This window comes from Anolis sagrei, chromosome 1 (genome assembly GCF_037176765.1).
Source record: "Anolis sagrei isolate rAnoSag1 chromosome 1, rAnoSag1.mat, whole genome shotgun sequence".
In the NCBI taxonomy this organism is placed as follows: domain Eukaryota; kingdom Metazoa; phylum Chordata; class Lepidosauria; order Squamata; family Dactyloidae; genus Anolis; species Anolis sagrei.
Window position 1 is genome coordinate 99,424,639 of NC_090021.1, and position 144,179 is coordinate 99,568,817.

Below are 144,179 nucleotides of genomic sequence, written 5' to 3' on the forward strand. Positions count from 1 at the left end.
CTACTCTTTCCACTCTAGTGGACTTACTACCGGTTACAGTTTGGAAAACACTTTTTTTCCAAGTCCGGAGCGACTTGAGAAACTGCAAGTCGCTTCTGGTGTGAGAGAATTGGCCGTCTGCAAGGACGTTGCCCAAGGGACTCCCGGATGTTTTTGATGTTTCACCATCCTTGTGGGAGGCTTCTCTCATGTCTCCGCATGAGGAGCTGGAGCTGACAGAGGGAGCTCATCCGCGCTCTCCCGGGGTTCGAACCTCCGACCTGTCAGTCTTCAGTCCTGCTGGCTCTTGAATGCGAATGCAGTTTTAAAAAGCCATAGGAATCCTGGGAGTTGCAGTTTATTGAGGCAGAGAACACCTTGTAAAACTACAACTCCCAGTAATATCCAGCATTGCCCACATTCCACGATGCATTGGCACCGCGAGTTAAGTCTCCTTTAAGGCGAGGCACAACAGTGACGTCGACGTAACGGGGGCGTGGCTTGTGACCGCAGCCAGGAGTGAGTCCTATTGGCAAGAGGAGCCGGAGCTGGTGGAGCCAAGCCCGCCTTCCCCCATCCTGGGTCCTAGCGCCTGGTGGCTTGAAAAATGGCGGGGAAGTGGCGCGCTCTGAACAGCCCGTGGGCCTCGCTGCTCCGTGAGTCCCTGGCGTGGGTCTGGGTCGGACAGCCTTAATGCAGCTTGGCCCCACTGAAAACTACCATGGCTCCTGGGAGATGTAGTTTAACAAGTCTCACCTGCCCAAGAGGCCTCTGCTTTATCAAACTACACAGCCCAGGATTCTAGGGCATTGGGCCAGGGCAGTTAAAGCTGTGTCCAACTGTGTTAGGTCTGTAGTGTAGAAATGCGCCCTTCAGCCCTTGTCCAAAATGTTTGGACTTTTTTCCTGGTACTTTTTTGTATGTTTACATATACTTCATCATTATCATATATTCCTGATATTAATAATATTATTGATATATCTTCGTGATGAGACCTGTTCATTTGGTGTTAATTTGCTATGTGGATATATGGAATAATTGTAATATATAAGGAGATACCTTCATTAGAGATGGTAGGTAAAAAAAAAGGATACAATGGAACATAGTAGCATCATGACACTCTTGAAAAAGTATGGTATTAAAGGTAAAGGTTTCCCCTGACATTAATCCAGTCGTGTCCGACTGGGGGTTGGTGCTCATCTCCATTTTTAAGCCGAAGAGCCGGCGTTGCCCATAGACACCTCCAAGGTCATGTGGCCAGCATGACTGCATGGAGCGTTGTTAGCTTCCTGCCAGAGTGGTACCTATTGATCTACTCACATTTGCATGTTTTCTAACTGCTAGGTTGGCAGAAGCTGGGGCTAAACAGTGGGAGCTCACCCTGTTTGCCGGATTCGAACCTGCGACCTTTCGATCGACAAGTTCAGTAGCTCAGCGGTTTTACGCACCGTGCCATCAGGGGCACCAACAAGGTCCAAACACAACATTAATTGAATACATAGATTTTGGAAAACTTGTCATGAGATGCCTTGAAGATGTAACTCAAGTCTAAATATAAAATCCATTTATGTTTGATAGATGAATTCTTTGGAATACAGTACTTGCACACATCGATATGGGAATATATTGGAGGTGGCGCACATCCAAGATAAAAAAATTGTTGATTTGGATAATCTGGATATTAGACTACTTGTATAGACATCATGAGATGTCTTGGAGAGGAGATCCACACCTGAGCACAAAGTCTGTTTATGTTTGATTTGTGGATTTTGGAATACAGGCAGTCTGTTTTCCCTAAACTCCACTACTGTTCACATTTGGGCATATTTAGTATTTGTGCCAATTTTAGTCCAGATCCATCATTGTTTGATTCCACAGTGCTCTCTGGATGTAGGTGAACTACAACTCTAAAACTCAAGGTCAATGCCCACCAAACCTTTCCACTATTTTATGTTGGTCATGGGAGTTCTGTGTGCCAAGTTGGGTTCAATTCCATCCTTGGTGGAGCTCAGAATACTCTGATTGTAGGTGAACTGTAAATTCCAGCAACTACAACTCCCAAATGTCAAAATACCAGCCCCCACCCCACCAGTATTCAAATTTGGCCATATTGGATATTTGTGCCAAATTTGGTCCAGTGAATGAAAATATATCCCGCATCTCAGATATTTACACTACAGAATGCTCCTTGATTGTAGGTGAACTATAAATTCCAGCAACTACAACTCCCAAATGAGAAAATCTGTCCTCCCCACAACTCTATCAATATTCAAATTTGAGCATATTTGGTGTTTTTTCATTTGTCTAGTGAATGAAAATACATCCTACATATCTGATATTTACATTACGATTCATAACTGTAGCAAAATTAAAGTTATGAAGTAGCAATAAAAATAATTTTATGGTTGTGGAGGTCACCACAACATGAGGAACTGTCACGGCATTAGGAAGGTTGAGAACCACTGGTCTGTTGATTTCTCATGTATTGGTTTAGTTATTTTCCTTTATTTAAAGTATTTTTATGCCACCTGTTTTCTTACAATATCAAGTCAACATGCAAATTGTGTTGCTTTAAAATCTTGGTTTCTTGAGAGCAGGGACCTGTATTATCTGTGCAGTCCTGTATAATTCTATTTTCACTAATGAAAATTTTAAATGACATTTAAAAATAATCTCTTCAACCTGGAAGTTGTTCCAGTTGTTCCAGTTGTTAACATTTGTGATGTTCAAGTAGTGCTTTTTTTTCTTTAGGTAACTGTTATGGTCAATTTTCTCAAACAGCCCGTGGGCAATTGCTTACAAAATGTGACACTAAATTAAAATGCAGAACATTAGCTGGTTTGCCTGAAGTTAGGAACAAATTGTAAGTACAACACTTCTGACTGTAAATATATATATTCTTTTTTTAAAAAAAATATGCTTCATGTTGAAAAAGAATGACAATTTGAGGATCACAGTAGATTCCTTTCTGTACAAGATGTGGCAGAAGAGACTTGTATCAAAGAAGTGGTATTAACAAAACGTAAGTAAAGGAAAAGGTTTCCCCTGACATTAAGTGTAGCCGAGTCTGACTCTGAGGGGTGGAGCTCATCTCCATTTCTAACCTGAAGAGCTGGCGTTGTCTTTAAACACCTCCAAGATCATGTGGCCAGCATGACAGCATGGAGCGCCATTATATTCCTGCAGAAGTGGTAACTATTGATTTACTCACATTTGCATGTTTTCGAACTGCCATGTTGGCAGAAGCTGAACCTAACAGTGGGAGCTCACCCTGTTCCCCAGAGTTGAACTGCCAACCTTTCAGTCAGCATGTTCAGCAGGTCAGTAGTTTAACCCACTGCACCATCAGGGGGCTGTAACAAAATGTAGCACATCGCAAAGAAATATAAGCATCCCTATATTAAATTCATGTAAGGCTATAAGCATCACTACATCTTGGGGCAGACATTCCTATTGATTTATTCCGCATTGTCTGAAGTTGATCAATTCCAATGTGATCTGAGATCTAATTTTAAGAAATAAACCTCATTATAGGCTATAAAGCTTTTCCTTGTTAGGCCCCATTAGTTGTTATCGCTCTTTTTCTTAAAATAAAGTATAAATGCCGAATACTGGAATATTTCCTCATTACACATTTAGACTATATTTCTTAGGCTAGTATTTCTTGCCCAAGAAAACTCCATGAAATTTATATGCTGTAGACTCTCAGTTAACTGGAACTCAAGCAACTGACAAATAATCGAATGATTAATATTGCATCACAAAGCTGTTTTTATCATAGAATAAAATTGTGTTACATCAAGTCAAGTTTGTCTTTACTTGCTTTTAATTACTGTATTTTCATATGAATATCAAGTCAATGTAAAGTTTATGGTATGGTATAGTATTCGTTAGGAGCCCTGGTAGCACAGCGGGTTAAACCTAGCAGTTCGAAAACATGCAAATGTGAGTAAATCAATAGGTACCGCTTCAGCGGGTCATGCTGGCCACATCTTGGAGGCTTCTATGGACAACACTGGCTCTTCGGCTTAGAAATGGAGATGACCCCCCCCCCCCCCCCCCCCAGAGTCAGACACAACCAGACTTAATGTCAAGGGGAAACCTTAATCTTTATCTATAGTATTAGTTAGGCCTATTTTTAATAGTAACTCTCAAACAACTAGAAATGACATATATTCGGTATCCACCAATTCCTATGATTGCCAGTTAACTGAGAGTCTGCTGTAGTTCCTGTAAGTCAACAATTAATGTGAAAGTAAACACACATCCTATTAAGACTTAAACACACCTATTGTGTGAATAGTGTGAAAGAAGCTAAGTACTGAAAATTGTTTAAAGTTTTGCCAAATACCATTTTAAAAAATAATTTTTGGTTGCACATCTACATTATTCTTTACTTGTTGATCTTAGTTGTGTTGTCGACCGCTTGATTTAATAAAACGTTTGGTGTTTAGGTCATTTGCCAAACAACGATTCAGCACTGGGCAGTCAACAGTGGATCCAAAGGAGATGAAGAAATTCCAGGTCTTGGCCCATAAATGGTGGGACGAAGAAGGACAATATGCAGCCCTTCATTCTATGAATGACATTAGAGTGCCTTTTATTCGGTAAGGTTTTAAAATATGCCTGTCTTTAAAAACCTCTGCCAGGAATCTGAAATATTAGGGACTGTCAACTTTGGGATGTTGTTGTTAAGCTTAAATTTTTATTGAGCTCAACATTATGATAATTGAAACTGTATGTTTTGCTGATGGACTAAATAATGCAACAATACAGTCCTTTTTACATGTTGATTTGGAAGCCAGTGCTACTGAATTGACTGATCTATTCTTATGTACAGTCAGTCCTCTTTATCCACAGATTTTGAATCATGGATTCAACCATCAACGTCTTGAAAATATTCCAGAAAAGAAAATCCAAAAAGCAAACCTTGGTTTCTCATTTTATATAAGAGGCAGAATTAGTGTGCTATAGCATATGATGGGACTAGAGTATCGTGGATTTGGGTATTAACCGAGGGGCGGGGATTTTGAGATTTTGATGCTCCACAAGTGTATTTAAATGTATTTGATTCACCATACATCCCTTATTTTGAAACTCTTTTAATTAAAATTATTTGCTTTGCATTTTGTGTCAGAGATTCTGCTTTGAATTTGAGGAATGACCCTCACCTGGGAAGCCCTCTCTCTGGCATGAAGATCCTGGATGTTGGTTGTGGTGGTGGATTGCTTACTGAAGTGAGTGGGGTGATTTGGATTAATAACCTTTATTTATAGGAAGCATGAAAGCTTTGAATTGTATGTGCTTCAAACCCCTGGTTCCTCTTCCTTCTGCTGGACTAGTATGTTTGTGTCTGTTTAGCTTTGTGCACTTCGATAAATATACTTTGGCCAGGGAAGTGGGTGGCTCAATCCAATTTCAGTGCTAAGTTCTAAATACTTTACAGCCACATCACATTCTGCAAGCCATGAGCTGAATGCTCAGCTTTTAGTATCCTGTTTGTTTTTGGATGCTCTGCTATATTATGTTTTTTTTTTCATGTCAGAAATGAATTGAGAAACTTCAAGTCGCTTCTGGGTATTTTGGGTAGTTTTCCCTAACAGTAGGTGTGGCATGAACGGGATGAACTTGGGGCACAATACAGGCAGTCCCAGAGTTACAAACATCAGACTTACAACTGACTCATAGTTAAGAACAGGCATGAGACAACAGCAAGAGAGAAATCTACCCCTAAGAAAGGAAATTCACTTCTGAAAGAGTTATAATGTAGAAAAAGTGTCTCAACAGAAGTTTTCGCTCCAATCCTTGTTTCCACAACAAGCCAATTTTTTCAAAATCCAATTATCATAGAGACAGAAAGTGAGGTGAAATAATCTGAACAGGGGTGAACACAGACAGCAAAATCTGAACACAGACAGTAACATGAACTCCACTGGGGTGTTACCCCTTGCCTATGCTATCCAAAGCTGAACAAATAGATATTTTTGGGTGGAGTTACACTTAAAAAATTACCTGTTCCCACTTACATACAAGTTCAACTTAAGCACAAACCTACATGACACATCTTGTTTGTAACTTGGGGAACTGCCTGGACTCTGAATTGCAGCTGGATTATTTTGCCGAAGTAGACAACCCCTATGCTGCTAATAAGGAGTAAGATTTAGACCAACTTGAGAGCAGAGGCCTGTTTACACACCATTATTATGCCTCTAGGTTCCATTTCAATTGCATGGCAATGTCCCGTGAATTTGCAATTGAAGGTACAACCTTTGGACTTTTTTGTTGGCAATTCTAATGCCTCATCAAACTTCAAATGTCATTGTTCTATGAGACATAGCAGTGACAGTTGAAGTCGAATATAATGCTACATTTGTGTAGTGTGAAAAGGCCCCTGGTCTGAATGTTTCCCCCCTGTTATATGCAATGAGACAGAGTAATATTCTGCAGGGGAGAAAACAAGTAGATAGAAATAGTGACAAACCCTATTCTTTTCTTCCTAGTGCTCTATCAGCAGGATTTAAGTATTATTGGTGTGCTGTGACACAACAATATCATTCCCCTGTCTTACTTACGTAACTTTTCAGCTGATTAAGAAACATTTTCTATAGCAGAGAATAACATATGTGTTTATTATAGCCTCTAGGCAGACTTGGAGCTTCAGTTACTGGAATTGATCCCTTGGAAGACAACATTAGAACAGCAGAAGTACATACAGCGTTTGATCCAGACCTGGCAAAGAGAATACAGTACAAATCCTGTGCGCTGGAGGATATTGTGGAAGAGGCATCAGAACAATTTGACATTGTCGTTGCCTCCGAAGTAGTGGAACATGTGGCTGATGTGGAAACGTTCATCAAGTGTTGTGGTGAAGTGTTAAAAGTGGGTTCAGCAATTTTAAGGAAAAAGCACCATTTCTTCATGTGCATCTCCTTCTTGTCCTCCTCATTCTCTTCATTCTTGGATTTTAAGTGTTCCTAAACATAGAGCACACGTGTACTCTTATGAAAATGTTTCTCAGAGGTCATTTTGGTTCGACCCATGCAGATATTTTGAATTATGTCTATAATGTTCAGTTGCTAAGTTTGCTTTGTCAGTAGCACAATCTTATCCATACATATATTCCATATATATTCAGAAGTACACTATTATTAGGCTCAGTAATGTTTCCTCCTAGAGACTAGGAGGCAGTTTAATGATCTTTTTTCCCAGTTGGGAAGATGGCTCTCATTGTAATTGGCCTGAAGCCTTTTAAAAATAGTTCATTAGTTTAATTTAAAAAAACTTGTGAATTATGGGTGCAGTTGTGTTTGGGGAAGGCATTTTGTCCCATCCTTTTTTAAGTTGGTGTGTTATGTAACATCTGAAAAAAATATTTGTATGCAAATTTAGTCAATTTAAATGTGTACTAGTACTATTAAGACTGTTTAATATTCAGTAACTACAATTATAATTTTAACATTTTCTCTTAAAGCAGCAGCGGGTAACTTGGGTGGATCTAATAGCCCTTCTTGTTCCCCATAGACCCAATGGAAGCTGTATGCCCTCAACATTTTCTTCCATTTTTTTCACTGCTGTAACTGGCATAATAACTGCTGCTCAGTGTATTATGGATAAACAACTAACTCACGATCCAACTTTTCACATTTCTTTCCCCAAAATTAGCCTGAAGGCTCTCTATTTATTACTACAATCAACAAAACCCAGTTGTCCTATATTTTTGCCATTGTGGTTGCTGAGAGGGTTCTGGGCATAGTTCCAGTAGGCACCCATGAATGGGAGAAATTTATCGCACCTGAAGAACTAGAGCGGCTTCTGGAATCAAGTAAGTAGCACTTTCCAATGGGTGACTTAACAAAATAAATGGTTGCCAATTGACCCTGGTGTTTTGTAGTACAGATTGTGGCATAGAGAAAGCACAGCAGAATCAGAGAGCTTTACAAAATGATAAATTGGGACTGTATGTCAACTTTCTCCAACTCAATGCTTTCTAGATTTATTCCCTTCCTGGTTTGGGATGGCAGAAAGTGGAATCCAACACAGAAAATTAGGGCAGGCTGGCATATACAGATTACTCCCCTTGTTCCGTAATGTTGATTATCTTGAGAAGGAGAAACCAAACAGTAATCTTTTGTAAGGAAATAATAATAATGAGGCAGAAAACCAAATGTCTGTGAACTGACTTCAGTTGAAATGTTCTGATTATGTTCTATTAGTGTCAACTCTTGTTTAGGATCAAATTAATTCTGTTTTTGTAATTATTTTGAAAGTTGTGTTTATATCATAGATACCTTTTTTGTTAAATCGTGCATTTTTATACCACTCCGCATGAACCTGCAGGAGAGAAGTTTTTCATTTTGTCCCCTAAATAGACAACACAGAGTTTTCTGCAATCTCGTCTCATTGCAAGGCTGGGTATGGTCTAGGGGTCAGAGGAGTATTTTCACCTCTCTTCAACAGAAGTGAAAATACTCCTCTGGCCAGAAGTGATGTTTTCACTCTACACAATGATAGCACTATGATTCCATTTTATTTGGTGCAGTTGCATTCTATGGGATTTGGTATTTGTATTTTGTTGTGGGCTCCCTGGCTGAGAATTCTAAATATTTCCCTCTTAACAATTAACCCCGGGATTTACTGAATAATGGAGTTGGAACAGACTACAAGGATCGTTTAATTAATCCAACCCCTTGCTATTTTGAAAACCACGCCTTATAAGATACATTTAAACATTTGGATCCTCCTTCTCTAGACATGTTCTAGCTTGTCAATATCCTTCTTGAATTGTGATGGTCAGAACTGGACACAGCATTCCTAGTGAGGTCTGACCAAAGCCGAATAGGGTGGTTCTATTACTTTCCTTGATCTAGATCAACATTTCTCAACCTGGTGATCGGAACGTCTGGGAGGTCACGAGGGGGTTTCAGAGGGGTCGCCAAAGACCACCAGAAAACATATATTTCTGATAGTCTTAGGAACCCCTTTGGCCGAGAAGGCTGAAGAGCTCTCCGTCTGTCCTTCTCTTCCTTTTTGGAAACAGATGGCAAATCATCCCACAAAAAGCCCTCCTCCTCCTATGATTGGTCGGCCTCTCAGCCAAGGGGAGGGCTGTTTCTGAGATTCCAAGTGGGGAGGAGAAAGCAGGTGTGCTTGGCGCATGGCAGCATGGTGCACATGTGCAGATGAGGGAGAACATACGAGGCTGGAGGGAGGCTCATACTAGCAAGTCCCTTCAAGGCATGTGTGTTCTATGTGGGAAGTTGGCCCAATTCTATCATTGGTGGGGTTCCGAATGCTCTTTGATTGTAGGTGAACTATAAATCCCTGCAACTACAACTCTCAAATGTCAAGGTCCATTTTCCCCAAACTCTTCATGTTTGGGCATATTGAGTATTTGGGCCAAGTTTACTCCAGATCCATCATTGTTTGAGTCCACAGTGCTCTCTGGATGTAGGTTAACTACAACTCCAAAACTCAAGGTCAATGCCCACCAAACCCTTCCAGTATTTTCTGTTGGCCGTAGGAGTTCTGTGTGCCAAGTTTGGTCCAATTCCATTGTTGATGGAGTTCAGAATGCTCTTTGTTGTAGGTGAACTATAAATCCCAGCAACTACAGCTCCCAAATGAGAAAATCAATCATCCCCACAACCCTATCGGTATTCAAATTTGGGCATATTGGGTGTTTTGCCAAATTTGGTCCAGTAAAAATACATCCTGCATATCAGATATTTACATTACGATTCATAACAGTAGAAAAATTACAGTTATGAAGTAGCAACAAAAATAATGTTGTGGTTCAGGGTTACTATAACATGAGGAACTGTATTAAGGGGTTGTGGCATTAGGAAGTTTGAGAACCACTGATCTAGATGCTATACTCCTTTGATACAACCTAGAACTGCATTGGCTTTTTTTAGCTGCCATATCACATTGTTGACTCATGTTCAGCTTGTGATCTACTAAGAGTCCTAGATCCTTTTCACATGTATTGTTTTCAAGCCAGCTGTCACATATCCTATATTTGGGCATTTTTGCCTAAGTGTAGTACGTTGCATTTCTCCCTGTTGAACTTCATATTCAAGGTTTTTCAGCTTTCTATCCAGGGCCTCATGATCCTTTGTGTTGTTCTGAATATGCATTTATGTGTCCTTTTTATACCCTCCACATGATTTCCTTTTTCATAAATGGTGATCTGTCATCTCTCTTCTCTTATAGATGGCTTTTCGGTCAAGACAGTGAGAGGCATGTTATACAACCCCCTCTTTGGGTCTTGGAGCTGGATTGAAAACACTAGCATCAACTATGCACTTCATGCTGTGAAATCAAGTATGCAAGAACACTTGGATCCACATGAAGCATCTCAGGATGTGGAGAAAGAAGAGCCCCAAACAGAAGCTACTATCAGAACAGCTGCTTAAAACATGAAGCCAGGCTTGCAGAATGAGTCTGGAAGGTGTTTGGCATAATGAACCAGTAAGGGGGAAGCAGACCGGTGTTTAATGTGTCTGCTAAGCTCAGTCTTGTGGTAGAAGAATTCTTCATTCTTCGCAGTCTTAGAGGCACAAAGCTCTGAAAGATGACACATCTTGAACAAGAAGTCAGGTGGATGTCTAAAGATTGGGTGTTGTGTGCATGTTATTGGGAAAAGTTTGGATTTTCATGTATTTCTAAAATCACTGAATTCCTTTTCTTGTTCAGATTCGGCAGCTTGCCTGCTTTAAACACACAAGTTATTTTAATACTTAATTAAACTTGAGTTTGAATTCTGATATTCTAAAATAATAACAAGGCTCAGTTGTCTGTAAAGGCTATTTCTGAAAGACTGGTTGACAAATCCTTCCTTTATGGAAAGACAGAACAAGAAACAGAAATGCTATCATGTGAATCGCATTTCTGACAACATTGAAAAGAGGACTCTCATGACACCCTAATGGTAAAGGTAAAGATTTCCCCTGACATTAAGTCTAGTCGTGTCCAACTCTGAGGGGTAGTGCTCCTCTCCATTTCTAAGCCTAAGAGCTGGCATTGTCTGTAGATGCCTCCAAGGACATGTGGCTGGAATGACTGCATGGAGCACCATTTCCTTCCCACAGAAGTGGTACCTATTCATCTACTCACATTTGCATGTTTTCAAACTGCTAGGTTGGCAGAAGCTGGGGCTAACAGTGGGAGCTCACCCTGCTCCCCGGATTCGAACTGCCAACCTTTCAGTCAACAAGTTCAGCAGCTCAGCGGATTAACCTGCTGCACTGCCCTACCAACTAATTTATTCTGGTGTGAGTTTTGGGGGGCTATAGCCCACTTCTTCAGCTGTACAAGTATATGAAGAAGTGGGGTATGAAAGCTTATGTTGAAACCATTTAGTTAGTCTTAGAAGTGCCATAAGACTACTTTTTCCTTCTCTCTTTTTATTTAAGCAGACTTACACATTTTCCTCATTGAAAATCAGGTCACAGGCAGGTATTTTTCATATCTGCTATTTAAATCAAAATAATATATAGAAAGAGAAAAGTACAGTACCCTCCTGGCACCTTCCTTTGCAATCTATTTGGTGCCAAAATCTGTATACTAAGAGAGCAGACTAACATAGCTTCCACATAGTTACCACGGTCCCATTCACACTACGGAATTATATTACTATCATTCCACTTTCATGACTAAGATTTCATTCTGTGGGATCCTGGGTTTTGTAGTTTGGCAAGACTCTGCTTAAGTGTTCTGGATAATTTCGCCTCAACTTCAAAGCCCATGATTTCATGAGATGGAGCCAAGGTTGTTAAAGTGAAGTAATAGTGTAATTCAGGCATGGACAAACTTTAGCCCTCCAGGTGTTTTAAACTCCCACAATTCATAACAGCCTGGGATTTCTGGGAATTGAAGTCCAAAACACCTGGAGCGTCGACGTTTATCCCTGCCTTAAAAAGAGTTATCTCATATGCCCTCACTTGTGTTTCTTAATTGCATTTTGGGACTGAGAAGACGACCTGCCCTGGAGGTCTTAAACTTAGGCAAACTTATGAAGGTGGAGATATTGTCCTGGGTTATGTAGGCCTTGGTAAGTTGCAACAAACACTTAATTATGTCTGGAAACAGACTGGTAGCCAGTGTAGTTATCGTGACAAGGGAAACTTTGTTCTCTCTTTCACTGACTCTATTCAACATCTGGTGACTGCATTTTGGATCTGCTGATGTTTGTAAACACTTCAAAGACAGTCCCATCCAAGGCATGTTATAGTAATACACAAGGGCACAGGTACCACTATAGACAGATCAGACAAGTCCAAGAATGGGTGCAGACAGTACACTATTTTTGAGCATATAAACACCCCGCCTCCTACTGAAATCTATATATTCTGAGGCCTGAATCTGAGATTATATCCAAATTGAGAACTTTTGTCTTTGGGGGAAGTGCATCCTCGGTTGCCACAAGCAAAATCCATGTTCTGCCATTTGGCAGTCCAAGAGAATTTCTGTCTTCTTGTGGGTTTTTTCGGGCTATATGGCCATGTTCTAGAGGCATGCCATATAGCCCGAAAAAACCCACAAGAACTTAGTGATTCCAGCCATGAAAGCCTTCGACAATACAATTTCTGTCTTGTCTAATTTTTATCTCTTTTTCCTCATCTGTCTGATGAGAAGCATTACCTTAGAACCAAAGACACCTTACTTGTATTTAGATAGAAGGGAGAAATAGCGTTCTGCATAGGCAGTATACAGCTGGCACCAAATACCGAAATTCCACTCCCCTGGTAGTTTCATATATACACTACATAACAGAAGATACTAAACGGAGCATTGATGTTCCTGTACACTAATGGCCAGACTTTAGCTGGAGCACTTCAGCCCCTGAACCTGCTTTTCTAGGAAGTACCGGGACCACCATAAAATAGTATTACCCCAAGTACCAGCTTGCTGATGTAGCTCAAAAGCTTAACATGATTGATAGTACCAAAATCAGCTAAAAGGTCCACCAAGGTGACCAAAGCAATGTCTGACTTATAACCTGGCTTGAAACCAGAATAAAAATAACCTAGATCAGGCATGGATCTGCACAAGATGCAACCCAGGGGATGGATGCAACCTGCACAAGGAGCTGGTGCAGCCTGCAAAGGGATGAAGCAGCAAAAGCACAGTGCTGCTGCCACCCTCAGATCCATGGTTTACTCTCATCTCCAGGTGGTTATTCTATGGATCAATCATTGTTAGACTCCAGAAACTCTGTTTTTGTGGCTGCCATTGAAAAACTGTAGTAAAATGTGCTGCAGGATGTCCTGCAAGAACCAAGTTTTTAATGCTTAATACACTTTTCCCATGTTTTCATGATATAACTAATTAGGAAATGACTTTGATGACCCAGGAACAAAACTGTGTCACATAGTGTAACCCTGCAGCATGGATGGTCTCCTAAAGAGAGTAGCCACACACTACAACTCCCAGAAATCCTTAATATGGAGCCATGGCAGTTTAAGAGGGGGTCAAATTGCATTCATTCTACAGTATAGGGGCCTTCCACACACACAGCCCTATATCCCAGAATATCAGGGCAGAAAATCCCACATTATGAGAGTGTGGACTCAGATAACCCAGTTCAACGCAGATATTGTGGGATTTTCTGCCTTTATATTCTGGGATACAGGGCTGTGTGGAATGGCCCCCAGCCATATAACCCAGAATAAGGCAGAAAATCCCACAATATCTGCTTTGATCTAGTTTATCTGAGTCCACAGTGCCATATATTCCAGTCCAAAGCAGATAATGTGGGGTTTTATTCAGCTGTTTTATTCACCATAAACAACAACAAAAAGCCACCTTGATCACAAAGCATTGCTCTGCGGACCAGAGGAAGAGGCTACCTGACTCCTTCCCCACGTGACGTGGACGGGGCTATTGCCACGAAGGCTGCAGGGGGGAGAAGGCGAGTCCGCACGAGCCAATGGCGCCCATAGAGCGCTCCTTGGCGAATGACCTTCCCGGGTGTCCCCCCCCCCTTCCCCCCTCCGTAGGCCTGGCGTGTGCGTGGGAGCGTGGCCACGCGTGTCGGCGTGGCGGGTGTTTCCGAGGCGAGCCATGACATCACCGGCGGAGACACAAAGCCAAGGACCGCCGGCGATGGGGAGAAAGAGGATGCTGCCGAGGATGCAGAAGGGGATGCTGCTGCTGGGGCTGGGGCTGGGGCTGGTGCTGCAGAGCCCTCTCCGGGCTCCTTCCGGGCCCCGCCCCTGCTGAGGCGCTGCCCCAGGCCCAGGGGGAGCCCCTCTCTTCCGCCCCGCCGCCGCAGCAGCAGCATGCCCTGGGGAGTGGGCATCGCCTCCTCGCGCTCCTGCGTGGTGGACCTCAGCCGCAACCAGAGCCTCTGGCGGGGCGGCGGAGGGGCCGGCGGGGCCGGTGGCGGCGGCTCGGAGGAGCACTTCTCCTTCTATGGGGAGCTGGTGGCCTTCCCTCTGCAGGACTACGGCGGGATCATGGCGGGATTGGGGCCCGACTCCTGGTGGAAGAGGACCCTCTACCTCACCGGGGGAGCCCTCCTCGCCGCCGCCGCCTACCTGCTCCACGAGCTCCTGGCCATCAGGTGAGAGAGAAAGGCACACCGGGACTGGCCGCGCTCTCTCTCTCTCAACCCCCCCCCCCCCCCCCATATAGATAGATAGGTAGGGATTGAGAGAGAGAGAGAAAAGGAGAAAGAGAGAGATACTGATATCTACACCCACAGACCGGTATCTCTCTCTCTCTCTCTCTCCCTTCCTCCCCCTCTCTCAATCCCCCCATATAGATAGATAAATAAATAAATAGGGATTGAGACAGAGAAGTGAGAGAGAGATAGAAGGAGAAAGAAAGAGATACTGATGTCTACACACAGAGACTGGTATCTCTCTCTCCCCCTCTCTATCCTTTCTTCTCTCTCTCTCTCTCAATCTCCCCATAGATAAAGATAGATAGATATGGATCTAGAGATAGAAAGAGAGGGATACTGATATTTACCTATCTATGCCTTCCTCTCTCCCTTTCTCTCTCTCTCTCAATCCCCCAATACATGTGTGTGTGTATAGATAAATAGATACTGATATTTGCCTATATATCCCTTACTCTCTCTCTCGATCCCCCAATACATACATATATGTGTGTGTGTGTGTGCGCGTATGTGTGTGTAGAGAGAGAGAGAGAGAAAGAGAGATACTGATATTTGCCTATATATCTACCTGTCCCTTCCTCTCTCCTTTTCTCTCTCTCTCTCTCAATCCTCCCAATATATATATGTGCGTGTAAAGAGAGAGAGAGAGAGACTGATATTTGCCTATATGTCTATCTATCCCTTCCTCTCTCCCTTCCTTTCTCTCTCTCAATCCCCCCAATATATGTGTGTGTGTGTGTGTGTGTGGAGAGAGAGAGAGAGAGGAAGGAAGGGAGAAAGAAAAAGAAAGATACTGATATTTACCTATATGTCTGTCTATCCCTTCCTCTCTCCCTTCCTCTCTCTCTCAACCTCCCATATAGTTAGATAGATAATAGGGATTGAGAGAGAGAAGGAAGGGAGAGAGAGGAGAAAGAGAGACTGATATCTGTTTATCTATATCTCCCTCTCTCCCTTCCTCTCTCCCCCTCTCCCTCCCCAAATATATAGATTGAGAGAGAGAGAGGAAGGGTAAAGGACAGAGAAAGACCAAAGGCATAGGAGGGTAAATATTAGCCCAGCAGTAGGAAAAGGGATTAAAGGGAGGGAGGGAAGGAAGGAAGGAGGGAATAAGAAAGGGAAGGTGTGTAGTCGCCATTGGCCATTTTGCATTGGCCTACCAGCCAGCAAATGCAAAAGGGAACCCTCACTCCCCCAACTCCATAGGCAATTTTATCCAACTATTATTATGTTATTATTATGTTTATTTGTTTCCTGCTTTTTCACAAGGAGACTCAAAGTGGCTAGGAAGGATCCCCAAAGGTCCGACTCCCTGCCACTGCGAAAGATGTAGGCACCCAACCTTGATGTAATAGGGAACCCTTGAATGTCCCCATCAGACAATTAGGTTTAATTTCATAGAGCTGGATGGGAGCTCTCCCCTCCTCCATCTAGCCCAACCCCCCTGCCACTGTTAAGATGTAGGTAGGCACCCAACCTTGATATGATAACCTCCAACCAATTTTAGGCCGCTGTCTGCTACATTCTTAGCAGGTTCATCTTTCAGAGGCCTTTCTCTGAAAGGTCATCAGACAACGCCTGGACCTGAGATGCATCTACGCTGTAGAATTAATGCAGTTTGTTGCCACTTTCACTGTAATAGCACACTGCTATCAATGGTAGTTCAAGTGGTGTTGAACCTCATTACTTATCCAGTGTAGATGCACCTTTGGCCTCCCTATAGTTAATTGGCTTTAGTTTGAGAAGGCCCTAAATGGTTCCAGCCCAGCTTACTTGTCCAAATGTATCTCCATCTATGAACCATCTCAGAGGTTAAGATCGTCCAGGGAGGTCCTGCTCTCAGTTCCACCTCTTTTGTAAGTGTGACTGGTGGGGATGAGAGACAAGGCCTTCTCAGTGGTGGCCCCTCGTTTATGGAATTCCCTCCCCAATGAAATCAGATCAGCCCCTTCTCTCCTGACCTTCAGGAAAAAAATTTAAGATGTGGCTTTGGGACCAAGTTTTTGACAAGTAATTGGAACTGTGCAATAAGTGACCACAAATCAATGTGATTGACAAATGGAATGGCCCTGGATTATGATTTGGATATTGATGTTTTAATAACTGATGTTTTAATTGTTTGGTTTTAATTGTTTGTTTTTTGTGTATATGTGTATATTTAATAGAACTGGAAGGGATCCCCAAAGGCCATCTAGTCTAGCCTCCTTGCCACTGCTAAGACATTAGCCCTCAACCTTAGTTTAATAACCTCCAAACAATTTTAAGTCTCTGCATCAGAAAATGGGGCCTTTCTCTGAAAAGCAGTTGGATAACACCGGGACCTGGAATTCTAAAGGATCCCTGAGCATATGTAGAGTGTGTTTCTTGCTCTACATTGTAGGATTAATGCAGTTTGACACCACTTTATTTGCCTATGTCTTAATGTTATGAAATCATGAGAGCTGTAGTTTTGGCCTTCTTGCTCCAAAAGTCCTGGTGCCTGTCCAAACTACAACTCCCAGGAATCCATAACAATGGGCCATGTCAGTTAAAGTGGGGTCAGACTGGATTTGTTCTACAGTGTAGATACGCCCTTGGACAATGGAAGTAGTGCTTCAAAAGCTGCTTGGTCGACAGTCTTGAATCTTGGCCATCTCTTAAGACAAGGCCTACACAAATAAAACTGGATTGTACAACTCTGGAAAGGAACGAAACCCATTGTTTCTGTCAGTTATGTTTTTAACATATTAGAAGTAATATCACATTAATAGATGAATAGTTCTTTTAAGATAGCACATACCTTTGCAGGGAGATTCTGTGGTTGCAAATAATATTAATTTGAGATTATGTAGGCAGTCAAATAATAATATTGGCTAGGCAAAAAGGATCTCTGTTCACTGGGATTTTTCCCCCCAATCCCATGGGAATGTATGGGAGCTAATCATGAACAGTATCTTGTGGGCTGGGTATGTCAACTATATGCACCCAGATTCTTTGATCTATTTAAATTGTGCTTATTGCATTAAGTGTGATGAGGAATGTGTGTCAATATTACATTCAGAATGGAAATAAATGTGCATGTGTGCCAGGAGTGTGGGTGAGATCAAGACAGGAAGTTTTCCTTCAGATTTTTCATGAGATTGGTAACACTTCCATCAATCAACACTGTTTGGATATGACTTTTACCCTGAATGTGTGGCCTTCCAGGTATTCCTGGACTGCAATTCCCACCCACCCTAGCCAGTATAGTTAAGATCTGGACAATGGGATTTTTAGTACAGTAACATCTGTACTAAATACCAGTCTGCTTCCGAGCACAATTCAAAGTGCTGGCTTTAGCCTATAAAGCCCTAAACGGTTCCAACCTAGCTTACCTGTCCGAACGTATCTCCCTCTATGACTCACCTCAAAGGTCAAGATTGTTGGGGGAGGCCCTGCTCCAAGTCCCACCCCCACTTGCAAGTGGTGGGAATGAGTGACAGAGCCTTCTCAGTGGTGGCCCCTTGCCTGTGGAACTCGCACACCAGTGAAATTAGATCTACTCCATCCTTTCTGACCTTCAGGAAAAAACTGAAAACATAGCTCTGGGATCAGGCTTATGGCCAGTAATGGAAGTAGTGCAATATGAGACTACAAATTAATAGAGTGATGACTTGGACCGGCCTTGGAATATGATTTGAAACATATGATTTCAATTAATGTTTTAATACTATGTTTCTAATGGGTTTGATTTTAACATTTTTTGTTTATTTACCGATGTATTAATATATTGAATTGAATTGTTGCCTATGTAAGGCTGCCCTGTGTCCCCTTCGGGGATGAGAAGGGCAGGATATAAATGTGGTATCTGAAGGTCATTTGTTTGTTCCTCATCCCTTCTCTTTCATTGTAGGATTACATTGTAGTCTCAATATAAAATTCTTATTAGCTGTAGACCATTGGAATTTCTTATCATACCCAGATTTTTCTGCTTTTCTTCCTTTTTCAAATCCAAGTAGATTTTTATGGAAACATTAAAGTTTTCTCAATGCTTTGATAATTTGCATGGTTTTATAAAGAAGGCATTAGGTGGTTTTGTTGTTGTTTGTTCTTCCTCCTCTTTAACCCTTCGATGTGCTAAGATAACAGTCTTCAAGTGTTGGAAGTATGTAACTAGTGCTATCCCCAAGTCTTGTTAGCGTTTAGTTTAGTTTATTCAACACAAACGTTGAAAATATGACCCAAACCAGCACATCTGGCTCCTTATTAGTTTAGTTAGGACCAAGTAATTCACAAAAAAAAAAGAAAAAAAAGAATTGTATTTTTTGCTGAAATATTCCCTGGTTATTGCTGATCAGTTGAATTTGGTTCCATCTTTAAAACTGTAGATCAGTGCTTCTCAACCTTGGGTCCCCAGATGTTTTTGGCCTACAACTCCCAGAAATCCCAGCCAGTTTACCAGCTGTTGGGATTTCTGGGAATTGTAGGCCAAAAACATCTGGGGACCCCAAGTTGAGAACCACTGCTGTAGATTATGGACAGTGGAGAGACTGGAAAAGTTGCTTTAGGACTACAGCTCTTACGACTTTTCCACACAGCCCTATATCCCAGAATATAAAGGCAGGAAATTCCACATTATTTGAGTGTGGACTCGGATAACCCAGTTCAAAGCAGATATTGTGGGATTTTATGCCTTGATATTCTGGGATATAGGGCTGTTTGGAAGGGCCCTGAGTCCACACTGACATATAATCCAGTTCAATGTGGATTTTATACAGTTGTGTGGAAAGGGCCCTAGAATCCCATCCTTTGGTCTTTCTCTCTAGTGGAACAATGGATTCAAACTATAGGAAAGGAGATTCCACTTGAACATTAGGAAGATCTTCTTGACTGTGAGAGCTATTCAGCAGTTGAACTTTCTGCTCCAGAGTGTGGTGGAAGCTCCTTCTTTGTAGGCCTTTAAACAGAGACTGGATGGCCATCTGTCGGGAGTATTTTCCTGCTTCTTGGCAGGGGGTTGAACTGGATGGCCACGAGGTCTCTTCCAACTCTATGATTCTATGAGTCTATGAAATGTCACAAGCAATTCAAAAGGAATATGGGAGGCGGAGATTTGACTTTGGAAAGTTACAGGGATGTGTCCCATGCAAACTAGATCTGAACTTAGTAATGCCATACAGTCCTGCCTTTTTATTATTAATAAAACACATGCTAGTTAATAGTGACTTCCAAGTTCTGTTTAGCTGACCAAAACATTTCTACTGTATGTTTTGATATTGAACATAGATGGAACATACCCAAAGATTATTTTGATGAATGTATCCTAATAGTCAAAACAATTCCTTGGGCCTGGCAGGAGCTGACAGATGGGTATCTTAGATAGCTGAGGACTTTGTGTACAAAATTATGTTCCCATAGAATATTATGTAATCTTAAAATCAAACACAAGGTAGGATGCAAAAAAATATTTATTGGCCTAATGATGAGAACTAATTCCTATCAAGTACTGTGAGGAAAACAAGAATAATAAAAGAAAAGGGGGAACATGTCTTTATGCCCCATTTTTGGCAATCTTGTAGGCTAAATAAGGCCGATTGATCTCTTGGCAGGAGCCAAATAAGGAGTAGAATCTTTTAAAACAATAGTTAGTCTGTATTATACAATGCCATTAGCCTCTGAGTGATTTTTCTGTGGTTCGGTGTAGGAAATGGAACATTGCAGCCATTTGTGTGCTCAGTTAATGCTTGGACACCAGTCAAAAGCTTTATTACCTATCAGGGGGAGAACAGATGAAATCAGAAGCTTTTTTGTTTATACTTCAAGCACTTAATGATGGACTGTTCCCTTCAGGCCTTTGGAATCTTGTTCACTATGTAGAGCAAATATTTTGGGCCTGAAAACCCAGGATCCCCGAGGAAGGTCACAGACCATTAGCCTATATATGTATCAGTTGGAAGAGACCAATCCATCCCCCTTTGGATGTTTCAGGAACACACAGCCATATCAGTTCCTAGGGAAATGTGAATGGAAAGGTGAGGTGTCCACACAAACCTGCTTAGGGTTTCCCATCAGCATCTGGTTAGAGTTGTCACATAACAAAGAGAACAGAACTCCTGTACATCTAACAGCTGTGTGGAAGAAGTATTTTTCAGCAGGTGTATATACATGGTTATAGTACTTTGATACCACTTTAACTCCCATGACTTCATTTTAGGCATTCTTTCAATCTGTAATTTCATGAGTTGTTTATAATTCTCTTCCCAGCTAATTCTCACTAAAGCTCACCAAACTACAAAGCCCAAGATTCTGTAGGATAGAGCTATGGCCGTTTAAGTGGCATCAAAGTGATATAAATGTAATGTGAACGTGACCTAGCATTAACCTAATGTTCTCTCTTCCACATAACTGGTAAAAGTACAGAAACCTTCTTCTGCTTGTTATGTGGTCAGCCTAAGGTGGTGCAGTGGGTTAAACACAGCAGGACTGAAGACTGACAGGTTGCAGGTTTGAATCTGGGAAGAGCGTGGATGAGCTCCCTCTGTCAGCTCCGGCTCCCAATGCGGGGACATGAGAGAATCCTCCCACAAGGATGCTAAAGCATGAAAACATCCAGGTGTCTCCTGGGCAATGTCCTTGCAGATGGCCAATTCTCTCACACCAGGAGGGACTTGCAGTTTCTCAACTTACTCCTGACACAACAAAAAAATTGCTTGGCTACTGGGGAAACAGAAAGCTGGACTAGATAGGCTGTTGGTCTGATCTCTATGTTCATTACCTTGGTGATTTTAAACACATAGGAAACAGTTATGCTATTCAAGGGAAGAGAGGGAAAGGACCAGAGGCTGTTCTTGTTTCACTCTAACAAGTTTTGCAGTCTTGTTTAATGCATTTACTTTAATGACTTTTGCAAGCTAGAGGCCAATGTCCTATCTCTGTTCCTTGGCATCAATACAAATGTTTACGTTATAGAACTGGACCTATGTCATGATGCAGGATCCTGGAAGTAGTCTGGAGTATATCCATGACAAATATTATCATCAGGACAATGCATTATGATCTCAGCTTATAAGGAAGTCATTTTCTGTAAGGACTTGGTTGTAGTGGATGCTTAAGTGGGACCAGAGCTGGACTTCTTTCTGTGCACTTTCAAGTTGTTACTGTGACTTATAGAGATCCTAAAGTGAATCTATCATGGGGCTTGATTGGTAAGCTTTGTCCAGAGGGGCTTGCCTTTGCCTTCCCCTGGGTTGAGGGAGTATGGCTTGCCCAGGCTTATCCAGTGGCTGAAAGGTGATTCAGACTTTGATCTCCAGAATTGTAGTTCCATGCTCAAACCACTACACTATGGTAGTACCACTGCCGAAATATCTCAGCTAGCATGGCAAGTGAAAAATAGGATTCTCTGAAGTACATAAGATATTCATAGTTTTAAGTATATTTGATGCTCAACTTTTGATGATAAACACTCATGGCCCAAGTGACAGTCACTCGATATGAACAAATAATACCTTCCAGTAAGCACTCTGTGTTGTTTGTGTGTGCCTTCAAGTTGTTTCTGATTTATGGTGATCTTCATGTGACCCTATCACAGGGTGTTTTTTTGGGGGGAGGGGGGGGGTGCTGAGAGTATAAGACTTACCCAAAGTCATCCAGTGGCTTTCCATGGTTGAGTGAAGAATCAGACCCTGGTCTTCAGAGGCCTAGTCCAGTGCTTGAACCACTACATCATGCAATGTATGGGTCTCCACTGTTAACTGCACTACAGCTATCATCACTATTGGCTTGGGTGGCAAGGGCAACTAGGACCCTTCAGTCCAATAACAACTGGAGGCCTACACAATTTCTACCTCTGAAGTAGGGGATAGGCTGCAAAGATGCCTGAAATTCTTTTGCAGATAATGATAGTGTCTTCTTTGAGCAACGCAAGGCAACAAAATGACTGTTCTAATGTCTATTACATTATGCCACTACTGAAGCTGTTTATGCTGAGATCTTGTTTTTATTCTAACACTAGCTGAGTTATCCAGCGATGCCCGGGTTAGGTATTTTCTGATGCTATTTATTATAAATTATCATTGTTTATATTTAGATTTTATGAATGGTCCCATTAGAAAATATATAAGGATGTGGGTAAACTACAACTCCCATCAGCATGTGTAATTGCCCCCAAACTGTACCGTTGTTAAAATTGGTCATGATGGGTATGTGTGCCAAGTTTGGTCCAGATCCATCACCGGAGGAGTTCACAGTGCTTTCTGGATGTGGGTGGACCACAACTCCCATCAGCATCTGCCATTGTCCCCCTGCCCAACCCCATCATGGTCATGGCGTATGTGTGTGTTCTGTGTGCCAGGTTTGGTCCAGAGTCATCATCGATGGGGTTCACAGGACTTACGTGTTTTCTACATATAAAAATAGATACATACATACAAACATAGATTAGATACATTTGTGAATGAATATGCTTCCACTGTTAAAAGAATATGCTTTCAACCAAGCAGTCTGAATTTCAACCCTAGCCAATTTGACCTCAACACCCCCAATGCTTTATTAGTATTATCATCATCCCTATAGTTTAAGGAATTTGAATGAGTATGTATGGGTATGTATGAATGAGTATGTATGAATGAGTATGAGTATTACTGGCAAGCCACCTCTGAGTATACATTGTCCAAGAGAACCCTGTGACATCCATGTGGTTGCCATACGTTGATGGGCAACTTGAAGGAACATACATACTCATTCAAATTCCTTAAACTATAGGGATGATGATAATACTAATTTAACTTTTTAGGGCTACTGTAAAAATGACTAAGAAAATGACAGCATAAGAGAAACACAATGTAATGACTATATTGCTTTATGACTTCAATATCTTTGAGGGATGCGGGATGGATCATAGCAGACACTCTACATCTCTATATCTTATCTATAGATATAAAGATATATTGATTATCAGGATAATTCATCGGATTACTCACATCAGCCCAGATGAAGAGTAATTCCATAAAAAGAGCTTCTTAATGGTTATACAACTTTGTGGTTTTCTTAAAAAAAAATTCCAGAGGGGGGGGGTGACCAAAATTATCAAAGGTCTAGAAACCATGACCTGTGAGGAGCAGCTTATGCAGCTGGGTATGTTTAACCTGGCAAAAAGAAGGTTGAGAGGAGATGCAATAGCCATGTTTAGGTATTTGAAAAAATATCATACTGAGGTTGGAGCAAGCTTATTTTCTGCCGCTCCAGAGTGAATTCAAAGAGATTATACCTAAATGCTAACCACTTCACAGTGGAATATGCTGCCCTTGAGTATGGTGAAGTCTTCTTCTCTGGAGGTTTTACAACAGAGGCTGAATTGCCATCTATTTAGAGTGCTTTGATTGTATATTTCTGCATGACAGGGAGCTGGACTGGGTGGTCCATGGATGTCTTCCAACACTATGATTCTATATGTATCTAAAACTGCTTGTACCAACTGAGATTACAGTATGATGAGCAAAGAATAATTGTTGGGAAGGACAGTCATGCTTCTAGGTGAGATTTTGGTGGGGAGAGCCAGTAATCTCTAATCCTTGATGGAGAAGCTTTGAGGAGTCAGGTCAAGGGAAGGGGAAACTGGTGATCTTCCCTGTAGACTTGTAATTTATGTGGTGGGTTAAGTAAAGGTGAAGTGAACAGAAAATTAATATGGACACCATATTACTGATTATGGATTAGGGATTTCAGGTTTGGAATTTTATTTAAATGTTCTCTTGCAAATGTAAGGAAGAGTAGAGAGAAAAATAATACATTTAAGATGTGAGATAAGCTAAAGGTTTTCCCCTGACATTAAGTCAAGTCGTGTCCAACTCTGGGGTGTGGTGCTCATTTCCATTGAGATGGTGGTGGGATCGAGAGCAGGACCTCCTCCACAGATCACAATGCTCATGCTGGTTTGTATACAGACATGCGGTTTTTCTAATAGTCTGGGCTCAAACCATTTAGGGCTTTAGAGGTAATAACCAGTACTTTGTATTTAGCCTGGGTATGGACCAGCAACCAGTGGAGCTGCCATAACATGGGAGTGGTTCTCTCCATTAGTAACCTGGCTGCAAATCTCTGAGCCAGTTGCAGCTTCCAAACTTCCTTCAAAGGCAGCCCCACATAGAGACCATTGCAGTAATCCAGATAGGATGTGACTAAGGGACTACCATGGCCAGATCTGACGTCTCAAGGTATGGGCACTGCTGGTGCACACATTTTAATTGTGCAAAGGTGCTCCTGGCCGCTGCTGACACCTAGGGTTTCAGGGTGAGCAATGAATCCAGGATCACCCTCAGACTACAAACCTGTGTCTTCAGGGAGAATGTGACCCCATCCAACACAGACTGTAACCTCACACTCTGATCCACCTTTTGACTGACCAAGGGCACCTCTGTTTTGTCTGGATTTCCTTTCAACTTACTTTCAACTTATTTTCAACGTGTTTGATTCATTGCAGCTGGTAGTTCCCACCTCATTGAGGTGCTGAAAACACCCCAGGCTTTAACCCAAATTGTTCAAAGTGCTGTACCAATTTTTGGTATGGGATTTGGAATTTAGGATTGATCATTAAACATTTTAGATTAACACCTAGAGAAGATTCTCAGCCTTCCATAGAAATAGAAGTGACATGCCAGTACCTTGTTTGTTAACTTCTCTTTGCGGGTCCGCCCTTCTGTTTTTGTATTTGATGTGTAGTATTTCCCTTCCCATTGGAACAGGTAATGGTCAGGTAAAGGTTTTCCCCTGGCATTAAGTCCAGTCATGTCTGACTCTGGGGGGGTGATGCTCATCACCATTTCTAAGCCAAAGAGCATTGTTCGTAGACACCTCCAAGGTCACGTGGCTGGCATGACTATGTGGAGTGCCACTACCTTCCTGCCAGAGTGGTACCTATTGATCTACTCACATTTGTATGTTTTTGAACTGCTAGGTTGTCTGAAGCTGGGGCTGACAGCGGAAGCTCACTCCGCTCCCCAGATTCAAACCTGCAACCTTTCGGTCAACAAGCTCAGCAGCTCCATGGTTTAACCCACTGTGCCACCGGGGGCTCCCATTGGAACAAGCATAGTTTTAAAAAAATCTACTCATTTGCTATGTAAAGGATCAACTAATTGATTGGAAACTCAGTGTGGAAAGTTTTTGGATATTTAAAACTGAATTTCTGCATTGATTTTTTTTTCTGATCAGAAACCTTGAAACAACCCCATGCTAAGCTGCATACACTGGGTCGGAGTAACAGCTTGGAAGCTTCACAGGGTCAACTCTAGTTAGAACTTAGAAGGGAAACTATAAATGAACACCAGGTGCCGGAGGAAATACTTCAGAGGAAGGAAATGGCAAAACCACTTCTGAGTGTCTCTTGCCTAAGGAAACCCTATGGAATTCATGGGGTCACCATAAGTAAGGAGGCCACTTTAAGGTGTGAGCACATGCACAAAACAGCTTTGGTGACTAGCCTGCCAGCTTCCTGTGGTGTACACAGCAGTGTTTCTATTCTTCTAGAACTGTTTTATCCATTCCCACTGGGTACTCAGGGGGGGAAAAGAATAAAAATAGCAGTTCCTTTGAAAGAAGAAGAAAAAGAGAAGGTTAACTTGGTTATCCCAGATGGTTTAATGTTATTTCTGCATTCTATCTTTTAACAATAAACACTGCATCCTTTGGTATTTCTCAAAGTAACTTCAGAGCAAACAAACACTTATTTCACCAAGGAAATAAGCCTCCTTTTTATTGCTGGCTATGTGGACAAACCAACTCAAACTGAAACTGAAAATCAAAACAAAGTAAAGTAAAAAAGTAGAGTTTAACACCAGCCAACAAAATGAAGTTGTGATAGATGATTCCATTCTCCTTAATTATATATCACAACTAACTTGGATCAGATAAGTAAATACGATGATTGCCTAAAGGAGGCTGGTTTTCCATGATCAGATAAAACATTATTGAATATGGCTCATAAGGCGAGTTATAACCTCCCCAATCATTGCATCATATTTTCCAATATTCACTCCAAACCAGTGTCCGACTCTTCTCAAACTACTGTTTTTTTTTAAAAAAAAGGGGGGACTTGAATGAGACTGAGTTTTTGAGCTTAAGTGAGAGTTTCTTATCCTTGTAAACTTGCCTTATTTAATGGGTCCTCTTCTTAAATAGCTCCTGCTCCTTTTTTTTTTAAAGCTAGCACTTAGATTGAGACTATACTTTCATACCACAAACTAAAAAGATGAACTTCAAAAATCAAGAGAAAAAGAAGCACAGTTTGAAGGAAGAGATTGTAGCCTTTTGCCCTGATGTAAAAACACATGAGACTGAATTCTGTTTTTTTAATCTGCTTGCTTGTCTTGGTTATAGGAAGGAGCAAGAGATTGATTCCAAAGATGCTATCATACTGCATCAGTTTTCACGGCCAAACAATGGTATTCCCAGTTTATCTCCTTTCTGTTTGAAAATGGAGACCTACCTGAGGATGGCGGATTTGCCCTACCAGGTAAATATGTGCATGTTATGTTACATTGTACTTTTGTCTACTTACAAGTGTATTGATGCTATTTTTATAGCCTTGCCTGGGCAATGAGAGTTTTTGTTTCTCTAAAAAGTAGCTCTAATGCGAAAATTCTCACATAATGCAACTATCACAGAATGGAGCCACTCAAACACACACTTGAGTATTGCTTAGTGGATAGCATTTCCATTTGGACTTCTTTGGAAATCTTAGACCTGGAACAAATAGACTCATCTATATATATAAAAATGTAATGTTCATTTATGGAATTAATATAACTCAAAAACCACTGGGCTAATTGACACCAAATTTGGACACAATATACCTATCAGGCCAACAAGTGACCACCACTCATGAAAACAATGAAAAACAGAGGAAGAGACTTAAAAAGCAAAAAAACCAAAACCATTACAATGCATGCGCAAAACCACATATATACACATATACACACATATATACACACATACACACACGTATATACACACAAAACTCATATGTACAGACTGGGCCACAGCAACACAGGGCAGGGGATGGCTAGTCCTTAATATATACCCTTTGAAATGCAGGTGAGTTTAGATTGATGTACTTTCCAAAAAGCAATCCCATGTATAATGAAGTGTCATTATAATGTCATGAAAGAGTACTATTTTGTGTGGTTGTGCCTTTGGTACACAAAAAAAATAATTAAAAATTGCCTTGGAAAGGTTGATTGGTCTTATGCATCTTCGTTGATTAATCTGTTGTAGATGTCCATCCTGAAAAACAGCAGTTTTGAAGGTAGGAAGCATGCTTCTCAGTTAAAATAACACTGAAAGAAGATGCACATTTAGACCTCTCTCTTCCACTATCTAGTATTTTTATGCATTTTGTGATTTCACAGGTCTTGCTACTTCCAGATTTCACAGTTATGTAGACTCTCCTAATCCCTTATTGACAGAGTATCTGTCTAGAACTGCAGTTTAGTCATCATGCAATTTGGTCTGAAATCTAAAGAGCAGCCCAGGGGCACAAGAGAAGGAAGTGCACATGGCCAGAAAATATGCAAAAGGATCTTGTAGCACCATCGAGACGAAATGTTTGCCTTTAATGTGTTACATGATCCCTTTGCATGCTGATATTCCCAACTAACATGGCTATGTCCTTGAATTACAGCCAGAAAGGTTATGAAGATCGATAGAAAAGTATAGAAGGAATAGACAAGAGTAAATGTGAATAACTGCAGCAGGGAGATTACTGTGGGAAGAAAAGACTCCATTTCAAAAACAAACAAAATGATGAATCATTTAGAGTTGCCCAGAGCTTTCCTAAACATCCGATTGTACTGGTACATCGTGTGCCTGGCTTTTCCAGCTTCTTGTTGCAGTCCAATCACTGTTGAAAAGTAATTATTTCCTCACTATCCTCTGTTTATGCTACAATTTTGCTTTCTGTTATGTATGCAGAGAAATAAACTGTTTGGTTAGTTTTAATTTATGTTTTGACTAGATTGGCAGTTGACATTCAAGCTGTTCTTATTCACTATGGTTGATGCCCATGCCAAGATTGTTCTTTCATGTGGTCCTTATACAAAATAGCAATATGCAAGGTGTACTGGACTGGAGTCTCTGCATCCACTATTCTAAACTGTGTTGAGAAATCCATGTAGCAACTAAGCAGGTGCCTGGTATTGATCCCTTTTTGGAGAGATAGGGATTGAACCTGATGCTTCTTTGCCCTAAGTGTGAGAACGGAAAGTTTGACTTTTAAACGCTTAGAAAAAGTTACTTTTGGAAACCATGACTCCTAGAATCCCTCCCTTCAATTCTGGAAATTGTTGTCCAAAAAAGTAATTTTTCAAGGCTGTGTAAACTGAACTTTAAGAGAGCTGTCCAAGGTACTGAATCCTATCTTCACATAGTGTCAGCATGTAGGATAGCTTCTATAAGGTTCAAAGGAAAACCTAGGGTAGGTTCACTACCTAAATCAAGACTCACCTTCTGGGCAAATCTGGTCAAGAGGAAGGGGCAAACAACAATGATCTTTCTGAGTCTGAGGAGCTGGGGATTGAGGCAAGGGGGGTTCTCTCCAGTAGGAGGCAGCAGATGCTGAAGATCTTTAACATCATTAATCAAGAAAGAAAAAAAACCCAAGGAAATATTGGATCCTTTTTATTGGTTTTTAAGTAAGAGACATTGGCCTAATTAGACACTTGGTATCTGAAGAAAGCTGCTGTGCACTTCCCAGGCACTTTGTGGCAGTTTTCTTGTATTCAGTCCTCCTTCTTGACTACTAGTAATATTCTTTTTACTAGTGTTTATATTTTCTGGATCTTTAACTGGTAACATAATTTTAACTGACTTTATTTATCTGGACTTGTTGAATGACTCCCAGACTGGCTGGTGGCCACTTGCTTCCTCCTCCTTGGAATGAATTAACTACTTGGCAGTTCTTGTATTCTAACTATGTGATTCCTGAGGTACTTACTGTTACCACTGGTTAGTAATGTCAGAGCTGACAGTGCTGACCATCTCTTGGGGTAATTCTACACAGACTCAATTTGGAAGTGGATTAAAACAAGCCAGCTTCACTGTGCAGCACCTACACAAAGACATCAGGGACTGGTTTGAGACTGGGATGGTGGCCACAGTATCTGCTAATTGTGGATTGGAACCAAAACCAGGAACTGCCATATCCATGGCTAGTCAGGTGCTGGAAAATAGATTTTTAAGCAGTCCACTGAGGTGTACCTATTAATGTCAGTATTTGGGATCACATTAGTATTGAGCTCTGCATGGAATACACTGCAGGGCATTATTTGGCCTGTTTTGGATTTTCTGATGAGTTTTTTGAAAATATACTGTTTCTGGTGTGGTGTATGCTGCAGTGTGCAATGGTGGTTTATTTTCTGGACACCCAGTTCTTGAGCCAACAGTGAATTGCATTATGCCATCTGTGTAGAACTGCCTTTGTTTCTTTAAACTCTTTCACACACCTAGAACAGTGAATAGTAGGTTCATTGTTACCTATATGAATTGCTCAATCAGAAAAGCTGACTACAGAATTTGAAAGTGTGTCATGTTTAAAGTTGGGTTTTCAAATTTTATCCTAGGGAATATCACCAAAGAAGGCAATTTCAACTTGGACAGCCAGCAGACCTTCAGAGAATAAGCAGAACTTCTGCCAAATAAAGTGCAAGTTCAGCTAGATTTCTCTGTGTGTTCCCACAAGACAGGCAAGCTCTGCATTTGACACTTTGGTTATACACAGGCATCTTAGCTGTAATTATTCCCTCTTTTCTCTAGATCTAAGAACTTGTAATAAAATTTTAAAAATCCCAAATACATGTTGGGTCTAAAGTCAAGGATAAAGTAATATGAACAATAAGCAAACTTATGATAAACAATCAACTATCTGCTGATACATCCAAGCTCAAGAGCAGACAACTTGCTGTTTATGCAGCTAGTCTGGGATCTTAGTCTAGGATCTCAGGTGGCAAGAAAGGCCTTTGTGTGCAACCCTGAAGTATCACTTCTAATTAGAATTGGAAACACTACTAACTAGGCTAAGAAAGTACAATAGATATCTTAGATCAGATTAGATCTTTGGACTTCCTAAGACCAATTAGCATTTTCTGTCCAGGAGTGATGCTTCAGGGTTTCACACAGTTTACTGCATTTGTGTGGTCCATCAATATTGCACTATTTGGAAGAGTGCAGTATCAACCTGTATCTTGCAATATCAACCTACATCTGCTCTCTTCAAGCCCTTGTTCTCCCTAGGAAATTCAGCTTAAGGCAAAGGTTAAAATCAGGGTCCTCTGGATGCCCTGGAACTGCAGCTCCCAGCAGCCCCAAGCTCACACTGAGTTTGTGTAAGAAATGCAATGCATTGCAGTTCAGAACATCTGGTAAAAAATTCTCATCCCTGCTGAGGTGAGAAAGGTCCAAGGCACCTTTGCTTTGTTTCCCCTCAAGATTGTGTCTTTGATAACAATAATATGTTTGTTCCAAATGGCTCTTGATCATTAAGAAAACACTCTCTTTTCCTTTGTTGACAAAGAAGGGTGTAGCACATAGACGCTATTACCAGTGAAGTGGCCTTTGTGGAAAATTTTGTATTGGAAAACTTCCCAGAAAATGTTCTGCTGCCCTCATCTGATAGAAATCTGATTTAGCAGGCTGAGGTGACTTTTAAAACCTCTTTTTCAAAACATAGGTTTGAAATATTACATTTTGGACTGTAGCTTTCAGAATTCTTCCATCCAGACAATGCTGGCTGCGTGGCTTTAGAAAGTAAGATGCCCGAGATGAAACCTTTTCTAAGATCTGCAAGTACAGTATGCTCTGCTAATATATAATTTATAAATATATTTATAACCAAATTGTAAACATTTGATTCTCCTAAAAGCCAAAAAAGCAAATACATTATTTGCTTACAGAAAACAAATCAATAATTACCCTTCATTTAATTTCAATTTTAGAGTCAAACAAATTAAAAGTTTCACGTGGAAATTGTCTTGATTGAAATGCTTATAAATATGTTGTTGTTGTTGTTTATTCGTTCAGTCACTTCCGACTCTCTGTGACTTCATGGACCAGCCCACGCCAGAGCTCCCTGTTGGCCGTTGCCACCCTCAGCTCCTTCAAAGTCAAGCCAGTCACTTCAAGGATACAATCCATCCATCTTGCCCTTGGTTGGCCCCTCTTTCTTTTTCCTTCCATTTTCCCAAGCATCATCATCTTCTCCAAGCTTTCCTGCTTCTCATTGTGTAGCCAAAGTACTTCATTTTGCCTCTAATATCCTTCCCTCCAGTGAGCAGACGGGCTTTATTTCCTGGAGTATGGACAGGTTTGATCTTCTCATGGTACAAGGCACTATCAGAATTTTCCTCCAACACAGTTCAAAAGCATCTATCTTCCTTCGCTCAGCCTTCCTTATGTTCCAGCTCTCACATCCATAGGTTACTACAAGGAATATCATTGCTTTAACAATGCAGATCTTCATTGCCAGTGTGATGTCTCTACTCTTCACTATTTTATCGAGATTGCTCAATTTGATAAAAGGTCCAGAGAATGTACAGTGCCTTGACTGCCTTGGAAGAAAGATAGGGCATAAAAGTAACAGATAGAATAAATACAATCAATAGTCCTAGTACCCCCCTCCCTTCAGTGTTTGGATTTCAGTGAAATGATGTTGCCAGTAAACTCTGTTGACACATTTTAGATTGTTCATTGCACCCAATTCCCATGCTGATAACCTTTTAAAATATGCCGATCTATTAATTAGGCTTTACACAGTTGCTGGCCAGTTGCCTCTAAGGAAACTCATGAACTGTGATTCTGAATGCAATCACATCCTCTTGCTCATGTTCCTACCAACTGATATACAGAGGATTGTTGCCTTTAGTACTGGAGGCAATATATATACAGGCAGATCCTGCGTTATGGACAAGATGGGTTCTGTTGGCGTGTTCTTGAGTTGAATTCATATGTAAATAAAAACAAGTTCATTTTTAATTCCATTTTTAAAGCTTTGGATAGCATAGAGAAGGGTTAACACCCCTGTGGTATTTGTTTTGTTTTTGTGTCCCTGTTTCAATTTCACATCTCTTTCTGTACCTGTGATAATTGAATTTTGAAAAAAAAATGACTTGTTGTGGAAACAAGGATTGGTGATAAAGCTTCAGTGGAAACATCTTTTCCCCATGATAACTTGTACATGAGTCAATTTTCCTTCCTAGGGATAGATTTTCTCTCACTTCCCATTGTTTCACCCCTGTCATTTGTAAGTCAGATGTTTGTAACTTAGGGAATGCCTGTATAGATATTATAGTGGCTGAGATATCCTAAAAGTACCAGATTCAGACTGATCTTGGAAGCTAGTCAGGATTGGCCCTGTTTAGTACTTAGACTAAAGACCACCACTGGATATCAGATGCTACAGGCTATATTTCAGAGGAAATAATTGGCTAAACCAAATCTGACTATTCCTGGCCTAAGTAAATCCAATGAAATTCATAGGGTTGCAATCAGGTAACATGCGACTTGAAGGCACACACCTACACAGACATCAATTGTGGTTAGCAGCCCCAAATGTCACAAATGTCTTAAAATTTCAAAATGTCCATGTTAGTCACCATTATATCTTGTAGCAACTCAGTATTTTGTGCAGACATACTTATTTCCTATGTCCCGACTTGGTCACCAATCAGCTTCAGTAGATGAGTCCAGGTCTACTGTTATTGTTAAGGCTGTATCTTCATGAAGAGTATGTCATAATCCACCTTTTATTCTCACAATTAGTCTGTTGATGTTGGCTCATAGTTATTTAAAGTATTTATATGCCATACACTTCATCATTGACACTGCAGAAAATTTTACAATGGTATAAAAATACCACAATGTAACATGTCAACAGAATGAGATAAAGCTGGAGAAATACTTAGTAACATATCACTGCCGAACATGTTTTAATGGCTGTAGGAAAGAACATGCATTCAGGTGTTTGGTTTTGGGGATTTCTTTTTAGTTCCAGGCTCGGTTTTCTTAAAACATTAATATACTCGAAGCTGGGTCCAAATGTTATTCCGACACCAGAGAGAGCCAACTTATTTAGAAGTTTTGCTGCACCCTTACTATGCAAATTCAAGCTTTCGTCTACATTTGTCTCTTTATTGCACCTTGCTTTATGCCAGGATTGACCTTGGTGCTAAGAGAGCATCACTTTATAAAGGAGAGATCATATGAAAACTGAGAATATGCAGTCTTTGCTCCTTGTTTTGTTACCACTCACATCTGTCACATATAAGGCAGATGCAAGCAGGTCTCACCATATAATCTTAATGTGCAGGAAGGTTTTGTGTGAGGTTGTTCTTCTTTCCACTTTACAGAAAGGAGCAATGAGGCTCCTTCCACACTGTCCTATAGGATATATCCCAGGATCTGATCACAGATTATCTGATTTGAACTGGATTGTATGAGTCTCCACTGCCATATAATCTGGGATAAACAGATAATCTGTGATTGGATCCTGGGATACAGGTGCAGTGTGGAAGAGGCTTGTGGCAAACAAACATGAACTTGTTTGAAGATAGTCAGTAAATGTACCATTATACAAAAAAAATGGAGCCAACTGACTTCTTTCTGTGCCCTGATTTGTGTGTCATTTTCTTTTTGTGTTTGTTTTATTGCTTTTCTGCTTAGAACTACTTTGATGGGAAACTTTCCCCTCAAGGGAAAATGCCATGGATTGAATACAATAACAAAAAAGTGTCTGGTACAGAATTCATCATTGAGTTTTTGGAAGAGAAACTGGGAGTGAATTTAAACAAGCACCTTGGTCCACATGAGAGAGCTGTTTCGAGGGCAGTAACTAAAATGGTGGAGGAGCATTTCTACTGGTAAGTTGCTACAAATATTGGAATGCCTGAAGATTTTAGGCATGAAGCTTTACTTAATGTCTATGTCTCTAACTTGTTTAATTTCTTGCAGGTCTTGGGGCATACCTTACTAACCCAGTCTTCCTTTCAGCTTAATTTATGCCCTGTTTTCTCTCAAGATGGGATCCAAGGTAGCTTGCAATATAAGTTGAAAGAGAATGCAGCTTTTATTTATTTATCGTGTCAGAAGTGAATTGAGAATACAGTTAAAATGTGTAGAAAAATCACAAACAGTGTTAAAAACTTGCCATTATACCAAATTTTCTTTGACCAGAAGTTGACCACTCCGAATGCCTCTGATGTCGCTGTAAAAAAGTCCTCCATTGTGCATGTAGCTCAGGCAGCATTGTAGTAAGTGGTCTATGGTTTGCATACCGTGGAATCCACTTTATAGCTCCATTTCTTAAGATTGACTCTGCATCTTGTGATGCTGGAGTGCAGTCTGTTCAACGCCTTCCAAGTCGCCCAGTCTTCTGTGTTTCCAGGAGGGAGTTTCTCATCTGTTATCAGCCGCTCTTTGAGGTTCCGAGTTTTAGCCTGCCACTTTTGGACTCTCGCTTGCTGAGGGTTTTTTTCATGTCAGGAGCAACTTGAGAAGCTGCAAATAGTTTCTGATATGAGGGAATTGGCCGTCTGCAAGGACGTTGCCCAGGGGACATCCAGGTGTTTTACCATCCTCTGGGAGGCTTCTGTCATGTCCCCGCATGAAAAGCTGGAGCTGACAGACAGGAGCTCTCCCTCCTTCCCTGGATTTGAACCACTGATCTTTTGGTCAGCAGTCCTGCTGGCAAAAAGTGTTCCTGCAAGTATCTTGGAAAGCGATTTCTTGATTTAAGGTGTTGGCTTGCTGGCTAATATCTGAACAGAGGATGGGCTGGAGGTGTCCATACCTTGGTCCTTTCATTAGAGGCTGCTACTTCCTGGTGGATGTCAGGTGGTGTAATATCAGCTAAGCAGTATAATTTCTCCAGTAGTGTGGGGCATAGACATATGGTGACAATGTGGCATGTCTCATTAAAGGCCACATCCACTGTTTTAATGTGGTGAGAATATAGCAAGAATAAAGCATAACAAAATGTTTTTTCAATGAATAGGTAGTAATATTGTTGGATAGGGCTGAAATATTAGGCTTTTATATCCCCCAGGTAGCAAAATGAGTCCAAGATGATCCCTGACACTGAACAGGAAGACAGGGGACAGTAAACAACAACTTTTTCCAAAGGATCTACCAAGTCCAAGCACTTTTTCTGTCTGACCTACTCGCAGCATTGGTCAAAATGGATAAAATTTATTCCAAGCATCAGTGTTTTATAGAACTTGAGAGTTATGCAGTTAATGACAAAGTGTGTATGAGCAAAAATATTTTTCTATGTCTGATGCATACTTTTTCTGAGGTCTGTGTAATTAGCACAGCATGTATCCGGTGCTTGATTTTTTGCTTAAGAGGATGTTCTCAGGATCTGGCACTGTGTGCAATCATAATTTCTGGTTGCTGGCCCTGGGCACATAATATTGCAGTTACAGCATTTCTAGCACCGCACAAATGACAGAGCTCAGTAAACAATACATGGGGAGATGTCGGCTATTGTCAAGATGGAGTTCATCAGGCTCACTAAAACAGGTTAGCATACAGTTGAATGTTTCTGTCTTATTTTATGCCAACAATACAAAAACCATCAACTAAGAGCCTACATAATCAGACATAGCTGCATTATCATAGATCTCGTTATTCAACCCCCTTAAACCCACCTAAAACAAAGACCTAGATAGTCATGTAAATAGTCATGTAAAAAAGATTTGAAATCTAGGGAGCTGTGGTCCGGTAGAAAATCTTCAGTTCCAAGAGTTCATCATGCTATCTCTGCAGGATATATATTATCTTATAGAATACAGGATACATGTACTCCCAAAGCTATTTATTTATTTATTGTATTTATATTCCGCCCTTCTCACTCTGAAGGGAACTCAGAGCAGATCACAATACACACATACGTGGCAAACATTCAATGGCGTTTTTAGACATACAGACAGAGGTATTTCAGCATTTTTTCCAACTTGGCTCCTGGAGGTTGCTCAATTCCAGCCACTGGGGGAGCTGTCACTTCATCCTCTATGATGCCAAACCTTAGATCACAGTGTTTCCACCTTGCTCTTTGATCTCTGGTATTTTTATGGTGTAATAAATTAGCCCCGCTGCTTTAAATGGTTCCTAATTTCGATACTCATAGCTCATCTGTTTTTGAACTGCTTAGGTGAACAGTAAGCCTGGCTATTAACAGTTGAGCACTCAAACCTGACTCAGGCTTCAAACTTGCCACCTTCTGCTAGTGATTAACCAGTTGTGCTACAGCCCAGCCCTGCAGTATCCCTAAGAGGAAGTACTTAAAAAAACACACAAATGAAATGTATTACTGTGATCTGCTTCCAAAAATGGTGACAGTTTATTGCTGAAACTTGGCATTAAGCTGCTAAAGAAAGCGTTACAGTTAAATATACCAAATTGGAAAAGGAAGTATTTTACAATCCTTATGTAATATGCCTATAGTTGTGTCCCCTTTGTAATAGCTCTGTTAGATATATTTTCTGCATTTCTGTTCAATATATGAGAAAGATCTAACGTTCACTGTATTTCTCTCTATATATATAGTCAGCCCTCCATTTTCACAGGAGTTTGTGGCACAGGATTCCCATGAAAAATGGCAAATAAATAAAGAAAATGAGAGAAAACCTCTCTAGGACTTTCTAGGTCCTCCTGAGCAACTTTCTGGTCAGTTTCTGCCTGAAGAACCTAGAGATATCTGGAGGGAACATATTAATCAAATCCACAAATAATCAAATCCTCAAAAGTTAAAGTTGCAAATGTGGAGGGTAGACTGAATCTCCTAGAGCACAGCTTGTGACTTTGTAAAAAAAATTCTGGTCATCTGTCATTCACAAGTCTGAAATCGTGTGTATTTGTTTGTGTCCGCACATGTGTGCATATATCACTTCTGACAATATTTTGCCATGGTCCCACAGGAAAACCCCATCAAGGCCTTCATGGTAGTCCCGTGCCACTAACACAGTTGTGAGTAGTTTCAGGACCAAAAGCAGGGAGAAGTCTTCTAATTCTTTTAGATATTAATGTACTTAGTTAATAAGAAGAATGTGTTCAATGTGTTGTTGAAGGCTTTCATGGCCGGCATCACTGGGCTGCTGTGAGTTTTCTGGGCTGTATGGCCATGTTCCATGTTCCAGAAGCATTCTCTCCTGACATTTCACCCACATTTATGGCAGGCATCCTCAGAGGTTGTGAGGTCTGTTGGAAACTAGTCAAGTGGGGTTTATATATCTGTGGAATGTCCAGGGTGGGAGAAAGAACTCTTTTCTGATTGAGGCAAGTGTGAACTCAAAAAACAGGGGTGACATTGCAGCTTCAAAGCCTGGCTGATTGCTGCCTGGGGATCATTTGTTGGGAGGTGTTAGCTGGCCCTGACTGTTTCCTGTCTGGAATTCCCCTGGTGGTCAATTGCAACATTCACACTTGCCTCCTACCTCTGAGGATGCTTGCCATAGATGGGGGCAAAACCTCAGCCTGGCAAACTCATAGCAACCCAAGAATGTGTTTTTGCTGAGTTACACAGGCCATGGATTCGACAGTACAATCATATACTACAGTATTAATTAATTTTGATCCTGCCTTTCTCTCAATATAGGGACCCAAGGCAGCTAAGTACTTTCTATTTATGCCCACTGCTTACACAGACAAGAGGACCTGGCACAACACATGCTCTGACATTTCATTTGGACAGCAAAGCAATAAGGGGATTAGAACTGATTTGGGACCTTTGACATCCAGTGAGGTTGAGGAGGGACACAGGAAAACCTTCAGAGGTTGATGGGATGCAACTTCCAACCCTTCGACCCATCAAAGTTCATGGAGAGGAATGCTGGGAGTTGCAGTGCTCTCAACAAAATCTAGAGACCCACACAATTTCTATGCTGTACCTTCTGTTGGTGTTGAACACCTTCTGTTTTGTTCAGACTATGTATCCATATAGGAAAGGAGGGGATTACGTAGATGCACCCTGTGTTTCTATGTAGTAATATGTATACAACTCTAAATATCAGGATAAATTCTTCACTCACAACCTGTGAGGATGCCTGGCATAGATGTGGGCAAACCGTCAGGAGAGAATGCTTCTGGAACATGGCCATACATCCTGGAAAACTCACAGCAACCCAATGTCTTCACTGTAAGAGCTGTTTGACAGTGGAATAAACTGTTATGGAGGGTGGTGGACTCACCTTCATTTAAAGATATTGGATGGGTATCTTTTGGGAATACTTTTGTGTATTCCTACATGGTAAAGGGCTCTTGCAGTTCCTTACAACTCTATGATTCTATATTATACTATTATATTGAAATGTAATTGAAGGCATAAGAAAATGAAATAGACATAGGAAAAGGGGGAAAAAACCATGCATAACACCCATCAGATACCAGAAATAAAAATTAAAGAGTCAAGAAAAATGTTTATAAATGAAATTATTGTCATCTTTTGGATCACCAGGGAAATTACACTTAATATGGCAGTAATGATCTTTCCTTCTGCTTCTTCTGTTTTGCAGTAAGGATTCAAAATGCAGGGAGGGTTCCTCCCTTTTATTACATTACTCTGCAACCACTTCCTTGTTATCTCCCTAAATTATCCACATTGATGTCTCTTGTGTTGCACTTTAGTAAGTAGCCTGGCTTCATCAATAATGAAGGATCCAAGCCACAAAAAACTTAGTTGTGCTGGCATGACCCCACTTTCCTTCCCTATTCTCTCACAAGAGTATGCACCCCCATTCTCTTGTTCAGTCCAAGTTATGCTACTTTTCAGTCTCTGTGTGATCTGCTGCATCCCTCCCTTGGGCACGTTTTGGAGGGAAACATGGCCGCACTATATTCGCTTTTCTCCTTAAAAATAAGAGTAAGGGGCACTTTATGCAGGTGGACTATCCTGATTTCTGTCAGCATTATGGTTGTAGACCCTTTCACTTTACATAATGATAGCACCATGATTCTACTTTAGCTGCCATGGCAACGTCCTATGAAATCTGTGAGTTTGTAAGCTAGTAAAGCACTAGAGAATCCTAAATGCTTCTCCTTAAGATACAGATCTCAGGATGTTATAGGATGTTGCCATGACAGTTAAAGTGGAATCGAATTGGTATAATTGTACAATAAGAAAGGGCTCTGCTGAGAATCAAAATTCAAATACTGAGATGATAGAAAAGAGAAATACGTGACATTATGTCAGTGGGATGCTGAATCCACTCTGGCTTTTAGGGAACTATCCAAGGCACTGAGCCTATTTTAGGCAACTCCTTGCATAGATCATAAACCAGATTAAAACCCAGAGAAGATTCATTGCCCGATTCGCATGTCAGTCACCAGCTGTCACATTGTGAGGACCTCTTTTCAGAGGATGGACCGTCTTGGTCATACGGCAGGCTTGACCGTCCTTCTCAGCATCCCCCAGCTGGCTTACTGGTTAATTTTGGAAGCTGTAGTCCGAAAAGAGAGAAGCTTTTTTGAGATCTGCCCATCCACCCCATGGGCAACTCTAGGGTATTTCACAGTTCCTCTTAGTTTGACAACTGTGAAGAGATGAGAGAAAGAAGCAGTGAGCTGGCAGAAAAGGCTGTGTAAGGTAGATGAACTGATTTGACCCCACTTAGAGAAAATATTCTGGGATTTATAAATATTTCATCCGGAATGCATGTTGCTGCAAAACTCCAGAGCCTAACTCCAGGATGCTATTTATCTCTCTGTCTCTTTGAGCTCTGCTTCCTGGAATAGTCCTCTTAAAGCAGCTGGGGAGGGCATTTCTGAGGGCAGAGTTTCTCTTAGTATCTTCCTTGCATTATTAGCCTTTGTAAGTCTTTATTAATATGCTGTGTTGACAAGCGTGCCACCAAATCCAGCAGCATGCAGTTCTCTCAAAAGGAAAATATTCAAGTGGCGCTCTGAGTGATAATTAACAATCCCATTAGACGCGACTTTCACACTCAAGCAAACACTGTTATAGAACATTATTATTAATCTATAAGACACTGTTTTGCTGCAAATTTTTCTCTAGTTCCCACTTTGCAGTTACCAATAATATAATATAATTATGAAGTGTTGGAGGAACCCAAATGCTATCTGATCTAACTGTTACTTTGTGGCAGGACCAGTTGGTTTTTAGGCCTATATCTGGGCTTATTTGGGGTGCTCATTCAGAAAATTGCATTGGATAGACCACATCAGCTCTAGATTCTTATATATGGTTATCACAATTTTCTGTGGGTGAGCAGAGGAAGAATGGTATATGGCATATATTCTGTATCTCAAAAACTAAAATTGATAGGGGAAAACTGGGGCCATTTTTGGAAGGTAAAGGTAAAGGTTTTCCCTTGACATTAAGTCCAGTCATGTCCAACTCTGGGGGTTGGTGCTCATCTCCATTTCTAAGCCAAAGAGCCGACGTTGTCCATAGACACCTCCAAGGTCATGACAGCATGGAATGCTGTTACCTTCCCGCTGGAGCGGTACCTATTGATCTACTCACATTTGCATGTTTTCAAACTACTAGGTTGGCAGAAGCTGGGGCTGACAGCGGAAGCTCACACCACTCCCCGAATTCAAACCTGCGACCTTTCAGTCAACAAGTTTAACAGCTTAGTGGTTTAACCCATTGCACGACCGGGGGTTCTCCCATTTTTGGAAACTGCAGGTCAAATATACCTAGAAAGAGGTCTAACATTTGAATAAACAAAATCTGTGTTGGCCAGTGTAATGTAATACCCTTTTTGCCAAAGTCTGAAAGGCACAGCACAAAATGAAAACAGAATGGGTGGAGGGGGAGAAAATTAATATGCAAAAAGTTTTTAAAGTGTTGTCAGAAAGAAAAGCTGCAGTTCATACGACCAGTACATGCAATGCTGTGGAAAAAGTGTTTCTCAAACTGTGCTCCTCCAGGTGTTTTGGACTTCAGCTCCCAGAAATCCCAGCTAGCTTTCCAGCTGTTAGGAATGATGGAAGCTGAAGTCCAAAACATTTGGAGGAGTAGAGTTTGAGAAACACTGTTGTAGAAAAAGGTATCAACTATACTAGTATGGGGAGGGCGGAGAGGAGATGGCTATTTATGATTTCATTTAGGGAGGTTGGTAAGGCCCATGATGGGGGCACTGACAGATCCTTGGAGCTTGCCTATCTCTGTTCTGGGAGGGAGATTAGCAAGTAGGTCTGAGCTTCTGCAAGACCTACTTGTCCAATCTTTCAAGAAAATGTTGACATTTTTCAAACAGAGTATGGACTAAAATCAATGTTAATCCTACTTAGAGTAAAACTATTGAAAGAACTGGTATCTTAAGTCACAACTGTAAACCTATTCCATTGATTTCAACTGATTTATTCTATGCATGACTAAAGTTGCATTTAGTCCTGTCTAGGTCTAAATAAAATAAAGCATGCTAAATGGTGAAAAATTATTTTTGTCTGCTTTCTGTCCATTCTCCCTCCTATCCTGAATATTCTCCATAAATAAGTGATTAGCTATGGTTGTTATGCAGTTTTTTCTCTTTGGTAAACCTAGGTTGGTGGCTAGTTGATACTTCTTTAAATACCTTCCCATATCATTCCCAACAGCATAACTGTTGCGAATCATTAAATTAACTTAATGATGACCTGGACCCGCCCTGGAATATGACCTGGATTATGTGATTTTGTTTTAATGTTTTAATGGGTTGGTTTTAATGTTTTTGTTTATTCATTGATATTTGTGTACATGCTGACTGAAAGGTCACCGGTTCAAGTCCGGGGAGTGGGGTTAGCCCCAGCTTCTGCTAACCTAGCAGTTAAAAAATATGCAAATGTGAGTAGATCAATAGGTACCGCTTTGGCAGAAAGTTAACTGTGCTCCATGTAGTCATGCCATCCACATGACCTTGGAGATGTCTACGGACAACACCTGCTCTTCAGCTTAGAAATGGAGATGAGTACCAACCCCCAGAGTCAGACACAACTGGACTTAATGTCAGGGAAAAACCTTTACCTTTACCTAAGTGTACATGTGGCATTGAAATTCTGTCTTTGAGAGGCTCCTTGAGTCCCCGTTGTGGTTGAGAAAGGTAGGATACAAGTATGGTAAATAAATGGTAAATATATAAACTGGAGCAGTGGACTGTGATGGGGAAATGTATCTTCTTATTCTTTTAAATTTATTTTTGCACGTTTCTTTTGTCTAGAGCAAAGAAATGTATTGCACTCTGCAGTGTTTGTAAACTGTTCTTATGCTTTCTAGGACCTTGGCATATTGTCAATGGGTGGACAATCTCCATGAAACTCAGAAAATGCTTTCTCTCAGTGGTCCTTTCAGTGACCTGTTGAAGTGGATTCTGTGCCATATAACCAAGGGAATTGTCAAACGGGAAATGTATGGACATGGCATTGGACGCTTCTCTGAAGAAGAAATATACAAGCTGATGGAGAAGGATATGCGCTCTCTAGCTGGTCTTCTGGGTAATGCACAGTATATTTCATTATCTTGTCTGTTACACACCGAGGCCTACATGATGGTTTCCCCAAACTGGAGCGTTCCCAGGGAATTCTCAGCTCGTTCAAGTACTTTTTATTTCCACTCTTCAGGGCAGTTTAAATTAAACCAATATTTCCCAAAATGAAATTTACCCCCACAATGAAAATCAAGTGAGGAAAGGAGAAAAGCTCGCAATAAAAGAAAGTGATCCCGGGGCTTAAGTAATGTACTGTTGATAAAGTACTTTAACACCTGAATAATTGCTATAACGCAGAAATGGGTGAAAGGCAATTTCTGAAATATGATTACTGAGAGGGGGACAAGGAAGGACACAAATAGGGAGGAGAGGGGGATATTTCAAGAAAGAGTTTTGATTTAAACCCATAAATATCCAGGTAAAATTTAAACAAAAAGAACTGGCACATCTCAATACTTTCAGGAACTTTCCTCCTGTCTGAAAAAAACCTAAATGTCCTCATCCTTTTTTACATTGTCATCACTTTATTCATGTGGCTTGCAACATGAGATTATTTCTATTACTACATCTGGCAAGTCAACTTGTTCTGTCTTGTGGCATGCTGACACTTTGGCAATTCTACCCTCTGTTTGCGCAAGAATTAAAATGGAAGTTTCATGAAGGCCCAGCTTGACTTCCATTCTGGGCGAATAGGCTGATGGATTGCCTTTGAGTAGGATTCATGGTATTGGAGTTGAACAAGTAGCAATACTAATCACTATCCAGGACCTTCTGTATAGTTCAATGGCAGATGTACCTCACCAAAAATGCTCCCTGTGGATATTTCTAAATACTATTTTATTTTAAAATTGTTATTGTTTTCTCATCATTGTCCTCCTTCTCCTTCATGATGTTGTCTATTCTTTCCAGGATTTAGCATTTTGATTCCTACGCAGTGTAGGTCAGTAGCTCCAACTAGGTTGATGAATCCACTCTGGTTTTTAGTCAGACCTTTAAAAGAACTATCCATATGGCTGGTCCTATTTTGGGTATAGGATTCAGTACTTTGAAATTTCTGGTTAAAAACAAAAAGTGGATTTACTCTCCCAAATGACATCAGAGCCACCCACTACTGCCTCACTGGCCATGTAACCTCATACAATCAGTTGAGGTTGGTCAAGATGACACATTACATCACCCAGTCATTTTCATGGCTAAATAGGGATTTAAACTTTGGTTTCCAGTGGCTCTAGTCCAACATTCATAGGAGTGAAGTCTCTAGCTTGCTGTATTGATGGTATTACAGCAGAGTCTCGCTTATCCAACCTTTGCTTATCTAATGTTCTGTATTATCCAATGCAGTCTGCATCCCACCTGGAGCCACAGGTGAAGGAAGTGAAGTGTATATTTACCTGTGGAATAATGTCCAGGATGGGGGAAAGAAATAACCCTTGTCTGTTTTGGTACTAAATTTGTAAATACAGTAATTACTGTAGATCCAGGGAAGCCGTGCTACCTCTCTATCTGCCTTGGTTAGACCACATCTGGAATACTGTGTCTAATTCTGGGCACCACAGTTGAAGGGAGATATTGACAAGCTGGAATGTGTCCAGAGGAAGGCAACTAAAATGATCAAGGGTCTGGAGAACAAGCTCTATGAGGAGAGGCTTAAAGAGCTGGGCATGTTTAGCCTGAAGAAAAGAAGGCTGAGAGGAAACATATTAGCCTTGTATAAATATGTGAGAGGAAGTCATAGGGAGGAGGGAGGAAGCTTGTTTTCTGCTGCCCTGGAGACTAGAACAATGGCTTCAAACTACAGGAAAGAACTTCCGGACTGTGAGAGCTGTCCAGCAGTGAAACTCTGTCCTAGAGGCTTTTAAACAGAGGCTGGATGGCCATCTATCGGGGGTGCTTTGAATGCAATTTCCCTGCTTCTTGACAGGGGGTTGGACTGGATGGCCCACAAGGTCTCTTCCAACTCTCTGATTCTAGGATTCTATGATTCTACTACATAGCGTTACCATGTATTGAACTGCGTTTTCTGTCGATTTGTTGTAAAACATGATGTTTTGGTGCTTAATTTGTAATCATAGGCTTTTCCTTAATCCCTAATTAGCCAACATCTTGCTTATCCAACGTTCTGCTGGCCCGTTTATGTTGGATAAGTGAGACTCTACTGTATGTCTTCTGAAGGCACAAATCCATAGTTTTGAAGAGCATTCACCGCTTTTCATCTGCTTCATTTTGGTGTGTGGCTTTTTCTGTGTTCTTTTTTGTTCACTTCCAAATGTTGAACATACTTCGACTCCTGCATCCATGGGGGATACAATTATGGACTTTAAATGGATATGCAAAACAATGGATAACAAACCCTGTAGAAATGAAATAATGCTGGAGGACCTAGAAAAGGCCCATAGAAGCATATTTTGTCAAAATGGAAAATGAAACTAACAGGGTTGTACTGTACTTTAAAAAGTCAGGCATACTGAGAGGCTTTCATAAGCTACAATATATTATTATGTGCATGCATGAATTTCTCATTCTATTTACAATGCAGTCTTGATGCTTTTAACCCTGACTGTTCCTGTAAAATTATTATTTTCTGATCTGGTGATTCTGAGCACCTGAACCAGAATTCTGGGATCTGGGTGTGTCTTCTGGAATGCAGAATGACTCATTCCACTTCTTTCCAATATTATGTCTTAAATCTTGCATTGCTTTCCGTCTGATGGATTAATTGGCCCAAACTCCCTGCCATGACTTCAGACTACAGTTCCCCCTTTCCATTCTCCAGGCTGATTAGGCTGCATGCACAAAGGACACTGATGTGATGAAAGGGTTGGCTGCTGAGCTTTATGATTCAAAGATAATAGCAGGGTGCTATTAAGCACTATGAGACTAAGTGAGTGGGTATATTAGGAGGGGCCAAAAAAGGATAGAAATGCCAACACACAGAGGAATGTTTTCTGAGACTGTTTTATTTTGCAGGTGATAAAAAGTACATAATGGGACCCAAGCTTTCCACTTTAGATGCCACCGTGTTTGGGCACCTTGCACAAGCAATGTGGACGCTACCAGGAACAAGACCTGAAAGGCTAATTAAAGGTAGGACACTAACCAGTGTTGTCTATGATGCAAGTTCACAAGTGTCCAAGGTATTGTCTGAAATCTTACTGGGCAGTTACGAATTCCTAACTATTATAGTTATGGAATTACACAGTAAATTCTGACTTGACCTCTCGCATCCCATTTACCAATCCAAAATCACTGTGATGGACAGGGTTCATTTCCTTGTCACCTGGAAGATTGTTGACTGACAATCCCTTCCCCTCCAATGAGTGATCTCTGGTGCAACAGTCACTAACTGAGACAATTCCTTTTCTCAATTCCCTGTCACACCAGAGATTGATCACATGAGGTGGGTAGGAATGTCAGTCAAGTGTTTCCCGAGTGACATGAGAACAGACCCTATCAAGTGCTGTGTCTGCTTCTTGGCAACCAGAGACTGGGAGAGCTTCAAAGTCCTATGTATCCCCTAATGGGAGTTTGGCCATTATCTTACTTTTACTGTCTGTCATTGCTCCTCTTCCTCTTCTTGAGCATCAGCATTACCATATTTATCTACACTCAGCTTTTCCTCCCAGACTGGGACTCAAAATGATTTATGGCACTGTCCTCAAACCTTAGTTCCTATGGGTACTTTGGGCTCTAGTACCCAACATGGCCAAGGGTCAGAAATTTTTAAGATAGGTGAAATGTAAATCATATGGGGTTCCAAAATCTGAGAACCGCTGCATTACTTTGTTGCTGATATTTGAGCAAAATAGTGGCATGCAGGAGACCAGAGCCTGCAGTTTCCTGCTCTTGGCTACCATCCTCTTAAAAAAAACTATCTGGAATGATATGGACATCCTAAACCACATGCCAAGGCAGGCTTCCCCTACTTCCCCTACTATGCCCCATATGTGTCCAGCCCATCTTTTGAGCTGTGCTGATCTGATGACCACAAGTACTGCATGAAAGCTAATGTGGTTGCGCCTTTCAGATCCCAAATGCCATGCAGACCAAGCATATTAATTGTATCTGAATAATCTCACTTCTGTGCAGCTCTTCCACATATTCAGGGTCATGTAAAACTTACCAGACTCTTGGAGACTGGTGCTTGTTTTGCTCACATCACTCTGCATAGTACTGAAACTGCAGTTTGGCAGATGGACAAGGTTTCATTCCTTTCATGCCATTCCATGTCGCTCTACCTGAATGTAGAAGCATTTTTCTGAAATTCTTTAGGATTTTTTTGTTGTTGTAAAGATTTTTTTTAAGTGCTGGATTTATCTCAAGCAATGCTGCCACCTGGTGGCACAAAATGCCTTCAAACCAACACATTTTCTACTGCATTATAGTAAGATATTAAGACAAAAAGAAATCTAGTAGTATCTTTGGGACTATCTGAGACAATAGATTTCTAGCACAAACTTTTTGAACTGAAGTTTATTTAATATGATGACAACTGTATTCCATGAATGCCTGTGCTAGAAAAAATCCCCTTTCCCAGTTAATCTCAAAGATTCCTAATTAATACTAGATTCTTTGTTGTCTTTTTATGCGAACACAGATGAAAACAGATAATATTTCTTCAACTAGTACTAAAGAAACAGAATGTTTGGAGACATTTTAATGGTATGTTTTGAACTACATTGTCCCCATGTAACGTTTTTTCCTGTTCATATGCTTTTTATCTTTTTCCAAACTGCAGTTGGATAGTTTTAAAGCAAAACAAAGCAAAAATGTCATTCTTTCATGATACCCTCTTGCAAAATAGTCACCCTCATTCAGCAACAGTTAAGTTGTGTGCGTGTAGTGCTCTGAGATTAAAAACAATAAAGATTATACAATTGGGGGGGGGGGGACCATTCCTCCACCAGAAATTGGTTAGGTGCCCTATTAATGAATGGCAGAGATGGCAATAATATTTTATAAAAATAATTGGAAGGCTTGTTTTCCAAGAAGTAAAAAAACAAAACAAAACTTTGATGATGAACTCTTGGACTGATGGGGATCACCACAAAAGCATGTTTCTATGCAGAAATTCAAGTTTCTTTGTAGAAAAGGCTGTTTTCTGTACAGAAAATGCTTCAATTGGGGATATTTCATGCTCAATTTTCACATGGCTGGGTTGTACAAAAAATAGCATTTTCTATGCAATAAACATGGTTTTCTTTACAAAAAAATATCAGGGCAAAAATATTTTATGAACAGAAAAGGCTTTTTTCTGTACAGAAAATGCTTCAATTGGGGATATACCATGCTAAATTTTCACATGGTTGGGTTGTACGAAAAATAGCATTTTCTATGCAATAAACATGTTTTCTTTCCAAAAAAAAATAGAAAAAGCTGTTTCCTGCACAGAAAATGTTTTATACACAAAACATTGATATGTGAATTATGTGCAGAAAAAGTTCCAAATTGCAAATAGACTCTGAAGCTTGCATAATTTTCAAATTCTTTCTCAAATATTGAAAAAATTGTTCAAAATTACTTATTGCTTTCTTTGAGAAGAAAATTAATGATGAATTACATCCCCAGTGGACGGATGGTGATCAAAGTCTTGTTTATGGATTATTCTCAAGGAAATGTCATCTAGAAAACACCTGGAAGATTGCTGGATAGGATCTTTTTAAGTGTTGTTTTATGTTCTGTGATATTATTTTATTGTAATGTTGATATTTTCTGCCTGTATTTTATGTGTTTTATTGCACTATTGTGTACTGTCTGTAAGCTGCCCCAAGATGCTCCAGGAAGATGGTGGCAGAATATAAATAAAGTTGTTGTTGTTGTTGTTGTTATCCTGGCTCAATTATTCAATTCTGTTGTTGTTTCTAGTAGAGATTTATTTAGTGACATTTTGTCCCTTTTCTTTTAGTTATTATTTATTTTTACTTATATCCTGCCTTTCCTTCAAAGAGTTCAAGGTAGTACATAAAGCTTACTTCTTGTCCACTTTAAATTGTTACAACAATCCCATAGGATGGATCTGAGGGAATGAGTTGCCCAGGGTCTTTCAGTATGTTTCATGACTTTGTGGGAATTTGGATCTTTAAGGTTCCAATTCTAGCATTATCTCCTCTATAGTGCATTAGCTTTAAGAAGCCAAGACCATAGTCTTTTCATATTTTGTGCACCTGGCCCAAAGCATCCTATTTTACCAAGCAGCAATAATCCCACAAGATGTCAGTCTGATAAACTGGAAAATAAGGCACCTTTCTCTTCCCATTTGTGGAGAAAACTGTGACAATCAGAAACAGGACCCCTGCCAGTATTGTAGCCTCACTCTCTAGCAGTAGAAGAGAGCTGGAAACAACTTGTGCCTCGGTCCCCAGCTGAACAGACCTCTACATCTGGTTACAGCTGCTGCCTGGTTAAGTAGGTTTGGGAGGGCATTTACGATTGTGGCAATGGTGGCACTATCATGACAACATAGTCTTAGTGAATATGGAGTAGTCATGGGTCCAAAACTCTAGATTATAAATCCATAACTTCAGTAGAAAATGACCTAATTTTTGTCTTATATCAGGCCAGTAGTTCATTAGTCTCGATATGCTTTCTGAATAAGTAGGTTTTCCATGAAGGATTTTGAGTAAGGTTCCATGAGAATAACCATCCCAGGATAGTCCCCCTTCACATTTGTGGGCTTAGGTTTTGCCAATTTGATTATTCACAGATTTGAGCAACATGATCCCTATACAGGTGTTCCACTGTGACTCTGTGGTCAACATATGCTGGAGGTTGGCCATATTTTTGTGCTGGAGAACACCTCTCTTCCTAGAGAGGTGTTCTTAGGTTAAAAAGTGTTATTTTATACAGTTTTCCCACTTCTACCCCAACCATAGCAAATATTGGCATTGAATGTTTGCCACTTTTTCTTGTAAATTGCTGAGTGCCCTCAGAGAGATCGGGCAGAATAAAAATAAAGATTATTATTTTACTGACACAAAAACACAGTATGTCACAGCAAACAAGATAAAAATGTTGGATTTTGTATCACAAAATCACAAGTCAAACATTTCCCAAGTGTTTAGGACTGTGTAATATATTTTTGAATGATGTGCGCAGATCCAATAAGGTGGCCTTTTGCAGTTGACAGATCGTGATTTTGTCAATGTTTATTGTTTCCAAATGCTGGCTGAGATCTTTTGGCACGGCACCCAGTGTGCTGATTACCACTGGGACCACCTGTAGTGGTTTATGTCAGAGCCTTTGCAGTTCAATTTTGAGGTTTTGGTAACAGCTGAGTTTTTTTTTTTCATCAATTCGACTGTCACCTGGTATGGCGATATCAATAATCCAGACTTTTTTCTTTTCCACAATTGTAATGTCCGGTGTATTGTGTTCCAAAACTTTTTCAGTTTGGATTTGAAAGCCCCACAGTATTATTGCGTGTTCATTTTCCACTACATTTGCAGGTTTATGATCCCACCAGTTCTTTACTATTGGCAGGTGGTACTTGTGAAATGATGATGATGATGATGATGATGATGATGATGATCATCATCATCATCATCAGATATGGAGGGCTAAGTGCAATTGTCCTCAGCATCTGGTATCTGAACATTTCTGAACATTTCTTTTGGTTAATGTTGTGGATGTGTTCCCAGTCTCCCTTTTACCCCAATTCATAGTTTTGGTAACTATATAACTGCATTCTCTCCCCCTAATAACACTTCCTGCTTTTTCCAGGTGAACTGATTAACCTTGCTATGTACTGTGAGAGAATAAGAAGGAAATTTTGGCCAGAGTGGCATCATGATGACGACAATACCCTGTATGAGTCAGAAGAAAGCAGCGAAGCAAGTAAGACACAACCCCTGCAGGACTTCAGCTTTTACTCAAGGACAGAAACCTTTGATGATGAAGGAACTGAGAACAGCTTTTCCCGAACCCCTGATACTGATTACACAGGACACTCCCTCTTTGATTCTGATGTGGACATGGACGATTACACAGATCATGAACAATGCAAGTGATGAGTCCAAAAGAGACCTCTCCACTTGCATCAGAAACACCATCGCCTTTCAAGGTTTGCGCCAGCTGCGCCAGGTTCAAATGAGGGACGACCTGTTTGGAGAGAGGCCCTTGATGCTGTTTTCCTGTGCTATTTGGACCTTTTCAGTGTTTTTTCATTTTGTTGAAGCTTTCCAAGGGATCCTAGATAGACATTTTTAAAATTTTGCTCAACAAAATGGAGACAAGTTTACAAGGAAGGTAATGGGGGAAGGGGATGGGGATTAAAAGAAGAAACCCATGGAGAAGAAAGGAAGATGCAGCGTGAAGTGATGGAAATGGCTAACTAGACAGCAGTGTCCTCCATCCTCAGAAATAGATTGAGGAGAACTGAAAGGAGAGGGAACTCCTTAGACTCATACAACACAGAACTCCTCGAATGTGTTCAAAACACCAAGGAATTATGAAATTCTCTTTCCCATCCAGGTCTTTTCACACTCTGGTGTGGCAGGTGACTGCTTGCTTTTTGTGTGTGTAGAAGGTTTGAGAAATATCTGGTTTCCAGTTTAATGGAGGAAGGACCAACTTTTTTTAAAAAAAAAAGTAGGATGAGGGGGTTTTTTTGGTGTGTGTGTGTGTGTGTGTGTGTGTGTGTGTGCATTCAGAATCCAGACATTGCTTGTTCTGATGTGATAAATGTGCTTAATAATGCTTAACTTATTTTGCAAACATTCAAAAAAGTGTGCTGAGTTTGACATTTTGCCTGTTTATAAAGTCTCCTGCCACACAATGGGATGATGAAGGAACAGAATGCAGGATCAAGTTGTACCATTGAAGAAATGGCTAATGAATTGGAAAGATGTGAGTCTCAATGTCTAGATTGCTTAGGGCAGCGTTTCTCAACCTGGGGGTCAGGATCTCGGGGGGGGGGGGTCGTGAGGGGAGTTTCACAGGGGTTTCCAAAGGCCATCAGCAATCACATATTTCGGATGGTCTTAGGAACCCCTTTGGCAGAGAAGGCTGAAGATTTCTCTGCCTGTCCTTGGGGTTCTGTGTGGGAAGTTTGGCCCAATTTTATCACTGGTGGGGTTCAGAATGCTCTTTAATAATAGGTGAACTGTAAATCTCAGAAACTACAACTCCCAAATGTCAATATCTATTTCCTCCAAACTCCATCAGTGTTCATATTTGGGCATATTGAGTATTCATGCCAAGTTTACTCCAGATCCATCATTGTCTGAGTTCACAGTGCTCTTTGGATGTAGGTGAACTACAACTCCAAAACTCAAGGTCAATCCCCACCAGACCATTCCAGTATTTTCCATTGGTCATGGGTGTTCTGTGTGCCAAGTTTGGTTCAATTCCATTGTTGGTGGAGTTCAGAATGCTCTTTGAACTATAAATCCCAGCAACTACAACTCCCAAATGACAAAATCAATCCCTCCAACCCTATCAGTATTCATGTATTTGTGCCAAATATGGCTCAGTGAATGAAAATACATCTTGCATATCAGATATTTACATTGCAGTTCATAACAGTAGCAAAATTACAGTTAAGAAGTAGCAACAAAAATAATATTATGGTTGGGGGTCCCCACAACATGGGGAACTGTATTCAGGAGTTGCGGCATTAGGAAGGTTGAGAACCACTGGCTTTGGGCCCTCAAGGACATTAATTCCCACCCCAGTGGTTAAGTCTGTTCCACACACATACATTTATCCCAAGCCATAATAATGTTAGGTTTTCTGCTAGTATCTAGTAAGCTGCACAAAAAGGGTTTTCTACTGATGATGCATATGGAATACATCTGTGTGGTAAAAATTGAATTGCATCTTGAAAAAGTTACTTTTGAACAGCAACATTTGGAATCCTACTGAAGATGCTAAAAGGTGTGGCTGGAGAATTAATTTTTCAAATGATGAGTCTGATAATATTTTACTTCCTCACTTGCAGTATGGCAAAAATGTGGGAATGGAAAACCCCATGATTTTGTTTCAGAACAGTGCAGGCAGTGTAGAGTTTATATTTTGGAAAGGAAAAATGCTGCTAGATTTGTATATACTATGACCTGAAGGATCTTCCCTGACAGGGTATCTTGAAGCTAATCATGGTTAATCAAGGAGAAGCACATGACACATGTTGAAAGAGATTATCATGTTCAATAGGTCTAGACATTTGAAATATTGGAATATTAATTTGATTACAAAAGAATAATTTTGAATCATAGCCCAAAAAAGTTAGTTTCCCAAGTTGTGATCATGTCAGGTGTATCTGGGCAAAATTTAACTGATATTATTTAAGTTATTTATCTCACATCTCACTCCTTAATGTCCCAGTTAATTCTGCTGTAGGGCTAGTTGCTCTGTTAGCAACCTGAAAATGTGTTTAATCAAAGTTTCCTTTCTTTCTGTGTACTGAATCTGATTTATAATCTCATCATATCTGCACAGCTGTTGCATGCAGTGCTGAGATGAGTACTATTAAACTGATAAGGGTGTTTCAGCAATGTAATCACATAGAGGGAATATTTGGTTCCTGGGGTTTTCTTAATCATTTCGTTATCCATATCTTCTTTTGAAGTGTAGTGTGAGAACTGTTGTTGATCCCAGAACCACAGAATTCTAATCACAGGGTATGTTCATTAGCGTCCCAGTGCTCAACTGATAGCTCTTATGAACAGAAAATCAAAGCATGCTGTAATTTTGGGGAGGCTAACCAGGTCTCAGTTTTTCTTGTACAAATACAAAATGTGCCTGAAAAGACAGAGAGAGTGGTAGGAATCACATGTGCCTTGTCTGTGACCTTCTGTGAGATGGATCTCAACTGAGTTGATGGATCTCAACTGAGGCCTTAAGTCTAGTGAGCTGAAAGAATATAATAGGGTTGTCCTTTTCCTTTCCTCTAAACCAGTGGTTCTCGACCTGTGGGTCCCCAGATGTTTTGGCCTTCAACTCCTAGAAATCCTAACAGCTGGTAAACTGGCTGGAATTTCTGAGAGTTGAAGGCCAAAACACCTGGGGACCCACAGCTTGAGAACTACTGCTCTAAACCACTGCAACTTTCCAAACTGAATACAAGGTTGAATCCCCCCCCCTTTTTCTGGGAATGATGGAGTCTAAGAGCCTTCTTCTCTTCAATAAAAATATAAATATTACCAGAATGGCTTAGAAATCCATATAAAACTCTTTGTGATCTATATTAGGATAAAAAACCAGACATCATATCAGCCTTACAGTTTGACCAGAAGGGGAAAAAAACAAAAAACAAAGTTGCTCAGTGCAGTCTAAAATGCTTAGGAAATAAAGTCTTTGATATCATATTGACAAGATTTGGGTGCATATTTGGACAGAGTACTACAGGAGTAAGGTGCCCAAGTAACAACCATGCCCATCTCTTTGGCCCCCATTCAACTCAGGTGCTGATGCCAGTTGAACCAAGGGGTCTTTAAGTGTGATGAATGATCTCTGAAGTAAATATTAATACATTTATTTTCATGCCAGGAGTGACTTGAGAAACTACAATTAGCTTCTGGTGTGAGAGAACTGGCTGCTTGCAAAGACATTGCCCAGGGGATGCCCGGATGTTTTATCCTCCTGTGGGAGGCTTCTCTCATGTGCCTGCATGGGAAGCTGGAGCTGACAGATGGGAGCTCCCCGGATTTGAACTGCCAACCTTTTGGTCAGCACTCCTGCCAGCACAACTGATTGCGCCACCAGGGGCTCCATTTTAAAACATGGATAAATTCAAGCTATATAAGGCAGATTTTGAGCCACGGATTTTGAGCCACGGAACAGGGGAGGAGTCAGGAAGGACTCAAGCCTTCTTTGACATAGACTGAAAGGGTGGAGTCTTTCCAAACTGATAGGACAAAATTTGACCACCAAGATTCCTTTTTAGTTGAGCCCCTTCAGTAATGATAAATCAACAGTGCACTAAACTATTGTTATTTTGCCGTAGCTCCCATGATACTCAGATTGTTACCACTTTTTGTTGGATGATGGTAGCAATGTTGTTTGTAATTGCTTCAATGGAATGTGCTGTATTTTCATTATTTCATTGGAAATATACTTATAAGTAGTCTAAATTAATAATGGCCTCCTTGCTAATGTTGAGTTTACACCCACACATTAAAAACACAGTAAATTCACAGTAACACAGTGTTTCCTCTCTTTTAAAAAAAATAATAATTGATAGTCCTGATTTGGTAAGGAAAATCCAGATTCACTCTCTTTCATCTCAATTTTAAGATACTTTAAAAACATTTGAGATTCTGTCTTCTCCACCTACTTTCTCACTTGGTCCTTTGTTCACTTGTGCTACTACAACTTGAACTCAAAATGAAAAATGTTTTACACCAATAAGCTCGCCTAGTTTTGATTAAAATCTTGTCCCCAGAGGCTCGAGCAGAAGCAAACTCCAGCAGCCTGGCCTTGATTTGTGAGTCCTTCCATGTTGGTAACTTTGCCGTCAATGCACCCCAGTTTATATTTACAAAATGTTGGAAAGATGAAAATATATATGTCTCTTTCCAGGCTGAACAAGAAATTGCTGCACAATTGAAGTGTATTGTATGTGTGCTAGTGTAGATCTTTTGGATGTCATTTGTTTTTAAGTCTTCTAAGCACAGTAGGCCTTTCTCTCTCTTCCTCTCTGCCCGGGCATTCTGTCAATCTGTAGAGTAACTTTGAGGAGGCAAAGCTCCAAGAATGGAAAGAAACAACAAATGCCACAGCATTATGTTTTTGCTGTATCTCCCCACTCCCTTTTTAAAAAATATAAGAAATGCATGAATGTATTTATCACATCACATGCCTTTTATTTCGTAGGAACAAAACTCAGGTCATTTTGGAAGAAGAAGCAAGCAACTTGTTTCCTTTTTCCTGGTTAGTTCAATTCAACAGATTTTTTAAATGAAAAAATCTGGATGGAGATAAGATATGTATCTAAATGCACGCCTTTCAGGTATCTAAACCTATTCACTTGTAAAATATAGTTGCAGAAGAATTGTTATTTACTTGCAGAAATAGTTTATTTATTAATTAATTTGCCGTTGAAGGCTTTCATGGACAGAATCACTAAGTTGCTGTGAGTTTTCTGGGTTGTATGGCCATGTTCCAGAAGCATTATCTCCTGATATTTCTCCCACTTCTATGGCAGGCATCCTCAGAGGTTGTGAGATCTGTTGGAAACCTGGCAGTGAAGTTTATATCTCTCTGGAATATCCAAGGAGGGAGAAAGAACTCTTGTCTGTTTGAGGCTTAAGCAGCTGAGGGAGAAAAGGAAAGGGCCTGAGGCTATTAGGAATGGTAGGAGTTGAAGTCCAAAACCCCTGAAGGGCCCAAGTTTGCCCATGCCTGATCTATACAATATTCATATTTGGTTATACCCTCCCCTCCTCCCACGCTGCTCAATTTAGTGACTTCCTGTCCCTTGGATTGGAAACATTCATACACAATTCCATTCTTCCTTTCTATTGCAGTGTTTTTCTATCCTTCCTCCTGGTCTGATATTTATTATTTGCTAATTGCCTACATCGATTCTAACAGGTTAAATAATGAAGCCATCCAAAAAAAAAAAAATTCCTTTTTGCTTCTTTTTTAAAAAAACAAAGTTTAGAAAGGCTTCCTAGTCTTTGATACAGTTTGTTTGCTAATTTGTCCATTTCTACTATTTTAAAGACTTTAACTATCCATTCTTCTATTGTTGGGAGCACTGCCTTCCTCCATAACTGTGCATATACCATTCTTGCTGCTATTATCATGAAGTGCAATACTTTGTAGTTTAATGATTTTTGTATTGGTTCATTCATATACACAGTAGAGTGTCACTTATCAAACATAAATGAGCCGGCAGAATGTTGGATAGGCAAAAATGTTGGATAATAAGGAAGGATTAAGGAAACGTCTATTAGGATTTTACAAATTAAGCACCAAAACATCATGTTTTACAACAAATTGACAGAAAAAGCAGTTCAATACATGGTAACATTATGTAGTAATTACTATATTTATGAATTTAGCAGCAAAACATCGCAATGTATTGAAACAGAAGTGGATCTGGGCGGGAGGCAGACTGTATTGGATAATGCAAAACGTTGGATGAGCGAAGGTTGGATAAGCGAGACTCTACTGTACATGTATATAGTTTCGTTTAATTGTTTTTTCATGAATATGTAAATTGAAAATGAAAAAACCATATTAATCCCTAAAGAAAAAAACCCAGATATTTCGTGGCCTAATAAAGTGAGAAGTGATTGTTATTTTTATAACATGGTGTTTGCTTAGGACTAACTACAATTGACCCTCCATATTTGCTGTTTTAACTTTTGTAAATTTGATTATTTGTGAATTTGATCAATATTATTTTTTGCCTAGGAATCTGTAGGTCCTCCAGTATGACATTTGTGCTGGAGGGTCTAGTGGTTCCTAGAAAAAAAAAACTTCTCTTGGCATTTGTAGGTCCTCCAGTGTGATTTTGGGATCAATTTTCCGCAGCAATTCACCATATAGCTGTGCTGACATAGATTCATAGAGTGGTGTTTTTTCAGGCTTTAAAAGGGGATTATTTTTATTTGTGGTTTTTCCACATTTTATAGGGCACAAAGCAGAGACCTGGTGGTCTAGATCCCTGCTCCCTAAACTTTGGGTTGTGACCTCAAATGGAATCTCCTTTGCTCAATACTGGGGTCACGAAAAATGTGTGACCCCGTTTCTGAATGCCACTCATTTACACAAATCTATTGGAAACAACACACCGTGTTTACAGTGGACTCCGCAGAAAATGCTTTAGCTGTATTCCACAAAAACAAAAGTCAGACTGTTTAGCAAGCTTTGCAAATGCTGGTTTGTTATCAGTTAATGTTTGATTTTTATACCTATATACTTTGGGTCATGTAAAAAAATTTCAGGCAGAAATGGGGCACGAGTGGAACGTTTAAGAAGCTCTAGTCATTTATTTCCAAAAATTAGTCCTTTAGGTGTCTTGGACTTCAACTCCCAGAAGCCTTAGCTGCCTTAGCCAATAATAAGGGATTCTGGGATATGAAGTCCCAAATGCCTGGAAGCTTAGAGTTTGGGCCCTTCAACACAGCCCTATATCCCAGAATATCAAGGCAGAAAGTCCCACAATATCTGCTTTGAGCTTGGTTATCTGAGTCCACACTCAAATAATGTGGGATTTTCTGGGATATGGGGCTGTGTGGAAGGACCCTCTGAGAAACACTGATTTAGTCAATAACAAGGCCAGGTAAGATGGACAGCTTAGATGCACAAAAGAAACTTCTGTGAAGTAGGACATGACACCTCTCTTTATCTCAGGGCCCTTCCACATAGCCCTATATCCCAGAACATCAAGGCAGAAAATCCCACAATATCTCAGATAATGTGGGATTTCCTGCCTTGATATTCTGAGATATAGGGCTGTGTGGAAGGGCCCTCAGAGTGACGACACATTCCTGATTGGCCTGTGCTCCATGCAGACCAGGGATCAGAAAGCCTTTGGCCTTCCAGATGTTTGGAATGACATCTCTCCCAATGACTTAGCAGTTACCATGCCAGGCGGAAATGATAGCAGTCAAGGTCCAAAGCATCTAGATCACCAAAGATTTCTCATCTCTGAGGAAGTCACTATTGAAAGGATGGCTGTTATGGATAATTACAGTTAAATAGGTATTTGCTGGCATGAATAAATGTGTTGCCTCCATGTTTTGCAATTCACATAGCATTACAATAACAAGGAGTCCATCATCAGTCAGGGCACAAAACAGCTGCTGGTTTGTAAGTGTTAGCCCAGCTGACCTTTCAGAGATCACTCCGGGGTGCTGTTAACACAATGAGATTTTGTTTGGTATTTGTCTTTGTACTAATAACCAGAACCTGGAAAAATATTACTTTTTTGGACTCCAATGCCTAGAATCCCCTGCAAACTATGTTTGCCTGCCTGTCTGCTAGTATGGGCTCTCTAGCACTGGTAATGTCTTATATATGACCCTTTCCTCCTTAATCATAAGTGGTGGAAACTATTAGAGTGGTGGAAATTATTGCAGAAGCCAAGAGCACTGCAAAATGGGGACAGAAAATAATGAGAATTTTAAAGCTCTTAAAACTTTACTTCTTCTTCTTCTTCTCTCTCTCTCTCCCTCTGTGTGTGTGTGTGTATGTGTGTATATACTCCTTAATGGTGCGGGTGGATATGAGCAGTGCTCTGGTTTGACAGGTTTGAAGGTTGTGCCGGAGGGTTTTCTTTTGTTCTTTTGTTGCTGCTGTTATTGTCAGGCGATTATGGGTCTTTTGCTATCCTTTGGTTTGACATCTTGAGGATTAGTGGGGTCTTTGTGCTGAACAGGAGCTATGATGCACAAACCACTTTGTATGATACCTTGCCTGCTCAACCTAATATGGTACTAGCTACCTGTGTTTGCCCTGATCTTCAAGGTGAGAAGGATCACAATGTGATGGGGGTGCATTTTGTTTCTATTGCTATCGATAATAACCACAGATCTTCTAAAATCCAACAAAAGAAAGAGTTTATTGTATAGAGTCATTTTGAATAGAAAAACATGACCATAAGGTGACATTTTCTTTTTATTGTCTGAGTTAGAAAAGATTACATGAGTCTTTTCTCCATATGTTTAGAGTTGGAAACATATTTAAGTATAGTTTAACAAGAGAGTGTTTGCAATGTCCATCAGGACATAGTTAAATATAATGTTGAGCAAATGGAGGCGCATACAAAAGCTTTGTTGCAACTGTATGGTTGGAAAATGTCACCATGTGGTGTCTTCCTTTGGTTATAAATGATCACATTGGTGCTCTTTGGAGCTGGTGCCACCATTTGTGCTGCATAATATATGTGGTTGAATTAAAGTTCACTGAAGAAAACACAGTGGAATTGTATAAACAGCATGAGTTGAATATGGTGGTAATCATAAGAGATTAGCATAAAATTGCATATATACATTCAGTCTCAAATTAGTGTTCCTCAATGCTTTGAATGCTGTTCCAAAAGCACATCCTGTCCAACATAATGCTATGCGGAATGAGTGCATCTATGATGGAATATACACCATATCCTGTATTCCAAAAGCCTATTGTGTTCACTCACAAAATTAGCCATTGCGGTACCAATATAATGTGGCAACCAGGATCTGGCTGTTGTTGCTGTTCCACTCCTGTGACTTAACCTCACCCAAAGGAAAGGAGGATTTGTTGGCTTGTCTCATTTTCACAGAGCTGTGTGCTTCTTTGTGTGTTTCTTTCACCAGTCTTCTAAGTTTATTACGCTTCCACTATCTTGTTTAGGATTATATGATCTTTTTAATTTTAGGGAAAGTGGGAATTGCAGTGTCTTTATGCTCAGATGGTCTAATCCAAGACTTCTGGGGAATGAGTGAAACCTGTGTTGTCAGTGTGAACTCATGGAGAGCAAATATCAAACTGTTCATGTAGAATGTTTTACTGAAATGATGAGTTAACATGTTGCTAAATGACAAAAAAAAATAAAAGTCTGTGAACTTGCATAAGTCATCCATTATTTTAGACCTATTGTTACTACTCGTTTTTAAAAAAGCCATATTTAAACTTGTACACTTGAGTGTAAAATACATTTAGGTTGTGCACTATGTTGATCAATGTGTATGTATATCTATCTAAGTGTGTGTGGAAAATCTGTATATTTGATCTCAATGCTGTACACAGTAGATGTGTAAATGATAATGAACAGGTATCAAATATATTGTGTGTCATTCCTTCTTGCTCTTGCTCGGCACAGCGATGCACTAAAATTTCATAGCAGTTGACACATGTACAATTTAGAAGGAGGGAAGGGATGTTTTTGCTATAATATAGTCCCAGTGTTTGCCGACGTTGGATGTGAAAACAGATAGCATTATAACTGAAAACAATATATGGGTTTATAGGTTGACAAGGGGTTCATAATATTTCATACTCAGGGTTCCAGTATATTTTACATTACTGAAATTGGATTGCTCTCTGGGTAACCCATTTTGTTTTATGGTTACTGTCTTGTAGCTGCTTTGGGTCATTACTGGAGACCGGATACCTGGATGGAAATATTATTGAGTGGTCTAAAGAAAAGTTTCTCACATATTCATTCACATTGTAGGATTGTTATTTCTTACAACCCTAAAGTGAGGTATATCAACTTTAGTGATCAAATTGATATATAAAAGTGTGTACAAAAAGAAATAGATAGTAACCTTCAGGTGAAAATTTCAGTCTAGTTTCTTTCATAGATGACTCCCACTTTATATCCAGCATGCAGGCATGCATTATTGAGTACAAACAGCTGGATTTTAAAACTTTGTCATACTTCACCCTTTTCCCAAATATATATGTTTTTAGGTCAAGAGTAAAGAATCTGGTACACTTGACCTGTAATTTTCTTGATTCTCACCCCATCCAAATATTTTTAGAATGGAGAGACTGCAATACATTTTGTTTGAAAACAGACATTTCCACACTGAATTTTCAAAGATATTTTGAATTGATAACATCTTTTGTTGGTGTGTTTTTCAGGGTCTCATATTGTTTTCTATGCTCCTGCTAGCTCAAACCTCTTCCTAAAGATATGAACATGAAGACATGTACTGTATCTGCTCATGTCATCTGCCAGAGACAAATCAGTTACCTAAGTTCTCAGAAATCTCATTTTCCTTCTTTGTCCAACCATCCCCTACCCAGAAATCTTTGTGATTTATTACTGATAGCATCTTCTAAATATTCATTTGCATTTCTTATTGGTGGTATGTTAGATATGCCTTTTGGTTTTGCAACTTCTGATTCCTTCTAATTTCCATGTTTGAGCAAGGTTTCTACATGTTGGAAGAAGTCCCCTGAATTGTTCCCTTGGTAAGTCTCTTTCATTATACTGGTGACCTCTTGCAATCCATCTTTTCTTCTCTGAGCTCATTTTTGCTGATCTGGCTTTTTTTAATTTTCCCATTCAGTCTCCCCTGAATTGCCCCCCTAATTTCAGGTGAGCTTTTTCTTTTGAAGTCTAATGAGACTGTATTGAACTTCCTTGGGCAATTGCACAAACCAATACAGTTTCATAGCACAGTGCTCTCAATTCTCATTCAGTTCACTGACTACTCCCAATCAGTTCTCATTGCATAGAGCCAGGTGTAGGATTCATGCAACTACATATCCCAGCTTTCATCACCAGTTATTATGCCATCTCAGAATGCTGGCAATTATAATCCAACAACATCTGGAGGACCACATATTTCCCACTCCTATACTAAGGCCCCTTCCACACAGCTGAATAAAATCCCAGATTATCTGGTTTGAACTGGTATATATGGCAGTGTAGACTCAGATATCCCAATTAAAGGCAGATCTTGTGGGATTTTCTATTTTGATATTCTGGATTATATGGCTGTGTGGAAGAGCCCTAAGTAATTGGTACTCTTTACAATGAAATTCAATTTGTTTCTCCCGGTCCATTCCATAGGCTAGAACAAATGATTTTATGGCAGTCGTTCTCAACCTTTGGTTTTGGACTTCAGCACTCACAATTCCTAATGGCTGGGATTTCTAGGAGTAGAAGTCCAAAACACCTGGAGGACAAAAGGTTGGGAACCACTGTTTTATGGGAAGCTATCTGAGGGTGGATCTAGACAGCCCCCTTATTGCGGAAACTTCCGCAATAAAAAGGGGGCTGTCCAGACAATGTTCTGGCCAAACCATAATTAATTCTCCCCAAACCCTGGTTTGTGGCAAATAAATTTGATAGTGGGTTTAGTCCGTGACTTCTTGGATGGCATGGGATAAACTCACTACTTCCATTGTCTGGACTGCAGAATACCAGAGTCCGGACAGTATTCTCACAGTTTTCCGGGCTAAATTAGCCTGGAAAACTGTGGGAATACCAACCCCTTTCCCCAAAGCCTTAAAAAAAGCCCTTTTAAAAAGAAAAGTACTTACCCAGCCTCCATTGGAGAGCTGCCGCAGCTCTCCTAGCACTTAGAAATGATGCGCAATGAGAAGGGGGGCGGGGGGAGGAAAGCAATTTTCCTCCTCCCCCCCCTTCTCCTGGTGTGTCATTTCTACATGTTAGGAGAGCTGCGGCAGCTTCCCAATGTAGGCTGGGTAAGTACTTTTCTTTTTAAAAGGGCTTTTAAAGGACTTTTGGGGAGAAGGTGGAGTGTCCTGGTGTCCTCCCAGGCCAGTCCTGGAAGGACTGTGCTTTCTGGGTGCTTTCTGGGGTGGGTGTGGACAAGGCCCCAGGAACATTCACATTTTCAAAGCCCTGTCTGGAAAGGCTCTGACACATTTTCTCAGACTCTACAGGATGAAGCACATAGATAAGTTGGAAAAGGTTCAGAGAAGGGCAACACGGATACTGTAAGGTTTGGAGAACAAACCTTATGAGGAAAGGTTGAAAGGCATGTTCAACTTGGTGAGAAGAAGATTGAGAACTGGCACGATCAAACTCTTTAAAAACCCCAAGAGTTGCAACAAAGAGGAGGCTGCAGGCTTGTTCTTTTCTTTCTCAATGGGTAGAAATAGGTGTAATGGTTTTAAGTTACAGGAGGGTATATTTTCACTGAACAATAGAAGCATCTTCTTGACAATGAGAAATCAATTGTCTAGAGAGGTGGTGAGGTCTCATTCTCTGAATGTCTTCAAAAAAGAGGCTGGAAAGTCACCTGCTGTGGATGCTTCAACCTGGAGATCCAACACTGAGCAGGGAGCTGGACTCAATGGCCCAAGATGCTCCTTCATAATTATGTGAAATGGAGTACTTGGCTATTGTAAGTTAAGGGCCATTTTTACATTTTACATCTTTGATATTCTTTTTTAAAGCATCTGAGATATCTTTGTGTAGGCTTCCACCACCACCTCTCAAGGCATCTTACAGCTGAAATTCACTAAAGCAAACTTTCTGTGTCTCATATCTATCTGTTCATACCTACATACCAGTACCTATGTATTTACTTACATTCACGAACATTCACTAAACGTTTGCTCACCACAATCAATTGGCTACAGCAATGATTAACAAAATGATTTCATGTATTGTGTCAGAAGCGAATTGAGGGTACAGTTGTAATGTATTTAAGAACCCAAAGTTAAAAACTTGACATTATGCTAAATATCCTTTGATCAGAAGCTGGCCACTTGGAGTACCTCTCATGTCACTGTGAGAAGGTCCTCCATTGTGCATGTGGCAAGGCTCAGGTTGCATTGTAGTAGGTGGTCTGTGGTTTGCTCTTCACACTCGCATGTCATGATTCCACTTTTTAGCCCAATTTCTTAAGATTAGCTCTGCATTTTGTGGTGCCAGAGCGCAGCCTGTTCAGCATCTTCTAGGTTGTCCAATCTTCTTTGTGCCCAGGAGGGAGTCTCTCATCTGTATCAGCACTGATTGAGGTTCTGAGTTTTCACCTGCCACTTTTGGACTCTTGCTTGCTGAGGTGTTCCTGCAGGTATCTCAGTAGATCTTTCTTTCAGGAAGCTATTTCTTTAATTAAGGTTTTGGTTTGCTGGCTGATATCCGAACAGAGGATGGGCCAGATAAGACAATGTCTTGGTCCTTTCATTACAGGCTGCTATTTCCAGATGGATTATAGGTGGTGCAATACTGGCTAAACAGTATAATTTCTCCAGCGCCCTTGGATGTAGACATCCTGTGATAATGTGGCATGGCTAATTAAGAGCCACATCCACTGTTGGTGTGTTATAGCTGTGATTTGCATTAATAGGCTATCCCTACTAAAATAGCCACAAATCTTCAAGAGTGTGTGTTTGGATGGATTGATGAAGTGACAGTCAAACTTCATTCACTTCACTCCTAAGAATATGTCAACAAAAGTAGATCTATTCCAATGCAGATTCTACAATGTGAAACAAGTGGCGTGTTATAGTTGTTTAGAAGATTTTTTTTAATCAACCCTTTCCTATGTGCTATTTGGTACTGGATTTTGAATTCTAGATATTGGGTAGTTTGAACAAAGAAATCAAACCTCAATTGCACACATACTTCTTTAGTTACATGTATATAGACTTATTTCTATCGTGCTGCATGGTGTCCTCAGGCAGCTCAAAAGCATTGCAATAACCCTGGACACTCTGTTCCAGTAAGCTTTAAATTGCGGAACTTAGAAAATCCGCAGCTATAATAGAGCCTCCTAGTTAGAGACATTGCAGAGCTTAAAAGTGGATAATGACAAAGGCAGCTGCACTGGGGTGATAAACTGTCAAGCAGGCAGTTCTTGATCTGAAGTAGTTTGTGCTGTTTCTGTGTTCTTCATGGCCAATTTGATCTAAAATATGTGGGAAAGGCTTCCATGGTGTACGATATTCCACTCCAGCGGGCTACAGCAACTCCAGCTCATTTTGGGGGGAAAAAACCCAATTAAAATCTTTTACACTGAACTAGACTGTGAAAGGCTCTATTTTAGTGATGTTTCCTTCTGTCAATGAGTCTTCAAGGCCAGGGATGGAGGTGACCAAGGACAAAAGAGAGGGAACGAGCAGAATGAGGTATCCTACCTAGAGCTTGCAAGTATCTGCCTCCCAATGGAGGAGAGATTCTCCTTGCACAGACACAGTGAACCCTGCTTACCCAGAAGATACTTTTCCAACATGGGTGGCAAATGGAAGCTAATCAACAACTTGCGTGCTTTGTGTGTCTTTACTTACACAGACCACTTTTAGATCTAAAATAAAGGACTGAGATGGAGCTAGCTCCCCCCCCCCCCCCCCCGCGCTGATGCAGAGAGCAAAACATGAAGCCAATGATTGAAACTGAGGGAGAAGAGATTCCACCTAAACATTAGGAAGATCTTCCTGACAGTAAGAGTTGCTTGACAGTGGGATATGCTGTCTCACAAGGTGGTGGAGTTTCCTTCTCTGGAGGTTTTTAAATAGAGGCTGGATGGCCATCTGTTGAGGGTGCGTTTGATTCCTACATGGCCAAATGGGTTTGGACTGGATGGCCCTTGCGGTTTCTTCAAACTTTATGATTCCATGACCCAAAACTTATTAAATGAGAAAAAGGCACAGAAAAAAAAAAGGTCTCAGATTAACAACCCAGTGTATAAAAGTTTATGTTACTTCTTTACGTCAGTTACTCTCAAAGGTGCTATAAGATCCCTTTATATTCCATATATTGTCATCTCAAACCCACTTTTCAAAACAAGTAGAACATTTCTTTTTATAGTTATGGTGAGGAGGGAAGGAGGGAAGGTTTCAAGATTCCTGCAGCCCCCCGACCTGATTTCATGACAGAGCATTTCCTTGACAGGGTCTCAACACAGTTTACTCAAAGGAAAAGAATTGATGGTGGATCACCATATAGGTCTTATTTCCAAGAGGGATAAGATTAAGGGGAACTATTTGGTGATTTCTACTCTCTTAGTAAACAGGAGATTAGGACTCTGGGACGAGGATTTAAATTCCCCCTTGACTATGGAAACACACTGCATGGCTTTGGGCAAGAGGAAGGCAATGGATGATTTTCTCTTTGAAACATCCTTGCTGCAAAAACCCTGTGAGATGTTGACCTTAGGGGAACCATAACTTGGGAATAACTTGAAGACATATGACCGATATACCTAGATATACATACATATAATCTAGATATACCTAGAGATAACATTTTAATCAAATATCTGGAAAAGGTCAAAACAGCAAATGTGGAGGGTCAACTATTCATTTGTGGCTATATTTTTCTTGTTCCTTGGCTTAGTAGGTAAAGGTAAAAATTTTCCCCTGACATTAAGTCCATATGTGTCCAACTCTGGGGGTAGGTGCTCATCTCCATTTCTAAGCTGAAGAGCCGGCGTTGTCCGTAGACACCTCCAAGGTCATGTGGCTGGCATGACTGCATGGAGCGCTGTCCCCTTCCCGCTGGAGCAGTACCTATTGATCTACTTACGTTTGCACGTTATCAAACTGCTAGGTTGGCTGGGGCTAGCAGCGGGAGCTCATGCCACTCCCCGGATTCGAACCTGTGACTTTTCGGTCAGTAAGTTCAGCAGCTTAGCCCACTGTGCCACTGGGGGCTCTTGCCTTAATACAGATATTGAATTAAAGTATATAGACTCTTGCAAGCATTATCCTACCCACTTGGGAGTTTAATGAATGAGCCCTACATAGCTAGAATAATGCTTTCTTTCCCTTCTCCTGGAATTGACTCTCTCTGCATAAGAGGGTAGAAACTGATTAGCTGGGAGTTGCACAACCAACCCCATGCATATCTCTGGGTCATATAAAAGTAGCCCATGTTTCACATGGACCACTACTATAGTGAAGGAAAATAGTGAGCAAAATGCATCCAAGAAGGGTGTCCTTCAGGGAATCTTGCACTGCAGTGGACTCTGGGGACAGCATGTATCCAGATCTGCAACCTTATCAGACATCCTCCCCCGCTTCCCATGTGATGGGAAGAGTAGAGTCCTATGAGCCATGGGATACCCAGTCACTTTCCCTCATCAGACGGAGAAGCATCAAAATTGTGCCAAAAAATGAAGAAAATAGTACAAAGCTTACCTATATCATGGGCGCTGCCCATAATGACCAAATTTCTGCAAGCACACGCTTCCTTTTCTTGTGATACTGGACCTTTGTGAAAGGGATGTGGCCATGGACTGCATCGTCTGATGGGCAGTGTGTGAGGCCGTAAAATAAGTTTTTAAAAAAGTGGAGCCCAGCATTATTTTTTCTCTACCACCCCAATCTGATGAAGTTCCTAGAGATCCATTCTGCAGAATTATAGCACTTTGGCATCACTTTAACTTCTGTGGCTTCATCCTATGGAATCCTGGAATTTGTAGCTTCCTGCGGTACCAAAGTTTTCTGACTCTCGTGAGTTTTCTGACTCATGTTTCCCCACAAGGGTAAATATCTCAAATAAATGCAATCCCATGGCACTAATCCACGGCAATTAATGTGATGTCAAATGTCTATAATTCTGCAATGTGGGTACAGTGGATATCTGGAAACCAGTGGTGCATCCTTACGTCTCGTCTTTAGGTAGTTGGTTGCCTTTAGTTCTACCACTTCCTTCCCCTGCATTTTTGTTCTGATTTTGAAAATGATTGTTAACTGCTGTGCTACTTGAAGCAGTGGTCTATGGATCAGTGCCAGTTCATGGGCTGCTGGTCACTGGAGAGTTTCCAAGAAAGAAAGAAATAACTGTAGCCAGTGGGCATAAAATTTGGTGAAAGTTTCTGATGTGCTGAGGGGAAAAAACCTGTCAGTTCCTCACATAAGGAACACTACTCCTTAAGGGCTTTTTCCTGTCCCTACTTGAGTGTGTGTGTGTGTATCAGGAGCAACTTGAGAAACTGCTTCTGGTGTGAGAGAATTGGCCATCTGCAAGGACGTTGCCCAGGGGACATACACCCTAGGCATATGTTTTACCATCCTTGCGGGAGGCTTCTCTCATGTCCTTGCATAGGGAGCCGGGGCTGACAGAGGGAGCTCATCTTCTCTCTTCTCGGATTTGAACCTCTGACCTATTGGTCTTCAGTCCTGCTGACACAAGGGTTCAATCCAGGCCCGTAGCCAGGATTTTGATTCGGGGGGGGGGGGGAGGGCTGAGTCTGAGTGAAAGAGGGTCTACCCTAGCAAACCTTTTGTATCATTACACCAATACCCCCATGCATATGGGATATATTGAGCCTAGTGATCAGATCATGGTTTGAATAAACATAACAGTTTAAATAATGCACCAGTAAGGCCTACTTGCAGATCACCATGAGAATTTGGGGGGCGGGGGGGCGGGGCTGAAGCCCCTCAAGCCCCCCCCCCCCCCCCGATACATGCCTGGTTCAATCCATTGCACCTCCGGGGTCTCCTGTCCCTACTTGGTGCATGATTTGTGGTCTTTGTTGTGTAAAGCAGTAGCTGTACCATATCACGAGTCACCAGTTAAAAAAAATGGCCTCACTTAGTCTAACCTGAGATGAGCTGGAGACGTTGTTTTTGGCTAAAGAAGGTAAACTACCAGTCATTATGTTTTTATCACATTGGGTGTATCCTTCGATGCTAAACCCCAATGCTAGTTCTAGCTTGGGAGTGGGGATCCAGTGAATCACCTGGTGAATGTTGAATCAAGATTTATGTAATCCTGTTACTTCAATGGGCCTATTAGGAGCCCCCGGTGGCGCAATGGGTTAAACCCTTGTGCTGCTAGGATGGGTCAACCCAACAGGTTAGTGGTTTGAATCCAGGGAGCCGGGTAAGCTCCCGTCTGTTGAACTCTAGCTTCTCATGCAGGGACATGAGAGAAGCCTCCCACAGGATAGTAAAACATCCATCATCTGGACATCCCCTAGGCAACGTCCTTGCAGATGGTCAATTTTCTCACACCAGAAGTGACTTGCAGTTTCTCAAGTTGCTTCTGACAAGAAAAAAAGAGTCTAATCTAGTTGTCATTAGCAATTGGATTGGACACAAATATTACAATATTTTGACATGATGTTGTTTCCATTTTCTTTCCTTAATGCCTTTTGCTACATTTCCCTTACATGGTGATGAACAATGCCCAGTGCTATTATCATGTGAGTTGCCTAGAAAATAGCAGTGGCCATGACTTTAGGGTATTTAAAAATCTGCAAATTTGGAACACTGACTCCAGAGAGCCTAATAATATCAGGTGCCTTAAGACAACAAAAACAAGAGAAATGGCTTCCTGCTTTTCCAACAGACACCACGGGAGGGCAGTAGAAGATCTGGTTTTGGTGATAAAGTTCCAGTTGTCCTGGGTATTTTAATCAGCTGGCATTCTTCCCAATGAGCTCCTATCATATCAGGAGATAGAAATTTGACACTGATGCAGAAAGAGGATTTGATTTTCAGTTCTATCTGGTGCTTCATACATTTTCTTCCTACTTTCCTTGGTTCAACTAACCAGTAGTGCATGGCAAATGAAGATTATCAATCCCTTAGCAGTATTTATTGGCAAAAGCTGCAGAAGAACAATTCTTTCAGAGTGCTCCGGGTCAGCCTCCTTGAAAGAACACAAATAGTTAGAAAGGTCTTAACTCAATGGATGCTGCATCTCATTATTTTTGCCCCCCCCCCCCCCATTCTTGCAGAATCGCCATGTCTTATTGTATCAGTTTCTCTTATTCTAACTGTTGTTGTGTGCCTTAAGATGATCTTATCATGGGATTTTCTGGGCAAAAATTGTTCATAGAAGGGTTGCCCCTGCTTTCCTCTGAGGCTGAGAGAGAGAGAGCAATTTCCTGAAGGTCATTCAGTGGGTTTGAATGGTTGAGGGATGTGAACCTTGTTCTCTCAATATCCGAGCCCTACTCTCAAACAACAACACCAGGCAGGCTTGTCGTGTAGACTTAAACCAAGCAATTTCTAGGGATGCTGGATGACACCTATCATCTGCAGCCACCATATTCCCCATAATTTGTGGTCATTTGCCATATTGCCTGGGGATTGTAGCTGGAACATATCTGGAAGGTGACATCTTACGGAAGGAAATCCCATCTCAGAACTGTGGTACATGCAATATTAACATATCCTTTGTTACTATTGCAACATCTATCATAGTATATATCCAACTATATAAACACTCTCTCATTACTTTTTTTGATGTCCACCCACAGTACTGTCATACCCACGTACCTTTACAATTTTTAAAGCAAGAATTTAAGAAATCAATAAATACATTATCAATGCTGTCCTGTTGATCTTCTCTGTGTGAAGTACAATTCCATTATTCTGATATGCAGGGAAGTCTCATGAGAACACTGAAACTGCAACTTCACAGTTGTGGCAAAAAAAAAAAAAAAAGGGGGGGGGGGAGGAATAAAGACAACCCAGTGAAAACAGTATGCATGCACTGGGTAGAGCAAACACGGATAGGAAGCATGGCTTTACAGAAGACTGAATACAGTAATTCACAGTAGCAAAGGGTCAGCATCACACAATTGTGCCAAGGTGTGAAAAAGATAATTCCAACATTAATAGCGATCTCATCAGACAAGGTTGAATTTGGTGGCAATGCTGATTTCCCTTCCCTTTTGCCACAGAGCCCGCTGGCTCCCATCCCACAACACACAGCTACTTCCAGTGGGGCTCTGTGATAAAAGGGAAGGGGAAGTGGCATATGCCACCACAGGATGCTTCCTGTGTTCCATAGAGATCAATGGGGGGAAGCTGAGCAGTGGACGCTTTCCCTAATGGAATGAGGTAAGGGGGAAGCCGGACAATGCGGGGCATGGGGTGATGAATTTCCCCCGCTAGGCACCATCGGATTCGCCATGATGCATGATGATTTTGGCAACAAATGGGATGAACTCCCTTAGTCTGTCTTTGCTTAAATAGCATGATTGTGATGAGGCAAAAGGCTGCTGTGATAAAATTCCACTCCATTCTCCAGCCATGCCATAATATCTATCTGTCTGTAGCCTTCTTTTCCCTTCCCCTTCTCTCTTCCTCCTTCTCCATCATCTTGTTACCTCCTTTCCCTTTCCCTTTTCCTTTTTGTTGTTGTTCTTGTTTCTTAATGTTCTGTTAAATGTCCACTATCAGTTCCAGTTAGTACTAATGGAAAAAGCCAGTCTCTTTGTGTTCTAAGGTCAAGATGTGTATGGTAATTAATGGAGAACTGTAGGGCTGGACCTCTCTTAGTCAGCAACTCAATGTCTTTCTCCTTGAAGCTCCATAGCTCATTGTCCTCATCTGTCCAGCTCTGGAAGTGGTGCAATAATGGACACAATTCTTTTTCTTGTCTTACTATAATCATTGCATGGCACTTTAAGACCCATCCAAATACATTCAACCAAAGATAACAGTTGTATAAAAAAGGAAAATAAATAGTTGTTTTTTAGAAGATGCTGGTTTTTCCACAGCCTTTTTTTTTCTTCAATGAAAAAAAGATTTGTCTCCCACTGGACAATCTCTGCCCCACCTCTTTGGCTTTTCATCCTTTCCTCATACTGAATTTCCCTTTCTCCTTCAAACTTTTTTTTATTGTTGTTTTGTTGTGGTGAGAATTGTTTTTGTCCCAAGTGATGCAGACAACCTTTGCTCTATCTTCCTGTATGAATCCTCTCTGGCCTCTCCGAGTCTACTGAAAACCATCTAGCTTGCGTCCAAGGTGGCCTCACCTTAGAAGAGTGAGATGAATTACAACTAGAACTTATTTTTTATTCCCAGGTAAGAGCACTTTTGTGTTTTTATGTCTTGAATTCTACTGGTTAGTTCTACCAAAGAAAACCTATTGAAGCAATTGAATCATTATATGTATTGGCTCAATATCCAGCAATTGTTTCAATGTGTCCACTCTAGTTGAGACTGTCCTTGAGGATGTCAACCCTTGCCATGAATGGATAACTTGAACTTTGCTATTTCTAAGTGTGTGTGTGTGTGTGTGTGTGTGTGTGTGTGTTTATGATTTCTGTCACCTCTATTGAAGGGACCCCTCTACCGATCACCCTTCCTGTCCATTTTGGTACCCTGTCTTTACATTGTTGGCTTCTGGATATGACACAACTTCAAATATTTGGTTCGATCAGAAAATAATAATAATAATAATAATAATAATAATAATAATAATACTTTATTTCTAGCTCGCCCATTCTCCCCAAAGGGATTCAGATACTGTAAACACTGAAGAAGTAGATAAATATTTCAGAGATAAACTAGACTCCACAAAATTTCAAAGAAGATACAGGGTGTGTATCTGATCACAACACAAATGGACCAAGAACCTTCCTCAGGTTGGGAGTTTTCAGAAGTTTTGCATGCAGCTCCCATCAGCCCCAGTGAGAATGCCTGTTGGTCAGAACTGTAGTAAAAAACAAGCAAACTGTAGGACAGGAAGTCTGGTTAACAGTGTCATGAGCAAAGTCATAGCTTCTGCCTGGTCTCCTGACATTTGTGATGAATTGATACTTCCCACAGAGATCCTTTAGACTTTAATGGGATTTACAAGACCTTGCAAGGATACAGGATGACGGAATGCCTGCAGTTTATGTCAGACGCTCAAAAAGATATGAACAAGCAAGGAATATTAATGCTTCCAGTAATCCCTATTGACCCCATGCCTGGCCATTAACTTTGTTTATCTTCCAGCACACTATTGCATTGTGCGGATGCTTGAAGCAAACATCAGTAGCAAATGATCCTTTTAAGCAAGTGCAAGCAGCTGGAGGCAATGCTCGGGGCTAAAAACACCAAGTGGACTCCAACCAGAACTACGTCTCCTCCTATCCTTGGTCTCCTCCTACGTCTCCTCCATCATTCCAATTGGATGCCACTAGAAAGCTAATCCAGAGGGGCATTTGTGTGAGTTAGCAAAGATCTGACCCATTTGAGGGTGAGGAAATGATGCCATAGCATCTTGGCAATAATGGCTGATGGAAGACAAAAACATTTAACATGAAATTTGCATTGGCTTCGCAGAGGAATGTGCAAGCCAACAAATTCTTTTATTAATACTCCTAACAAACTAATACTAACACACTAATACTAATGGTAATACTCACTCTTTTTTAAAGTGTACAATAAAGCAAGTCAAGTAGCATACTTTTCTTAGGAAATGTGCCCAAGTAGCTTTTATTTCTTTCTTTATTTTAAAAAGTGAAATTGATTTTTTTTTTGAGAGAGGGAAAAAGAGTAACTCATGGTAGATTTACCATTTTCAAAGAGACCAGACTGGTTCCCTCCATTGTGTCCTTCTAGTGGCAGATGAAGACTTTTTTTGTTTTGACAGGCTTTTGGGAACTGACTGTTTTGCCGTTTATTAATGTGCTGTTCTGATTTTCTTTCTTTTTTTTTTAAATGATATGTTTTCAAATGGCATTTAATGTTAGCTGTAACTTAATTATTTGTTGTTAGTATGTGCCTTCATTTCTGAATTATGGCAATCCTAACACAAATCTATCACAGGATTTTCTTGCCAGATTCTCTTCAGAGGAGGTTTACCTGCCACTGAGACTGAGTTAGTGCAGTGGGATTTGATGGTTGAGTGGGAATTTGAACCTGATCACCAGTCCTAGTTCAATGCTAAAAATGCTATACCATGCTGGCTCTGACTAAATTATACATATTTGAACTTCACACATGTTTTTTACTGACATGAGATTTTGATGGGTTCTCTTCATTTTGGAGACTTCTTTGAATCCTTATGTGGAGAATCCTAAATCAGGAAATAAATAAATATGGAAAGAAATATGAGTGGCCCAGTGTGTTGTAGTGGTTTGGTGTTGGACAAGCACTCTGGAAGATTAGGGTTTGGATCCCAACCCAACTAAGGAAATCCAGTGAATAACTGAAGAGAAATGAAAATGAAGAGAAACCACCAAACTCTCAAGTCAGGAAAAACATGTGTGAAGTTCAAATATGTATAATTTAGTCAGAGCCAGCATGATATATGGGCTAGGACTGATGATCAGGTTCAAATTCCCACTCAACCATCAAATCCCACTGCATCAACTCAGTCTCAGTGGAAGGTAAACTTCCTCTGAAGAGAATCTGGCAAGAAAATCCTATGATAGATTTGGGCAAGTGGCAGTCAGCGTCGAAGGAAAGAAATGACACACCTCTTCTGAAAGAGATCTTGCCAAGAAAATCTGAGGACAGGATTGCCATCAATTGGAGTCCACCTGAAGGCACATAACAACAACATAGGGAATGTGTTGATAATCCAAGGGTGACCAGATGTTGTTAGACTGCAACTCTAGTTTGATCAGTGAAGCAAAGCTAGTGGTGAAGGATGGGAGGGACTGCAGTCTAAAACATCTGGAGGACTAAAGCCCTCTCACTCCTTTTCTGGATCCTTGCCTGCACCATCGGCTGCTGTACTTATTTTGAGTGACTATTATAGCAAGAAATAATTTGGGTAACTATTTGGATTTTCCAGGCAACATGAGCACTGCAGACATCTCAAATATTTTCAATATGTGTTGTGAGATATAATTACAACATTTAAATGGTTGCCTCAAAGTGAATGCTGGATTCCCTGAAAGTGGGGCAATTGTGCTTACAATGAACTAACCATGTGACACACCCATTGTAACCACAACTTCTGTGGTGGAGAGAGGGTTTTGTGTCTTCCCTCCTCCACATAGGCAAAAACCACTGAGCTTCACAGTTCCTGCAAGAGATCTTGCCAAGCATCTACCCCAAAACTAAAGCCAACTAAAATCCTGGCAAGATATGAGAGATGCCCAAGGGACAGAACTTGATACCTTTTATGTGTGTGGTGAACACCAACATCCACGATTATTTTAGAAAAGGGGTGGTTTGGAGTCAGGTATTTCTGGTGTGTTGAAATTATTCTTTTTTGTTTAAGCTGAAGATAGATGCTGAATTATACTCTGAGGCACAGAGGAGATTAATCACTTTGCTTCCAAAAGGTCAATGTTCAGCAGTTGAGCCCAAAACGAGTCTGCTTCTCAGAAGCAGCAATAAAAAAAAGAGCAAAACGCTGTTGGTGGCATGAATGTTTGGGCAGTATCTTTCCCTCTTTTACCCCATGTAATAGTATGGAGATGTTTGGGCACTAGCTTTGCCTCTCCTACCTCATATAATAGTCTGCTATACACAAGGACCTAGTGGTTTGTTTACCCTAGCACTCATGGGACTGATATTAATTACAGTTTATTTTTATATCTGCTGCTGCTGCATTTTATTTTATCTTTTAAGTCAGTAGGGATTTAATATGATGTTTTATGTAATATGTTTATGTGGACTTTGTTGTTATTGTGCTATTTTACTTATGTACTTTGTTGTATTTTGTGTTTCCACAGTTGAATGCTTTTCTGAGCTGCCCTGAGTCCCTTCAGGGAGATGACGGCAGAATATAAAGATTATTATTATTATTATTATTATTATTATTATTATTTGAAACACAACAAGATGAGTCCACAGCAGACACTCTGCTGGCTGCTGAATTGGATCACATGTCGAACACTTCCCAAGTGTTTAGGACTGTGTGATGTATTGGCGAATAATGCATGCAGATCCCAGTAAGGTGGCCTTCTGCAGCTGGCAGATGGTAATTTTGTCAGTGCTGATTGTGTTTAAGTGCAGGCCAAGGTCTTTAGGCACTGCACCCAATGTGCCGATCACCACGGGACCACCTTTACTGGTTTGTGCCAGAGTCTTTGCAGTTCAATTTTTAAATCCTCATATCATGTCAGCTTTTCCAGTTGTTTCTCTGCAATCCTGCTGTCATTTGGGATTGCAACATCAATGATCCATACTTTGTTTTTTAACACAATTGTGAGGTCAGGAGTATTATGCTCCAAAACTCTGTCTGTCTGAATCCGGAAGTCCCAGAGGAGTTTGGTGTGTTCATTCTCTGTAACTTTTTTGAGCTTGTGATCCCACCAGTTCTTTGTCGCAGGCAGATGGTATTTGTGGCACAAGTTCCAATGAATCATCTGAGCAATGGTGTTGTGCCTCTGCTTGTAATCTGTCTGCACAATCTTCTTGCAGAAGCTCAGGATGTGATCTATTGTTTCTTCTTCTTCTTCTTCTTCTTCTTCTTCTTCTTCTTCTTCTTCTTATTATTATTATTATTATTATTATTGAAATGGGACATTGTCCTTTTTCCTAGGGCATTTCTTCAAGTCAGTAGGTGGAGGACTTTTTGCAGGATAACAGAATAAAAACACTTTATGCTCCCCCTTCTTTCTTCCTGTTATATCAGAAAACAAAACCAAGGTAAGCTATTTTAATAATTTTATTTATTCCCATGGGAGAGGATGGATCTGAATGAATAAATGGTTTATTGTGCCAGTCATAGACCATGACATCAAATAATATACAGCCTTTAAAAGTACAATAAGCACTTTCCAATGTAAATATTGAAACTTATTCCATATACTGGCTCTTCAAAATTATAGTAGCAGTTACATGATAACAATAGCAAACATCTGATTTGTATCATCCCAACCTATCTCCATTTCCATTTCTAGCCTCCACTGTGGACTATACTAATTTAGCTTGGATGTTTTGGGCTGCGATTGCAAATGAACCTTGAAATTTAACTCACCATTCCAATCTATAGGACTTTAAGGTGCTTACATTTGCCTCCATTGGCATCAAAGTATATTCTGTTTAAAGGAGTTTTTAAATCATTTGGATGCCTTTCTTCTTTTTCTTCCCTCGCCTACTGTGGCACAATTTCCTCATACCACTCTTTCCTTTTTGACACCTGAGGTGCAATGACATTTGGTGAGATAGTGACACATTATGTTTTTCAGCCAACACATTATGGGTAAGTGATAGCAGGCTCATCTCTTCATAGAACTACTATATTTTAGAGGCACATTTAACATATACAAAATGTGTCTGGGGTTCAAAGTCAGTAGCACCCCACTCCCTTAATTTTCTTTGGACCACAACCCCTAGATTCCCCTCTTGGCCTTGTTGCCTGGAGGATTCTGTAGGCTTAAATGTAACATTTTTCAATTCTGGAAGTAAAATATTAAAAAATGAAAAGAAGAAAAGGGGAGTGAAAATCAAGCAGTTTAATAATTTCTATCTCCCAACAATTTATTTTATCTGTAAAAAGGAAAGGAAGCATGCATGACAAAAGAAGGGAAACAATATATTTCAAACAATAAGAAAGCGATTTAGACAAAGCAGGAGGAAGAAGAGAGGGAGAATCTTCAGTTGGTTTGTGAATGAAGATTGGTCCATTAAATTTTTTAGCTAACTCTGGTTATAGTGGCTGATCCCTGAGGTATCTTTTAATGCGCTGTACAGAGACAGAGAAATCTACATTTAATGGGATCAGGGGAAAGATGAGAGAGGGGAAATCTAGGTGGAAATAGAAAGCAACACATTCAAGGATTTGGGAGATAAATGAAAAGAAAAGGATAAAAATGTTTCCTAGACAACCATGACAAGTGAGACTTTTGCTTGAAGAAAGAAAGGCAAAGATTTTGTGCCAAATCTCTGCTGGGGATTCAGCTGGGTGAAATTCCTTTTCTGCATCCCTCCATGGCCACTGTTTACTTTTCAGCAGAAGAGGGATGGCTCGACCTTCCCCAGGAGTTTCATTGCTGAATGTACAACTCATTTACAAATAGTGCACAGATGGATATTGTTACATGCAACAGTGAGCTGTGCATGCTCAGTTATGTGCACATATGTTTTGTTCCTGCAGGAGTACTAAAGTACCAAAAATGTTGGAAGCAGCACTTTGGGAACCTAACAAAGACAGAGTCTGAGTATGATTGCGATCAGTAGTCTGAATCCTGAAACCAAACCAGAATAAAGCTATTAAACCAACAAAACATACATAAGAACGGGCTTATATAACTTGACACTGATTCAATGAGTCTACTGTACTTGAAATTAAACTAGAACTTAGACCAGTATGCATCCACTTCCAGTTCTGTGAAGCTTTTCTTTTTGTTTTTCATTACCTTTCTCATGCTTTATTTATGCTGATGTTGCTCTTGCAAAGAGCTCCATGACTGGAAGACATAATGAAATACTAATAAGAATAATATAGGCTGAGATTCAACTTGATGGTCTGCTTTTTATAACTTTATGAATCTGCAATTTCAGTAGACTCTCAGCTAACCAGCACCAGTGGGGATTGATAGAGGCTGGATAAATAAATATACCATACCAAACCATACCATACCATACTATACCATAAACCCTGTACTAATTTGATATTAATATTGAAATACAGTAACTGAAAGCAAATTAAGACAAATAAAGACAAATCTAACTTCATGTAACAAGTTTTACTGTTTTATAGTATCATGTAAACAGGTTTTTTTTGGTCCTGAACGAATTATTTATTTGATTTTTTGCTGGATGCTTCAGCATCCCAGTTGCTTGAGAGCTGGTTAACTGAGAGTCTATTCTACATTGCAAAATGCAACAAAACTTTGTTCAATTTGAAGATGCACATCTGGCAACTGGCAAGACCCTTCTGATGTACATTGCATGCTTTCAACATGCATTGGGTACTCCAGATAAGCACTGAGCATTTTTGGTACACACTAGACACTTCTGATACTCACAAGGCACTTCTGGCACACACTGTGCATTCTTGTTGTGCCACTTTCTACCTGAGGTAAGATGCACAATGGGAATGCTCTGGTGCACAATAGTGCCCAGTGTGCATTAGGGCCTTAGTGCATCAGTCATTCAACTAGTTATTATTGTGCAATGGACACTTGGATATTGTAACATCACAGCAGTCCATAGCTAAACAATGATTGTGAAATTACCCATTTCTATTCCCTGCACATGTAAATCCATTTATAAAGACATAAGTCCCGTGCTGAATTGCAGCCATATGTGTCTACCATTTTAGTCTATCAGGCAATGAGCATGATAGGGATATACATCCTCTCAACATGATGAGTTACACAGTGGGAAAATTTAAAATAAGTTACTCAAGTTTGTATATGCACTACATATTTAAACCATACAAATTATCTTGAAAGCCCTAGAGTACTGAAAAATAATCATTAGCAGCAACATAATTGACAGTCTAAGTGTCTTTCAATAACTGAAGAGTTTCAAAACAGTTTGAATTTGTTCCATACACGTAAAGAAACAATTGTATCTGCTATGCATGATTAGTGCACTGACTTGGTTTTTTGACAAAAGCTAGCCATCAGAGCTGGTTGGGCTTTTCCTTCTCATCATTTAATACCAGTAATCCTCAGTGGGATAATAGCAACTTCTTTCCTCTTTATATTAGGGATATATTTTTGGATCTTCTGCAGTTGCGAATGCAAATGTAAATATATAGTTTTCTATCTACTATAAAAAAACAATGTGTTCTCCTAGAAGCAATGTCACATTTTTCATTTCATTTTCCCACTTTATTTTTTTTTTAAAAAATCAAATAAAAGAGCACTTGATTTTAGTTGTTGGCTGTCTATTGAAACAAAAGCCTTGCAGATTAATTAGACTTGGCCAGAAAGGCAAAAATTATTCCACCAACAAGGTTTTCATTTTGGAACTTTGCCCAGCAAACCAAGAGACCAGGTGAGAAACCGAAGCAGTGAATTTTTCTGTCTGAAGTATAGGCTAACATCTTTAATGTCAATAAGCGAATTAGCTTTCAACTGGTCTAAGCATCTGCACAGAGATACATTATGTAGGTGTTAAGCATGTTTTTAAAACAACAGCAACAACCACAACAACAACAACAACAACAACAATCCTGTTCCAGACTGGAGCTTCAGGTAACACTGGTGGCAAAGCTCAATTGCCCAGACTGTGTTACAATAGATCAGCACAATGGACAGCACACACCTGAACTGGGTGCAGACAGTCAAACTGGTAACAATGCTTCCAAGAGCAGCAGTCTTGGCATGTTGATTGAGAAATGGTCTGGAACCAAGTGAGAAATTAACTTATTTTGCTGCCAGGGTGATGTTTTGTGCTCTGTCCCTGGAGGAAACTATTTGGGATTTTAAAAACCAGGCCATATCTCTGAGGTACCATTGCTCTTTGAGATGCAAAGAAATCCCATCACACCTTAGAGACTAACTTTGAGAACAACTTCTGTAGCATAAGCATAAGTCTACTTCTTCATATCCATGGAATGAAGTGCATAAGAATAGAACTTTATAGGTAGACTGTGTGAATAGCCTTAGAAATGCACATCTTTAGGGTATGGGGAAAAAGTGACTAATCCAACTGCACACTAATCCAACTCGAGACGTCAGCCAAAGCAGAGCACTTGATGAACCAACCTGGACCCAACATATTATTTGAGAACACAGAAATGCTGGATCACTCTAACAACCACCATGTCAGACTACACAATGAAGCCACTGAAATCTACAAGCATGTGGTCAACTTCAACAGAAAGGAGGAAACCATGAAAATGAACAAAATCTGGTTACCAGTATTAAAACCTCTAAAATCAGGACACTAAATAAAGAACACTACTTGATAAAAAAACAGAGAAAATCCAGACATGAAACCATCAGGGCCAGCTAACACCTCCCAATAAAGGATTCCCCCAGGCAGGAAGCAGCCAGGCTTTGAAGCTGAAAGGCTGTTCAGTGCTAATCAAGGTGGCCAATTGCAATATTCACACTTGCCTCAAACAGACAGACATTCTTTATCCTACCCTAGACACTCCACAGATATATAAACCTCACTTGTCTCGTTTCTAACAGACCCCACAACCTCTGAGGACGCCTGCCATAGATGTGGGTGAAACATCAGGAGAGAATGCTTCTGGAACATTGCCAAAAAGCCTGGAAAACTAACGGCAACCCAGCGATTCCAGCCATGAAAGCCTTTGACAACACATTGACTTATATAGGTTTAACAATGATAATTGGGGGTTATAATGACAAGAGAGGATGTTGCCTTAAGCCAAGAATAGTGGAGTAGTGGAGAGAGTTATTAGAATTTAGCGTGCTGCTAGCTGGGAAGAGAAAAGAGGTGAGATAAACTGGCCACAGAGGCCCTCATGAGGCTGAGGTGCTAACAGGTGCTATAATATATATAGGAGTTCCATTTTTTAAAAAAAGAAGTATCACACACTCTGCTTTTCAATTGTACATGACATGCCCACCTCTTCATCGGATCATAGAATCATAGAATCAAAGAGTTGGAAGAGACCTCATGGGCCATCCAGTCCAACCCCCTGCCAAGAAGCAGGAATATTGCATTCAAATCACCCCTGACAGATGGCCATCCAGCCTCTGCTTAAAAGCTTCCAAAGAAGGAGCCTCCACCACACTCTGGGGCAGAGAGTTCCACTGCTGAACGGCTCTCACAGTCAGGAAGTTCTTCCTAATGTTCAGATGGAATCTCCTCTCTTGTAGTTTGAAGCCATTGTTCCGCGTCCTAGTCTCCAAGGAAGCAGAAAACAAGCTTGCTCCCTCTTCCCTGTGGCTTCCTCTCACATATTTATACATGGCTATCATATCTCCTCTCAGCCTTCTCTTCTTCAGGCTAAACATGCCCAGTTCCCTAAGCCGCTCCTCATAGGGCTTGTTCTCCAGACCCTTGATCATTTTAGTCGCCCTCCTCTGGACACATTCCAGCTTGTCAATATCTCTCTTGAATTGTGGTGCCCAGAATTGGACACAATATTCCAGATGTGGTCTAACCAAAGCAGAATAGAGGGGTAGCATTACTTCCTTAGATCTAGACACTATGCTCCTATTGATGCAGGCCAAAATCCCATTGGCTTTTTTTTGCCGCCACATCACATTGTTGGCTCATGTTTAACTTGTTGTCCACGAGGACTCCAAGATCTTTTTCACACGTACTGCTCTCGAGCCAGGCGTCACCCATTCTGTATCTTTGCATTTCATTTTTTCTGCCAAAGTGGAGTATCTTACATTTGTCACTGTTGAACTTCATTTTGTTAGTTTTGGCCCATCTCTCTAATCTGTCAAAATCGTTTTGAATTCTGCTCCTGTCCTCTGGACTATTGGCTATCCCTCCCAATTTGGTGTCGTCATGCCTTCTAGCCCTTCATCTAAGTCATTAATAAAGATGTTGAACAGGACCGGGCCCAGGACGGAACCCTGCGGCACTCCACTTGTCACTTCTTTCCAAGATGAAGAGGAAGCATTAGTGAGCACTCTCTGTGTTCGTCCACTTAACCAATTACAGATCCACCTCACCGTAGTTTTGCCTAGCCCACATTGGACTAGTTTCCTTGCCAGAAGGTCATGGGGGACCTTGTCGAAGGCCTTACTGAAATCCAGGTACGCTACATCCACGGCATTCCCCGCATCTACCCAGCTTGTAGCTCTATCGAAGAAAGAGATCAGATTAGTCTGGCATGACTTGTTTTTGATAAATCCATGTTGACTATTAGCGATGACTGCATTTGTTTTTAAGTGTTTGCAGACCGCTTCCTTAACAATCTTTTCCAGAATCTTGCCCGGTATCGACGTGAGGCTGACCGGACGGTAGTTGTTTGGGTCATCCTTTTTTCCCTTCTTGAAGATTGGGACCACATTGGCCCTCCTCCAATCTGCTGGAACTTCTCCCGTTCTCCAAGAACTCTCAAAGATGGTTGCCAATGGTTCCGAAATGACTTCCGCTAGTTCCTTCAATACTCTGGGGTGTAGTTGATCTGGCCCTGGGGACTTGAACTCGTTAAGAGCGGCCAGGTATTCCTGGACGACTTCTTTCCCAATTTGGGGTTGGATGTCCTCCAATCCCTCATCCACTCCATCTTGCTGAGGTTGAAGACTCTCTTTTTGTGAGAAGACCGAGGCAAAGAAGGCATTAAGTAGTTCTGCCTTTTCCCTATCCTCTGTCAGCATTGCCCCATCTTCTCCTTGAAGAGGTCCTATCGCCTCCTTCTTTTTCCTTTTTCTACTGACATAAGAATAGAAGCCCTTTTTATTGTTTTTAATGTCCCTGGCAAGTCTGAGCTCGTTTTTTGCTTTAGCCTTGCGGACCTTTTCCCTACAGGTGTTGGCTATTTGTTTGAATTCTTCTTTGGTGATTTCTCCCTTTTTCCACTTCTTGTGCATGTCTCTTTTGTGTCTTAGCACAGTTAGAAGTTCTTTGGACATCCATTCTGGCTTCTTTGCACTTGTCCTATTTTTTCTCTTTGTTGGCACGGTTTGCAATTGCGTCTTGAGTATTTCACTCTTGAGAAATTCCCATCCATCCGTAACTCCCTTGTCTTTTAGGATCTGTGTCCATGGAATGCTGCTCAGTGTTTCCTTCATTTTTTGGAAATCAGCTCTCCTAAAGTCCAAAATGCGGGTTTGACTTGTCTTAGTTTCGGCCTTCCTTTGTACCTCAAATTGCAGGAGCACATAGTCACTTGCCCCTAAGGATCCTACCACTTCGACCGCATCAGTCAGGTCCTCCGCATTTGTTAGGATGAGATCAAGAGTAGCCAATCCCCTTGTTGCCTCTTCTACCTTCTGGACCATGAAATTGTCTGCAAGGCAAGCGAGGAATTTGTTGGACCTTGTACTCTTGGCCGAGTTTGTTTTCCAGCAAATATCGGGATAGTTGAAATCGCCCATGACTACTACATCTCTTTTCTGTGCCTGTTTGGTCAACTGTTGGCAGAAGACTTCATCAAGTTCTTCCTCCTGGCTTGGGGGTCTGTAGTAGATGCCTACAACGACATCTTTTTGAGTCCCAGTTCCCTTGATTCTTATCCAGATGATTTCAAGCTGGTTTCCCAGATTGCTGTCTTGAATCTCTTCTGCAGCATAAGAGTTTTTGACATATAAGGCTACTCCGCCTCCTCTCCCCTTTGTTCGGTTTCTGTGAAAGAGGTTATACCCCTCGATATCTACATTCCAGCAATAGGAGTCATCCCACCAGGTTTCAGTGATCCCTATGATATCATATTTGTGGTGTTGTGCTAAAAGTTGGAGTTCGTCTTGTTTATTTCCCATGCTCTGTTCGTCTTGGAGTTCGTCTTGTTTATTTCCCATGGATCAGCCAGACATAACTTTGGAGGAGTCACAGTGCTTATCTGATGGCCAGCCAAATTCTCATTCTGTTCTGCAGGTCAGGTCTGGTTCTGAGCAGAAAGAGAAACTGAAGAAGGACTTGCTCTCCCAGCTCCAGAGAAAGGTGGAAGCTTGGGGATCTGGCCCCAGCAGCCCTCACAGATAAAGTGAGGCTGTAATTGATGTGCTGGGAGGAGCACAACTGTGTCTCTAAATACTGCCTAGGATCTGAGCATGAACATGCTTCCTATACAAGCTACTTGCAGAATACAACTTCAGTCTTCCTCTTGACATCTTGGCTTGTGAAAGTGTGTGCATCATATTTATGACCCCTGGACTATTTAAGGAGTTGGCTACTGTGGCTCCCTGGAAACCTGACTCTAATCTTCAGCTTTCTTGACCCTGAACTGTTTGACACCAGATAACTCTTGCTTTCAGAGCTCACTGCCTTGGGAACACTGAAGCTTGTTTGAGGTTGAGAGCAAAACAATATATATCACTGTAGACACTATCCACACTATCCAGTATGAAATTCAGGGTGTGTATCTGTTATTGTTGGCATACCTTGAGTCACTTCCACTGAAAAACAACTAGCAGAGGCAACCTAAAACAAATTTTGAGAACAATTGTGGAAACTGTGTAGTCATTGTTCTTGCTTATAGTTAATGAACCCTCTCCCTACAAGAACAGTACTGCACCTCACAAAATTTGTCATCTCTACATATTTTCTAGTAATCTAGGTCACTCTATGGCTTGCTTCCACTGGATATTATTATAAAATCATGTTAGAGAGTTTAGAAAATTTCTAGAGAGGATACCTCTTTAGGAATTTTCTAGGTCCTCCACAGTGACTCTGTGATAACTTTCTGCAGAAATAATTCATTTCAGTAGGATTTAAAAATTATAAATTGTTTTCTTTTTCCACAGTAAGTTCGCGAACATCTTTCCCTATGGATATGGAGGCAATACTGTACTTTTATTTTTATTATTAACCATTATTTACATTTATACCTCATCTCTTTCTCCAATGCTCACCTTCACGACAGCCTAGTGAGATAAGCCAGGCAAAGACACAGGATTACTGACTCAGGGTCCTACCTCATTTCACTTCACTTCACTTCACTTTATTTCTTAATTAGTCGCTCTCCACCAAGGTGCTCCGAGGAACTTACAATTTAAAATAGCATTTACACAATATAAAAACATTCAACAGTGACTATTTGGCAAATTAGATCTGATCACTTTACTTAAATGCACAACCTCAATTTCATGACTGGAAATTTCAAGTGTAGATGTGAAACTAGATTTCCTAGGTCCCAATCTGATGCTTTGACTTCTAACTCTTGAAGTGGGGTTTTTGATGGGGCATTTGGTAACTCATCTTACACAATGGATTATGGAATCGGTTTGTTTTAATGCATAGGATTATGGTAACAGGTTATGTTTATATTTTAATGGCTACTCTGTATGTTTTATGTTCATTTGTGGAAACCGCCCTGAGTCCCCTAGGGGAGTTAGAGCGGCATATAAATAACGTTTTTATTAATTTTTATTATAAGCTGTACAATATCAAGAAGTGCTATGATTTATGGATAGAGGGAATGGAATTAAATAGAGTCAAATGAAAAATGTTAGGTTTGAACAGAGCTTGTAGAAGACTAAAACTGAAGTCTGAGAATATGCTTAGAAGAGTAGAAGGAGCTGCCCTACTAAACAGAAAAGGTAGTTAACATGGATATGCATTGCTTGATTATTTGACAAGCATGGTTAGTGGTTACATTAGGTTTTTGAAGGAAATTTAATAATACCTACATTTTGTTGATTCTCATTGAGTCCATAATATGTGGGGAGGAGAAAGAGCCAGTTACTGAGCCTTAGCTGCAAAACTGGTTCAGCACCATGGATAGTTCTATTAAGGATTGAACTAAAACCCTAAGTGGACTCAATGTCTGTTTGTCATCAAAGATGCTGGACTCCCATGACCCTACATCTATCATTGGTTAAAAAAATGAATGTGGTTGCTACCTTAAAATCACATCTGTACACAATCAAAGTTGCATTTAGTTTAGCCATAAAATGTTATTGATGTGGTTCTCTGAAAGTGAGCTTCTTGTCAGTGTCTCATTGGTACATATAAAGTGTCTTTATCCTTCCAATGCCATTCTCAATATGCAAGTATCAGCCAGAAGAAATTGTAGTTGTAGCTTTGTTGTTGTAGCTGCTGCTGCTACTACTACTGTTACTAACTTAGCAAATAAGTTGAATTTGACTTATCTTCATTCAAAGTTCATTTTTTGAATGTTAATGATTGGATCCAGGTTCTATATAGGTGAAGATCACTTAATTCAGGGTTGGCCCAAGATCTCCATGGTGGGAAGCTAACCAGACTTGGTCTCTACTGGAACTGCTTGTTGAAGGTTGCAGGCCAGCTTAGAAAATTCAGAGCAAGTCAGGTGACTGCAGAGCCTTGCCTGGTCCCTTTCTCATAGTATCTGTTGTTTGCACACCCTGTCTAATGGTAAGACCTGCTTTGTTTAATATATAACTGTTTAATATATGAGGTTATATCCACCTCTCTAAAGTGGCTCTAAAGTATAGGTCTACAGCAAGTACAGACCAAAGGAGGAGGAAGGAGTCTGAAGGCTGTGCTCAAACATACCACACATACCTATCAATTTAATGTTGCTTTGTTCATCAAACGAACAAGTGCACCAAATAAATACTGTGCATTTAGAGACAACTAGCTTCCAATCATGTTCCAACAAGTTTCCAGATAATGTTTCTTATATCCCAAACTTCCTCAGGAATATCTGTCCTGGATTTCAATGGCCATTAATTGTATTTATGTACACTTCTGACTATATTTTAAGCCGTATTCATGCTTTTAGTTCAGAGATGCTGATGTCTTAATGCCCATCAATTTTGTGAGCTTCTTGTTCAGATCTTAACCGCAAATGGAGTTTTTCTACAACTGTAGCCAACAAAAGTGATAATGTTTCTTATATCATAAATTTTAGCAAGAATTTATTTCCTTGATTTCAATTGCCATTAATTGCATTTATGCACATTTTGGCTACACTTTAAGCCTGCATCTTGCTTTTAGTTCAGAGACGCTGATGTCTTAATGCCCACCAAGTTTGCGAGCTTCGTGCTTACATTTCAACTGTAAATTGAGATTTTCCCCCTGCAACTGTAGCTAACAAAGATGAGATGGACTTCTCCTCCTCCCTTTTCAGCACAAACAGCTATTATTGCTTTTTGAGATAATATAGCATAATAGTATGCGATTGAAAAGACTGGCGATAAAAATCTAAATGCGAGGGCAGGATGAGAACATGCCCTTTCTTCCAGCTCTGTCTATTCTGTTGTGTGTGTTGTCTAGCTCTGTAATTAGGATGGCATTCAGAAAATGCGAACAAAGTTGGTATTCTTTTCATAATACCAACCTCCCCCCCCCCTTCCAAATCTTTGCATTGCTGCATGAAACTTTTGGCTCTGGCTTTTCCCTGTTCATTAACCATGCCAAAATTTTTAATCTAACACCACTGTTAAAGAGTGGCAGGCTTCCAGGGAAATATATCAGCCAGGCTTATTAATTTCATGCCAAGTGCTGGAGGCGTGAATGTAGAGAACGCTGTTTGACTTTGGATAATAGGAATCAGGCAGCTTAAAGGCAAGGGATAAAGATCAGGAGCCCTGGGTCTCTTGGGGAGGAGCAGGTGCAGGCTTCAAGCACGGCCCGAAGGCCCAAAGGGCCAGCCTATGCTTAAAACAATCTGCAAGGCCTCCCTTTTTTTTTTTAATTTGGCATGTGCCTCTCACAGCTTAACAGACCGCTGCTCCACAAAGAGTGGTAAACAGAGAAAGGGAAATTAAAAAGGGAAGTCCCTAGACAGTCAAAAACAAATTAGGGCAAACAAATTACACAGAGTCAACAAACAAACAAGGGAACATCTGTGAATATATTTCTTGGATTTTCGGATTCTGAAAGCAACCTGAGTAATAGTGTCGGGATGTATGAAAACGCAAATGGAGAAAGCCACCCTCCCTCTCCTTCAGAAGGTGGGCTGAAGAAAACAGACACCCACAGAGTACAGGATGGGCAGCGTCCGGCAAAATATTAGCTGCAAATTTCTACTCCATTGAAGGCAATGAAGTGAGAAAGAGGCAGGGAAAAATGTAAGCCCAATTGACCTTGATCATGCTTAATGCAGTTACCCTCTTTGGTGGGTTGTGCCAGGTAATTTCAAGGTATCTAAGCAAGATATGGCATACATACCTGCTGATCCAGGTATGTGATCTTGGGATTTTTTACACACCTCCTGCTCTCGAAACCATGACAGACTGTCACAATCTATAGACAATCCAAGCTGGTATGTTATTTGCATTTATCATTGAGATGCAAGATGTTAAGATGCAGAGAGATGCAAATATTAGTAAATGTGTACCTTCCCTCCATAAGCTTCATATGGTTGCATTTATAGCTTAGCACTAGATTAACTCGATATATACAAACCTTTATTTGAACTCTCAATGCCTCACCAAAATTGTTTTTAAAAGAAACAGTGTGAATTTAGTTTTACGCATTTGGGAGTTTATTATTTCATCTTTGACATATGTGGTATTAATTTTAAAAAAATCTATACTCTGAAATAATGAAGGTTATGTATCTTGGCATGTGTCTACACTGTAGAATTAATGCAGTTTGACACCACTTTGACTGCCATAGCTCAATACTATGGAATCATGGAGGTTGTGGTTCTACAAGGACTTTTGCCTTCCCTGCCAATGCTGGCGCCTCAGCAAATGACAACTCCCATGATTTAGTGAACCATCAACCTGAAGGCGCCACCTCTCAACCCTTATAGTAACCTCGATTGACCTTATGGAGATGTCTTATTTAACACTGCAGCCCTACCCAACTATTTATTTAGTTGCAGAAAGTTTTATCTTATCTTTCCCACAAGGAGCTCAAAACATTACATCTGGCCTTCATCCCTACTTTTATTTGAACAGCCATCATGTTACGTAGGATCGGTTGAAAGATAGTCACTCGTCACCAAATGGAATTCATATCTGAATGGGAATTAGAATCAGGATTTTCCCCATCTTCAACTACAGCCAGTATCCATGTAGAAACTATGGGTAATAGTGAACCACATTGAAATGAAGTCCTTTTGGCTTAAGAATGTTTCCACCTAAACATTAGGAAGAACTTCCTGATGATAACAGCTGCCCAACAATATGGTTGCGTCTCCTTCTCTGGAGGTTTTTAAGGAGAGACTGGATGGCTATCTGTTGGACATAGATAAATGAAACAAAGGATATTATTTCCACAAATACTGAGGTCATTCTGTCCTATACTTTATAAATGCATATGCAACATCTGGATGAAGATTTGCATCTTATTACATGTACTGCTGTCACCACTGTCCATCAAAACTTGCTTAGCCATGTCCAACAAATTGTTAAGTCCTCTTTTTGTGTTATTTCACAAACTGTGAATCAAGCTTCATTTTACAAATTTGTGCAGGTTTCTTAACAAGACCCATTTATTCTGCTCCATGACCCAGTTATATCAAAACATGGAAAAGTTCCTTCTTTCAATGGCAGCTCCTAGAATCTCCCAGCCAGCATGGTCACTGTAATTTGGGAGCTGTAATCCGAACAGTAATTTTTCTATGATGTGGTCTGTACATTTGGTGAATCCCCAGTTGCAGAGAAATCTAGGCAAACCTTCTTCTTGCTGGTGAGCATATTTTGTGAAGACAGATAATCTGCTTTGCAAGTGTATGTGTGTGTGTATGTGTTTCTTAAAGTACATCTTCACATTTTGTAATTATGAACTTTACCTTGTGATGGCAGTGTACCCTGAAAAGATGAAACTATTGTAAATACATAAAACATAGCATCATCTGATCCTTTGCATTATGACATTGTAATATTAGAAAAGCTATCTAACATGTTTTTAGGATACAAAAAAAATCACTTCTCAGATTATATTTGTGGTTTTGGCAGATCTAGCTTAATGAAACTCACTGGGTGGCTCAAAGTCTGAGAAAAAATTACCTAATGTAAATAAAGTCATTTTGACTTTTATTTTAAGTGATGGTATCAGAACACCTGGTGGTGCAGTGGGTTAAACCGCTGAGCTGCTGAACTTGCTGACCAGAAGGTCGGCGGTTAAAATCCAGGGAGCGGGGTGAACTCCCATTGTTAGCCCCAGCTTCTGCCAACCTAGCAGTTCAAAAACATACAAATGTGAGTAGATCAATCAATACCGCTTCAGCGGGAAGGTACCACCACTTCATGCAGTTGTGCTGGCCAAATGATCTTGGAGGCATCTGCAGACAACGGCAGGTCTTTGGGTTAGAAATGGTGACCACCTCCCAGAGTCGGACAAGACTAGACTTAATGTCAAGAGGAAACCTTTACCTTTTACCAGAACTTGGGAAATTTATTTATTTATTTATTTATTTATTTATTTATTTATTTATAGCATTTGTAGCCTGCTTTTCTCAGCCTTACAGCAACTCAAGGCAGCTCACAAAATTGGCAAATTTGATGCCATTCATTCATAGAAATACAGTTAAAACATTCAACTCAACATTATATAAAAAGCATACACAAACCATTTAAAAACATATGATCACTGGCGTTGTGCTGTTAAAATCATTATGCAGCACCATAGTCTAGCCATTCCGTGCTCATTCTTCCTATTTCATAATTTCCAAACACTTGTTCAAAGAGTCAAGTTTTTACTCTCTTTCTGAAGGTCAGGAGGGAAGGGGCCGATCTACTATCCCTAGGGAGGGAGTTCCATAGCCAAGGGGCAACCACTGAGAAGGCCCTATCTCTCGTCCATGCTCGGCACAGTTGCGAGGAAGGCGGGATCAAGAGCAGGGCTTCCCCAGATGATCATAAGTTCCTAGATGGTTCATAAGGAGAAATATATTCGGACAGGTAAGCTGGGCTGGAACTGTTTAGGGTTTTATAGGCTTAAGCCAGAACTTTGAATTGTGCCTGGAAGCAAACTGGCAGCCAGTGGAGTTGGCGCAGCAGAGGAGCTGTATGCTCTCTGAGCACAGCTCCCATTAGTAACCTGGCTGCCACCCGCTGGACCATTTAAAGCTTTCAAACAGTCTTCAAAGGCAACCCCATGTAGAGCGCAATGAGTCTATGTGGGATGTAACCAGAGTATGGACTACTGTGGCCAAGTCAGAATTCCCAAGGTACAGGGGCAGCTGGCACACAAGTTTTTTGGGGGGGACTACTACACCTAGTATCCCCAGATGTTTGCTTGGGGATTCTGGAGTTGTAGTCCAAAAGTATTTTCCTCCCAATTCTGGGAAAGTCACCATGCTATTTGCATATTCCTTACAGGCTTTTTGCACAAATAAAGGATAAAGCTCCTCTGCCCCTCACCAGCCCCACTATGAATATCGTAGAATAAGAGAGTGGTACAATCAAGTTCTTTGAGCATGTACAGAGTGTACTTTTTTGTCACACCATCTACCCTATATTTCTGGTAAGAGCTTCTAGGAGAGAGCGCATGAACTTCAAAGCAAGCTCAAATTCCCAAACCTCTCAATTTAGAAACACAGTATTGCTTTTACTGCAGTTTCACTTGTTATGTCACTGAAAATAAAATGTTGACAGCCCGTTGGCACTATCTGATTATTAAAATTATCGATTATGACAGTTTGCATACTAAGAAGGACAAGAGAAATTGTAAGCTCTGTTACAATTCTTATCTTGTTCAATTTCTTGGAGGGTTTACTAGTTATTGCATTTAAGGAGCCGGCACTGTACAGCTCTTTTTCACTACTCTTATCTTTCGACTGCTTGAGTGGAAGTGAATAATTTGCCCATACTTATAGACGCGTCTCTTTCAGAGCAGTCATTATTGGAGGCTAAAGGGTGAATAAATGAAAAATGGGACAATGTTTGGAGGCCTTTCAAGTACCTCATCAATGCAACTCATTATTATGATATCTTTAGATGCATCACTGCTCAAGAATTGGGTGCTGGGAGCTGAATCCTTACCTAACCCTGGTGCTGGGTTGCTGTTAACTATTACTGGAGTATGGTGCAGCATCAAAATACTCCATGCCTCATTTTCCAATAAGACAAACACCGGAAAATGCAGTCTTTGTTTTTTCTTTCTTAACTAGTCTCCTGAAGGTCCTTCCAGACAAGCCTATATCTCAGGATCTGATACTCGGTTTTCTGCTTTAAATTGGATTATATGTGTCCGCACTGCCAGATAATCTGGGATAAGCAGAAAACCTGGGATCAGATCCTGGGATGTAGGGCCTTTCTGGAGGGGCCCTGAGATGTGCTGATAAGATTATATCTGGTTTTGAGTCCTTCATGGGATATATTCTGATCAGCTGCAGCCCAGTTGTTTGGCTTGTTCCAGACTTCCTGGTGAGGCTATTTAATGCACTGTTTCTGGCTTGATCCATGCTACAGCATGCATTGAAGGTGAACGTTTTGTGAACACCCCACCTTTGAGTTGGCATCGAGTTGGAGATGGGATCCAAGTCAAAACACAAAATTTATGTATGTTTCATATATACCTTATATATGTAACCTGATGGTAATTTTATTTTAAAAAGAGGTTCAGAAGGGTGTTGTCTTACTCATCTTTGCATGCAATTACCTCCTCCCCCTTTGAATACTTAGCAATGTGATCTCTTCAGGGAAAACATAACTTCCTCTTTAAAGGTATTGCCCTAGCAAAGCCATGTGGTCAGTGTTCACCATATTGGCCTTCTTCTCATTTTGTCTTCTCTAGAGTGAGGAGGCATCTTGCCATTGTCCAGGCAAGATGTAGTAGATATAGTTACCTTTATTATTTTTCCTTTTTCTTTTCCTTAGAAGATAGCTCAGTGAAGCTAGTTGGCTCCAAGAACCTGTCCTATCTAGAATGGATTTCTTTTATCTTTAATAAACATATTATTTTTGATCCTATACAGGCATGTAGGTGGGGGGAGGGGGCTTCAGGGCTTCACCCTCCTCCCAAATTCTCAGGGTGGTCCGTGAGAAGGCCTGGTATATGGCATGGTGGCGTCCTTGTCCGTGCCTGGGCCCTCAGCGCACTCTCTTTCCTTTTCAGTGCCCCTGGTTTCAGTCTTCAGTTTAGGGAGAGGAAGGGGAGTGCACCGACAGCCGAAGCGCCAAAGAAGATGCCCCCACACCACAGACCATTCAGAGGCCGCAATAGGCCTTCGTGCCCATGCACTCAGCAGGCCTTTGTGCCTGTACATTGGAGTCTTGCCACACCCATGGCTGAGAGTGGAGTGCGTCAAGTCCGTTAGCTGCCTTCTGGGACTCTCTGGATTCAGGTAAACAACAACTCCCATTTGAAAAAAGGTAATCATTCCCCAATCCCTGCCTCTATGCACAGTTGGGCACATTGGCTCTATGTGCCAAGTTTAGTCCAGACCCAGTGTTGGCTTGGTTCAATGCTCTCTGGATAAGGGCACACTGCAACTCCCAGATCCAAGGTCAATCACCCCAAATCCCTGCCTGTCTTGTATGCACAGTTGGCCATATTTGGTCCAGATATGATGTTGGCTGCCTTCAGTGCTTTCTGGATCCAGGTAAACAACAACTACCATTTGAAAAGGGCAATCATTCCCCAGTCCCTGCCTGTATGCACTGTTGGCTCTATGTGCCAAGTTTGGTCCAGATCCAGCGTTGGCTTAGTTCAATGCCTATTATTATTATTATTATTATTATTATTATTATTATTATTCAGTTCTTCTACGTTAAAATAAAGTTAGTTATGCTACTAATATGCTGCCTCCAAAGGCAGAATTTATTATTTAAACTGTTATGTTTATTCATATCATGATCAATATATGCTCAATATATCCCATATGCATGGGAGTATTGGGATAATGATACAAAGGATTTGCTAGGGTAGATCCTCTCTCACTCAGCCTCAGCCTCCCCCCCCCCCCCCCCCAAATCAAAATCCTGGCTATGAAGTTGTGGATCTGCAATCCTGTTCCATCCTGTTGAATCAAAACCAATCCTCGCTCACTACATGTAAGTTTCTGCTGCTTATGTACTGTGCATCTACCACTCTGCTATATTTTTTTGTGGACTCACACCCAGAGAGGGTTATTTTGAGGCTAACAGCTCCTGATTCCCAACAGAAATCAGAAATGGCTTGGCTCAGCCTCCCTTCCCTGGGGCGGGCGCTCACTCCTCCATAAGAAAACCTAACCTTGACCTGCTTTTGGAGGGGACGCAAAAGGGGGAGAGGAGGAGAATCATGACCAGTCACTGAAACAGTGATTTGGGGAATCATTGATGGCTTTCCCTCATAAATGGCAAGGTGCACTCCACCAACAATTTAAATGCAATGCAGCAAGGGGAGTGACACAATGTCATGTGATAACTGTATCTCCTACAGACATTATTATCCTGCTGTAATTGTGAATTACTAACTTTATGTGACGGAATCCTTAAATTCTTTATGTTTGGTTGTGGTCTCTGTCTTTTCCTTCAGAGGGCAGAATGTCAGGGCTCTGTTGTGAAAAGAAGAGTGCTCTGCCTGTCCTACTGAGCAAGAGAGCGTAACCAGAGAAGATCTGGAGTCACTCACAAGTGCAGTGAATTTAAAGATCTGTTTAACTCACAGGAGGGAAACCAGGAATCAGATTTTTGACAGCAGAATATACCAGAAATAAGAGGAAATTCATAGAAAATATAACATAATGTCATGATTAGAACACCTTGAACTAGAGAATTAGCTTAGGATTTTATTTCTTACATGCAAGAAGGACAAAATCCGCAGCTAAGCTTTTATAAAACACTTCTTTTTTCCTCTAACCTTTCTCTAGAGTTCTGGTTAAAGTTTATTACATTCACAGGATCTAAAAATTCAGGAATTAAAAAAACCCAATGGCTACCTAGGATCCTTTTTGTATAATAGGTAACCACTGAAGGTGAATACTGAGGAAGATTTATCCTGGAATATTCACACTGGAAAATATTAGTTCAGGGAGAAATAGAGCTGGGAAAATAAAAGGAAGTACTCATGCTTTATCCTCAGGAAGGGAAAAACATGAGTGATGTGGATGTGTGGAAAACTCCAGAATGGAAAGCAAGTTGAAAATGCATCTTCTCTCACAATCAGAGCAAACAGATAAATGAAGGCCCCATATGCCTGGAAGAAACAAAATCTAAGAGTCAAATCAAAATTAAAATTAAAAAATGAGTGAAGAGGAAAGGAGAATTTGTTTCTCACTTTTTCCTCTAGTCATGGAAAAACAGCTCTCGATTTTGACAAATCAAGTACATCACAGCAATGTTTAACTGCTCAGAAACAGCATATTAATTTGCCTTGGGTCAAATAAGAAGTTTATCAGGGCTCACTCTGGACATGGAGTCACTGAAAATATCCAGATTATCTAGTTTAGTAGCATCTATATAATGCTACATTTTCTTGTAGGTTGGGCAAGCCTTGTCAACACAGCAACCATTTGTCTGTTTTTTTGTTCATTCAAGAATCTAGAATATCTAAATCGGTATATCTTTGCCTTCTCTTCCATTAGAAAGCAGTGCATATATGAACAATGTCAGAGATTTCTTTCATTCTATCCTATAGTTCTGCAGTTCCCAGTCCATTGCTCCCAGTATCCCAGATCTTCACAATGGGATGTGAAAGACAAGAAAAAATAATCCCGTTTGTAATTTCATTGAAAGAATTGATTGTTCACAACCAAGCACTGTATTTTGGGGTGTGTTTGTGGAATGGAGAGCTTTTTCTGTAGGAAAATACATTCATAGAACTTATATGGAAATGTCCTTTGCTTTGTGACTGATAAAGAATGAAGGTTAATCTTCTTTATCCCAAAACATCTGTTGCATTGGAAAAGAGAATATGCTGTGACTTTTCAGTGAGCGAGTTATAAATAACTGTATGTATATAAAACCACTAAAAAGAAGACCAGAAGTCACTTTCTTCTTTTCCTTCTTCCTTTGCCTTATTTCTTTTCCTCTTTAATTTCTGTAAGTTTTAATACACATTAAAATTAGTAAAAGTAATTATAAAAACAAACAAAGCAAATATGTCTGTTGCACAATGAGGAGTTAATTATTTGTGGCTCATCAAGTATTGTAACACAATTTCCATCAGCCACAGCCTGAATAGCTTGATGGCATTTTCCGCCCAATATTGAGAAGGCCTCAACTTATCATTCTTGCCATAATCTTGTTCTGTTTAAAGAGAACAAGAGAGAATGGGCCACCTGCAAGGACACTGTCCAGAGGATGTTCGGATGTTTTGATATTTTTACCATTCTTGTTGGAGGCTTTTCTCATGTCCCTGCATGGTAAGCTAGAGCTGACAGAGGGAGCTCAACCGTGCCCTCCCTGGATTTGAACCTCAGACCTGCTGGTCTTCAGTCCTGCCAACACAAGGGTTTAACTCATTGCGCCACTGGGGGCTCCTCTGGAATAATCAATTGATATGTGTAGAAATCCTGTTAGTTGTTGGTTTGCATTTTTCACATATTAAAAAATCCTCAGAAATATAACCTTGCAGCTGTGAGCTTGTCTGAATAATTATTTTGGTTTGATGTAAAAAAAATCCCACCTTTGCCAGTGCTGTGAGATTTTAATTTAGCATTCCCTCCACCGCTACAAAGGGCAAGGTGGATGATTGCAAGGGCAGTGCTTCAAGGGCTATCCTTATTTGCATGAATGAGTAACTGAAAGCACACAAATATCTTTAAGTAAATTCTGTCTGTTGCTGTCAGCAATCTAAATAGAATTGCAGTTGTGTGAAAATATTTGCTGTGTACACATCACTTTTCCAAACTGGGGAACTATTCCCCTTCATTTAAAGCAACAGAATAACAAAGATTTATATTTTTAAACTGCATTTGGGTCTACAAATACTAAAGTTAGATGGACCACAAAGCAGAAGGAAACATCTATTGGGGTTGAACAAAGAAACAGATTTTGGGTGTGGACCAAGGAGGTGTTAAATCTTTTTAGTATTAGATCAGTGCTGGTTGAGTTCCCCAACATTTTTCTTTATGTTGGACTTCATCTCACAGCAGCACTGACCAGTTTAACCAATGCTTGGGGATCCAGGAAGGAGAAGGCCAAAATACTTGGAAGACCAAATAATTACTGTGTTAGAGAACAGAGAAATGTATATCAGATCTACCTTGCATCAGCTGCATTGGCTTACTGTGCTCAGGGGATTCTGACTTGTAGCAACTCTATCTCAGCAAAATTTCTTCAGAAATGGTTTACCACTGCCTTCCTCTGAGGCTAACAGAATATTTATTTATTTACTTACTTATTTAAGGCATTTATATCCCATCCTATCTCACCTCTGCAGAGGGACTCAGGGCTGCTAACAACCGGCAGAGCACAGTGCCCACAGTAAGAAAAGCATAAATATATATACTATAATAAAAACAGTATAAAAACAGTATAAAATATTAAAACACGTTGCTGAATTCAGTCATCATCCTAAAAGCAGTCCATCAAAGTCCATTAAAACAGTAACTTTGCCAGCAAGTCAGTCTAGTCCACAGAGCCGGGATATCACTTTTTTTCGGAAGGACAGGTCAGATGGAGCAGATCTGATTTCATTTGGGAGGGAATTCCATAGCCGATGGGCCACCATGGAGAAGGCCCTGTCTCTCTTCCCCACCAAGTGTGAGGGTGGGGGGGGGGATTGAGAGCAGCCCCCCCCCGACAATCTTAAGTTTCTAGGTGGCTCATATCAGGAGATACATTTAGATAGGTAAACTGGGTCAGAACCATTAAGGGCTTTTTAAGGCCAAAGCCAGCACTCTGAATTGTGCTTGGAAGCTGATAGGCAGACCAGTGGAGCTGGCGTAGCAAGGGTGTTTTGCGCTCTCGGTACCCTGCTCCCGTGAGCAACCTGGCTGCCGAGCATTGGACTAACTGAAGCTTCCGAACAGTCTTCAGAGGCAACCCTACGTAGAGCACATTGCAATAATCTATTCAGGATGTAACCAGAGCATGGACTACCATGGCCAAGTTCGACCTCCCAAAATACGAGCGTAAGATCATCCAATGGATTTCCATAGCCAAGCAGGGCTTCGAACTCTCACACCACTACACCAATGCTGGATCTACTCCCAGGGGTGGAGGAGGACATTTAACATTCAGAGTTGTGAGAGTGTTATGCTTAAGTAACAGAATGAGGAAATTTTGTCCTTTGCAGAACCTCCTCCGATAGAAGAAGCTTGTGTCTGTTAATCATTGTGCTGTTACAAAGTAATCTGTCATCTTTACTCATTACATTTTTTAAAAAGCAGCTTATTCTGTATTGCCCCTATTCCTATGTATAGTTTTTGCTGTTCTTAAATCATCAGGATTTTCTTACAAATTCAAAATTTTATTCTGCTCAAAATGCTTCTAGACATTTCTTTCAATGCCCTTAAAATGTAACTGTACATGTAATCAGAAAATGCTACTTGTTGCATCCCAAACAAAAAGTAATGATGTATTGTTGAAGGCTTTCACAGCTGGATTCACTGGGGTGTTGTGTTAATAAGGTTGCATGGCCACGTTTTCACAGCATTTTCAGATCTTCTGAAGATGCTAGCCACAGATGCAAGTGAAACATCAGGAGTAAATGCTGCTAGAACATGGCCATACAGCTGGGAAACCACACAATACCCCCAAAAGAAATGATGTTGATGGCCCCTGTGGTCTTTTTCCAACCAGTGCTTGATTTACCATTGTGTTTGGTGTGCTTAAAGCACAGGGCCCCGTTGGTCAGGGGTGAGGTGGGGCAATATTCCTCCCCACCCCCTCCAAAATATGATCGATTTTGCTTATATAGTGCAATTCTAAATTCAAAGGCATTCTGTTTCGGAGCGATTCCAGACATAACGATAGTGTGCCACAAAACAGGCAGTGTAAGCCTACAGGACCTACCTCCTTCAGGACCCAAGTCAAGGGTCTCATAACTGAACTAACACAGGGCCTCATTTGTCCTAAATCTGGTACTGTTTCCAACTCTATGATTTTATGATTCTGCTCTAGTTAAGCACAGCTAATAGGATTTGGGATTTGTAATGTGTTGTTTCCAGATCCTGTCGTTTTCTATCAGGCTGCCAGAAGTCATAGGCCCCTTCCACACAGCTGAATAAAATACCACATTTTCTGCTTTGAACTGGGATATATGGCAGTGTGGACTCAGATAACCCAGTTCAAAGCAGATATTGTGGGATTTTCTGCCTTGATGTCCTGGGATATAGGGCTGCGTGGAAGGGCCCTTAGTATTGCCTTAACAAACGATATTCAAAACCTACTTCTTTCTGCTTCTAATTTCCAATTAGAATCTTGTCTGTATTCAGATCTATGGTCTGAGGTATTTGCTCAACAACTATCAACAACTATCAGTAATACTACATCCACAGACTTGTCTTCTATGAAAGGTAACCCCCCCCCCTTTTTTTTGCATCTATATCTGTAGAATTAATGCAATTTGTCACCACTTTTACTGCCATGGGTCAATACTATGGAATCTTGGGAGTTGTAATTTTGCAAGGTCTTTAGCCTTCTCTGCCAAACAGTGCTGGTTCCTCACCAAACTCAAAATCCCACTGAGATTGGTGCAGTGGTGGGTTTTCTCTGCTGCTTAGTATCCTAAAAGCCACATGGATGCTACCTAGAGCCATCATGGGCAGTCTCGCTTATTTCCCTACCTGGTAGCAGTGTGCAAGTGATTTTGATAGTCTTCAGATGTTATATTGAAAGCTTTGATGATGAGGGTAGAATAGTCAGGCTTAGAGTCCATAGTCTGTGATTTATGCATTCGGTCTGTATATGCACAGCGTCTACACATGAATACGCGTCTTTGGACAGTGAATTTGCCAACAGAAAATTCCTCTTGAAGATGCAACAATGTCTGGGGATTCAGATGCAACAGTTTCTTTCCTTATTAATAACAAAAGCCAGTTTCTCGCTTTTCAGTTGCCTTGAGGTGTGGTGTCAAGGAGGAACAAATTGTTTTGCTTTATCCCTGTTGTAATGCAAGGTATGGTATGTCCTCATCCTTTCTGGGGTCCACTGTAGAACTGCTGCAGTTTGACACCACCTTAACTGTCATGAGTAAAAATTATCGAATCCTTGTAGTTGCGGATTTACAAAGACCTTAGCCTTCTCTGCCAAAGAGTGGTACCTCACCAAATTGCAACTCCCAGGATCCATAGCATTAAACCATGGTAGTCCAAGTGGGGACAACCTGACTTAATTTTACAGTGTAGATGCGCCCTCAGGGTCATTAGCTGTGTGAAAGTCCTGCTCCTGTATGGGGTGAAAAGAGATAGAACGGGTGTCTTGATACTTCAGGTACTATAGACTCCATCTTGAGTGTATGTAGGCATCATGTGCTGTCCTTTGTATGTCAGCAAAGTATCTTGGGTTGGCCTTGAAACACACATTCCCTTTTGTAAATCATTGGTTTGGATTAATTCTTCAATGCACAAGCCTACTGCTGAAGCATAACCCTTGCCTTTTGACATATGTGTGTAGGAGATTTGTTGTTTCATTCACTTCATGTGTGATGAGGGAACAGCTGGATGTTGTGGGTGGCTTTGTCTTTTGTATTATGCATCAAAGTCTTACTCAGAGAAGCGTCTTTGTTCTCTTCGTGCTGCATGTTCATCATTGCTGTGTGCCTAGAGAGGCTTTCCATCCTTTGCTTGGCACCCCTTTTTGAAATTCATTTTGGAAAAAAATATAGAAATGCTATGCACCTGACATTGCCACGTATGAAAGTCTCTCTCCCTCTCTGTGTGTATGGGGTTTTTAGACATCAGTAGCCTTTAGCTACTGTCTTATTAAATACTTCAAAGGGGTTGGCTAGGGAAGTGTAGCAAGTCTCGTGCCAAGTGAAGTGAGGGCAAATAGGATTTCAGTCCGTTTCCAAATATTTCTGGCTCAGCATGAGAGGTGGGTGGCAGTGGCAGCTCTTTGCTCTTGGATTTGAAGTTGCGGCATTAAAACGAGTGACCCTTCTTGCCACAGGAATGCACCCAGGAGTGGGTGGTGGAGAAGCCGGCCACACAATTCTGGTTCAATAACACACTGTCCCCACTGTTCGCAAGAGCCGCATGTCAGGTGGCAATAAATATTTTATCCTTAGTTGGTCACAGAGAGACTGTGTGTGCGCTTTACACCAGTGCCGGTATGAAAGAGGGAAATCCCTCTTTGTCAAATCAGCAATGCCAGGTAATATGCAGAAGCACAGCTCCAACATAGAATCAGAGGCATATCTTTTGTTTTAACCAAGGATATGCTGGTGGTGTCATGCTTCCTTGTGTTGTCAGATGTGTCCATGTCCAGTGGTGGTTCCTTTATGGTTGAATGTGTTACAGTATATTAACTTAGAATTAGAAAAATCTTTGGTGGTTTTTAATGTATTTTAAAAAATACATAGGAAAACAGTAAGAAAAATGTTGATATCCAGAGATGATTACATACTTTCCAACTATATTTCCATATCTTCCAACGTAGAGTGGTTACATCCCCCATTTTCTTCCTGAGACATGTATTTCAGAGTTGGTAAGAAAAAACATGTACCAGTCATTGTTTAATGGTCAGAGACTTTGTCTGAAGTTAACCACAGGTTTCAGGGATAGTCCCAATTAATCTTTCATCATTTCACTTTTTCCGCTGTTTTTAAAATGTCCAGTTTTTCTTCCTTCTTCCACTTTCTCTATTTGTCCTCATCCTATTTACTTTTTAAAAATCCCACTTATCTCCCAATATAGGGACTCGAGCCAGCTAACAATAAATATAAAACAATCTTACTTTAAAATAATATGAAGACCTTAAAATAATAATATAAAATATTACTTCCATTGCTAAAAACTGAATCCAAAGTGAAAAGTAGGTTGTGTTCAATTAGCTCAGCAGGGCAAGAAATCTTGCTCTCTAGTTGCTGTTGATGTGAGCAAGTCACATAACATGGGCACTTGGGTAATACTCCTTGGGTAATACCCTAGGAGTCCTACAAGAGTTGGTCTTTTTTGCTGCCATACATGCAGCAGTAAATGTTTACTTCAGGATTAGATCCATCAGTACCAATTGTTGCATAATATTTTTCCCTATAGCCAGCAGGCTTCCAACTTCAACACACTTTATTATGTAGAAGCATAAGGATTTACTTAAACAAACAAGTAAACATCTCCACAAAGGTTTGTATTAAAATCCTGACTGCAGAATGCAGGTTCAGTTGTATAGGGATTGTCAGCCATTTCAAAACTTGGCAAAACAGTAGCTTTCCAAATGTATATTGCTTAATGTTCTTTAGAAACATGCTATGGAAATACTTCTCTCTCTCTCTCTCTCTCTCTCTCTCTCTTATTGGCTTGAAAAGTAGAACTCTAGCATAATGGAGTGGATAAATAAAACAGATTGTAGAAAAATTTAATATGTTCATGAGCCTTAGGTTTAGGGGATATATGGTAGGATCACCAAGCAGCTGTCTTAGCTAATGGGGGCCAGAGCATTTAATTAGCAGCTACACAATATGTGATGAGCATAATAAGCTAACTTCAGAGTATAATGATATGTTTTCATTTGGCTTTTTCCTAATAAACTGATTTCTAATCCTGGTTCTTTTCCAATGGCTCTCATCCTTAAATCAGACAAGACATTCCAGTTCCATATAAAGTCCTGACTCAAAAGGATTTAACTTGCATGTCATCACCCAGGTCTTGTCAAAAGACAAAATTAAAATAAACCAGAAAGGTATTACTACCGATTAGGAAAATGTAAAGAATTTATAATACTGCATTTTATCGTTTTTATCTGTATGCTGAATACATGACAAATAAAACAGAATAGACTCAGGGCTTTTCCAAACAGCTGAGAAATTGGTGTCAAAGCAGGTTTTAATGGACACCAAAGTGGGTGGCATGCAGCCAACCTTAAGCCCCCCCCCCCCCAAAATAAAAGAAGTCCTTAAAAGTTTTTTAAAAAAACTCAGCCGCCATTATCTTCCTCCTCACACCCTCCTGGCACAAGGAAATGATGAGCCAGGAGACCTTGGGGAGGAGGAAAATCCCTCCTGCCCTTTCCCTCTGTCTCCTGGCATGTATTTTCCTCATGCCAGGAGGGTGCGAGGAAGAATATAATGGTGGCTGGGTAAGGTTTTTTTTTTTAACTTTTAAAGGCTTCTTTTGGGGTTTAGGGGGGAGGGTGGGTGCCCTCTTGGTTTTTCGGGCTCCTAGAGCTGTGTGGATTGAGATTGGGGATCATGTGACACAGTCCCTGTGCCCAATCCACATAGGGTCCACACCTGGTAAGATCCGGATCTTACCTAAGGTTTGGGTCTTACCAGGTGTTTAATTACGTTGGAACAAATTTGTTTCAAATTAATTTGGTTCTACTGAAGGTGTCATTTTCTCCCATGTCAGGAGGGAAGCATCCTACGACGCTTCCACTCCAGCTGTAGACAGGGCTTCAACAGAAAGTCCAGTTCAAAGCCAGAGAGAGGGGTGAGCTCCTGCTGTTAGCCCCAGCTTCTGCCAACCTAGCAGTTAGAAAACATGCAATTATGAATAGATCAATAGGCACTGCCTTGGTGGGAAGGTAATGATGCTCCATACAGTCATGCTGGACACATGACCTTGGAGGTGTCTATGGACAGCACCGGCTCTTCGGCTTAGAAATGGAGATGAGCACCAACCCCCAGAGTCTGACACAACTAGATTTAATGTCAGGGGAAATCTTTACCTTTACCTTTAATACCAAAATTTTCAAGAGTAGCACGATGCTACTATGTTCCATTGTGAGATATAATGGTTAATCCTGTTCTACCCAAAGAATATATGAATCTAATGGTTTAAAATATGAAATTGATGATACCACAGATGCTATAACCTTGGATGTAATGGTACAAATACATATTATCATTCTAGATTTAGGAGCAGGTAAACGAAATGTAGGGGACCCCCTGCTTGGGGTCCTTGCTGAGTCCGTCACAGAGGGCAGCAAAATGAAGAGAGTCTAGTCTCCAGAGGTAAAGCAGAAATCTCTTTATTTCAAGTGTGGCCACACAGGGAGAAACAGCCCAGACAGACCAGTGTCTTCAAAGAGAGCTGTCTCTGATATTTGGATATTTCAGTCTCCTTATATACATGTCTTTTCACTGTGTCATGGGCACACACCTCTCTTATCGGATCAACCATTCAAAAACATGTTTTTCTCATATTTTGCCACTCCAATGTCTTTCACTGCTAACCTTCTACAAACTACGTAAACACACACATTATTGTTACAGATAAGCATTTTGGGTGTTAACCCACCCTTGGGTACTCCCTGGGCGTAGTAACCCACCCTGGGTGTACTTGACAATACAGCATCTTGTGTCTTCTAGATACATTATCTCCTCTTAGCTTCTGGTCTTCTGCAGGCCAGAGGAGAGGCACAAACCCCTCTCTAGGTTTGCATTTTAGAATTTCAACATTTCTGAGTTCTGTTAGCCCCTTCACTCCTCCATTTTTTTTTGCGAAAGCTGATCATACAGAAGCTGAAGCAAGATCAATATCTAGTTATAACATTTTTATGATACCCCAGCATTCTTGTAATCACCACCAATTGCCACGAAGTGGGAACCGCACTTGTGGTGAACTTATCACACATCTTCATGATGATGGGAAAATACATCAAGGAGAGCTCTCGTGCACACACACATTCATTCATACTCATGCACACACAGGCCTTCTCCGGCAAAGATGATCAGTCTTTTCTGAGGAAGCGTGGACACTCCATTGCTGCAGTTCAGGAAGCATGGAGATTGTCAGGGGTCCCCTGCATTTATAGGCCAAAATCCATTTTTCTTCATTTCAACAGCAGGTTGCTCTGTCCTCTTACTAAAGGACAATATGTCTTTGTTCTCTCCAAAGTTCAAGACATTCGCATTCCAGGCCTCATGACTTATGGGGTACCTCCTGCACTCCTTACATGCTCGGCCGCATACCTCATTGTCCATTGTTGTTCAGTTATGCCTTGCTGCCTCCTCGCTTCGACTGCCAAGTTCATCCCATATCATGCCTTGCGAGAACTCCATGTTGGTTTTTCTTCAGGCCTGTTTCTTCTCTTTTCCATGCATTCAAACATTCATTCCTCACATATTCCTCCCCTTGATACATAAATGCTAATTTATCGTATCACATACATGATCCATACATGATAAGCAATTCAGTGTTGGTTATACTTATAATCAAACTTGATTAAGTGTAGAGTATATATCTTTAGGTTAATATTGAACTTGTATGATTAATCAAACATCATAGTTCATAATTGTGTTTCTAAACACGTTAACTTGTTTTCAAATATAGATAATCGATTTGTCAATCCTGTCATTTGTCTAAGAGGCCATAAGATCCAAATGATTGGCAGCAATATAAGTATCCCTATCCATACTATTAAATGTATCCTATGAAGATATCATACCAGTGGTGTTCTGTGTTTCCACCAATATAAATCATTAGGTGATATAGCACATAGGCATTACATTCCATTGTCATATACCATGGTTTTGGGCTTTAGCTTTTGTAACCTGCAGATTGCATCTGCCATTTCCAATGCACATGGTTCAACTTGTTTTACTGTTAAAGGACATACATATCCCATTTATTGCATCTATCAATATCAATTATTTCATTCAAATTTGTATATTTGGACCTTGTGCATATGGTTTTCTTGGATAACAAATATGGAACCCAGAACCATTTTCCCACATGCATAGGCATAGGAACTATATCACAAACCAAATTTTTTTTCCAATATTGACCATTTTCCCCAAGGTTTCCAGTTTCAATCTTAGTATATCATCTTCCCAAGAATATTTGACAAGCTTACTCCATCCTTTATAATCTGTTCTTAACCAATAATGTAATTTTGTTAATTCTAGGAAGGCTTCTGAGTGTCCTCCCATTATTAACATCAACATTTTTCTCTCCAATCTCTCAAATTTATTTCCATAGTCAAACAACTCATAGACTTACTTATTTGTTGTAAGGTTTCATTTTTAGCTTTCATTAAAGCAACCAAGGAATGATTCAGCTGGTCAAATATACTTAATTGCAATCCGGCAGTAATCCCATATACCAAAGCTGTACTTCTCTATTTGAAGCTCAATATTCTTCATCCATTGTATTCTGTGTCTTTCCTTCTATCACTTGGTTGATCTGATTCAAAACATCATTTCATCCTTATTTTTTCTATACCCTTTATACAATAAATCTTACACTTTATACCATATATTGCTTTCATTTGTGTTAGAGCAATTGTTCTTTACCAATCATGTAAACCAATCTTAGCAAATCCTGCACTTTTGATATCTCATTTGCTTTGTTTTTCAAAGAGGTCTGATGCTGAATAGCTCTGGCCTCTGAAAAAACAACTGCCAATAGGTTCTGGTACCAGATAATAATATGAGTCACCATTATTATTATTATTATTATTATTATTATTGCACTCCTTAAAAACTATAAAACACAAACAATACATATATTTACTGTTCCAATTAATAGTCCAATTGCAATTTTTTTTCATAAGCTTTGCATCCTTTTAATTGGTGGCCAGTTGCATTCCTGTTTAGAAACCAAATAAAACTGTTAATTAACTTGCACAGCTTTCCAAGTTTTTCCTGGTTCGGATGAACCCACTTCTATTTATCATTAGCCTGTAATCAATAAGGATGAGGATCTTCTGCTCAAAACTGCAAACACTTTATGAAAAGTATCATCAATAAGAGTGAGGCTAAATAAAATCTAAAATTACATATGTCATGAATGACTTTTCAATGATTTTAAAGCAGAGGTTCTTTTTTAATGCAATTTCCAGTGTGAGAAGGTATATAAGATTACAGAAAACATTTAGGCAAAGAATGACATTGGACATTGGACATACAGACATACAGATTCTATGTAACTACATTGGATTCACAATTACATTGGTTAACAAACAAACCAGAGGTTCCCAAAAGACATCACGGCTCTGTTTCACCATTGCCTCACCACCAGTTACTTTCAGTGGGACAATGAATTCTACGAACAGAAAGATGGAGTAGCTATAGGGAGCCCTCTCAGCCCGGTTATAGCTAACTTCTACATGGAACACTTTGAAAAACAAGCCCTGGAGACAGCAACCAAAAAGCCCACGATATGGTTCAGATATGTGGATGACACCTTCACCATTTGGAGCCATAGAGAAGAAGAACTCAAACGGGTTCCTGGACCATCTTAACAGCATCCACCCAAACATCCAGTTCACCATGGAAAAAGAAAATGAAGGAAGACTGCCTTTTCTAGATGTCCTAGTCATCCGCAAACCAGATCAACAATTGGGTCACACCGTCTACAGAAAACCCACACACACAGATAGATATCCACATAAAAACTCCAAGCATCACCCAAGTCAAAAAAGAAGCACCATTAAAGCCTTGGCAGACCGTGCAAAAAGAATCTGCGAAGCCCACCTCCTCCAAGATGAACTGAACCACCTCAACTGGGCTCTACAGGCCAATGGATACTCCACCTCAGACATCAGAAGAGCAGCAAGACCAAGAACAAGCCACGAGAGTAAAGGTGAAGATCCACCCAGAGGAAAAGTGTTCCTGCCATACATCAAGGGAACCACTGACCGCATAGGGAAGCTGATGAGGAAACACAACATACAAACAATCTACAAACCCACCAAGAAAATCCAACAAATGCTACGTTCAGCAAAGGAAAAGAGGGATCCTCTCACCTCTGCAGGAGTCTACCGTATACCATGCAGCTGTGGACAAGTCTACATAGGGACCACCAAACGCAGCATTGCCCAGACACGAATCAAGGAACATGAAAGGCACCGCAGACTACTTCAACCAGAGAAGTCAGCCATAGCAGAGCACCTGATGAACCAGCCTGGACACAGCATATTATTTGAGAACACAGAAATGCTGGACCACACCAATAACCACCATGTCAGTCTACACAGACTACAAGCATGTGGACAATTTCAACAGAAAGGAAGAGACCATGAAAATGAACAAAATCTGGCTACCAGTATTAAAAAAAACTCTAAAATTATAACAGCTAAACAACAGAGAGGGAAAAAAACCAGGCACAGATTAACACCTCCCAGCAACAGATTTTCCCAGGCTCAGGCAGGCCTTCTAATGCTAATGAAGGTGATCAGCTAAACATTCACACCTAACTGCAGCAGGGAAGAGCTCCTTGCTCCACTCCAGCCATTCCACAGATATATAAACCCATTGTCCTAATTCCAACAGACCTCACACCTCTGAGGATGCTTGCCATAGATGCAGGCGAAACGTCAGGAGAAATGCCTCTAGAACATGGCTCTATAGCCCGAAAAAAACCACAAGAACCTAGTGATTCCAGCCATGAAAGCCTTCGACAATACATTAAACATAGGGGAATTACATTTTCACTCAACATTCACACACATGTACACGCATTCATCCACATGCATCCAAATATTACCATATCCTTTTCTCCCTCCTTGGAGAAGCACCTGTAAGGCCAGACCCTGCTTTCCTGCAGCCTGCCAATGCACAGTTCCATAACTTCCATAATGCCATAACTTCAAAACACTGAAATCCCAAAACTTCTTTCCCTAAGCACAATGCCAAGGACCAGACCTCTGTTTTCCATACAGCAGAACCTGACTCCCTGCACAAAATCTAAGACTCCAAAAGCGCACTTCTTCCTCTTCCCTTGAGAAAGAAGCCCCAAAGTGTCCAGAATGATGCTTTCCCATAGCATATCTGACACTATCTGAATACACAACCTCTGTCCTTTCCATGGAGCAGAGCATGGCGGGTGGAAGTACTGGAGTCTGTGTCTATTTTTTCTCTGAAAGTGCCTAATGCAACCTGTCTCACTAAAAGCAGAACCTATCTAATGTTTTTAAAAGTACTTATGACACATATGGTGGGGGCTGGGATTCCAGCTCTAATTGTCCTTCTGCAGAATCAAGGTATATGACCTTCTTACTTTCACCATTAAATGGTGCTGTTGGATTGGCAAGTAAGGGCATGCAAGAGGGAGTTTCTTTGCAACATTTTAAAAGCCAAGGAGATCAGGTTTGCAACACAACACTCCATGCATTTATATAGCAAAGCTAATCTAGATGGTTGGCAGCTATGTAACGAAGGTATTGCCTTACTATTTTCAAATCATAAGTTCCGGTTTCTGGCCATCTGGGATTTAAATTAAATTTCGGCCATTCCACCTGACACAGAAATTGCAATTTCTGGGCATTGTTACATCCTGGCATCTGTTGCCTAAACTTAGAGAAATTCTTAACCATACATTCCAATGGGCTTGAGCATTTCTTACTCCCTTTTTGCCCCATTTTCCTAAGGGTGGTGCCTATTCAGTTGTATCACACTCCCGAACAGACAATACTTTCCAACCTTCCACCCTTCTGGCGCCTGTTTACTAGTCCAGACTTTCCCTTTCCCCAAGAAAACCTCTACTCGCCTGGTAACGATGACTTGCATTCCCTGACGTTCCTGGGGACGAGATTTCCAACTTTCCTCTCAAGTGGAGCGTTCCTGCTGACGAGGGCACCCAACAAAGATGAACAAAAGGATCGGTCTGTTGTTTTGGGATCCCTTCTCGATCTCTGTTGATACATCCCAATTGGGCAGCCTTCGCCTTCAGGAATGGGTTGCCAACAACCTCTAGAATCTCATCAAACCGGCACCTCTGCTAGATCTCGGTGGAACCTCCAGAAATGTAGGGGACCCCCTGCTTGGGGTCCTTGCTGAGTCCGTCACAGAGGGCAGCAAAATGAAGAGAGTCTAGTCTCCAGAGGTAAAGCAGAAATCTCTTTATTTCAAGTGTGGCCACACAGGGAGAAACAGCCCAGACAGACCAGTGTCTTCAAAGAGAGCTGTCTCTGATATTTGGATATTTCAGTCTCCTTATATACATGTCTTTTCACTGTGTCATGGGCACACACCTCTCTTATCGGATCAACCATTCAAAAACATGTTTTTCTCATATTTTGCCACTCCAATGTCTTTCACTGCTAACCTTCTACAAACTACGTAAACACACACATTATTGTTACAGATAAGCATTTTGGGTGTTAACCCACCCTTGGGTACTCCCTGGGCGTAGTAACCCACCCTGGGTGTACTTGACAATACAGCATCTTGTGTCTTCTAGATACATTATCTCCTCTTAGCTTCTGGTCTTCTGCAGGCCAGAGGAGAGGCACAAACCCCTCTCTAGGTTTGCATTTTAGAATTTCAACATTTCTGAGTTCTGTTAGCCCCTTCAAAAGAAGTAACATTTACACTGGGATCCATGAAATATTGGAGCTGTGTAATGTATTTTGGTTTTGAGGAGGTTGGTAAAGACCTATGGCAGTTAAAGTGGTGTCAAACTACATTGATACTACAATGTAAATGTACCCAGGGATCCCTTCAGAACAATTGAACTGCAACAAAAATGACAACTGGAAAAAAAGTAGATTTGTGGCTCCAACATTATTACTTTTCTTTTCTAGAAATATTTTTATTAACACACACACACACACACACACACACACATATATATATATATATATATATATATATATATATTAACTCTATAAAACAACTTTCAGGCTATATCAAAAAGCTAATATACAAACACACCTAAAAACATAAAAAAAGAACAAATAACATCCTCTTAGCTACTTCTTTTTCTACAAAGACATTGGAAGATCTAATGCAGAATAAGAACAGCATGTGTCCCAACTTGCCGGGATAGGATTATAGATAATAAAATAGTTCTTCCTCCTCTAATGTTAGGATAGAAAAATCTCAATTTGTTTATAATTTCCTGGCTATAAGCATTATTTCTATTTTTTTCTCCTATGTGATTTTTTAACATGTTTTGTTGAAGGATTTTTGAAAGCTTGCACAATGTGTTCTGTGCATTTTAGTTCGCCAATAAAAGTATCTCTCTTTTGTGATTTTTGGATTTTGTTTTATTTTGCTGCATGGCCAACTTGGCTACCCTGAATATATTTCCTTCAATAAAAAACAGCTATTACTTCAATCTACTATCAGTCCCACCAAATGCTATTTTTGAGGTCTTTAAACAGATACTGACATGAAATGTTAATATCATCTGTGATTTGCCAGACTAATCTAGAGACCTGATCATACAAGTCTTGGGAAGTAGAAAATGTTGCAATTTAATTTTAAATGTACTTATCTCCCTGTTTGTTTAAGCTTGTTAGAACTTCTTCGCCATTACATTGAGGCCACCTCAATGACCCATCATAGTTTAACCTGAAGCGTCCAAATGACACCTCAGGTTAATCTGAGTTAGTCCGGCGTAAACTGGGATTTCCAAGTTTACTGCAGATTAATAAAACACCTTAACAGATCTGGACTTTACTGAATGATCTGGATTTGTTGAGGTGCTGGGCCTGTGGGCACTGAATCCCAGGACTGCATGCCACAATCCGAGGGGTCAATCCCCATTGCCATCCCAGTATCTTCAAGCTTTTGACGCATCAGAAGCTTTCTTTGAGGAGCTGGAGTATGCAGACAGGCCCTTCCAGTAAGTTTAGGGAGAAAACGGGGGGTGCCTGGCTAGGTACCCCCCTGGGTCAACCTGTGACTGACCCAGGGAGGCACATAGCAACCTCTACTACAAAAACACAGGGTTTGGTCTAGCCTGTGTAAAAGGGCCCTAAGTTCAGGCCTTAAGTCTGATCCCTGAAGATGTCATGGATCAAACTTAATGCCTTTTGCAGTCAACACACGTGCTATATGCATGTGCCACAATCTTTCCAAAGAAGATCCAATGCAATTAAAAATAATTTACATTTTTTCTACCACGGATATGGTGGAATTAAACCTCAGTTGTCATTTCTGCCTGCTCTCTTCCAAATGCCAATAGCTAGATATCCTTGGATTTCAAGAATGACAAATGACAACTGGGGAAAGCTTACCAACCCCCATCCCCTTTCTTGTGCAAACGGGAATTTGGAATACTGATGCATTTCTATGGCAGCTTCTTCCTAGGATTTATGGCTACTTGTATCCTCCCAATAAAATGATTTGTGCTGATTGTGCAGTTTGTCAGAGCCTGGGTGAGGCCAGATTGGAGGGAAGGGGGTGGAGAAGGCAGCATTGATGTGTCTTGCATACCATCATGCTGTCAAGGAATTAAATCTAGCATCTTTGGCGCGTGCAATGGGGTGTGCAGTGTACACCTGTATGTGGAAAACAGGTCGCCTTGGAGTGACAAGGCAGCACTCACTCAAGCTCCAAGCTTTCAGTGTTCATTTGTGTGTGATGCAAAAATGTAAATTCTGAAGGCCTATATGTATCCATGTGTGTGTGTGTCTTTTCTGCTTATCTCTAAGCACACACACACACACACAAAGCGCACAAGTATATATTGGACCTTTGGATGAACCAGAGCAAGCATATTTTCCCTGTCTCTTTCGAAGCCTCATGCTCCACTTTGGGGAACTTCATTTATATGCACATCATATGCAATCTGACTGACTCCTACTGTACCTCTGAACAGATCCAATCAGACGCCCATATGCATGTAAATGAGGCTCCCGGAGCCCTGTTCTCCGTGGCAGAGAAGAGGAGTTAAAGAGCAGCTTCTTCAGGAGATGGACTGCTGTGACAATCTTCCACTAAACCGCACGTGTGCATGCATGTGTGTGCATCCCTTGAAAGGCCTTCTTTATTTTTTTATTTCTAAACTTCCCCTTGTACATGTCAGAATAAAGCCCTCTAACCCACTTTTTTTTGCTCCAGACAGCAGCCATTTATTTGAACAAGGATTATTTGTAAAACCGGGAAAGGATACAAGGTTTGGTTTTTAATCCTTTCTCGCATAAAGGGAACAACAGCCTCTCCCCGCCTTGGAAAAGAAGACAAATCAAAACAAAAAGCATCACCAGAATGCTTGTGTCACAAGTCAGTGAGTGTCAAAATTAAAGAGAGAGAGAAAGAGAGAGAGAGGAGTCTGCAGCTATTGTCTGAAAACAGGGGAAATAATTAAAATTATTATGGAATAATCACATATCACACAACAACCTCCCACTCTTCTGTGCAACAATCCAAAATAGCTTCCCCAAAGCAGGCCCAAGGGCAGAGGTTCTGTATATCATTCAAAGACCATCTGTCATTCAATGGCTGTAGTCCCTTTCCCATATTCAGAGGGCAGGCTTGAAATGGGAGCCCTGGCACTTCTTTTTTCATTTGCTAACAAACAGCAGTTGATGGCAGATAAATATGGCAAACAATAGGCACTCCTAATGAACTGGAAAGGGATATGGCGTTTTGGATCCAACACCAAGAAGTTCCTGGTCTTCTGCTAAGCTCCCGGGACTCTCCGAGCCGGGTGCTGCCATGTGGCTGAACAGGCAGACATCTGCAAGCTGGCCTAGGCTTTCAAGAGCTCAGCCAACCTGCTAAGGGGTTCATTTAAATAAGATCAAATGAAAATGCACATGCGCAGGGAAGCAAGTGCATATACACACATACATGCAAACAGAGCGAAAGCTAATTGTGATTCAGAAAAAGATATAAGCAATATTAACACACACAGGGCCCTTCCGGACAGGCTCTATATCCCAGGTTTTCTGCTTTAAACTGGATTATATGAGGCCGCACTGCCAGATAACCTGGGATAAAAAGAAAACCTGGAATCAGATCCTGGCCTATAGGGCATGTCTGGAAGGGCCCATAGTGACATATAATCATGCATGTATATATATGTGGGGAAAGAATAATCTTCGTTTGTCATTTTGCTTTCTGTTTACGTTATTGTAGACTCTGCATCCATAGTTGTAGATTGTGAACCTGAGTCACGCAAATGAGTCACACATTTGATCAAGATAATTCATTTATTTTATTGCCATGTTGGATAAACATTAGCCTTTAATTTCAAGTAGAATAAAGCACTCTTTGAGTTTATCCACACTGTAGAATCAATGCAGATTGAATTCACTTTAACTGCCATGGTTAAATACAATGGAGTCCTGGGAGTTGTAGTTTTACAAAGTCTTTAGCTATCTTTGCTAAAGAGTGCTGGTATTTCATCCAGTTAAAGCTTCCATGATTCCATAGTATTGAGTCATGGCTGTGAAAGTGGTGCCAAACTGAGGAAATTATCAACATTTTCTAATGTTACACCATTAAGCTGTATTTCTGGCATTGCAGAGGGATTTGCTGGTGCCTGCTGAAAGATCATTTTGGTTTCTCGATGTTCAGTGAGAGGCTCGGTTTTTCATGTGCTTCTGCAAAGGTGTTTAGAGTAGCTTGTAGGTCTTCTGAATGAGCACAGACTACATTATCATCAGCATATTGGAGTTCTAAAATAGATGTTGTTGTGACCTTGTTTTGGTTTTCAGTCTGCTGAGGTTAAATAGCTTGCCATCATTTTGACAAATGGTTTCCACACTAGTGGTTACCTTCCCATCAACAAGGTGCAGCATCATAGCGATAGAGATGGAGAATAAGATTGGATCAATAACACATCCCTGTTTGACCCCTGATTCCACCTTAAATGGGCCACTTTGGGAGCAATTGCTGTCCATGTTGCCATCATGCTATCATGGAGGAATCACAAGACGCTCACAAATTTGTCAGGGCATCTACTTTTCTGGAAGGTGGTCCAGAGAGCACTGTGATTCACTGTGTCAAATGCCTTTGCAAGGTCAATGAATGCCATGTACAGAGGTTGATTTTGTTCCCTGCATTTTTCTTGGAGCTGTTGTGCAGTGAAGATCATATCCACTGTTCCTCTGGAGGGGCGGAAGTCATTCTGGGATTCTGGGAGGATGTCTTCTGAGATAGGAGAAGGCAGTTTGCAAGGATTCTTACGAGAATTTTCCCAGGAGGTTAGAAGGGAGATACCGCGATAGTTTCCACAGACTGTTCTTTCCCCCTTTTTAAAAAGAGTGATGATGGTGGCATCTTTGATTTGCCCAGTTGCCCACACCTTTTAAATGAGCTGGTGGAGTTGTGTCAGCTCAGGTCCACCCTCTTTAAAGATTTCGGCAGGGATCCCATCAGGTCCACTGGCTTTGTTGTTTTTTTGTTGGCTGATGGCTTTGCTGGCTTCCTCCAAACTAGGCAGTGCTGCAAGCTCATCCCTGGTTTGTTGTTGTGGGATTTGTGAGAGAACCTCTTTGATCACGTTGGTTAAGGAGGTTGTGGTAGTGTTATTTCCAACATAGTACAATTGATTTTTTATCCTTCAGAAGTTTGGTTCCATCTGATGAACATAGGGGGTGTATGCCATGATTTCTTGGGCCATAGTTGATCTTCACAGAATGAGGGTCTCATTCAGTGGCATGGTTAACAATACAAATGTGGCTTCTCATCTGTTGCACCCTTCTTTTGCATGTACCATGTTTTAATCCACCTGTTCTGCCATTCAAGTTTTCAGATTGTTCTTGGTCTGGATCCTTCCCTGTGGCCACTTCTGGGACTACATGATTGATGGTTACATCCACAGGTTCACTGGAACACGCAAGTCCCCTCATCACAACAAGGTGACAATCCACCAAGGGGGTACAAGTGTGTCAAGCCAGAAATAAAGGGGATTTTAAGCAGCCATTCATAATCTAATATCTTGTGGCATTTTAAAATATATATATATACTAATTTTCCAGCAATTTTGGGGGGTTAAAATCTAAGGCATTGAAAGTTGTCTTTCTTTTGCATTCACATTTACACATTACTGTTAATGTATCATAAGGTTTAGCAAATCTTTTTGTCAACATTATAAAATAAATCATTATATAATTATGGTATGTGTGAGAACAGGAATGGGAATGTAGTTTACAAGGGTAGATTGATTGATATTTAGATTGTAGATTGATATTTCCCCATTTATTATGGGTGGAATTACAACTTGAGAAGGAGTAGAATGGACAAGCAGCATCCTAAAGCCAAAGTGATCATTGCTTTTCATCTAGCATTATCTGTAGGCATATGTGCCAACCTGTTACATTAATTCATAGTGTTTGGGGACCCATTTCATAGCTGTCAGCACACCAATAAAGCTTGTGCTTCCATTTCTCAGCTGAAATAAGGAATATCCCGTTGTATCTAACATTTTAAAATTTAATACTTAATCCTAAATAGAACTTCAACCTAAATGTATACAGGTAGTTTGTCTCCCACTGTCAGTTGTCACAAAAGGCAGTGTATCACCTTTGTTTGTTTGTTTATTTATTTGTTGTTGTTATGTGTCTTCATACTGACTCCAATTTATGATGACACCATTATAAGGTTTTCCTGGAAAGATCTAGTCAGACGAGGTTTGCCTCTGTCTTTGTTTTAGGTTTAGTGAATGTGACTTGCTTATGGTCACCCAGTATGTTTCCATGGCTGAGTTGGTATTTGAATCTTGATCCCCCAGAGTCCTATTCAATACTCAAACCATTGTACTACATGGCTCTCATCATTCCCCTACCTGTTTATATGAACCTACAAGCTCATGGTTTAGATAGGTCTCTGTTTGTGACAAGTCAGTTCTAACTACATACTGTAGATATGATCTGAAGCAGATAAACAACTTTTTAAATGTAAGTACCAAATGTGCAAACAGATTGTTGGATCTTATTGGTTAGTCCTAAATAGAGTAGAATAGTGAGCCCATGTCTTCCAACTGTACCAGTTTGTTGAACGATATATGAGTTGCTAACACTTAGGTAAATTTCATTAATTCAATACATCTATTCTAGTTGGAACCTACTGTTAGGATTTTGTTAGGGAAAACTCCCAAAATTACAGCAGAGCATCCAAAAACATAAACAGGATACTTATATTAATCAGCTCATAGTAAGCAGAGAGTGAAGTGCTGTTGGATGTGGCTGTAAAGTATTTAGAGCTTAGACAGGCAAAGATGCAGAATACAATCTTAAAAATCACAAAAGGTTTATTTACAAAAATAATAACTACATTTCTTAATAATTAAAGAACTGGGTCTGAGCTACTCTAACACACATAAGGTTTCGAAGAGAGGAAAAAACAGCAATCACTACATGTTTCATGACACGCAAGCAGAGAGAGAGAGAGAGAGAGAGAGGTCTCAAATTACAAAGCACATACTCAGATGTAAAAAGCTAAAGTCAGAAGTAAAAGCTTGCAGTAGAAAAGTATCAATTCTATAGAACCAATCAGAATGAGAGCAGAAACAGAGAGGAGAGATGAAATAAATACTAGGGCTGGGCAACCACGGAAAAATTTCTTTCTAAAATCGATTCGTTTTTTGGGGGGTTTTTGCGTTCCAATTTTTAAAAGAATTCCGAAATTTTTCTTTTAAAAAGTTCGATATTTACGAAATTTCGTAAATTACAAAACAATACGAAACAATTACGAATCAATTCGTTAATGGCGGACGTGACCGCACAATACGCTAAAAAAACCTCGAAATGGGACAGGGGGAACTTCTGAAGCTTCCCTCTCCCTCTGTTGTTGACTGTTGGTGTGATATTTATAATTTTTTTTCACTGATTAAACAAACAACAACTATAAAACTTGCCCCAGACATGCGGAAATAATAACGAAACGATTTCAAAATGATAACGAAACGAATAGAAAATGAATTCGAAACAATTACGAAACGAATTAAAAATTCGTTTCGTTTTTTAGTTGCTCCCGAATGGTTCGTTATCGCTTCGTTATAAAAAAAACGAATTTTTAACGAATTACAAAATTACGAAATGAAACCACCCAGCCCTAATAAATACATTCCAACTGTCATACAGGAGACATGGGGAAAAGGAAACCCTCAGCCTATTCCTAAGCTAACTAACTGTTCCTCATAGACAACTTCAAACTTGAGCGGCATGGGGTTGAATTCCAACACCTACAAGATCCAGGCTGATACATGTTAAAATATTGGCTGAGAATATCAAGATTTGATAAGAACTGTAACTCAGCAGTGCAAGGGGAAGGGCCCAGTTTCACTTTCAGTATCACCAGGGGCCCTTCTACACATGCATTATAAACCAGTTTAAACCAGGTTAACAGGAGGTAGGGCTAAATGATGTTTAGCCATAATGTAGGCATCTGGAGACCTCCGAAATTACCAGAGTGCTCACTCTACATACCCCAATGTAAACAATATAGAACAATTGTATGATTTAGTAGAAGTCATTTTCCTGTATTCCTTTCTTCCACTCTTTTGCTTCTGATATGACTACACAATGCAGAGTCACATTTGCCCTTGTGTTGGGGAAGTGAGGACAGCCATTTTGGATCTCTATTCAGGATCCAGGATCACTATTCCCACCCCGCACTCCCCAGGCTCAGGTAGTCTAGGAAGGTTAGATGACAGTCCCTTCTTGTCTTCTGCGCACATGATTTTCCTCCAGAGATGAAATAAGAAGTACCTAATACATGTCTCTGAGCAACTTACACTCCCAGTGCCTGTCAGTCACATGGCTCTGGATCAGGAAAAGAAGGATGCTGCCATGTGATAGGTGCTTTTTCTTTCTTCTCTGGGGGAAAATCTGGGGTGCAGGGATGGTGGAAACCAACCCTATGCTCAGCCCTGGTGAACTGGTCTTGGCATGGCTGTGCTGTTAGGTCACTGTTTTGCTGTCAAGACGACTCAGGACACCTTTGTGTAGCCTTAAAGAAGTTCTGAACTAGCATTTTTTGCGCTGGTTCCAAGTCACATTAGAGTCTTCATCACACTTACTGTTGGATCCATGGGGACTTGCCAGCCTCCAAGGCGAATCCGCAGAACAGTGGGGCAATCGTATTTTCTTGTGCCCCGCATCGCCCACAGTGATGCTTCCCCATTAAACGTGGGGAAGTGTCGCTGCTCAGCTTCCCTCGCACTGGTCCCATTGCTGCCTACAGAACACGGGAAACCTCCCATGTCCTGGATGAAGTGTTCTAAAAAGCTTGTGGCACAGTTCATCTATGAAGCCCCACTGGAAGTGAATGTGCAATGTGTGATGGGCAGCGTGGGGCTCCATAAATGAAGTGTGCTGCAAGCGTTCTAGGATGCTTGCAAAAACCTGTGTGATGAAGTCGTATGTGCATGTGTATAAGGGCCTCTAGTCACTCCAGCACCTGCTACTTGCATTGGAAGAAAAAGTTCCTTTTATGCCAATGGAAGGTTATCTTCCTATGAAAATAATAAATAGTCTGATCTAATTCCAGATTACTGGCATGTGGTGGCCTGGGCTGGGCTGGGGTAGAATGGGCATAGACATGAAATAAAAGCACTCTGGTAAAGTCCTTATCTGTAATTGTGTGAATGGCATCTCATCTAGTTTGGTGCTAAATGATATATAATAAGGACGTCTCATTATCTGTATATCATGTAACCCAGAATATTGTTTTATTGTGTCATGAATATTTTTTTCGAAACTATGGTGTTAAGAGGAATAAATTGTAACCATTAAGAGTTGTTCCTTAATGGGCATAAGAAATAGAAGTTATAATGGTGAATAGTGAGAACCCTGTTGCTGTCCCATCCCTTAATAAAATCTTTTTTTAAATGTACCACTCCAAATTAATGTAGGAAGATAATTTTTATAATAAACCTAAGTGGAACATTTCAGCATTCCCAGAACAGATTAGAGAAGATTAAGGATCAAGGGAAAGCAGCTGGTCAGTTTACCACACATTGTTTATGTGGAAATGTTCCATAAAGATAGAACATGGACTATGGCAGCCAAAAAAACATTGTAGTGGTTTACGAAATGCACTGATTTTAAAGTTAAAAGGAGGAAAAAAAAAAGGAGAATTAAAGAGGAAGTGATCCCATTGTAGTGATATACAAAAATGGTGCAATTAAGTAAGTATGCATTGCAGCTCATTTTAAAATGTGAGTATATTACAAACTAGCATTGGACAGATTTCAGGATTATATGGTGCAGGATCAGTGTACCAAAACCAACCAAGTATTTCATAATCTTCTTGGAATCTTTATGGAGTTGAAGTAATTCTTCATGTATGGGTAAATTCAAATGCACTCCAATGGCACTGGGAGTCCCCAACCATGTGTAAACTGCAATGTAAATACAATTTGATGAAAAATCAAGGGGAGTCAATCCTACTTTTTAGATTTATTGGATCTACTGGAAAACCATTGATATAAGGTGTTGGGAGTCAAAACAACTCCACCAAATGTTGCACAAAGTTGTGTGGTACTTATTATTTTTACAGATGATTAGTCCGGAAACTACTTTGTCAGTTTCAAAGAAAATGATAATATGTTGAGTATTTTCACAGCAGAAGTTTGTTACATATCATGTATACTCATGTATAAGTCGACCTCGTATTGAAGTTGAAGGCAGGTTTTGGAGCCAAAGTTATGGATTTTGATATGATCCATGGAGAACTCGAATGTTATTCCATGGGGAGAGGAAAGCACCAATGCCGACTCAGGGGGCCAGTTGCCTTTGACCTCTATGCCTGCCATTTCCCTGCTCAGGCATTCAAAAAGGCCAGAAAAAACACCATGATGGAGCGATTAGAGGGAATCAACACTGTCTTTAGGTCCATCTAGAATTGACTAATCTCTTGCCCCTCACCACTGTATACAGAGACCGGGATGGATCTTTTTATGACAAGAGTTTTGGTACTGTATTTACTACTTACTGTATATTGACTTGTGGATAAGTTGACCCAGATGTTTTGTGTTGATTTTTTGACAAAAAAATCTAGACTTATACATGAGTATGTAGGTAGTTCCAGATAGTATCGAGTCCATATTAAAGATTATACAACCTTCACTGTAAATTTAATGTGAATTTTAAAACCATTGCCAAGAACTTGCATTATGGAGATGGAGTGAAACGTTATGCTCATGGAATTAGATGAAAGTTGTGCAATACTACCTCATTAGTGGATTTCAATGTTGTGAAATACAATGCAGAACCAAATGCACATGGGCATAAGTAAATATTGTGCAACCATGTGGAATGGTCATGTATACCTGTCTACATCTATGTGCAATGGTGTGCATGTACAACTCTGCTTCTATGACCTGAACTTGAATACAGCTTCATACAAAAATGTCTAGGGCCTCCAGTGCTGGCAAAAGAAGCAAGATTTCATGCAATCCAGAAACACTGCTTCTCCACCCCATTTCTTTCCTTTTACATAGTGTACATCATGAGGTCTCTTGAAATAAAATGGTTTCTAAATGGACATAGTAAAGTCCTTCATTTAGCTGGTTCACACTGTTTTATAAAGTATCATCTGATTGCATTAAATGCTTTAGAAGGACAAAGCAGTAATCTCACAGTAGCATACATTTGTCTTTCTCACATTTGTCATCTGTTGCTTTCCATCTGTGAATATCTTTCAAGAAAAACCTCACAAAAGTCCGATTAACTACAGGAAAAATGATATTGATGGCTTGATGTCCCACCACCTGAGCTCAAACAAATCAATAATATCTACACTGATGTCAAAATATTCTTAAGTGTGTCTTTTGCAGTATTTACTCACTTGTGTGCGCCACATATTGCTTAATGACTACCAGAGGAAATGAGTGATTGTAGGGTTTCTAAAATAATGTATTTTCTAGGGGGGAAATATATTTTCACAGATTTCAGAAAAACTCCCTTAAGCGATTTCTAAAGTACAGTGGGTGCTTGATAACTGTTCAGTTAGGGCACTAATATGACTTCAAACACAGTGTAACCATACTGTGAACAGTTCATCTCCCAATTTCATGATTTCCTCAGAAATCCAGCACACATCTAGAAGTCTAATAATGCTACTTGTGTAGTCCAAAATGTGACTTTCTCATTTTCTTCCAATGCAGAATGAAAAGTTATCCCCTGCCTTTTAGAGCCCTTCCACATTGCCCTTTATCCCAGGATTTGATCCCAGATTGTATGCTTTAAATTGGAATATATGAGTTCCCACTGCCAGATAACCTGGATAAACAGATAATCTGGGATCAGTTCCTAGGATAAAAGGGCAGTGAGGAATGGACCTTAGTGAGGACACTTGACAATTTCGCTTTGCAACATTATTGAGGTCTGAAGAGCTTCCTCATCGGAAACCGCCAACCACACCAGTGACTCTTAAATATTTAACTTGCCTGTTTAACTTGACTTTCCATTGTGCTTCTATAACTTTTGAGAGTGATTGAGGATGCTAAAGCAGCTATATAAATATTGCCATATAAATATCCACAGCCTTTGTAGTGTTTGCATGAAAAATAAAATAAAAATCAGCATCCATAACTGCCTTGCCCTGCCATGTTGTTGTTGATCATTCCTCAAAAACACCAAGTAGAATGAGAAAACCATGATGGTGTTGGCTTGCAACAGAGCCTAGAAAAGTTGCATTTTAAGGGGGCAAGTGAAGTGCCTGTATGTGAGGTCCATTTAAGGAGCAAGGAGATCCTTAGGAGAAATAAAGGAAATAGAGTCCACCCCCATATTCCAGTTTTTGGGTGGATACATGAAATAGTTCCCAAATGTATCAATGTATATGACAGAAGAGGGCAGATAAATGGGAAGGGAAAACATTAGAATCACCCTAACAATCTCTGTGTTTGTTTTTTTGTTTTGTTTTACCAACTATAAGTTTCTTGGTTCTGTATGCAAAGTGTGCCTGTATCATTCTCCACTCTCAATACAGTTATGGGCTACAGCTCCTAGAATCTATCAGCCATGTGTCACCAGAATGGTTGTGTATAGCCATGGATCCTGGTGATCCTGGCGGCCCACACAGTTGTAGCTTTCTCCCTGCCTCATCACACGGAGGAAAGCCTTCTTGAGCCAGCTTGACCCATCTTTCCTAATGGAAAGATGGGAAACTGCTCATCAAGCACCCTCAACAATTTTGTGGCAGTGGCAGGGTGTTTGTGGCAGTTCAGCCACAGAGTCGCCCCAGAAGTACATCGGGCTCCTTGGCTGAAACCAAAAAACCTTGTTGCTCACTGCCACCGAATTTTGGACCATGTAGAGAGGTCCCTAATGTTGAATTTTGGGGGAGTCTTGGGTGGGTGGCATCAAAATGCATTTAGTTCCTTGAAGGGTTTTTTTAAACCATAAAACAGAGAATAATCAGTGTGAGTACTGGAAATGTAATGATTTCCTCCTGATCAGTTGTGGTGGATGTGACCTTGTTCTGTGGGATTTTCAGTTCTGCAGTAGTTTTGTCCAGGAAGAAGCTAAGGAATGTCTTGATCTCATTCCAAAAGAGCTTTTAATCGTTTTATACAAGGCATCTGTGTAATGGGACCAAAATGGAAGGCTTCATCAGGCTTGTGTTTACAGAAAATGACACAGAAATATGGCTTGTCCAGACTAATGACTACTGCTGATTCCATCAGCTCTGTCTAATGGCAGGGTGTGTTGTTTTGGGCCTCTTCTTCCTGTTTCCACATGCAAACACCTTTAAAAAATTAAAATAAAAAGTTTCCTTTTCATCATTATTATTTTGTTGAACAAGATCATCCTCCCACCCACACAGCAAGAAAGTTTTCTGGCACCTTAATGTGAAAAGGAAATCTTAGAGGCAATCTTTTCCACCCACCCCCTTTCGTCTCTCCAACTTCTCCTTTGTTTGCCATTTTGCAAAGCAATGGGGACACATTGGAGTGGTATCCCATCTTCCCCACCTACCACAGGCACTTCAGATGCAATTTAAAACATGCAGATAGGAATGAAAGAAAGAAAAAGAAAGGGAGAAGCCTGCCGAACCAGAAAGCATATTATTTTAAAAGGATCTAGGAATGAAAAACTTGGGAAAGATGGAGAGCCAAAAACTTCCTGGAATTACTAATGTGTTGTCAAGATCTCAGAAGCATAAGCAGTAGTTATAAGAGTAAAAACAATGATCTCCTGATGCATTTGACCAGCCTGAGTGAACCCACATATTATCTTTTCCCTTTTTACTCCTGTAATCTTACCTGCAGCTGTTATCATCTAGGATGCTACTTAAATGTTGCACTTGTTATACATTGCAAGCACTTTAAAAAAGATTGAAGATACCGGAAAAAGTGGACAATCTAGTACCACTCAAGGTGTTAACCTGAAAACAGTCATGTGATACATAGTAAAAAGTATATGTTCCAAGCACCCTGACAGATGGTCATCCATCATGTTTTACACAGTATTGTATACAATATGTTCCTGGACTTATCACAGACAGTGTAAATTATGAATCATAGCAAATCTTATTGGACTAACAACTTCCAGAGGAAGCATACCATAAAGTCATGCTGGAATACCTAAAAAATATCCAGAGTACACCTCTCTAGACCTTTTCTAAATCCTCTATGGTCAGCCTCATAGAATCATAGAACTGTAAAATATCACATGCACCATCCAGTCCAATGCCCTTTGATGCAGGAAAAGCACAGTCAAAGCCACCCCGACAGATGGCCATCCAGCATCTGTTTAAAAGCCTCCAAAAAAGGAGACCACCAGACTCCAAGGCAGCAGCATATTCCATTCCCTAACAGCTCTCAGCATCAGAAAGTTCTTCCTAATGCTTAAGTGGAACCTTTTCCCCTGCAGCTTGAATCAATTACTCCATGTCCTAGGCCCCTTCCACACAGCTGTATAAAATCCACCAAAGTCGGGGGAAGCACCAAAAGGTGATTCCTCCATGACTACAGGGAGAAAAGCGTAGTTTGGGTAGTTCCAATGGAGCTACTTGAACTTTCATACCCTTTTTGCCATGTGATGGCAGAAAGGGTGGTGGGGCAATGTGCACTGCCACACATTTCCACCCCTTCTGCCATTTGATGGGGGAGGGCACATGGGGTACCAAAGCACTCTTTCCCACCCCCACCATGTGATGGGGAGGACACATGGGGTGCCATGAGCCAGCCCACACATCTTCCCTTTCTCCGGTTCTTAGAAGAGGTCCTTAGGCTCCAGGACAGCAGAGAACAAGCCTGCTCCCTCTTCCTTGTAATACCCTTTCACATATTTATACATGGCTATCATGTCTCCTCTCAACCTTTTCTTCTGCAGGCAAAACAGACACAGCTCTTTAAGACTTTCCTTATAGGGCCTGGTCTCCATACCTTTGATCATTTTAGTCACCCTCCTCTGGTCACCTTCCAGCTTGTCAATACCACTTTTAAAGTGTAAACCTGGAATACTGTGTCCAGTATTGGACACAGTATTCCAGGTTAGGTCTGACCAAAGCAGAATAGAGGGGGACCATTACTTCCCTTGAGGACACTATACTCCTTTTGATGCAGGCCAAAATCCCATTGGCTTTTTTAGTTGCTGCTTCACACTGTTGGCTCATGTTCAACTTGTTGTCCACAAAGACTCCAAGATCTCTTTTATATGTAAGCAGAAGCATACCATGTTGTCAATATCAATAAATGAAACTGAGGGTACCTATTCTGAAGATGTGAGGGTCGTACTATAAGTTTATCTAGCATGTAGTTTTGATGTTAAAGTACTAACTGCATGTGAAGTTATCAGTGAATTTTACTCTCAGGACTGGCTATAGGTAAAACAGATTGGAAGATCATAACTAAAATCACAGCTAAAATTGCTTTTTAAATATGCAAAACAGCACACAGATATCTTCCTTGCACATAGAATGCAAGCATGTCCTGCGGAATGCAATGTAGAATGACACTCTTAATTTTCAAGTTGCAGAGAAATTAATATTTACTTTTTCAAGCCATTCACAACATGTCAGCAACCTAATCATGTCCATTCTGTGAGCAAACTTTCCAGTTTATTTTTATTTCCTGAAGAAAATGATAAGGCATTTTCTCATGTCTATTTGGTAAAACATTGGCTTAGCTATACCTTATTGTCTACTGGGTTCGCTAACTTCATCAGTTTTATTTTATTTGCAAGACAGTGGTGGCATGGTTTATGCGTACAAATTACACGGATCCCAAGTAAATCTCCGAGAAAATAAAAACCGCCAGCACCACAGGTGAGTGGCTCACATGCTGAAGTTTGACAATTCGCATATTAGAAGTTGATAAGCAGTAAGAGATTGTTTGGTGCTCTTCTGTCTCTCAGGGGTTCTTTTGTTCTGTGACTGAGACTATCTGTTTGGCACAGCGAGTCAAGCAACAATCTTTCCTTATTATGCCAACTTGAAACCGAAAACTACTTATGGCCACATACTTCTGTGACACGAAAACTGCATTTATTACAAGAAGCTGTAGGGATTTATCTCCATCACTCTAGCCTCCTGTGTGGGCTCTATTTTCTTTGAGTACAATCACATGTTGTTAACTCAATATGTACAGTGAAAACAGCATGAAGGGGAAACCTTTAATCCTTGTTTCTCCAAATTATATTATGCATCTTCCTTTATTTGCTGGTGTGCATTGTTTTTAAAGAAAACCCTTCTTTGTAGGAATGCTTCCCTCACTCTCTCCACCTCTAATCTTATTCAATGGCATTTCACATCTTAGCTGGGTAGAAGGGGCACCTATGTAGATCTTCCAAGGAGATTATATGGGTCACCTTCAATCACCTTTCTGGTGTCCCTGGAAGAATTCGTTTAATCATAACCGATAAAATAAATGCCACACCACCCCAAAATTAAATTAAAATCTCTTTGCAACAAGGAAGATAACATTAAGATGTATCCATCATGGTTTTCTGTCTCTGCGCACACAGATAAACAAAGAGATTTATAAAGCTGGAATTATTGCAGTGTTAAAACAGAAACCAGCAATATTGAATTAAACTTTATATATTTGTCAAAGGCTTTGCAGAATGTAGTTAGGGACCATGCTGGGTAGACTTTACAAAAGCTCAACATGCATTACAGATAAAACACAAAATGTTGTACTAAGCCTTAAGTAACAGAGCAACAAAACCAGTCAGTTCTGGAAATATTTGATTGGTTCCTGTCGAGACTTGGTAGGAAACGGGTTCCTAAGAATTCTCTAGTAAAATTAGGACCTGTTCACACAAGCCGAAGTCCTCCGTGGGAGCCCTCCCAGGTACCTCAGGGGGTGGAAGTTGTGTAGGAAACAGGATTTTGGCATCATGATCCACAACTGTGCTCCTGTTTATTTTTCCTTTTCCTTAGAAGATAGCTCAGTGAAGCTAGGTGGCTCCAAGAACCTTTCCTATCTAGAATGGATTTCTTTTATCTTTAATAAACATATTATTTTTGATCCTATGAGTTGTAGATCTGAAATCCTGTTCCATCCTGTTGAATGGAAGTCAATCCTTGCTCACTACATGTAAGTTTCTGCTGCTTTTGAACTGTGCATCCTGCACTCTGATATATTTTTGGTGGAATTACCCCCAGAGAGGGTTATTTTTGAGCCTAACAGCTCCTGATTCCCAACAGTGCATAATAGCTCAGAGCCTGAAAAAGCCTCCCTCCGCACACACTATGATTCCCACAATCTCTCAATCTTAGACAGTGGACAGCAACCTGGAGGATTTTGAGAGTTATAGTGCAAAAAAGGTATTTCCTAAGCTATAGGATGTTTTAAAAATGTTTGAAAATTTGGCTTTTTAAAGTAAAATTCTTCCAATGGTCTATTTCTACACATATTGGGATAATTTGTGTATTTTCTTTTCTCCCTATTTTGAACACCTGCCAAAAATAAGCATCGTAGGCAAAGTACAACCAATCTGAAAACTTCCTTGCTTAAATTTTGAAATTGCCCTTTTCCAAAATTAGGATCTGTGGGCTGTAATGAAATTGAAACACAAATTCCAATATGTTCTTTACATTTGTTGGAGCAGCTATATTGCTCACGGCCATGCTTTGATGAGAGAAACCTCGAGCTCCATACAGTACTTTCTCAATCTTTAGGCTGCTTTAAGAATTAATTTCTTGCAGAATCCACAAATTCTGTATTCACAGATGTAACTATCTGTGATTGGAAATATTACAACAAAGACCCAAAAAGCAAACTTTGATTTTACTATTTTATATAAAAGATGCCATTTTACAATATCATTGTACATAAGGGGACTTGAACACCGATGAAATTTTGGATCCACTGCTGATTCTGGAACCAAATCTCAAGAGTTATTATATCACATACATTCATTGTAACTTATAAATGAGTGATAGATGGCGGGGAAGCTATGAATATTTAAGACAACAAATTGATAAGGATTTTTTTCTTTCTCCTAAAAAAGTGATTACTATTTTATTATTTTACTCATTTATATCCTGCCTTTCTCTCGATAATGGGACTCAAGTTGGTAATATCAATGCATCCAAAACAATACAAGTTAAAAACAAAAATCAGAACAAAAGTTTAAATACAAACCTAAAAAGGTAAACAGTTTGTACATTAAGATATTAGTATTTGAAACACAAGAACATGAGTCCACAGCAAACGAGGTCACTCTGCTGGCTGTTGTATTGGATCACACGTCAGATACTTCCCAAGTGTCTAGGACTGTGTGATTTATCGGCGAATAATGTGTGCAGATCCAGTAAGGTGGCCTTTTGCAACTGGCAGGTGGTAATTTTGTCAGTGCTGATTGTGTTTAAGTGCAGGCCAAGGTCTTTAGACACTGCACCCAGTGTGCCGATCACCACTGGGACCACCTTAACTGGCTTGTGCCAGAGTCTTTGCAGTTTGATCTTTAAATCCTCATATTGTGTCAGCTTTTCCAGTTGTTTCTCTTCAATCCTGCTGTCACCTGGGATTGCAACATCAACAATCCGTACTTTGTTTTTTAACAAAGATATTAAAATATATTATTATTATTATTATTATTATTATTATCCCACCACTATCTCCCTGAAGGGACTCGGGGCAGCTTACAAGGCACTCCAGGGTGCACATATAACATACAACAGGTAAAAACGGTACAAAAGTATAAAACAAGTAACATAAAATTATAACAACCCCCTCCCCATCAGCACATATAGCATAAAATACAAACAATACAATTTTAAAACAACGGTAGATAAAATTAACTGCTGTCAATTCACAGGTGCCAAGTGTCAGCTTCATATGGGCCCATTCAGCCTACTCATGGGCAAAGGCTTGTCTGAACATCCATGTTTTCAGGTTGGAATGGAAGGATTGAAGGGTAGGGGCTAATCTAATCTCTTTTGGGAGGGTATTCCTGAGCCTTAACATATTAAAATGTCTCAAAAAATTACAGAAAACCTTTAAAAACCTTTAGAACAGCACCATAGAGCATCAACATTATTTATCAGTTTAGTCTTGGTGCTGGATTGCTGTAACGCCCAGAATGTGATAAGGAATCTTTATTCTTTGTAGCAAAGCTGTGTTTGAAGAAGTAGAGCTAGGGATTGCCGAGCCAAAGCGGCTTCCCTTTTTCCCTAAGATGTTCTCATGCTGTACCTTTGGGCTTTTCCCTTCACTTTATGGCCAGTAGAGGGATGTCTGACACAGGGATTTCTCCCCCGGTGCCCCCAGGAGGGATTCTTAATCTCCATTCACTTTGCTGTCTTCCACATGAAGAAGAGCCATCTGAACCAGGACAGATCTCTCTACCTTGATGAATCAGAGCTGCCACTCAAAGCAGACTGCTAAATTATATTAGCACAAAGGCAACCACTCAGCTATTTTAAGCGGTGTCTTTTTAGCTGCCGATAAACGAAATGAAAAATAGCATTATATCTTAGTCACAGGTGTCCTTACGGCAAAGCGCTTTCACAGGGCTCCTCTCTTTTGCATCCTCTCAATCACTGGGGTTTGTTTTATTATATTTTAAGTGTTTGTTTTTCTTTCAGCCTCACCATCGAATCCTCATCAGCTGAAATGGATAGGGCTTTGAACCATTAATTTTAATGGGCTGAAGGTATACATTATCCTGTAATACTATTCGGTTCTTTCTTTCCTAATAAAGACCAGAGATTTCCATGAGGTAGGAACTCATCTTCTTCTCATTGCTCAATTTGCATCTTGATTCGAGGCGGGTACAGATTTTTTTGAGACAACTTATCAATTTCTTATTTTATTTCAGAATTATTGCCAATAATTTCCTTTCAACCTGTCTTGTCTTTGGATTTCAGTTGGATATTAAAGATAAAGGTAAAGGTTTTCCCTGACATTATGTCTAGTTGTGTCTAACTCTGTGGGAGCGGTGGTGGTATTCATCTCCATTTCTAAGCCAAAGAACCAATCTTGTCCATAGACACCTTCAAGGTCATGTGGCCAGCATGACTGCATGGAGCACCATTACCTTCCCACCGGTGTAGTACCTATTGATCTACTCACATTTGCATGCTTTTGAACTGCTAGGTTAGCAAAAGCTGGGCCTAAACATGGGCACTAACCAGCTCCCTGGATTCGAACCTCTGGCTTGTTGTGGAAACAAGGATTGGTGGAGCCTATTGGATACAACAAAATAAAAATTTGAAATGTGTAAAGCACCAATCCTTTAATATGAAATCAATGAGATAGAATATTCATGACCTAGTAATGAGAGCCAGTGTGGTGCAGAGGTTTGATTGCTGAACTATGATTCTGGAGACCAGGGTCCAAATCCCCACTTGGCAGGCCTGTAGTGAGGGGGTGGTTTTAGGGGTTCAACCCCCTCCCCTGAAATGTTTCAGATTTTTTAAAAAAACCTGGTTTACTCATGAATTTTAACTGGTTATCCAAATCCTCATGCTAAGTCTATGAGATGCAAGAAATTAAGAGTCCCTCCAGAACTGCAAGCACTATCTCAAGCAAATATTGACAGTTTATTCACACTGTCATTACTTGCAGCAATAGCCGATGTAGTGAAGCAACCAAGTTGGGTGTGTGTGTGTTGAATGCTCTCATTAAGGAGGCCAGACTTGGTGGAGGTGGTTGACAGGGGCGGAGCTGCAGGCTATTGAAGGCTGCTCTGCCCCCTCCTGTGCTCTTTGCTTCAGCATGAGCTAGGAGGCAGGTTTCAACCCCCCCCCCCCGCAAAATTTCCACCCCCCCCCCCCGAAAATTTCAACCTCCCGAAATTTTTTTCTGGCTACGGCCCTGCCACTTGGCCATGGAAAATCACTCTTTCAGCATCAAAGGATGGCAAAGGCAAACCCTCTGAACAAATCTTGCCAAGAAAACTCCATGACATTGTTGCCTTAGGGTCACGATAGTCGGAAATGATGAAGGCACACAACCACTGCTACCACCAGCAGCAGTTATGGATTGGATCCAAGAGTCCTCTTATGCTCAGCTTTCCTCAGCCTTTCCTCCTTGAGAAGTACTTTATTATGCACACCTTAAGGATGTGACTGTACTGATGGGGATGATGGATGTTGCACTCTGACACGTCTCAAGCATGCCAGCTGGAAGGAAGTTTCTTTGTCAGAAAAGGGCTGTTTCTCTCTTAACAGAAAAGCAGTACATTGAGGGGTGTGGGCGGGTAGAGAGGTGGGAATAATCTTCAGGTCAGAGGTGTTTTATTACTTGCACTAGACTTACTAACTCCAGAATTTCATTCTTACAACTTTATGAAGGTCTCATTGGACTTTTAAAATTATAGCAGTCCCTGGGTTACAAACATTCGACTTACAAACAACTCACAGTTAAGAAAGTGGGGGGGGGGGCAACAGGAAGTGAGATAAATCTGCCCCTAGAAAGGGAAATTCACTCCTGGAAGAGTTATTATGGGGAAAAGGTGTCTCAACCGAAGATTTCTCACCAATCCTTGTTTCCACAACATGCCAGTTCTTTCAAAATCCAATTATCACTGGGAAAGTGAGATGAAATCTTTTGAACAGGGGCACAGACAGTGAAACAAGCACCAAAGGGGTGTTAACCCTTCCCTGTGTTATCCAAAGTTAAACAATATATATTTTTGGCTGGAGCTACACTTAGAAATGTACCTGTTCCAACTTACATACAAATTCAACTTACGAAGAAACCTACAGAACCTATCTTGTTTATAACTTGGGGACTGCCTGTACCTCCTAAATTTTCTTCATCCATGACTGTATTTTGCAGTTGATACATTGCATTGCCGCAGACTTGAGATTCCTAGAGAGAATGTTTTAATCACATCCATGAGTAATCAAATCTGTAAAAGTCAAAACCGCAGATGTTGAGGGCCGACTGCATGTATCTTCTTCCTTGCACTCCCTGTTCCAAAGTCATATTGGAAGTGCTGCCTGAGAGCTTTTCTGGAAGGATGTTTTCCTTTTATCACACACGGTCCTTTGAAAGGAGGTGCACAATTGTGGAGCAGCTATTTAACCATTTAGCTGGTCTCTTTGGATGCCTCTCAGTGCAGACGGCACAGCCGCAGGGGCCTGGCTCTCATTATTAGCACAATGCAACAGTCTCACAAGACGCAAATAAGGTAATTATGGGTTGCAAATAGTGTGAAACTGGTACATTTTTGGACCAGCTTGTGATAAACATAAAAACCTCTATTTGTGTTCAGAGCAGTGGGGATTGCACAATGTCTACATGATTTCTAATAATCCATTGAAGACTGTGTTATGTATTTGCTCTAACATCATGCATTTCTTTTTTGTGGAATGGAATAATTTCATTTCTCTTTGAAATAGCAGTGCAGGATTATCTCATGTGCTTGAAGGAGGAAAGGTACAGCCAGCCTTTAAAAAGAAAATAAGATCTGTAAGTTATGGGTACTCTGGCAATGGCTAAAAAAAGGCTCATAATATGACTGAAATAGAAAAGTTTTGTTTTGTTATTTTTAATAGTTTTCTTCAGTTTTGTAAATAGTCTAAATCCCGAACCATGGTTGAATGTGTCTGCACTAAAGCAAAAAGGCTAAATACAGATCAGGATATTCAAGGATTGGTAAGGAATATGCAATGGGGTTGTATGAGTGACATGTGATTATTTCTAGTTAAGCATTTCCTGTGTACCATGTGACTTGAAAATGCGTTGCTTCCTTGAGCATTACGCTTCTTTTTGTGTTCCTGAATTCATGAAAGAAGACACATCAGAAGCATCATTTCACACACTCCAGGTTCCATTGAAAGCCTGAAATGAATGTGATGACTCATCTGAAATGAATGTGAGTCATTGTTGAGCATCCTTTGTTCATGCCTCTTTCTCCTCAAACCGGTCAGAGGAGCTCATTCAATGTTCCTGCGCTATTTGTTTCCAAGAATCTAAGTATATAACTTTAAGACTTAATATCTGTCAAGACAGAATAGGAATGGATATGTCCATTCCATTATATTTGTAAGCAGATTATTTTACTTATACAGAAGAGGTGCTACTGCTGGTTTAAACGGTTTTGTGACTAGAAGGGAAATTTACTTTTCTCCCTTTCAAATACTAATATGGCCTAAAAGCAATGGCTAGTCCCAACCTGAGTAGACCCAATGAAATAATATCACTTACATAAGTGGCACATAAGGATGCCTTCAAGTCCTTTGTGACTAATAGTGATCCTAGGGCAACCTTATTGCATCAAGATTTGTTCAGAGTGGGTTTGGGAATGTTTGATTTCCACAAGGCCACCCAATAGGTTTCCATGTCTGAAAGCTGAATCGAACCCTGAGTTGTAGTACAATGCTCATCACTATATCACACTGTGTGCCCTTCCACACAACCCTATATCCTAGAATATCAAGGCAGAAAATCCCACAATATCCGCTTTCAAGTGGACAATGCTGGCTCTTTGGCTTAGCAATGGAGATGAGCAACCCCCCCCCCCCCCCCCCGAGTTGGACTCAACTAATGTCAGGGGAAACCTCTACCTTTACCCTTTAAGAACATGATGTGCCAAGTATGGGCGCTTCCTAACATTCACTTCAGTTACACAATAGTAATCCAATATCTCTTCTGTATTGAGACAACACTATGCCAGCACTCAGGCCTGTAGATGGGGGGGGGGGGGGGGGGGATGGGTGGGTTAAGGGCTCAACCCCCCCCCCCCCCCAATTTTTCAGGTTAAAAAAAAACTCATGAATTTTCACTGGTTAACCACATCCCATGCTAAGTCTATGAGATGCAAAAAATCAAGAGTCCCTCCAGAACTGCAAACACCAGGCCTGTAGTGGGGGGGGGGGGGGGTAGGAGTCCAACCCTCCCCCCGATTTTTTTTCTGGCTACGGCCCTGTCAGAACTATGTAAACATTCAACAGTTTATTGAATGAGTTTGTAGTTTTTACTGATGTGGGCCTGCAAGTCATTTCTGACTTATGATGACCGTATGGCAAGCCTATCATGGAATGTCCTTGTCCTTGGGACTAACCAACAGGTTCCCAAATATATATAGCAAAACTCCATTCTTGAAATACTGTATCCAAGAAGGGACCACCTCTACATAAGAGGGAAAGATGAGACTTGGGGTAAACACAAAGTTTGCAGAAGTGTGTCAAAGAGAACATATCAAAAAGGCAAAAAATGCTGACAAACTTTATTAATGAGAAGAGGAAAAAATCATAGTGACAAAAATGAAGCAAGGCAGCAGGAATCCTTTGAAGGAGGATAGTACCACCCGACAACACTGTGCCATGTTTAAACACAATTGTAGTTGTACACAACACGAAAGATGTTTGCTAGATCCCATCTCCGCAGCTTTTAAAAAATTAATGGAACTCCACTGAATATCATTAATTACTAATTACTACTAATGTTTATACATGAATATAGAGACAGACAGTGGCTTTATAGCATACACACAAAAAAGATGGACCCCTGCCCCAGGGAGCTTACACTCTAGAGTTTTAGCAGAGAAAAAGGGAAGAAGAGCAGGAGAACCATGAAAAATAATTAGGTATGGGAACCAATGAACTTAAATGTCTTCGACTTTGCTGCTATGGAGGATGGTTAAGGAGGTCAGGAAAGGCAGAACTGCAGATGTGGATTTGAGAAAAGAAGAATTCAAACAATCTGAACATAAAGAAAGGAGGAGGATTGACACATTCAGTGGTATTGTTTAGATAGATGGGTTTGTTTTTATGAAGCACCTTCCACCAAAATGGATGCAGGATGCATAGGCAAATAATGAGAAACAGGACGGAAATCTCCCTTCTTGCCAAGCCTTTTATATGATTTAGTGCTGAAGTTTGTTTTTGGCCTCCGCTTCCCCACCTTTCTCCTTCCCTTCCTTTTTTTCCTTTCCCCTTTCTTTCCATTTATCTTCCCTGCCTCCTCTCCGCCTCTTCCCATTTCCCTTTGAGTCTCACCTCTTCAAAAGTTTTATAATCATGTGCTGTTCACATATTATTCATGCAGGCACTTTCTAAGACTCTTTTAAGCAGGCTGTATGAAGGATGGAGTTCACTCTTGGGCAAAGGGTTTCAGAGGAAGGTGACTTTATTACTCAACCAGGCGCTCTGCAGAATACAGATAAACTTTTTGTGCTTCTAGCTCCACTGTCTGCTCTCACTGCCAACACACACCTCAATATTTGCTAACAAGTTCAATATTCAAACCCTGCTGAAATTAAACATTCACTCCCCCTGGTGGTGCCATGTTGGTATTATCCTCCCCCCATTTTTATCTATTTTATTTATTATTGATTTATTACAACACAGACCCAGCTTCTGCCAACCTAGCAGTTTGGAAGCATGCAAATGTGAGTAGGCCAATAGGTACAGCTCCTGTGGGAAGGTAACGGCGCTCCATGCAGTCATGCTGGCCACATGGTCTTGGAGGTGTCTATGGACAATGCCGGCTCTTCGACTTAGAAATGGACATGAGCAGCAACCCCCAGATTCAGACACGACTGGACTTAAAGTCAGAGGAAAACCTTTACTTTTAAAACACTTATACCCAGCCCTATGTAAAGACATCTCAGGGCACCTTACAAATAGCACTGTAACAGGCTGGTCCTACATAAAAGATTTTTGTGTGAGTGTACTGGAATACAGCTAGCTCACCCCATTAGCCAACGTGTAGGGGCAAGGCATACTGTAGGTATATTTGGAAAAGTATACCTTTAGTTTCTAGTGTTTTGAGTAAAGAACAAACTGTTAGAAGACTATGTCTGAGGTCCTACGTCATCTCACTGTAGTGTGAATATCCACTAGGAGAGTTATGCTACACTAGCACCACACAATCCGTATGCAATATATGGGAAACTGTGACTGTCATAGCTGAGTCCTCTTTGCACAATTCACAGAGGCAGTGACCAATACACAATGAGCATTGACATACTCTGGCACAAGAGTGCTGCCCGTACAATGCACTGGGGAGCTATCCATACTCTTCACATAAACTCTGGAGCATTCCCTGACTTTCTTTAACACGGGGCTAAGCCTACTCACCCTGGTTACCACATATTAAGGAGCAGAAGTCCCTCGATGTTATTTGGACATTCAGGAGCAACTTCACTCCACTTAAGGTTTTAGGGCCTGGTGTAGATAAGCCCATAATCTTTGGAGCTTGGAAAGGGGGTGTATCATAGAATCATACAGTTGGAAGGAATCACAAAGGCTAACCAGTCCAACCCCCTGCCATGGAGCAAAACACAATCAATGCATCCTTGACATATTGCATCTACTTAAAAACCTCCAGAGAAGGGGACTCCATCACATTCCCATGCAGTGTATTCCACTACCAAACAGCTCTTATTGTCAGGAAGTTCTTCCTAATGTTTAAGTGGAATCTCTTTTCTTGCTCTTTGAATCCATTGGTGTCCTAGAGCAGCAGAAAACAAGTTTGCCCCACCTTCTCATTGTGCCATCCTTTCAAAGGATAATTGGAGAAATGTGGGGATGACTGAAGAAATCTTGTACTTATTGGTTTTCATTGTTTTTTAGTTCCTAAAAAAAAATTGATAAGAAAATTGTTTAACTTTTGGAAATACAGCCCACAAAACATTCCCTGTAACAACAAATCATTTCTCATACCATCGAGCTATTACAGTGAAAATGGTGTCAAACTACATTAATTCTATGATGTAGGTGCATCCTTAGGCAATTCCTTTCAGTCATTCTAAAACAAATGTTGATGTTTGCTGAAATGCACACTTAGAAATGTTTTTTTTAAAAAAAATTGTCACCAGTTTTTGATGTATTATGAATTTGGTTGTTTTACTTACTTACTTACTTACTTACTTACTTACTTAGGTGATCCTTCTTTGTCCAAGTATGATGGCCTTCCAAGTGTAGTATCTTGGTGGTGGGTCCATAGGTGACTGTGGAGCCCTATTCTTGATCCACATGTTCTTCCACAGTGAGGACATCAGTTTCCAAGTGGAAGGCAGTCCCAGTCAGGGTTGGCTTGATGTGCCATCCTCTTGGCATGTTTCTCCCTTTCACTCTCCATTTGTGCCTTTTTGAACTGCGCAGCACTGCTGGTCACAGCTGACCTCCAGTTAGAGTGCTTAAGGGCCAGGGCTTCCCAATTTTTGGTGTCTATGCCACAGTTTTTAAGGTTAGCTTGGTTGTTTGGGGATGTAGTGGATAACTACAGTATTATGGAATGTCTGCACACTTACAGGGAGTCACTCTAACAGCTCCAGCACTTTGTTGTTACCTGTGTCAAATTGATTTCAATTCATGGAAATTCTATGAATGAGAGACCTCCAAGTCACTCTTATGTTTAAAGCCCTGCCTAAGTCTTGCAGACTGAATGACATGTCTTCCTTGCCTGAGGGCCCTTCCACACAGGGCATAATGTGGCTTGAAACCAGCATGAAAAGTGCGGATTCTGAGCAGCATTGAGACCACACAAAGGTATCCTGAGCTGCCTTGCCAGTGGGACTCCAGCTTGACGGCAGAGCCATGCAAAAGCCAGTTCAGTAGGGCTGGAAATTGGGCAGAATTCCAACCCATGGCACCCTTCCCCCAACCAAAGCAAGGAAATATCCTGTTGCTAACTGTTTTTCCCTTCCTGTTTTTCCTTCCTTCAGAGAGCAAGGCAGCTTGGGAGAAGTGAGCCTGCTCCCCTTCTCCAAAGCTGCTGGGTTCACTGAAGAGCAGTCAGTGCTAGTAAGGTTCTTTGCTTTTTGGGGGGGAGGATGAGGATGCTGGAGGCATAAAAGGACTGTGATCCCACTGCTCTGTGCTACCTGAGCTGAGAGAGTGTGGATGGCACTAATTTGGATCCCGCATAAGGATCCAGGCTGGCTGTCCCCATAGTCCAAAAATGGGGGAAGGTCTGAATTCTGTTGCAGGATTCAGATCTTCCTCCGTGTGTTTCAGACACATTAAGAGGCTTATCCCTGGGTTAAACTGCATTAGCCTGTGTGCATTGTATGGACACACTAGGCTAATGCAATTCCAATATATGGCAATGTAATGCAGCCTGAGTCTATGAAATACGATCTTCCTCTTTTTCTATAGCCTTCTACCTTTACAAGCATGCAGTACTTACTCCTGGCTAAACATGCATTAAGATTGCCCTGCACATGTAAAATGACTTGAGAAGGGAAATACTGTTAGATGATAATGAAAAACAGGAGGAAGGGAAGGAAAAATCATGAAGCCATCCATCTTTCAAAGCAAATGTATATTAATTACCAGCTAGATCATGAGTGTATGAAACAAACTTCCTATATATTTGGAGCAATAATGAGTGTTTCTCCACATTCCTACTACCAGATATGTGTTGAATTTATCATATAGAAATCAAGCACTTTCCGCAGCTTTTCCAGCAACAAACCTTGTTGGATACCTTGTGTGTCTCGATCAGCTATACAGTTGGGAAACAGCTGGTAGATGTGCCTTCTCCACTTTCCTCGGCTTCACTCCACTTCACTGAATGCATTTAAGTCAGAAGTTGACCATTCTTGATCAGTGCAAAACAGCCTTGAAATCAGTCAATCAATGTGAGCCTGTATTTTTAATTTCTGTTATTTGTTCAAACGGTTTGCAGACTTTGAAACGAAATCAACAGCTGATATCATCTCTGAGACTCTGGCCTGCTGTCATTTGCATTTGATTTCGATGATTTAACTAAAGGCTCCAGCTCTGCCTCTGCCAAATATTTGCAGCCTGTCAAGGGACTGACAAAGGTAAAACTGCCCAGAGCACAGAGATATAAGAGGGCTGCAATGACAGTGGAACCAGCACTTCCCTGAGTATTTAGTAGTAATAATAAAAAATCTGTTGTTCTTTGGTCGCCAGGATTTAACAAGCCTAATCCCTGAGAGAGGTGATAAAAATTCATTAATCTAATTAAATACTTCTTATTGCCAAAGTGACTTTGTAGAGTAGCTTTGCTGAAGGATAAGTGCAGAGTAAAATGGAGTCCCAGCAGAGAAGCAAATGTTAGACTTGAGCAAGCTAGTACATGCTTCATTAAACTCATAATTATCCTTTGTTTCTAAGTAGCTGATAATATTTAATGAGTGACAGAGATAATTTAAAGAAAATGTTTACTAATGAGAAACAAACAGTGGCATGGAACACCGATATCTAGGGTGCAATAACCATGTATCTTACCTGGTTATTGTGTGCAACTGCTTGTAGGAGGACAGTTTTGACTCATTCATTTCTTTTTTGGGTAATCCTGTATTATTAAATATTGTAAATAAAATATCACTGATAGATACAGTCTAGCAGAAACAGATGTCACATGATCTGAGGCCATGACTTCACTACAAATGTGTTTGGTTTATGGTGATTTAGCAGGTATAGTATCCTACAAAGAATCCTGTGAATTGTATTTTAGTGAGCGTACTGATTATTTTGATGGAGATTGATCTCTTTTTAGGAGCCCCCGGTGGAACAATGGGTTACGCCCTTGTTCCAGCAGGACTGCTGACCAAAAGGTCGACAGTTTATCCATGGAATGGGGTGAGCTCCCATCTGTCAGCTCCAGCTTCTCATGTGAGGACATTATTTTATTTTTTTTATTATTATTTAACTTTATTTGTACCCCGCTAGCATCTCGCGAAGGACTCGTTGCGGCTTACAAAGGCCAAGGCCTCAACACACAATGCAGCAATACAAAACCTAAGGCAAATTAAAAACAATTAAAGCAATATAAACAACAGGCAATAAACAGTACACTAAGACACAATAAAACTGGGCCGGGCCAGAGTAATGGGTACAAGATTAAAAGTGCTGATGTGACGAGTGGTATATAAGGCATTGTGGGCAAGTGCAGTGTGCAGTGTGCAGTAATCTTAGTTCTAGTAAAATGCTTGTGGGACTTGGTATTGGAGATTTCCTAATCTGGGAAGGCACATCGGAACAGCCAGGTCTTCAAGTTCTTTCTGAAGACTGCCAATGTAGGGGCCTGTCTAAGATCTTTGGGGAAGGTGTTCCAGAGTCAGGGGGCCACCACGGAAAAGGCCCTGTCTCGTGTCCCCACCAAACGTGCTTGCAGGGCCTTTCCAGATGACCGAAGTGAATGCGTGGGTTCATAGATGGAGATGTGGTCACGCAGGTAGGATGGTCCCAAACCGTTCAGGGCTTTGTAGGTAAGCACCTGCACCTTAAATTGGGCTCGGAAAATAAACGGCAGCCAGTGGAGCTCCTTGAACAGGAGGGTTGACCTCTCTCTGTAAGGGGCCCCGGTTAACATCCTGGCTGCTGCTCGTTGGACCAGTTGGAACTTCCGAGCCGTTTTCAAGGGCAGCCCCACGTAGAGCACATTACAGTAATCCAATCTGGATGTGACCAAGGCTTGGACCACCCCCCCCCCACCCATGAGAGAAACCTGCCACAGGATGGTAAAAAATGCCCTTGCAGACTCCCAGTTCTCTCACACCAGAAGCAACTTGCAGTTTCTCAAGTCGCTCTTGGCATGAGAAAAAAAATCTCTTTGTTCACAGAAATATATTTTCCAAAGTATTGTCGAAGGCTTTCATGGCTGGAATCACTGTTTCCAAAGTTTCCTGGGTGTGAGAAAAAGAAAACTGTTTTCAATGTAAAGCTGTAGAAAGTTAATAAAGTAGATACCACTCCAATTTATATGATGCAAGATGGCTGGGGATTTAATAGTAAGTTTTTTAAAAATGTTTTTGCTATTGCTTGGGGCATGGCTGTACTAGATGAATTCAAATGATCTCTTTCTTCCTTATTTACTATTTTGAATGAATATTTGAAATGGCCCATGCCAAATGGTTATACCACAAGAGATATCTTTTGTGCTCTGACAACTTGACCAAATTTTAACCAAAGTATAGAAAGCATTTTCTTTCTCCTTTTTGTTTGGTTTAGTGGTGATATATATCAACTAAACAGTTAAAAGGTAAAGGTAAAGATTTTCCTTTGACATTAAGTGTAGTTGTGTCCAACTCTGGGTGGTGGTGCTGATCTCCATTTTTAAGCTGAAGAGCCGGCGTTGTCCATAGATGCCTCCAAAGTCATGCATGGAGCACTGTTAACTTCCCGCTGAAGTGGTACCCATTGATCTACTCACATTTGCATGTTTTTGAACTGCTAGGTTGGCAGAAGCTGGGCCTAATAGCGGGAGCTCACTCCATTCCATGAATTCGAACTGCCGATCTTTTGGTCAGTAAGTTCAGGAGCTCTGCTTTCACATAATCTGTGTGCTGTTTGTACCTATGCTCCTTTCACACACACTTTACTGAACTTAAGGCTTTCATGAGTCAATGCATATGCAGATACAACACTAAAATTAAGCTATTCTGCAACTTTTTCAACAGTTTTCTTCTGTTTCTGCTAATCAGTTTCAGGGTTCTTTCTCTATTCCTCATGGCTGTAGCTGGAGGTCCAGAGCTCTCTGCACCCGTCATACTAGTACAGCCATTTTTGAACATTTCAATCAATTTATAGACAATTCTACAAGAGAGAACTTTATCTCCATGCTGAGCACACGTATAAAGATAAATCTGTGCTACTGGCACATCTTCTGACTACAAAAAATGTGTGATAGCACACTGTTCTCTTTTGGTGCAATTTATAAGTTTCACAGCCTTTTTCACCACAGTGTGACAACTCTTACACTAAAATGCAAGATCAGTTTGGCTTTCCAGGCAGACTAGTCACATAACACTCTCAGACATGTACAATTACTGATATTCCTACCCTTGTTGTTTCCAATGAAAATGTAAGAGTGTGGAAACACCCCTTGTATAAGAAAAACAAACACACGCCACACACACATAATTGTATTATTATCCATGGTGCATAACAAAAAGATATAATTTGGATTTTTTTTTAAAAAAAGTTTTGTTTTTAATCTAGTCTAGCCAGTCTTTATTCTGAGTTGAAAGCCCAATGGGGTGATTAGACTAATATATTATTCTGCCAGCCACCAGTGCGGTCAAAGCTCACATGTAAATACTGAGATTATGAATTCCTATTTGTAAATAACATGGGTCAAATGGATAGAGTATATTTTGCTGGGCTTGTTGTGGTGTGTCTCTTGCCATTTAGTTTTTCTCCACTCAAGATTTGGCCAGTTCTTCATTCTGTAGGACATTCCATTCTGGTTAAAACCATGACAAGAAATTGGATGTGCAAAATTCTGTTGGTGGAGGGGATTTTTTTACATTGTATTTTAGCTTCTGATGACCAATACAAAAGCTGTGATGGGAGATCCCCTGCAGAGCCAGCTTTAGGGAATCTTAATTGGGATGTTATTTGTAACATATTTATGTTCTACTCAATCTTTGAAAAATATTTCATTAATAAGCCCATTATAAAACACAGATCAGTTTTCCAAATTGATTCACACAGGGAAAATACAACCCCCCTGCTATGTCAACTCCACTGGTTTTCAGTCTGCTATTGAGCACTGTTCAAAGTGCTGGCTTTAGCCTATAAAGCTCTAAATGGTTCCGGCCCAGCTTACTTGTCTGCACGTATCTCCTCCTATGTAGCACCTCAGAGATTAAGATTGTCTGAGCAGGCCCTGCTCTCAGTCCCACTTCTTTCACAGGAGCCAGTGGTGGGGACGAGAGACAGGACCTTCTCAGTGGTGGCCCCTCGGCTGTGAAACTCCTTCCCCAGTGATATTAGAGCACCTCCCTCCCTCCTGGCCTTCAGAAGGAAAGTAAAAACCTGTCTTTGGGACCAAGCCTTTGGAGATTAACTATAGTGCAGTAACAGCTAGGGAATATACCCAATAATTATTGGAACATATAGTGAATGCAACATTTTTATATGTTTCAACATGCTTTAATTTTAATTTTCAATTTTAACTTAAATGTATTTAACTGTCAATGTCCAAAGGCATTGAATAGCTGCCTATATATAAAGCCACCTTGACTCCCCTTCATGATAGAGGAAGACAGGATATAAATAGGGTAAATAATAATAATAATAATAATAATAATAATAATAATAAATGTGTCCATCAACCTCAGCCATTGTGGCTTATTAACAGGGATGCTAGGATATAAAGTCCAAGAGCTTTGGAGGTATCCACATTAGATAAACCTATCTAGAAACCTTTCAAAAAGAGGGGTTAGTTTGGAGGATTAGGCAAACGGAAGGTAAGTTTATCAATTGTACACAGAATATTAGAAGCATGAATCAGCTAACCAGAAGCACATTTAGACTGGTCTCCTAGTAAAAGCTTTGACATCATACTTCTGGTTTCTATGTATGATTGTGAAAGCTGGACAGTGAAGAAAGCTGACAGGGAGAGAATAGGTTCATTTGAAATGTAAAGCTGAAAGAGAATTTTGTGTCTATCATAGTCTGTCAAACAGATAAATAAACGAGTCATAAAAAATCAAGCTTGATTTTTTTTCATAGAAGCCAAAAAGCTAAACTGAAGCTATTGTACTTTGGATATATCATGAGATGGACATGACTCGCAGGTGATAATGATTTATAAAGGGGAATTCTGTAGGAAAATGGAATGTTGATTCAATCCAAGCCACAGCCCTTAATGTTCAAGACCTTACCAGGGCTCTTCGTAACAAGGTGTTTTGGAGGGCTCTGATTTCATAAGGTTACCACATGTTGAAGCAGAGGTTTCTAAATTAATGTTGGCTATCCATGATGCCAGTTGCTTTTGCTCAAGA

The 144,179-nt window shown here is 40.6% G+C and overlaps 2 protein-coding genes across 2 annotated transcripts; both read left to right on the forward strand.

Moving 5' to 3' along the window:
* The first annotated feature begins 520 nt into the window (after positions 1–520).
* Positions 521–10,764, forward strand: COQ3 (coenzyme Q3, methyltransferase). The gene is made up of 7 exons (XM_060753080.2): positions 521–635; positions 2,731–2,842; positions 4,434–4,586; positions 5,117–5,216; positions 6,616–6,858; positions 7,642–7,801; positions 10,192–10,764. The coding sequence occupies exons 1-7, from the start codon at positions 587–589 to the stop codon at positions 10,392–10,394; spliced, it is 1,020 nt and encodes a 339-aa protein (XP_060609063.2). The 5' UTR covers positions 521–586; the 3' UTR covers positions 10,395–10,764.
* Positions 10,765–13,978: 3,214 nt separating this feature from the next.
* On the forward strand, positions 13,979–51,728 carry FAXC (failed axon connections homolog, metaxin like GST domain containing). Its single transcript, XM_060753079.2, has 6 exons — positions 13,979–14,545; positions 26,939–27,074; positions 34,271–34,467; positions 42,822–43,039; positions 46,000–46,116; positions 50,749–51,728. The coding sequence occupies exons 1-6, from the start codon at positions 14,262–14,264 to the stop codon at positions 51,033–51,035; spliced, it is 1,239 nt and encodes a 412-aa protein (XP_060609062.1). The 5' UTR covers positions 13,979–14,261; the 3' UTR covers positions 51,036–51,728.
* The last annotated feature ends 92,451 nt before the right edge of the window (positions 51,729–144,179 follow it).

Coding starts and splice junctions, on each gene's coding strand:
- COQ3 (XM_060753080.2), top strand. CDS start 587: ATGGCGGGGAAGTGGCGCGCTCTGAACAGCCCGTGGGCCTCGCTGCTC. Junction 636..2,730: donor CCCGTGGGCCTCGCTGCTCC/GTGAGTCCCTGG, acceptor TTTTTTCTTTAG/GTAACTGTTATGGTCAATTT. Junction 6,859..7,641: donor GTTGTGGTGAAGTGTTAAAA/GTGGGTTCAGCA, acceptor CCCCAAAATTAG/CCTGAAGGCTCTCTATTTAT.
- FAXC (XM_060753079.2), top strand. CDS start 14,262: ATGCCCTGGGGAGTGGGCATCGCCTCCTCGCGCTCCTGCGTGGTGGAC. Junction 34,468..42,821: donor GTGGAGGAGCATTTCTACTG/GTAAGTTGCTAC, acceptor TATGCTTTCTAG/GACCTTGGCATATTGTCAAT. Junction 46,117..50,748: donor ACCTGAAAGGCTAATTAAAG/GTAGGACACTAA, acceptor TGCTTTTTCCAG/GTGAACTGATTAACCTTGCT.